This window comes from Hippopotamus amphibius, chromosome 6, assembly GCF_030028045.1.
Source record: "Hippopotamus amphibius kiboko isolate mHipAmp2 chromosome 6, mHipAmp2.hap2, whole genome shotgun sequence".
In the NCBI taxonomy this organism is placed as follows: domain Eukaryota; kingdom Metazoa; phylum Chordata; class Mammalia; order Artiodactyla; family Hippopotamidae; genus Hippopotamus; species Hippopotamus amphibius.
The window spans coordinates 125,474,858-125,612,786 of record NC_080191.1 but is presented as its reverse complement, the minus strand read 5'-3'; the positions used below and the strand labels follow the sequence as shown (position 1 = coordinate 125,612,786).

The window sequence follows — 137,929 nt, the reverse complement described above, 5'->3', positions numbered from 1 at the left end:
ATGGGAGTGAGGAACATGTTATTGAAAACTGTAGGAGAGGCATCGTTATTGTAAAGTAGCAAAGAACTTGGCTGAATTGTGTTCATGTTCCTGTGTTTTTGTGGAAGGTAAGACTTGCCAGTGGTGAAATGGGATACCAGGCTGAAGCATTTTCTAAGCAGTGTGGCTCCTCCTAACTGCTTACCTTAAATTCAAGCTGAGAGGATGGACTGGAAGATGGGATTGTTAAGCGACAAGGAAGCAGAATTTATGGTTAGAAAAATTCTCAGCCTATCCATATTGCAAAAAAATGAGAACAATAAGGGGATTAGTGTGGATCAGCCATCTGATCAGAAGCCAGGCACTATTCTACAAGGCAATGAAGAATGACCCCCAAAGGGGATTCAGAGATCAACGGAGCTGCCATTCCCATCACAGGCCCTGAGTGCAAGGGCCTGGGGGGCAGAGTGGTTCCAAGAAGGGACCACCAGCACCTGTGGGACCTTTCTGCCAGCTGTCTGGTGCCACCTCACATGTAGGGCTCTGATCTCTAGTCTGCCACGCTCCTCTGACACCCCAGGTACAGCTCTGGTAGACCCCCAGTGTAGCATGGGCTTCAGTGGTTGTCCTTCCAAAGGGCACAGGCAGCAAACTTTGGTGTTGACCATGCACCCCTGTCTCCATCGGCACAGGCCTAGGGGGCCCCGACTGCCTCCACCTAAATTTCAGAGGATGGGGCCACCTGGGAGACTCATGGGCCAAGGACTCCAGACTCAGAGAGCCATGGAGCCCAGGCAGAGAGTCACTACAGGCCTTCCTGCTGAGCCCTAGGGTGATACTGCCATGCCCGTGGGTCTGGAAGGCAGATCATTGAGTCAAAGAAGATTATTCTTGAGCCTTAAGATTTGATATTGTTTGTCCTCTTCAGCCTTGGACGTACCTGGGACCTGTCCTTCTTTACTCTTTCCTGTTTTACCCTTTTGGAATGTAAATGTCTATCCTATGCCTGCCCCACCATTGTATTTTGGAAGCACATAAGTTGTTTAGTTTCACAGGTTCACAGCTGGAGGGCAGTTTTCCTCAGGATGAATCATACCTTACGTCTCACCCGTACCTGACTTGAACGATATTTAGATAAGACTTCAGACTTTGTAGGAGTAACTAGCTTTCAAATATAACCAAGTTATTTATAAATGCTTATTTCTAATTCACTTATTTAAGACACATTTAAATTTTAAGTATGATTTCAATGCCAATATATTATGCAGAAAATCTGCTAGAATTTGTAACTGTCAATGAAGGGTACATTTAAAACACTTTTTTTTCTTAATGCCAGGTTTCCCAGAAATGTTACAAAACTCTGGTTACTAGACTAGTTTTCCAACCAACTAGATGTTAAATTAAGCTCAAGTATAGAATAAGCTGTGATTCCAGGGAATGGCACCCTGCCTCTGATGGGACTGCTGGCTCCTTTTCAGTCTTTTTTCCCTTGCAGTATTGAAAGTTTAATGTAATTTATACTGAAAGATGCAAGCTTGGGAAACCCATAGGTCTGGATTTAATCAACAAATACCAAATTCAGCTTTTTGGCTGGTGATACCTAATATTTAAAATGGATCTAATCCCATACGTTGGGTGACTGTCACAGAATGCATTTCCCATTAGTCTCTAGCTTCTTAAATTGTAAAACCCAGAAAAGAGAAAGACACAGTGATACATTCCAAGTGTGGTCAGAGTGAGGCAGCATAGTATGCTACACGATCACACGTAGCATGGTTAGTAATAGCACACTGTAGGCATTCACTCAGTAGGCATTCACCTCTGCCTAACGAATAACAAGAAAGTCAGTGGACATATTTTTGCAATATTTGTTATAGTACCCAGTAAAAAGTTTTAACATCCTCTCTATTATTTCACTCTGTCAATCATTACTTTATTGAACATCTACTAAATTCAGACACTGAGTTATTTCTGAAGCAGAGTGAAACAAATGTGAAAAGTATATAATTACTACTCTCAGGGGCTCACAGGCTAGTGGATGATTCAGATTTTGAAAGAAAATACACATCTTTGAGGACCAGGATGGACGTGTTCAATGGGCTGGTGGCACATTCAATAGAGGCCATGTCACTAGCACAATCTCAGGTGTTGGATGGTATATTTCTGTCCCATTTAATCAGCCCAGGCTGGATGCTCAACATAGTAATGATTGATAGAGTGAAACAGTGGAGAGGATGTTAAAACTTTTTACTGCCTATGGTAACAAAGCTGGTTGTGTCATATGCTCAGGTAAACTTCCTGGTACTGCTGGAGATGAGTGAGTGCATTTTACAGTGTGTGGGCAAACTGAATACGTGGCGAATGTAACTGAAATGGGCAATTTAGCAAATTTTCATCAAACAAAGCAGGGATTGATGGTTTATTACAGTAAACAGAGCTGAAGACAGTGGTACATTTAAGATGCTCAATGAACATTTGTTATCTTTAAAAAAATTTATTGATGTATAATTGACATATAACATTATATTGGTTTCAGGTGTACAGCATAATAATTTGATAATGGTATACACTGTGAAATGATCACCACAATAAGTCAACAGGCATACCTTGGAGATGTTGTGGGTTTGGTTCCAGACCACCACAATAAAGCAAATATTGCAATAAAGTGATTCACACAAATTTTTTTGTTTCCCAGTGCATATAAAAGCTACGCGAATACTATACTGTAGTCTATTAAGTGTAAAATAGCATTATGTCTAAAAAAACAAGGTACAGACCTTAATTTAAAAATAATTTACTGCTAAAAAGTGCTATCATTTGAGCCTTCAGCACGTTGTGGTAACATCAAAGATCACTGATCACAGATCATCATGCAAAATATAATAATGATGGAAAAGCTTGAAATATTTCAAGAATCACCAAAATGTGACACAGTGACGTGAAGAAACGAGCAAATGCTGTTGAAAAAAATGGCACTGATAGACTTGCTCTACACAAGGTTGACATAAACCATCAATTTGTAAAAAATGTAGTATCTGCAAAGCACAATAAAATGAAGTGAAATAAAATGAGGTATGCCTTTAGTTACCATCTGTCACCATACAAAATGAACTTTTAAGATTTACTCTCTTGGCAACTTTCAAGTATGCACTACAATATAATTGACTATAGTTACCATGCTGCACATTACATCCCCGTGACATTTATTTTATAAGTGGAAGTTTGTACATCTTGACCCCCTTCACTCATTTGGCCCACTCCTCAACCCGCTTCCCATCTGGCAACCACCGTTCTGTTCTCTGTACCTATGATTTTTGTTTTGGTTTTTAGATTCCACATATAAAAGAAATCATTCAGTTTTTATCTTTATTTCCTGTAGCATAACTTCCTAAGGTCCATCCATATTTTCACAAATGACAAGATTTCTTTCTATCTGTGGCTGAGTAGTATTCCATTGTGTGTGTGTATAGATAGATGGGGAGAGAGAGAGAGAGAGAGAGAGAGGTACATGTATACATAGATATACCACAATTTCTTTATCCATTCATCTCTTGGTAGACACTTAGGTCGTTTCCATATCTTGGCTATTGTAAATAATGCTGCAATGAGAATGGGGTTGCATGTATCTTGTTGAATTAGTGTTTTTGTATTCATCCGGTAAATACCCAGAAGTAGAATTGCTGGATTGTATGGTAGTTCTATTTTCACTTTTCTGAGGAACTTCTGTGATATTTTCCATAATGGCTGTACCAATTTACATCCCCACCAATAGTTCCCAAAAGATCCCTTTCCTCTACATCCTTCCCAACACTTGTTATTTCTTGTCTTTTTTTGATGATAGTCATTCTGACAGATGTGAGGTGTATCTCATGGTGGTTTTGATTCACATTTCATGGTGATTAGTGATGTTGAACATCTTTTCGTGTGCCTGTTGCCCACCTGCATGTCTTCTTTGTAAAAATATCTATTCATATTCTCTGCCCATTTTCTAATTATACTGTTTGGTTTTCTGCTATTGAGTTTTATGAGTTCTTTATATATTTTGGATATTAACCCCTTATTGGATATATGATTTGCAAATATTTTTTCTCATTCATAGGTTGTCTTCTCATTTTGTTGATGATTTCCTTTGCTGTGCAGAAGCTTTTTAGCTTGATGTAGTACTACTTATTTATTTTTATTTTGTTGCCTTTGTTTTTGGAGTCAGATCACACTCACTGCCAGCAAGATAGTGGGGAAATGCCTTGCCTGTGCATGCCAGCCAGCTTCAGTGATGCAGCAGGATAGTGTCTTTTGTGTGCATGATTGCAGACTTTAGCAAGAGAGTGGGAGAATGTTGTGACAACTTGTGCTCACTGGTCTGAGCCAGGGAGCAGGGGGTTGCTGCAACCTCTCACCCCTGCCAGCCTTAGCAAGGCAGCGTGGTGGTGTCACATCCACATATCCCCTCCTGTGCTATTGGGGTACAGAGAGAGTGCAAAAATGACATCTACCATCACCTTTTTCTCTGGAGAGGGTCCCAACTGCCCCCTGGCCCTCCAGCAGCACCAAATACGTTTAATGTTTCTAATACTGTTATTACGTAAAAAGCAATTCATTTAAAATGGTGCCAACTCTAATGGAAAAAATCTAAAAGGGATTTTATATATATATACACATACACACACACACATATTTACATAAATATATGTAACTGAATCACTTTCTTTATGCCTGAAACTAACACAGCATTGTAAATCAACTATATTTCAAAAAAAAATTTTAAACTAGGTATAATAAAAGTATTATACTTAAAACTAAAAGTAAATAAAATGGTGCCAGCTCTTCTGTAATTCAGGCTCAGATAAATTTATTTGGGGAAATTACAGGAACATTCTTCTCCATGAACAGTTTAAAAAAAATGTTTGCTCAAATTGTCTTAGCTAACAGTCGTTAAATATAATTTGTTTTAATTTTTCTCATTATAACACATAAAAACAGAGTTCGAAATTAGGCAGTTTTTGAAACTTTTGCACTTGCAGCACTAGGCACATAGAGGGTGCCAGAGAGACACAATTAGAATGACAACATACCTAGCTCTACAGCACGCCCTTCACCTTGTCATTCTGCTATAGGGGGCAGCACCAGCTCATAGATGTCTCTAGTAATCTCCGCTCATTTTTTCAGCCAAGAATATATTGGTACTAGTCTATAACTTTTAATGAATAGAATCAAAGGACTTTAGAGTTAGAAAGGCATTAAGGACTGTCTGCTCTACATTCTAATATATAAACAAAGAAATTGAGAGAGGCCCTGGTCATGTGTCCGAAGTTACACCTGGAATTAGTAGTAGGCCAGTATTAAAAAGAAGTAAAAAACGGAGGTCCTTTTTTTTTTTTTTTTTTTGCCGCACCACGAGTCTTGTGGGATCTTAGTTCCCCAACCAGGGACTGAACCCAGGTTGCTGAAGTGAAAGCACTGAGTCCTAACCACTGGACTGCACTGCCAGGGAATTCCCAGATCTCCATTCTTTTTTTTTAAGATTTATTTTATTATTTGTTTGTTTGTTTATTTTGGCTGTGTTGGGTCTTCGTTGCTGCACAAGGGCTTTTTTCTAGTTGTGGTGAGTGGGGGCTACTCTTCATTGTGGTGCGAGGGTTTCTCATTGTGGTGGCTTCTCTTGCTGCAGAGCACAGGCTCTAGGCATACCGGCTTCAGTAGTTGCAGCATGTGGGCTCGGTAGTTGTGGCTCGAAGGCACAGGCTCATTAGTTGTGGCCCACAGGCTCAGTTGCTCCGCAGCATGTGGGATCTTCCCCGGTGCAGGGATCGAACCTGTTGTCCCCTGAATTGGCAGGAGGATTCTTAACCACTGTGCCACCAGGGAAGCCCTGCAGATCTCCATTCTTGATTCCAATTTCCTTCCACCTGACCAAGAATTTAGCAGTGATTTAAAACATTTTAATGCAACATCTTTCATAACACTGGAATTTTAAGCAATAAAAAAATTAAAACCCAGTTTTAAATTTTTCTAATGTTCTAAATTACTTTTAAGCCCATGCTTATAGAGTCTACAGTACTTCAATACACCATACTAATTTCACAGAGGTCTTCTAACTACAAAGGAGAAACTAAATTAAGTTACAAAAACAACAACAGAAACGTTTTAAATGTTTATGTCATGGGTAACATAGAGGTTTACTTTATTTATCCATTCATCTATTGATACAATGATATCTTTTATAGTCACCACTCACATCTGAGTTCAATTTCCTTATTAAATATGTATTTAGAATTTTTTGGTAAAAGGCTATTCACTGTTTGATAGATTTTCCTGCTTCGAAGAAATATAATTGTTGGTTCAAAATGGAATATCAGTTGTGCAAAGACAATCATACCATTACCTTGAGTAAGGAAAGCAAATACAGACAAATGGACAACTGAATGCAACTCTTGCCTAGATATATCCTGGTCTGCCTGCTGGCCCATCAGATGACACGGAACACATGACGTGGCTGGGGATGTGGGAATATTTTATTCAGGGATCTGGTAGATGGAGTGACAGTCAGCAACAAGGATTATTCCTGGCAATGCTCAGTGTCCATTTTATCCCCTAAGTTGCTTTGTTGTCATTATTTTTTCTACTAGTTAGGCCATTTCTATTTTTCTCTGTGTTTTCTGTGTTTGTATATCTCTCCCCATTCTATAGGCCTTTGTGTATTTCTCTTTACAACATGTTCATGGCATTTGTTTGAGATATGGACACAGGACTTGCCTGGATGTGGAAATCAGGAAGAGCTTATGCCATTTTTTCACTGATAGCTTTGTAACTTTCAAAGGGAAACTATATTTATATTGCTGGTGTTATGAAAGATTTATCCTGTGAATGAAATTAATCTTGAGGCAGACAAGGGAGGGAAGCACAAATTATTTTTATCCTGATAAGGCTGTTTTAAGGATGCGAGGGGTTCTCTAGCAACAATACGTTTACAGAGTGGTGTGGAATCAGTTACCCTCCCTATCTCAGGCAGAGATGGAAGACAGGAGAGGTCTCTGGTGGAAACGTGCACCTGTGAAACTTACCCCATAGAAGAGCTGGGAATGTGTGCTCCCTGCAGACGGCTGCCTCCCCAAAGAGAGGCAAAAAAAAGGAACTGCTTATGTCCAGTTCCTTCTTTCAAACTCACTAGCTGGATAAGTCATCCCTGCTCTCTGAGGCAAGTAAATGAGGGGACGGAGAATGCCAGGAGTGTTCTCCGGTGCCACTGCCGTCACACGGAGTGTCAGGAGTGGAGAATGCAGTACAGGCTGTTCTGCCCCCTCAAGGCTCTTCTCACCTTCTTCCCTTATATTTTAGCTTCAGATTTCACTGAATCACAGTGAAACCTTGAACACACACAGTATTTCCTTGATGTGACATGGTAAAGTTCTGGCCTGTTAAATGTGAAATCTGGCAACTTCTTTAAAAGATAAATGACACATATCATTTGCCTCTCATTGATTCCTCCTTCCTGCAGCCTGGAAAAACAGATCAAGGTTTTAATAGTGAATACCTCTAGGAAGCAAAATTGGGGAAGTTCATCTTTATTATTTTTTAATATATTTATTTATTTATTTAGCTGCATTGGGTCCTCGTTCCTGTGTGCAGGCTTTCTCTAGTTGTGGCAAGCGGGCTATTCCTCGTTGTGGTGGGCAGGCTTCTCAGTGCAGTGGCTTCTCTTGCTGTGAACAGAGCACAGGCTCTAGGCATGTGGGCTTCAGTAGTTGTGGCACATGGGTTCAAGAGTCGTGGCTTGTGGGCTATGGAGCACAGGCTCAGTAGTTGTGGCACATGGGCTTAGTTGCTCTGTGGCATGTGGGATCTTCCTGGACAAGGGATTGAACCCAGGTCCCCTGCATTGGCAGGCAGATTCTTAACCACAGTGCCACCAGGGAAGTCCCATCTTTACTTTAGATGCTCTTTTATTGCTTGGATTTATTATAATAAATTATTATTTTCATAATTAAAAAAGTTAAAGATAAACTTAAAAAAATCTCTTACAGCTGGCTGTCTCTAGGATGCCATATTTTAGGCTATAATTTAGGACTTCCTAATCCTGAAGGAACAGTGAGATTTACTGAGAGCTTTTCCTTAATTGCAGTGTAGGGGGCCTGCCCCCCAGACACTGATTTAATTGCTCTCGGGTAGGAACTGGGCATGGGTGCTTTCAAAAATCCCTTAGATTTCTGTTTTGTATAGTACAGGATAAGAATCACCGGACATCAGTCACCAGCTTCTCTCTTTTCCAGTGTCACTTGGTATGTTTTGAAAAATCCCATATTCTGGCTGAATCTCAGAACAACAGCACCAGAATCTGGAGTTCCTTGAGTGATCCTAATGCGTGCAGCCAAGCTTGGAAACAGCTGTTATAGCCTGAAAGCCTCCAGGAAACTTCCCGCCAATTTGCATATAAGCAGATAAACTTTCTTACTTGTATCCATGTTTTAATCAAACTAATAGTGTTCCTAGATAAAATACAGGATGCTCGGTTAAATTTGAATTGCAAATATCAATTTTTAGTAAAACATCCCATGCAACATTTGAGACTTGCACACACACAAATTATTCAGTGCTTATATGAAACACGTTTAACTGGACTTTCTGTATTTCTACTGGTGAAATCTGGCAATCCTACAAACAAAACAAATGCTACTCCAAAAATCCCAAGAGTAACGTAGACCTTCTCTACATGTAAAGAGGCTTTAAGGGGATTGAATCCTTGAGGAGGAAGCAAAGAGAGATCACATTGCTAATGCCCAGTAAAACAACCAAAAGGTCTTTTTTATTCATCCCTCTTACCCAGTGGTCCTAGGTTTTACAGCAGCTGGCTCCGTGTCTTTGCTGGATTCCCCACCCAACTCAATAAATAAGCAAGTTACTCTGAAACTCTGCTCCAGTCATTCCCACACCACCCTCAATCTTTCCTCCTTCCGACTAACTAAATCAACTTACTTTCAGATGTTGCTAATTCTCTTTCTGAACCACATGGAAAAGGTACTAAACCAAGAAAACTCACTGATGGGTTAGCCAGTGTGTGTGTGTGCATGTGCAGAACTATTTGAAACCTTTCTTTAGGTATCATCCTGCTTTTAAAATTCATGTGGACGTGTAAGCTTCAGGGTATATAGCCTGTCAGTGTTAAACTAGGAATGTGGGTGAATTTATCTCCTAACTGCTGCTTTCATTGTCAGTTTCAACATAAACCACAGAATCACCTTCAGTCAGTGGTCTATTGAAGAGAAAGAAAGGCTATTGTCTCTGCCAACTTGTAAATTTCATTGTCTAGAATTCTCTATTAACCACACAAATCGCCACTATAGATAACAAATATACAAGAAAACAAGGATGTTTAAATTGTATACAGTGTCTAATATTCAGTTAGGGGTGGGGAAGCTTGTATCAGGTAAGTTTTGGGTGTCTTCTGCAGAGACACATGATGTGTCAGAAAGAATGTACCAGACTTTGTGGGGCCCAGACTTTGCGGGGCCCAGACTTTGCTCTCAATTCAGCAGCTGCACTTGCTAACTAAGTGACCCTAGGCTTGAAATGAAGCTCTTGTGCTCCACCACTTCTGCATCTGTAAAATTAAAACCATAATGCCTGATTTGTTTTGATAACAGTGTTATTGTTAGAATTTCAATGAGACAATTTATGTGCATAAAATTGGACTATTTCACACATAAGCATTTTTACTAAGTAAAAGAAAAGAAGGAAGAGTAGGAACAGGGCTTGTTTTGCTGTATGTATACAAGGAATCTTAGCCAGGCTCTTGTGTAGTCTGTTATGAGATATCAAAGCAAACTGGTCCAGAAATACCCTCAAGGGATGAAAGAAATGCCAGTTAGTAGGCCAACTGTAAGCACTGATTTTTTTAAAGGAAAAAGAAAAGATGCAAAGTGCCAAGCCACAAGATTAGTTTCTTTAGAGGCTCCTGGCATCCTAACTGGGGATCGTGGATTTGTTAAATGATCATGTTCCCTTCTCTTGGTTAGATGGAAGCATTAAGTCATCTGAACCACGGATGAGTCACAGACAAACTTACGGGAAGATCCCCAGAGTCTGAGTGGTAAAGTCAATGAAATGGAAAAATTGTGTATGGATGCCATGTCTCCATATGTTTAGATAGACTAGCCAGTTTAAGTTTCCCTCATGAACCAGATACCAGATTCATTTCTGTTTTTAGAGTTCAAGGAAACTGCATTACATCTGGTTCCTCTAAGTTTGAATATGTGATCATTTGCACAGGCTCTGGAGTCAAGTATACTATAACAGTTTTCTTGAAGAATACCCCCCCCAAAAAAAAAAACAAATCAAAAAAACCCCAGTATATTTAAACCCTTCCAAAAAGGAAAAAACAGTGTAAGTAGCCATATTATCTAGCTACACAAATTTATATGTTCAATTCTTTACACTAAATTCTTTACAAACTTATCTGCCTTCATTATATATTATATATTTGTATATCTCATTAATGATATATACTTCCACTGTATATTCATGATGTATATAACAACAGATATATACTTCCATTGTTGATGAGATATTTACTCTTTGTAAGGACTCAGTAAGGGCGAGGATGGTGTGGGGAGCCTTCTATGGTCTCTGTTGCTAACACAGTTTTGAAAATCATCCTTTAAAAATGACTTGCAAAACTACAAAACTCAGTTTATACCATAAACTCTGTGACTCCATTGAATCACTCATGACATCCACCCACTTATCTCAAATCTACTCTCAAAGATTATCCAAATCAAGTTACTGTCTTCTGAAAACCCTGCAGTAGCTTTCCACTTATCCAAATGTCAGAAAGCAGAAGTGATAGTATGTGACTTATGAAGCTGTGTCATGAAAGGCATTGCAGTTTCTAACTTGTTTTCTGGAATACTCACAGTGAGTTCCTGTGTCAAGTCTGACCACCTTGAGGCTGCCATGTTGTGAGATAGACTCAGACCTGAAACTAAACACCATGTGTAGATTCTGAGGCCAACAATGAGAGTGAATGGGACTCAGCTGATTCCAGCTCTGTAGGGTTTTCCCCCATCTTCAACTCTTTCCAGCTGAGGTCCAGACACGGCGAAGCAGAGTGAAGCTGTTTGTACTGTGCCCTGTCTGAGTTCTTGACAGGAGAATCTTTGAGTTTAATAAAATGGCTGTTGTAAAGAGCACTGCCAAATTTGGGGGTAATTTGTTACACAGCAATAGCAACCAAAACAGGAAACTTGAACCCAATTTGAGTCAGACTTTTGAGAAAGAGCTGAAGTCAGTTTTTGTTTTTGTTTTTGTTTTATGGCCCAGGAGCCAAATGCAACCATTCTCCCCAGGTTGATAGAATGCTTTTCCCAAGGGTTTCATCAACCCAAGGAGCCTGAAGGAGAAACTCTGCTTCTTGTTACAGAGATGCCCAAGGAGGCCCTAGGAATAGTTAGAGACTCCTCTTAATATGTTATATCCTTTCCTTAATAAGGAAATATCCTTAATAAGTCATTTCCTTCCTCTGTGAAACTTCTGGATCTTTGGAATTTGAGGACTCATTTTCTTTGCCTCTCAAATTCTAGAAATCTAATTTCCTAAAAAGCATGCATTATGTTGCCTCCTGGCCCTCCAATTTCGATTTACCTGAAGATTTTCATTTCTAAAAATTTTCTTCAGGCTTGACTTAAGGTCACACATGCCGCTAATGTTGGAGATCAGAAGAGGAGATGAAGTAAAAGTAAAGAACAAGGAAAGAAATTGAAAGTACAGGAGAAAATTAGGAACTAAAAGAAATGTAAAAAGAGTTATCATTCTCGGTTATTTACAGTGTGCCAATATGTTACATGTATTATATTATTTCAACATAACAGCAGTCCTAGTGATGAAGGTATTTTTATTATCCCCATAATTGATGGATGTACAGATTTTTTCCCTGGGTGGCAGAGCTGATAGTCATATCTAGGACTCTGACATGAGATCCTGCCCTCTTAACCACTAGACCTCATGCAGTCTAGAAAGAGTCAAAACTATTTTCATAATAATATTAAAACTTATTTGACTTTTTCACGCTTATTACCTAGTGAGTGTGCAGTGGAATTTTCCACTGTGTATTGGGAAGAGCTGCATAACTCAGCCAATGTATTTCTAATTTCCAATGCACAGTGTTATAACATCATATATGGGTCAAAGATCCATTCAAAGTGCAAAATAGACCACTGGATTTTAATGTAAGAGAGTGCCAAAAGTTCACTGACATGGTTTCAGATTTCACTTTGAAACTAATCTTTCAGAAACTAAGAGTTTTCAAATTTTGGTGTGATTTCAGGAAAAATATGAAATGTCTGTTACAATAAGCCTGTACTTTTGGACTATATATTTGTTTGAGGCTAAATATTCTCCATATACTTCAACCAAAAAGCAAAAACATTATAACAGATTGAATGTAGAAGTTACAAGAATCCAGCTACTTTCTATTAAACTGCATATTAAAAAATTTACTACTCCTCCTACTAAACTTTTGTTATGGAAAATATAGTTATCTTTTATAAAATATGTTATTTATGCTACATATAATGGATTTTCCCTGGTACTTTAAATGAATAAACAAATATTATTAAAAAGTCTGCTTTAATTTTTAATGTGGTAAGTATCAATGAATATAACATTCATAATCGAAAGGTCTTAGGGAGCTGTCATAGGCAGTTTAGGCTGCTGTCACAAAATATCTTGGACAGAGTGGCTTAAAGAGCAAATATTTATTTCTCTTAATTTTGAAGTCTGAGAAGTCCAAGATCAAGGTGTCAAGAGCATCCATGTTTGATAAGCACCCTCTGCCTGGTTTGCAGATGGATGCCTTTTTGCTGTATCCTCACATGGCAGAGGATAACAGAGGTCTTTTTAAAAGGGCACTAATACTATCATGGAGGTTCCATCCTCATAACTTCATCTAAACCTGATTAGCTACCAAAGGCTCCACCTCCAAATGCTGTCACATTGGGTATTAAGCCTTTGGCATATGGACAAATAAATTTTGGGGGGACAAATCTTCAGTCCTTCAAAATCTTTAATAATTTTTAACAGTATAAAGTGTTCCTGAAATCAAAAAGTGTAAGGATCTTTGGTCCAGAAATTGGGTGAATTATTATGTGGGGCCAAAAAGTGGGTCTTTTGATTTTATTGTAATGGAAACTGTGTTGTATACAAGTGCTTTAGAAAAGTGCAAAGAGAGGTGCTACAGGCATAGAAGAGAAGGCCATTAATAGGGTGCACTATGTGAATGAGTTGAAGTGACTCTTCCCAGAGCAGAGGTGGAGGGACCTGCCTGTGAGGGTCAGTGATGGTTATAAATGAAGGTACATCTTTAATTGGAGCAATGGGAAAAGGGAGAGAAGGTAGTTCAAAAACACTTATTTATTTATTTATTTTTAAAATTTATTTATTTATTTATCTTTTGACTGTGTTGGGTCTTCGTTGCTGCATTCGGGCTTTCTCTAGTTGCGGCAAGGGGGGTCCACTATTCATTGTGGTATGGGCTTCTCATTGTGGTGGCTTCTCTTGTTGCAGATCACGGTCTCTAGGTGCGTGGGCTTCCGTAGTCGCAGCGTGCGGGCTCAGTAGTTGTGGCTCACCAGCTTAGATTGTTCCACGGCATGTGGGGTCTTCCTGAACCAGGGATCGAACATGTGTCCACTGCATTGGCAGGTGATTCTTAACCACTGTGCCACCAGGGAAGTCCCCAAAACTTTTAAATTGATGGCTTCCACTTTTTCTATTAAGTAGAAGACAAAGGATTCTTCTGAGATTGCAACTGTGAGTTGAACCTTGAGGAAAGAAGTAAAGAACTCTATAAACCATCATGGTAGTGGGAGAGAAAACTCCCCGGGAGCATGTGTCTTCTGCTGCCAGACAATGAAAAATAAATTTTTGAATTCCTGAAACTTGCTATGGAAAAACTTATTTTTTTGTTGTTGTTATTGAATATTCTTTCATATGTGCTTAGCTCAGGTGAAGAATGAAAAATAGGAAAATGTTGTTTTAAAAATGATAATAACAACATCTTGGAATTAGACATCTTAGGTACATCAGATTAAACTGAATGGCAAATCAGTGTTTTTTGTTTTTTTTTTTTCTTTTAGAAAAGTCACTATTTATCTTCTTTTTGCATGTCCTACTATAGATTAAAAGTAATGTGATTATTTCAAATTTAGTTTGTAGTTTAAAAGGGTAGAGCAAGAGTTATACTATTTGTAAGGTTGAAAATTCACCCTTGATCAAAAATCTCTTCCTGGAACTAGCATTCAAAGTTCCCTAAAACAGAATCTCACTGACATAACTTAAAAAATATGTGGGGGTCTCTACTTTGTTTTTCTTACAACCCAAGATTACATACCTATTTCTCAAACAACTCTATGAAAGTGTTTTTGAAATGCCATATCAACTTAATTCATATTTCAGAATGATGAAAAATATTTTCATGGGGGAAGTTGGTTGGGTGTTAGAAGCTGCAAGACAGATGGAAGGTCTTGGTGTAACTCTGGGCCTGCCATGTGAAGGGGACTGAGAGGTGAGAGAAGGCAATTTCTGATGAGAACTCAGTGGAGAAGCAGAAGATCTTGAGGCACAAGAGGTGACCTTGTACATTATTTATAGAATCATCCTACTTTTTAATCAGCTATATCCCTCTAATAGAGGCTACATTTTATTGCTGAACTGCATAAGAGACAAGTGACACCATCAGTGATGTCAGATTGTATCAGCAGAGTCTTGTGATGATTCAGGGAAACATAAAGCCTATGTCTTATGTTTACCTGCAACCTCTTCAAGCTGTCATGGGACCAAAAAACTTTCTTCAAATGATGCATCAAAAAGATGTGGTACATATATACAATGGAATATTACTCAGCTGTAAAAAGGAACGAAATTGGGACATTTGTAGAGACAAGGATGGACCTAGAGACTGTCATACAGAGTGAAGTGAGTCAGAAAGAGAGAAACAAATATCGTATATTAACACATATATGCGGAATATGGAAAATGGTACAAATCAACTGGTTTGCAAGGCAGAAATGGAGACACAGATGTAGAGAACAAACATATGGACACCAAGTGGGGAAAGCAGGGAGGGTTGGGGGCGAATGAATTGGGAGATTGGGATTGCCATATATACATTACTAATAAGAAAAAAAATCAAATTGTACACTTTAAATATATGCAGTTTACTGTATGTCAACTGTATCTCAATAAAAGTTCTTTAAAAAAAAAGTAAAAAAAAAAAAGAAAAGCCACAAAGGGGACTTCCCTGGTGGTGCAGTGGTTAAGAATCCGCCTGTCAATGCAGGGGACATGGGTTTGATCCCTGGTCTGGGAAGATTCCCACATGCCGCAGAGCAACTAAGCCCATGGGCCACAACTACTGAGCCCATGTGCGGCAACTACTGAAGCCCGTGAGCCTAGAGCCCATGCTCCACAATAGGAGAAGCCTTTGCAATGCGAAGCCTGTGCACCGCAACGAAGAGTAGCTCTGGCTCTCCTCCTGCTCGCAACAACGAAGACCTAACACAGCCAAAAACATAATAAATAAAATGAATAAAGTTCTCTTTTTAAAAAAAAGCCACAAAGATTTCTTTTATAGATGGACGTATAAATTTCTCAGCAACAATTGACAAGAAAAGCATGGTATCAACTTGGATTGTCTTGATGGTGACCAAGGGCTAAAGCCCAAATCTTCACCTTTAAAGCTCTGTGTTATCTCCTCTGCCAGTACAACGACATCTTCCCCCCCTCTCGCCAATCCATTCTCCTTCTCTTAAATTCATTTCCTCTCACACATCCCTTGCTCATTACTTGTCAGCAATTTGTGTTTTCTCTCTTGCCTGTGATCCTCAGATCCCCAGAGCACCCTCTCCCCAGCTCGCCTTTCATCTAGTGAAATTCCACTTACCTTTCAGGTCTTTGTTTAAACATTTTTCTCATCGAATCTTCCCTGGCTACCTTAGCCTCCCACACTCACCCAATTTCAAGCCCTTTGTGCTTCCCCCATTAATGACTCTTATCATGCTTGGAATTCTTCTTTCCACCTTTGTTCTCTCTGATAAGAGTGGAAGTTCCAGGAGGACTGGAAATATTTCTGTTGAGTTCAACACACTCCAGCCGCATCACTCAGGATTCCACAGTGCTCAAAACTTCACAAATGAATCAATACATTAATAAAGCATCAAAATGGTTTTCATAAAAGATGTTTTCATCCAGACCCTTTGAACTACATCTATTGATTTAAAATACTGTTAGCATACTTTATTTCTTCAAGGGAAAGCATTAACAAAGCAGGGCAGTTTAGTTGGAGCCACAAATTACATTTCTATTGACAGATAAAACAAGCACGGACTATCTACAAAAACCTCTTTAAAACATTTGTCTCTAGATCACCTCATTCCTTTAGATCAAGTTTAAGTTGCATTGAGGTACAACTTCATAGATATATCAAATGCACAAATTGTATGTGGTATCAAATATATAACCTATGTAAACAGTACACTAGTTAAGATACAGAACATTTCCATCACCACAGAAAATTCTCTCGTCTTGCTTTCCAATCACCCTCCTACCCCAGCAACAACTGCTGTTCTGCTTTCTATGCCCAGCAACACAAAAGAAAGAGCAACTGGCACTTCCCTGGTGGTGCAGTGGTTAAGAATATGCCTGCCAGTGCAGAGGGCGTGGGTTCGATCCCTGCACAGGAAAGATCCCACATGCTATGGAGCAACTAAGCCCGTGTGCCACATCTACTGAGCTTGTTCTCTAGAGCCTGCGAGCCATAACTACTGAGCCACGTGCTCTAACAACTGAAGCCTGGGAGCCTACAGCCCATGCTCCACAACAGGAGAAGCCATAACATTGAGAAGTCCGCATACCGCAATGAAGAACAGCCGCAGCAACTGGAGGAAACCCACGCATAGCAACAAAGACCCAATGAAGCCATAAATAAATAAAGTTCTTTAAAAAAAAAATTAAAGAAGGAGCAACTGATACAGGCAGCCACCTGTATGAATCTTGGAAAAATTATCTTAAGTGAAAGAAGCAAGACACAAAGAACACACACTATGATTCTGTAACAGGGAAGAGCCAAATATGACTGTATGTTGGATCTGTTTCTTTTACTTTAACCTTTGCTTCCTGTTGCTTTTACTCACTAAAAGGATACAGTCTATACATAGTGGCCTGTCTTGGGGAACCCTGCCCCTCTTTCTGAATGTTAAACCAATGTGCCTTTGTTCAGGGAAACATCCAGACCCTGTTCACCTGTGGATGGCTGCAAGAAAGAAGAAATTAATACATCCCCTCCCCGAGGCTGGCCATACCAGAGGATATTTGCAAAATGTATGGCCTTTTTACTTTTCTTCCTAATCTCCTCCCTCTCTCTGTGCTGTAAAAGAAACTGGCATCCAAACCCTGATAAGATGGTTCTTTTGAGACACTAATCTGCCATCTTCTTGGTCTGCCAGCTTTCTGAATAAACTTGTATTCCTTGTCTCAACACCTCAACTATGATTTATTGGCCTGTTGTGTGGTGAGCAGTGCACGCTTAGGCTTGGTAACAATTCCTAAGGATCTGCTCTGCACTAAGACACACAGCAAGTCCTGGCCCTCAGGCTTTGGAGGCCAGCACATGGGAAACATTTTAAAAATACAAGAAAGATGGCTAATGCAAAAATTCTTGCTTCAAAAACTTTCTATTCTTTCAAATTTCATCCAACTCACTGTAGTCATTTTTTGAAATTTCTAGCCCCATGATTGCAGTGAATTGTATTATCATATGTACAATGATTGCTGGGGCACACCGAGACCTACTTTTCTATACAATAAGAAAGCAAGCATATGTTTAAATAAATTCCCATGGTCCCAAAATAAACTTTACATATTTAGTCCCTCAAAACACATACAACTTTTGTCCTTAAAGAGTTCCATAATTCTACATCCCGGAGAAACCACAAATATTTTATAGTAAACAGTTGATGTGAAAATGAATGTGTTCTGAGGAACTCCTCATGATATCATGTTATTAATAAAGCCCAGTCAAAATCAACAGACTTCACAAAGTACTGGCATATATTTTATTAAAATCAGAAAAAGTTTTATCAACCAGGTATGGTTTTGTAAAGCTGCCTATAATTTGCCTCTTGTTTTCCCATTGACTTGGATTCCAAATGGGAGAGGTACTCCTATAGAAAACATTTTTGGTTCTTATTAACATATTATTTCAAACCTGATAAAATATCATACTTGTTTTTAAACATTTTTTAAATGCCAGTTTTATGAATTCTCATGTTTTACAAGTTAAAATGTGACTGCAAACTAACACAATTTTTCATTTATAATAAAAGTTTAGAATTTGACAGGAAAAAGAAAGTATGGCTCCACCAAACACCCCTCACAGAACTGAAAAAGTACAATGTCCAATAGTCACTCTTCCCCAGATGATACCTGTTGACAGGCTTAATATAAGAGTCCTAGTATCTGAACCAAAAAGAAGTGGAGAAGTGGAGATTCATATATAATGATGTAAAAGAGTGGAGCAATGAAAAACAGGGAAGTGCAATTATAACAGTCTTTAGATCTGGGATGGGAGGGGTGGTTAAAATTATGTATAAAGAGTCAATATCCTGTTTTACTATTCTGATTCTAGTAAGTAAAATAAAAATATATCAATGAATGAAACATGGGTTCGAAAAGGGGACCAAGGAGTTGAATTTTTATATGTGACAGAAAAGGAGAAAAAAGTAAATGGACTCATTTGTCAGATATTTATGGCACGCCAGCAGTTTTCAAGGCTTTACGCCAGGACTGTGGGAAATACAAACATGAATGAGGCCCGGCTCTGTCTCAAAGGAGAATACAATCCATGTGTGATGAAGTATGTGAACTCTGAGATAACAAGGGTGATGAAGGGATGCAGATGAAATACCAGGGCAGAGAGGGAGGGAGCACTTGCAGCTGCCTGGATCAGGGAAACTCTTTAGTGATAAGATGATTAACTGCTTCCCCTTTTCAATGGAATGTCCAGGCACCAGTAAATTCATTCTTTAGTGACTACATTCATCTTGATGATTTAGTTTTATAAGAATATACCTTTAATAATATGCTGATCACTTGGACTTTATATATTCTTTAGTGGTGATGGTTTCTATCAGGCAAGATTAGGGTAGTCCCTCAGTTTTTGAAAAATCAAAGTTTCAGAATTAGAAATATTTATAAATCCATTTTCAAGTCTCACTATCTGCACCCTCTCACAAATTATTTTATTAAAATCAATAATTTTCCTTTAGGAAACTATTGCAGAAATATAATTATTTATAACCAACACCAAGAGATAATTATTTGCTGGGTGAAGCAGAGGGAAATACATTTTTCTTATGCATCATTTTTTTAAATAAATTTATTTATTTTTAATTTATTTTTGGCTGTGTTGGGTCTTCCTTGCTGTGTGCACACTTTTTTCTAGTTGCAGAGAGGAGAGTGGGGGCTACTCTTTGTTGGGGTGCATGGGCTTCTCATTGCAGTGGCTTCTCGTTGCAGAGTATGGGCTCTAGGTGGGCGGAATTCAGTATTTGCAGCACGTGGGCTCAGTAGTTGTGGTGCACGGGATTAGCTGTTCTGTGGCCTATGGGATCTTCCCAGACCAGGGATCGAACCCACGTCCGCTGCATTGGCAGGTAGATTCTTAACCACTGCGCCACCAGGGAAGTCCCTCCTATTCATTATTTATTGTATGCAAAAGTATGTATACTTCTTGTATAACCTTAACAATAATGAATATTAAGTTGCTGCTTTCTGTGCGTTAGGAAATGTACTAAAATTTTTCGTGCTTTGCCCTTTTAATCCATCAACCACACCATGAGATAGGTACTAGTAATATTCTCATTTTATTGATGGGGAAGTTGAGACTTATTGTAGTTAAGAAACAGAAACCTGGTTAAACATAGCAGATTAAACACATGCCTTTATGTCTACTTTCTCCAGAAACCCCACTAAAATGTAAGTGAAGGAATAAAATCCAAATGTGTAAACTCAGAAGTGATATAAGTAGAATGGGAGTGGATGAGATCAGTAAATTACGGGCAGATGTAAAGCAGATAGATTCATGTTAACTCTCTTAGCAGGGAAGAGGAACAGAAATCTGATTGCCTGCAGAACAGGGATTTCAGCAAGAAACAAAAAGTTCTTGCTAGTGAAAGGCTCATAATTTGGAACTATCAAACATAATTTGGAACTATCAAACATAATTTGGAGTGTGAGTTTAAGTGGTAGAAATACAGGTAGAAGGATTGGTTTAAGGTATGTATAGGAATGTCTATGTAGATCCCTTATCCTACTTGGCATGGCCAGAAACTTATCCCTCCCTTGAATTCCCCCTCCCCTCCCCTCCAGGAGAATGGAGTTTTATTTTCTGCAGAATATGGAACAGAGAGGAAAGGACTCAGTGACCCAGATCCAATGAAAATAATATAAAATACCACACTGAAAACAAGATAGTTAAATTTTCTTAAATGTAAGTATTAATTCCAGGAAAAGCAGAAAGCGTATAAGAAAGGAAATGAAACCAAAGTAATTTATCTAGCTTAACAGAGAATATTATGTACAAGGCCATAATCATGCAAACCTTAGATATTAATCTAACTAAAATCATGACATACTTTGGAAGGCTTCAAGAGGATGTGTGTGTGTGTGTGTTTTGTGTGTGCATGTGTGTGTGTGTGTGTGTGTGTGTGAGAGAGAGAGAGAGATGAGTCCTGAATCCTCAGCTTCCTTGGTAGCCAGTCAACAAATACACAGTGAGATATGTTGGCTGTCAACATTTACTCATCCTTCCTAATGGAACCTCAACTTTAAGTTTCTAAAACAAACTCTCTTCATGTGACTCAGAGAAAGCCAACTCTATCCACATCTCTAAGGAAAGATCCCCACTAGCTAAACAGTCTTTTTCCCCAAACATGATTGGTTTAAAGATGACCATGTGACCTAATTGTCACCAATGACACCAGGGGAAGTCTTTTGATATATATTTTTTTGAGGTTGGGGGCAGCTTCTGGGCAAAGACACAAAAAAAGTAGCTTCTTTTCTTTTCTTGGATATCTTCTTGCCAATTTAATGCCCAGAACTCCTGCATACATGTTACTACCAGCCCAAGAACCAGAGTAGGGCATGTCAAAAATATCAGAAAAAAATAGAACCAGAAACCTAACACACTGGGTCTGGGGGCCTCCCAACTTCTGGACACCTTTGGATATGAAATAGTAAATTTGCTTTAATTTCAGCCAGTTTAAGAGATTAAGAAACCCAGTCAAGATTTCATAGGTACTAAGTGGTAGATCTAGGATTGATGAGGTTGGCCTGAGTCAAAGATCTGAGATAAACATAATGCCATATCACCATTGCTGAATTATCTTCAGGGTATACTTTAAAAATTAACATCAGTTTTGTGACAGAGAAAGAAATTAGGGCATATGAAAGTTAGGTCACATGCCCTATTGATCAAGAGTAAAGACTACATTAAAACCCTAATAACTTTCATTGCTTTATTTTTGCAATAAAAATGCCTTTCTAGCAACTGAAGTATCAAAATTATTTCTTTGGTCTACATTATATCAATACTTCTCAAAGAGACTGATATTAAGGATTGACACAGCCAAAAGAAAAAAACAAAAAAGACATGAAAGCACATAATATTTCATACTTCTATTATTCAACTATTTACCAAAATCAATACACTTATCCTTACAAAAAACAAATGACAAAAATATATTATCTTTAGAGGAGAATTCTAATTATTGTTTTATCTGGGATATTAAGATATACAAAATAATGTAATATCAAAAAACCAGAATGTTAATTTTTTTAATACATTTTAAGTATGTTATAGAATACAGAACTGCATAACATGACTTAGTTTACTATTTAGCACAGTGATTTACACATGCATGGAGATATTCAAAGTGAAAGAAATACCTCATTCATCTTGGAATCCTGAAGACATTGTGTCTGCACGGTAACTGTTGAAAGAATAGATGAACAATTGTGGATCTACTTTAAGGAACTCACAGGTGGAATAAGGAGAAAAAGGGATTTTCTCCTTTATGATGGATTTGGGGTAATTTTTCTGTGTGGACACTAGTTGTAACATTTGTTTTGATTTTGACAATAAATTATAGTTATTGAAAAACTGTAGAATTCAAAAGGAAACAGAGTGATATGATAATTTCTCAATTTGAGAGATTTTTAAATTTTTAAGAAAAAAACCCAATTCTTATTTAAAACCTTGTTCTTTAAATGATTATTTGCCTTTTATAGTCTATACGTAAAACAAAAAAGTACCCACAGTCCTTTGCACCTAAATAGTGTTTTCACTTTGGGCTAAAATTGTTGTTAGTTATCTCTAAACTGTGATTTTTAAGAATCATATTAGCTGTTGAGAAAAAAAGTAACACCAGCAATTAAGAAAAACACTGTGATTGAAGTAAAAGAAAATTAGAGGGCAGTAACCAAATGGATACCTGCAGGGAGTTCACTGAACATTTCACATACGATACAAAGATGCTCAGACGCAGTCAGCGAATGGGCTGCATGATCATTATGGCTAGCTTCAGAAAGGATGAAGGGGTTCTGTGAATTGTGATTTGTGTCTATAGTACAGAAAATTATATCTGATGCAAACCATCCCTTCTGGAAACCTGTAATGGAAAATGTTCTAAAGAAGACAATAATAATCCTGTGTGTTGCATTCAGATTGGTCATGGCATGTTCTTCCTTATTGCTACACCCTTTACAATAAATTCTCCTTCAGTTCCATTACAAAAATATTTCCTTAGTATATGTCACAGAATTCATTGTCCAGATTTTAGGAATGATGGATTAAAAATAATACTAGCACTTTTATGACATATTCCTAAATAATATCCATTTATAATATCCTTTATAATTTTCTATTATTTTCTCCCCTCTGTTCTTTTTATGACATCTAATATTAGAGTTACGTACATCTGTTTCACTGTGTGACAGATCTGTATGTTTTTTTAGTTAGGCTCTGCTTCATTTCAAATTAACATTCTTGGAGATCTCACCAAGTGACAATATAATTCAGTTATTTAACTCATAGTGTTCTGCTAAATCAAATGATTGTAATCAATGTATATTAAGTTCAGTTCTATCAAAATTAGCTCTGCCAGAACAAAGATGACCAGAACCAGCAGATCAGCTAGTGATGGGGCAGGGCACATCGGAAGCATCCAATAGCAGGTGGTAAGTTAGTACCAGCAGGAGGCCTGGAGGAGGTTCAGAGGTGGGGGAAGCTATAGAACTCTGTTATCTGGAGATTTATAAAAGACAAAGAAAGAGCTCAGTCAGCGATGAAGTAGGCTATCAGACAGGGATCCAAGACAATGACTAAGGTGCTTGAGCTAAGGTGTTTAAGGAAGAGCTCAGTCACAGAGGAATAAGGTGACAATGTCATTATAGGAAAGTGGCCAGTGTGTAGGATCAGAGTGGACTAAGGAAGACCCATCTCCATGCTGAGCCCAGAAACTGTTGATCATAGACTCCTTATAGTCTCAATACTTATGGAAAGGATTGGGTCTAGATTCTAGGGATAGGACAAGGAGTGAATCAAGGTTTAATGGGACCTAAGGTTTATTTCATTTTAGGGAACGTTAAGAAAAAAAAAGACGATAGGGTCACAAATATGAAATAAGGTAAAGAAGTGAGTACTTAGGATAAGAAAAGAAAATCTAACAACTTAATTTACTGGATCCTTGGGGCTCGGGTCTCTTTTTCCTAAAACCTCCTTGGATAGTTTCTGAGAAATGCTTTCTTACTAATTGTTCCTGATAACAAACTGGCTTCCTTCCCAACCCAGGATACTGTACAAGCCCCAGCCGCTCCCAGCACTCACAGAGGTCTTTGCAAGTGAGGGGCACTGACACTTAAACTTTATTAGCTTCAGGGCAAATCTGCCTCTGCACAGAGATGATTCCAGAGAAAGGAGTTAAATGGTCCCGAGAAGCAGGAGAATAAGGGACCATGAGGGCAGAGAGCTATAAAAGATCATGAGGAACTACAGTTGAACAAGAAATTTTTGACACTATGCTGTGGTTAATCATAATTAATGTCATTCTGGAGTTACCTATGTCAATAAATATGTCATAGCTTAAAACTTTGGTAAAATATGTTTGGAAGACTGAATGCAGAAGCCACAAACTTCTGCTGCTGACCTTGTACGGTGACTCATGGGCTAGATAGCTCTGTCCCAATCAGTGTGACTAGTCACAAAACATCTGCTAGGATCATCTCTGGAACACTTGTATACTCTCTGGCTCTCTTTACTATCCTGGCCTGCTCTTCTAAGTTTGAATCTGGCTGAGTTTAGTTTTACATCTGACATCATTCTGCTAGGTACAAGGGTTTTACACCCCATGTCTGCCGAGGGAAGATTCTATATAATCAGGCTCAGATGACTAAAATGTATAATGAAGGTTTAAAGAAAAAAAGGTACTTTGGCTAGAAGTGCTGAATGAGAACCAGGATTCATAAATAAAGGGTTCTTGAAACCAGAGGAGTAAAAACCTTCAGAAGATAACCCAGGCATATTTCCCCTGTGATACATGATTGTTTTTGTTGGGTGAAGAAGTCTATTTTGCTTACCATCTGTTAAGCAGTTCACTTTCTTTTCTCATACTGGTTTTGTTTGGATTTCCAACTCTTGAAAAAAAGTCACTTTGGAAATTGTTCTCTTCAGGTTGCAGCTTAAAGAATTTAGAAAGAAAACAGAGGCTTCCCTGGTGGCGCAGTGGTTAAGAATCCGCCTGCCAATGCAGGGGACACGGGTTTGATCCCTGGTCCAGGAAGATCCCACATGCTGTGGAGCAACTAAGCCTGTGCGCCACAACTACTGAGCCTACTCGCTGCAATTACTGAAGCCCACGTGCCTAGAGCCCGTGCTCCACAATGAAGAGTATCCCCTGCTTGCCACAACTAGAGAAAGCCTGTGCACAGCAATGAAAACCTAATGCAGCCAATATATAAATAATTAAAAAAAAAACAAACAGCTGGGGCCACACGCCTCTCACATATGGAGGATACCTTCAGACTGGTGGTAACTTGCACATTCTACAATTAGAAAGGCAGCCCCCTGACGTGGGCAGGAGAAGTCTGATTTAGTTGAAGAGTCACAGAATGAAAGCTCTATTTCATGTCCTCCACACCCTCATCTCCAGTTTGGACCTTACATTCATTGTCCTTTCTGCTCCTATCTAAAGTTTGATATTAAACTTGTGTCCCCAGTGTTAAAAATCAATGACCTTTTCTCAGGCTTCCTCTTCCCATTTCCCAAGTTTCTTTTCTGTAGATGTTTTCCTGTTTGTCTGACTTTATCAGTTTCCTTTGCTGACTCCTCTCCTCCTCCACCCGCTATGGGTCTGTCTTCTCTGAGTTTCAGCTCTTGGTTGTCTGGTTGCTTTTCCTTCTCATCTGTTGCATTTAACTCCTCCCTCCCTCTCCACCCCCAGGTCTATTATATGTGATCCCAAGGCTTTACTTTTCATTCATTCAACAAATATTCATTGAATAAATATTCTTGACTTTTTTTCCTCTTACACCCACATTCAAACCATTAAGTTTTATTGGCCTCAACAGTCAAAAATCTATTTTGAAACTGACGTGTTTTTACTGTTACCAACCAAGCTGAAAAAAGTATCATCTCCTGGACCACTGCATTGGACTCCAAATTAGCCTCCAGACTTTACAGTTCACTTTCCCACCCATTTCCCTTAGTTTAGTCTCACTCAGCATCTGCGATCCTTTTCAAAACCTACATCGAATCATGTCACTGCTCTTCCTGCAACCATCCAAGTGGTGCTCTCTCTATCTTTTCCAATTGTCGTAAGAACGATAAGCATGAAATCTACGCTCTTAACAGATTTTTAAGTGTAAGGTAGAATAATGTTATCTACAGAGACAATGCTGTACAGCAGATCTTTGGAACTTATCTTGCAAAACTGAAATTTCACCCCGTTAATTAGTAGTTCTATTTCCCCCTTCCCCCTAGCCCCACCATTCTATTCTTTGCTTCTATGAATTTGACTATTTTAGATATAAGTGGAATCAGGCAGTGTTTGGCTATCTGTGACTGGCTTGTTTTACTTCACCTAATGTCCTCAAGGCTAAAGTTGATACCAGGCTCTACACTATCACACTGTTTGTTTATCTGTCTACATTTCCTGTCCCTTGTTTGTTACCACTCAGGCTTCATCTCCTAGTAATCTTACAGTCACTGAACTCCTGCTCAACGCCCTCTTGCCCCCTTCCAATACTTCAGACATGTTCTGGCCCCAGGGTCTTCACACTTCCTGTTTATCTTCCCTGACACAGTTCCCCCATACAGCACGACCAGCTCTCTCCCTCACCACTTCTAGGTCTTTGCTCAAGCATCATCTTCTCAGAGAGGCCTTCCCAGTACTCCCCTCTTCAAAGTATCAGTATACCCTCTCTTTCTTGGTACTTCTTAGTTACCTTTCTTTCTTTATTTTCTCTCTACGACTTATCACCATTGTGTGTTTATTACCTCTTTCTTTACATAAGAGTAAAAGCTACATAAGGGAGGGACTTTGTATTTTCACTGATATATGTGTCATATCAGCATCTAGAACAGTGCCTAGACATAATAGGCACACAGTGGGTGTGTTTTGAGTGAACAGTGAATGAATGAATACAGGCTACTATGTGCCAATATTGAGTATAACGATGAAGAAAAATTCGATCCTGCCTTCAATAAATAAACTGTCTGGTAAAAGACTGTCAAAAATAAGAGAAGTTTGTTTAAAGAGTTAGAAAGCATGGAGCAGGGATACCTAACACAGCCTGAGATAGGATGAAGCACTCAAGTTGGGCTTCCTGTAGGAGGTGGCACCTGAGCCTGATAGAAGATGGCCCAATGAAAAGAAGAGGAGAGGTTTGGAGAAGAGATTTTTGGTTTTGGGTTTTTTTGTTTGTTTGTTTTATTTTGTTTGTTTGGTTTGGTTTTTTTTCTCTTGAGAACATTTACCTTTAATTCTTTTTTTTAAATTAATTTTTATTGGAGTATAGTTGATTTACAATGTTATATTAGTTTCTGCTATACAGAAAAGTGAATCAGTTGTACATATACGTATATCCACTCTTTTTTTAGATTTTTTTTTTCTCATATAGGTCATTACAGAGTATTGAGTAGAGTTTCCTATGCAGTACAGTAGGTCCTTATTAGTCATCTACTTTAGAAGAACTTTTTAAATAGAGGGATAACATGAACAAAGGCATGGTGGCTGAGAAAATGCTGCTACTGCTTCTCTCATTTCTTCTCAAATCTCCTTACCATTTCTGAGTATGCCAACCTCACTTCTCATGGACAAGACCTGCATCATTCCTGGGGAACCGCTATGCCTGTGAGCATAGCAGGCTGAGAATACCTGAGAATGAATGAGTGCCCCCAGCCCTTGATCAATGACTGATGAGTGTTGGGGTATACATATTCCCAGTCTCTGGCCCCTTGGCTAGGATATTTCTGTGGGGTGTACTTTATATCAATTCAGTGCGATCGCGGTACCTCCTGCGGTAGATTGAATAATGCACCTATTACTGGCTAATTCCCTTTCCTGTGTCACTTTACCCTCAACTACTCCTTCTCCTTGAAACTCCCAACAAACTGCTGGTCCTTGAAACTTGGCTCAGGATTGGCCTCTGGAAGAACTGAGATGAATACAGGGATTATTTCCCAAACTCTAGAGAATAGAAATAACACTCTTTGGTCTGCTTTGGAAGAGGTGATCAGGTTTGCTAGCAAAGGAATTTGAATTCTAGGTTAAGAGATTTTGGTTTGCTTCCAAATTTCTTCTGAAATCTTTGAGTTTGGGGATAAAATAATCAAAGGATATCTGAGTATGATGACTCTAGCTGTGGAAGCTAGGGGCAGGGAGGGTCCACAGGGAGGGCGATCAGTTAGGAAACAGTTCAAACAGCACAGTTAGGAGTGCATTAGTGAGGTGGCAGTGAGAATGGAAAGGAACACAGGAGAGAAAATGTGAGGGGAAAAAATGACAGGATTTAGAGTCTAGCTCTGTGTTGTGGGGAGGGAGGTGGTGGGAGGGGAGAAGTAGAAAATGTCTGAGGCTCTGTGAGTTAAAGAGCAGCAGTATCATTAACAGAGATGAGGAAGCCATGAGTGGGATCTGGATTTCATGAGTTAAAGACATCTGGAGTTTGTGCCAGTGGAATGTCCAAGTAGAAATGTCCAGCAGACAGCTGGAAATATAAGAAGGCAGGAAGGATTCGGTTTCAGAATTGGGGCTTTTTCAGACAGCGATAAATATGTCTGGCTATTTTGAAAAGCCCAAAGAAACACTTACTTATACAAGTCTTATAGTCCTGCCCTTGTGACTCTCAATAGAGAAGACGAATTTTATAGTAACCTGAAATTATTGGTGGACTTTGCAGTTGAAACACACACACCCTTGTGATGTGGAGAGGCTGTGAGTATGCATGGGGGGCAAGAGGGGGATTGGGAGGGCAGAAAGCTAGGTTCTAACCATGCAAGTTCTTGAAGATACTGGACAACCAGGGAAGTGAGAAGTCAAGTTCAAGGACTTTAGCAGAATTCAGGTGCAGTAGACTGGTTTGGAATTCTGAAGACTGAGATTTGGCGGAAAGACCAGCCATTCCCAGCAGAGTCCTCAGATTTAGAAGCATGATGCTGTTTGTTTTCTGCCCAGTTTTAGGGGGCGGCACTGGCCAGACAGCGAAGGATATTATTAAGGAATCCCTTCCTTAGCCTTTTCTTCTTCAGGCTAAACAAACCTTATTCTATTCCCACATGTCATACTTTCCACTTCTTTAATTATTTGTTACTCTTCTGCGAACTTTCTCCAATTTCCCTCTTAAAATACTGAGACCAAACCTTACAAACACAGTAACAACTTGACTTAGGTCTGTGCACAGGAAATGATTCTTTTTCTAAAATATTACACCCAGGCAACATTTCTTTGCAGGTTTTCCACCTGTTTTTAAGCGATCTTTTAGTACTCATCTAGATACGTGCTAATTTCAGACAAAATGGGATCATAATGGAACATCTTTTCCAATAATTTTCTGTGTAACTTCAAAGGTTCAGAGTTGGAAAGGGTATTGGCTCAAATCAGTACCTACCGCCCCCCCTCACCACCACCCCGCACCCGGCTCTGCTCCCCGCGCATTTTAGGAAGATAGAGGTAGACGGTTATAGAGTATTGCCAGACTAACAGTCTGGTTCTTTTTCTCCCATAGGCTAGTTCATGTCATGAAATATATGAGGCAGATTGCCAGGCTTTTGCTTTAATTTGTGCTTTTGCCCCTGCTCATCCCGACAGATTAAACACTGGGCTAGCGAAAATGTGAAGAGAAATAATCCATTAAAAGAACTTTGCTTAGACACGAGTCAAAACTGGAAGCAGGGGAGGACGCGCCAGGGAGCTGAGCGATCGCTCTGACAGCATCTCTGGGAGTAATTTTCCATGTGGACTGAAGGAAGATCTTGTAAGGCACAGCCCCAGGTTACACATGCTGGGCTCTGATGCCGCAGGATTTACAAGCCATTACTGGAGAGTGTCTACGGCTCTCCTGGCACGGGCAGAGGAGGAAGAAATGTTCAATGGACAATGAAAACTTTCGGTTTACGGAGTAAAATAAAAACAGGGCCTTCCTTTTACAGGGTTTGGAAACTTGCCCCTGAGTTAACCGGGGTGTGGGGGGTGTGTGTGTGTGTGTGTGTGTGTGTGTGTGTACATTTCCATCGTTCACCGCCTGGCGAGGTCCCATTCAGCCAAGATTACTGTGGCTTTGCAGTCGCTTCTGCCCCGAGGGTAGGATCCAAATCCAGAGGAGCGCAGATTCGCACCCCGGGAGGCTACCGGGGAGCTCCCGGCGCTCGGGAAGCGGAGAGGAGGGAGCGGGGAGCGCCGCCCGCCGGCCAGACTCCCGGCGTCTCCTCCCCCCGTGCCAGGCCCACTCCCAAACTTAACCATACGCTTCCCGGTTCCAGCCAGGAGCCCTGCGTGAGCCTCCACACGTAGCCGCAGACGGCTCCTTAAATAGGTCGGAGTCGGGCACACCATCCCAGACGTGGGGCTGGGGCAGGCGAGCACGGGCGGGCGAGCCGAGGCAACCGCGCCGTGCACGCAGCGGCGCGGCGGGTCAGCCGGCGGCCAATAGCCGGGGCGCGGCCCGCCCCGTCGCCTCCCCCTCGGGGAGCCTATAAGTCGCCCGCGGCGCCTGGGGCGCCCGCCGCTCTGCGCCTCCCAGGCCGCCCGGTTCCCGCCGCCCAACGCGCCGCTCGAGCTGCCGGCCGCGGGTCCCCGGCGCGAGCTCCGCCCGCCAGCGCCCGCCCGCAGTCGTCGGCCCGGGGCCGACCGGGGGTCCCCGCTCTCGCGAGAAGTGGGCCGCTGCAGGGCGGCAGGGGTGCCGGAGCCCGCGCGGGCCCTCGAGGGGCCGAAGATGGGGTGGTGCGCGGTGAAGCCGCAGCCGCTGCTACTGCTGGCGCTCGTCCTTCAGCCCTGGGATCTCTGCCTGGGTGCAGACTCGGAGAAGCCCTCCAGCATCCCCACAGGTGAGCCCTCCCGCGGGCCGCCCTGTCCCGCGAAGCTCGGCCGGATGGGCAGTTCATTCATCCACCCGGCCCTTCGCGTGGGGTCTGCCGGGTGAGTAGCTGGAGGGGGGCCCGTCCCTCCCAGGCCCGCAGCGGTGATTTGGTGGGAGCCTGTCCTTCCCTAGGACCCCCGAGGTGAGCGGGGTGGGCTGTCCATCCTCCCCAGGACCGCCCAGGTCTTCCCCAGAACTGCGCTCAGGCGGTGCTGGTCCCCGGGGGAGTGTGGGAGCAAATGCCCGTGGGCTCTTGGAGTTCTCAGTAACCTGAGAGCGCACGAAGTTTTTCTTCAGCACAAGTTGGGGTTTCCCTTTGGTCTTGCAGGTCAGTGGGCACCAACACCTTTCCTGCAACTTTCCTTTTGGCATGGTTTATCCGTATTGGACGAAGCAGTACTCCCTCTTTGACCTAAACACGGGGCTCAGTGTACTTTCTGATTGATGGTGACACATTCCTTCCAGCGCCCCAGGAAGCAGCCGGTAACACCAACCTCCTGCCAAAAACAACGCTCAAAACTTTGGTTGTTTTCAGTAAGGCGGCTTGGCTACCCAATACCTCCAGGCGGCAGCTTTCCTCCTTGGGGATTTGGAGGGGAAGCTGTCCACAGCTTCTCCTCTTAGCCACCCTTTCCCTAAGCCTGGTGCCCGTCCTTGTTTTCAGAAGCAGCGAATAGTCTAGTCAAGTTCATGTAAAATAAAACTTTTTACATTTAGCAGTTTTAAAGAGTCTCACCACATGTTTGCAGCCATTTTCTGCACATGGGATATCCTTGGAGTTTTGCACTTTTGTGCTCTAACTCTATGCTCTCTGAAATTAGATCTTGCATTTAAATGTCCTTCTGCTGTACTCCTTTTGTTTAAAAATTAAAATCATTTTGTCATTGGGGGGGGTAAGTAAATAGGGCACTTTTCTGCTTGAACTTTACTTAAGCACAAGGACAGAAATTTCTGTTTTAGGTTTACATTCAGAAGTTGACATTTGTTGTAGAACTCAGTCAATCCATGTAAGCAATACTTTTGTCTTCATCTGTAAGTGTTTCAGAAAACTTCAGTGGACTAAGTTGCCCATCTTTCTACATTCCTGCCAAACAGCACTTGCTTTGTTAGCTTGAAAAACTTCAGCATTCAGATAGACTTTTGTCAGTTACAGGATACTTTTCTTTCTCTCAGTTATATGTGATGGCTTCACAATGTTTCTCAACCCTTTGTGGTTCCTTTAAATTTGAACTGAATTTTTTCCATTACTTTAAAATTATCTTTTAGTGTAATGTCTATAAAATAGACAAGAAAATACCTTCAGTAAACTTGGAAAAGGAGACATTAAAAAAAAAAAAATCCCAGAAAAATGACTTTCTTTGTTGAAACACCCGAGGAAACTTACTGGGAAATAAAATAACCTCTAAGGGCTTTGCCACTTTTAGAGGGACCTCTTCAGCCTTTGCATATTTGATTTCACTTCATTGTCAATACCCCTTACTTTTTATAGAAGGCATCTCTTTCTGGCTGTGTTTAGGTTTACATTCCAAATCATCTTCCTTTCCTAATCTGACTTTTAAGTTTCATGGAGCTGGACAGTACAGTTTTAATGGATTGTAACATCAGAGAAGGGAATTTCAGATATGCATGCTTTTCTCAGAAAATGACCACATAAAACCCAATGCTGAAATCTGAGGACTGGTTTTGGTGGGTGGGCACGGGGAATTCAGATATCATTAAATGCAGAAAAATATTGATTTGTCATAGATGGAGCCAGCAGTAGCCAGTTTGATTATGAGCCGTGTATAGGTAGATGTGATAAGCTAATAATTATGGATGGTACAGGGCTAGATAACATGGAGAGAATCGTGGATTATGTTCCATTTTCTCGCTAAAATATTATAACTGAAAATTGCTAAACTGGAACCTTTTTTTATCTGTGTAAATATCAAGCAAACTTTAGAACTCTAAGATGTCTAGCTTACTTAATAAGAGGTCTTTAAGAAGAGTGCTATCATCTCTAACCCCCTATTGTTGTCACCATGTCCCACGAGCCATGAAGACATAGATTAGACCAGGGTTTTGTGGCCATATTTACATTTCGAGACAGATAATTATTTATTGTGGGAGACTATTGAGTGCATCTTACAATGTTTAGCAGTATCCTTGGCCCCTACCCACTAGATGCCAGGAGCGCCCTCCTCCAGGTGTGAAAATGAAATAGTCTCAAAGTGCAAAATGGCCGTATATCTCCTGAAGGACAAAATTGTTGAGGGTTGGAAATCACTGGATTAGACAAATCCATGTGTATTTGAGGCAATGTGGCATTTATAGTGTTACTATTTTTTGGAAACAAATATTTATAGTGATTTTCCATTTTTCCACTGTAGTAGGGAATGTGGTGTTTGAATCACATTACATTAATCAATTTTTGGAATATAGTTTTTCCTAGCTTTGATGCTATGTGTTAACCAGAGTTGAGAACACTGCTTTTTGTTCTCTTTACTGCGTACTGCGTTCATTCCTTTTTGATTGCTACTTTATTTTCAGCATGGAAAGATTCTAAACAAGAATGTGGTTAAGAACAGTTATTTTCTTCCAGAATCATTTATAGGAATTTTGCTTTAAAATTTTGTCTCCATGGGAGCTTTCGAGGCAAAACCCTCCTAACGAGTGTCAACAAATCAAGTTCATACCCTGATTTATGTTTCCTACACTTTTTTGCCTTCTCAGTGAGAGAAGATGTATTCCTGCCAAGCATTTGTAACCAGGTCTCCAGACCTGGATCAACATTTTGTGTATTTTCTAAGGTAGCTTGTCTATTCCAAGATCTAAATTGGGCAGAAACCAAGTTTTGGGCAAAAATGGAGGAAATGGTTTCAGATGTTTCTGTCAAGACCAGTATTTTTCAACCATGTTCATTTATAAACTCTTTAATTTACCCTGGCACATTCAAGAAGGAAAGGAAAGGTTTGTCCCTATCTCCTGATGCAAACTGGCAATTTACGGGGTGGAGAGGAAAAGACCAAGGTCCTGGAGAAACCTCGAGAAGAAGAGAAGGGAGGCTTGTCCTCTGTGTACTTTCTGTGTGCTGGGCTCCAGCCACACAGAACGACCAGTCTCTGTCCTTCATTCATATAAAAATAGACATACAAAACAATTCTAGAGTATCTGAGGACCAGAAATGAAAATTGAGATACCCTTTTCTACCCATCATATTGACTAAAGCATTTTAAAAATAAACTCTGATCATACCAACTCTTGTGAGGGTGAGAAGTCTCAGGAAGCACCTTTGGAGAACAATTTAGTAATGTCTAATGAAATTGAGAATCCATGTATCCTGCAATCCTAGATACACATGTACAGGTCTCAAATTTCTATGTCTGTCTGTTTTCCTTGAAATTATATTCTTTGTTTAAATCTAGCTCCTAAGAAATTCTTCCCTGTACTACCTTTTGTCTGGGTCTCTTTCTAACTTTTTAATGCATTTGGTTTATACACATCATATCTGCTTTGTGTGATAGATGTTTATGTTGAATAAATTACAAATTTTTTGGAGTAAAAGATTAAGTCTTATTCATTGTAGTGCTCCTCACACTACCTTCCCTGTCCTTGTAACACAAAGAAGATTCTCAGTTTATGTTTGTTGAGTTTCTGGCCACCACGGAGAATTATGAAAAGTGGCACACAGTCAATGAGATTGTTAGCTGCTCCTTTTCCTAGAGTTTTAACTAAATTCACTGAGCTTCCTTTTTCTACCCAGGGACCCATGCACTACCACAATCAAGGAACTTAGCCACAAAACATCAAGCAAGGCCTTGTTTCTGAACAAATTGTTGGCAACTCTTCTCCACAAGTTATGTTTTCTGGTCTACCTACCTTTATATAAAAATCACACCTTCAGAAATACTTTCAGGAGGTTGGATACAATGATCCTTTTTTTATAGATGGTGAAATGGACATTTGGATAGCGTATCACTTGTAGAGGATCAGATAGCTGAACGCCACACAAGAAGGGCTTGTGCTCTTTCATCAGGCCACGTTCCCTGTCTTTCCTGGCCCTTTCATTGTTCTGTTGGACTTTTGGGACTTATGGGAAAGAAGTGGAGACTGGGCATCAGAGATCTAAAGAAGCAAAAGGGCTGCTTTGCTAAAGAGCACTAATTTTGTAGAATTACATAAATGGAGGGCAAAGGGATAGGCAGGGGCTGAAGGAAAGCTGGGCCCCTGGCCAGGGTGGCAAACTACAGCCCGCGGGCCAAATCGGGCGGACTATAAACAGCTACTTGTTTTTGTACGGCCAGTGAGTTCATGATGGTTTTTACATATTTAAATGGCTGAAAAATATCAAAAGAAAAATATTATGTCATGACGTGAAAGTTACATGAAATCCAGTATTTAGGGTCCATAAAGTTTTATTGGCTCACAGCCACATTTGTTCATTAACATCAGCTGTGGCTGCTTTGGTGCTGTAAGGCAGAGTTGAGTAGTTGTCACAGAGGCTGTATGGCCTGCAAAGTCTAAATTATTTACTCCCTGGCCCTGTACAGAAACACTTTGCTGACTCTTGCCTTGGGAGATGATATTCCCACTAAGCCATGTCTCCTGCAGATCTGTTGCTCTCTTTCCAAGGAAAGAGCCAGATTCTGGACAGTAGCTGCTGGCTCTGGACACTTGAAAGGGCTGTTTTTCATTTTAGACTTTGCCAGTGATTCCGGTGGCATTTTGAATTCAAACATAGAGCTCCTGTGTTACATTTTTTTAAACCTGGTGCTTGATGCTAACGAGACATGTACTTTGGTGTAAATAGTGTATGTATGATAAAAATGAATAAAGCTCTCTGATGGCCGGTTGGAAAGAAGATGCATATTTCTTCTTCAGAGCTTGTGTGTGTTCTAGAAATTTGGTCTAGAAACTTGGTTATGAATTTGTGGCTTAATTCCTGGGAGGAAATGATTAGCACATTTATCAATGAGTATTTTTATTCTTATTCAACCATTGCTGTAAAACTTGGGCTAAACTGAGAAACTGGTGCTTTTCAAATGACAGATATTTTTCTTTTACATTTTACTTCTTTGCATTTGCTGCAATATGTTTGCCTCACTAAACTTAAATAACAGAACTAATTTTCAGAACTATTGAGTTATTAATTAGCCAAGAAATAGTTATCCAGATTAGTAGAATTATAAACAGTATATTCTGATTTGTTGTCCTTATGCTACTTACTGTCTATTTTAAAAGTGAAGTATAGTTGATTTGCTACTTCCTATCTTATGGTGGCCTATTATGTTGCAACCTGTGTTCTGGAATGGTGCTACTGAATTTGTCACTACCCTATTAACTGTGTCCCAAGAATGTTCCTTCAAACAATACTGTTTATAATAAAAGAAAATACAGAAACTTTAAATACATTTTCATGTTTTTCATTCAGGATAACTTTGTTTAAAACAAAATTCAAAGAGTGTAGGTATGTTATTTTTATACTCGGGGGAAAGATTTCCGTTACATATTTTCTTTTGTGTGTTGAAGGAGGCAAATCAACTTCTGTTAATGATTTTGATTTAGTTTTTAAATATAAATCTCAAAAAACCCACATATTTCTGATTGAAATATGGATATATCTCCTCCTCCTTTAAATTTATTTCTTAAAAAAGATGTGATTATGTGAGAAAATGCTTAATTTGTTAGTGTGGACATATGCTTTGTTTACTGTTTATATTCTGCTACAAAAAATTTTGTTTAAAGTTTAGGTTGTATAGGGTAGGAATTACATTTTGTCTAATTAGGGAGAAAATTTTAAATGAATAGTGAGTAGACAATCTTTGCTTTCTATTCAAAATCCTCACTAGAAATGGAAAACCCCACACATTTTAATTTCATACAATTGAAAGAACATGCTTATCACTATTAATATAGTCTATAAAACTTCATACAAATAAGAATTTTTGAGGATATACAGCTAAACTGAGGGGACTAAATGGTCAGGAAAAGTGCGTCCTCTAACAAACATGGTTGAGTTTCTAAAATGGGCTAGAGTTATAATTAAATCTCATTTGTTATATTGATCTTAATATTGCTTTTCTTATTTTGGATGCATGAGACATCCTGGTATTATTACTGATCATCTGCTCATTTACTTTGGGGTTACATACTCAAATTTTTTTAAAGGAGCTCTATTTATTTTTCTAGTTACTGCTAATCTGTTTCAATGTCTCTTCCAAAGAGAAAGGGAGAGGGGATTTTCCTCTGTTTAAAATGCTGTGGTTCTGCTTTTCTAATGCTGTGGACATCATACGGGGAAAGATTCTTATGGATAACAGGACGGAACTTGGAAGCACATGTGATTTTTATTGCTCTTGTCACCAGCCTATCAGACCCAGACATTCAGGGGCACCGAGGAGACATCGGATATGCATCATGCCACACAGCCTCACCATCTGCAGGCACAGCAGCACGTGGAAGAAGTATGTGGAATCCTGGCTGTCTTGAGTTCCTGATTCTGGGACATTGTTCAGGAGAAGCCCCAGAAACTGCATCTTAGTTCCAGTGACCACAGAGCCCCAACACAGAGCCAGTGTCCCATCAGAGGGCTCTGTCATTGACTAGTCCGTTTTACTGGTTTCAAGCTACAACTTTTATGGGGCCTTAGGGTGCTCAGTTTTAGGTGCTACACACCTGGCTAGGAAGGGAGGCAGTTACTTTTAGATTTTTAAAATGCATTCTCAAACTGGTTCTTTAAGTATTTAATCCTTTTCTCCCTGGGTCTAGCAGTATACTAAACACCAGCAGCTGTTTTAGCATGCCAAAAAAAAAAAAAAAAAACCCACGAATATGGCATTGTTTTTGTTTTTGTTTTGTTTTTTTTTTTTTTGAGGAAACTGGCTAACTGTAGGCAGATTAAAATGACCCCCCTAATTCAGTCCCCTGGGGAAGTCTTACAGAGCTGTTATGAAAAGGGCAAACTGGCCCTCTGATGGGATTTTCCAGTCATGCCCTAGCCAGCTCTGAGGCCCCTTGTATCCTGAGGTCCCCCGCTCTCCTGTGCTAACCTTGTTGGGTCTTTCCTGGCCTCCAGCTGGCACCACGACTGTGACCAGAGTGCCTTGCTCACCCAGAGCCTCTGTAATTCCTGTCGGCCACATCTAGAGCTGGACAATTCTCCTTTTCTTCTTAGTTTAGTTTAAACAGGGGTGGAATGTTTTAAACAGTGACTTTACTAGGTAACCAAGGGCAAAACAAAACAAAACTCCAAACTGGAAAACCACCAAAGCAAAGCAATGAACAGACTTATAAAGTAGAGACTCAATGTTCTTACTCTGCTCTGACTTTAAAGACCTGCATACCTGGCACATCCTCGGGGATTCATAGGTTCTGTGTCCTTGCTCAGCTTTTCTTTCTCCGCTCTTCCATCCTGCTTCTCACTTCTCACCACTTTATTTATTTATTTAATTTTTTAAAGCTCTTTATTGGAATATAATTGCTTTACACTCTTGTACCAGCTTATGAGGTACACCAAAGTCAATCAGCTGTATTTATACACATATCCCCATATCCCCTCCCTCCCGCGACTCCCCGCTACCCTCCCCATCCTGGCCCTCTCAGACATCGCCCATCATCGAGTTGATCTCCCTTTGTTATACAGCAACTTCCCACTGGCTATCTATTTTACAGTTGGTAGTATATATATGTCTATGCTACCTTCCCACTTCGTCCCAGCTTCCCCTTCACCCCCTGCCCCCTCCACCTCATGTCCTCCAGTCCATTCTCTGCATCTGCATCCTTATTCTTGTCTTGTCACTGGGTTCATCAGTACCATTTTTTAATTTTTTTTTTAGATTCCGTATATATGAGTTAGCATACAATATTTGTTTTTCTCTTTCTGACTTACTTCACTCTGTATGACAGACTCTAGGTCTATCCACCTCATTACATATAGCTCCATTTCATTCCTTTTTATGGCTGAGTAATATTCCATTGTATATATATGCCACATCTTCTTTATCCATTCATTTGCTGATGGGCATTTAGGTTGCTTCCATGTCCTGGCTATCGTAAATAGTGCTGCAATAAACATTATGGTACATGTTTCTTTTTGGATTATGGTTTTCTCTGGGTATATGCCCAGTAGTGGGATTACTGGATCATATGGTATTTCTATTTTTAGTTTCTTAAGGAACCTCCAAACTGTTTTCCATAGTGGCTGTACCAACTTACATTCCTACCAACAGTGCAGGAGAGTTCCCTTTTCTTCACACCCTCTCCAACATTTGTTGTTTCTAGACTTTTTGATGATGGCCATTCTGACCTCACCACTTTCTTTTATACAGACAACTCTTTCTTCTCCAGGGTTGTTGGAGTCCATGAAGCCCATGGGTAGATAAGTGTTAATAGGTTGTGAAATAATAAAAAATATGTTTATTTTGGTCTCAACCACCCCCCCCCTTCCTGCTATTATTTGTTCTTTGAGGCTGGTTCCTTACACAGAGCTCTTAAAACTCTTGTAATTTCCTGAGTGGTAGGAGTGTCTGACACAGAATTCCCCTGTCCCTTGGAATTTCCTGGGTGATCGGTGCATCTTTTGTTCTGATGAGACAACTCTTGGTGGGTTCTTGATTGGGGGCTGGTCGCTAGAAAGATCAAACCATGATTAGAAGCTTGGAGCTTTCAGTCCTACCCCCCATATTCTGGAGAGGGAGAGGGTTTTGAAAATAACTTAATAATTGACCATGCCTATGTAATGAAGCCTCTGTAGAGATCCCTGAAGTACAGGGTTTAGAGAGCTTCTGAATCCTGGAATGCATCTATGAGCCAGGTAGGTGGTATATCCCAACTCCAGAGGGGACAGAAGTTCTTGCCCTGGGGATCCTTCTAGACCTCACCCTGTCTCTTCATCTTGCTATTCACTGTATCCTTTAAAATATCTTTTGTAATAAACTGGCAATAGTAAGTCAACTGTTTTCCTTGGTTCTGTGAGCCACTCGAGCAAAGTATTGAACCCAAGGAGGGGGGGTCTTGGGAACCTCTGATTTGTAGCCAAGTCAGACAAGTTGTGGGTAACCTGAGCACCTACTGCTTGTGATGGGCATCTGAAGTGGGGGCAGCCTTGTGGGACTGAGCCCTTGACCTGTTGGGTCTGTGCTAGTGCTGGTTAAATTGAATTGAATTGCAGGATACCTAGCTGATGTGGGAGAAAGGGTCTGTGTGGGGAAAAAAACCCACACATGGGTGTCGGAAGTATTGTGTATAGATAGTAGAGGAGAACACATTAGTGTTTTCTCAGGGCCTAGCAGTCTAAATGTAGTCTTTTTTTTTTTTTTCCAGAGGGTAAGTTTTTAATGCATTTTTGCTCACAACTCTTTTGCTAGTGCTTTATTTCTTGGTTTTGAGTAGTAATCTACCTGTGCTTTTATGAATCTACATACTTTAATAAATCTACATTTATTTAATTAACTTTAAAAATTCTACCAGAATACACTTTTTCTAGAGATAATTAGCAGTTCTGTAACTTTTTAGATACAAATGCATGCTAAGAATAGTTCCTACTGTGTAATACTCTGAAGTGTGACAATTAATATTTCAAAATTTAGTTCTATGAGTATTTATTGAATGGCTAGTTTGTGTTCCAAGTTGCCTTATGTGGAGGAAAAATAGAAAAAAAAATGACAAACAAAAAATACATCAGGCTTATTTCCTGTTCCACATTGAAATTCTAAGATTTTTACAAGGAATATAATGCATATATAAAACTGAACAAATCAAAGAAGCACTTATGATGAAGCCTGGCCGGTGGGGAAGACCATAGATATCTGGGCATCCAGAAACCTACATCAGAGTTCTAACCCTTCCACTCACTCACCTTGAGTCAATTACCTTGCCTCTCCAGACTTCTTTGTAATTTATGATCTCTCTAGCTCTGTTATTTGATGTTTCTCGTATTCTAAATGTCAGGATGTGTAGTGGAGACAAAGTGCCACAGGAACCACAGGAATCGGAAAAGAAGCCTCAAGGAAATTTACTATCAATATTTTTGTTAGGCCAAAGAAAGCATAGATACAAAGTTGTTTTGTATTTTAATATTCTAGTTATTCTATCAGGAGCTGGCCTGAGGCTTTGATATTGTTTTCTTTTCCTAATTAGCTTTTGATTTAGAGGTAAGAAAGTAAGGCCAAGAATAACTAGAATTAAATTTACATTTAAAAATATTCCAAGTGTTTCAGTGTGAGAGGAGACAACAATCTGGTGTTTATATGAAGCTATTCTCCGACTTCTGAGAAGAATCATATACTCTTCAAGTACATTTAAATATTGTAAGCTGTTTTAAAAAATAGCTTTATATTCCTCTGTCTTGGTCCTGACTATTTAAGTCCTATTGGTTAACAAAAGTGATGCTGTAACTCTTTCAAAGTTAAAGAATTTTTTTAATGAAATACGCTGTTTAAAAATTGGAAGCCCTTCTCCAAGTGTTGTTCAGAAACACTTATCAAATCACCTAGATCTACTTTTTAGAGTCATTAGATATATTTAAAGTATGATTGCATTTAGTAAACTAGAAACATGGTAAGTAAAAAGAAAATCGGTTCATGGGAGAAAAGTTTTTGTGTGCATTGTGTGTGTATATGCATAGTGTTTGCTACCCACAGAGGTAACTTTTAAGCCTTGAGAATGGAGTAGAAATTTGAAATGCCTTTTGATCTGGATTTTCTTTGATATATTGTTCAGTCATTGTCATAGTAACATTTATTTTGTCGGTGTTTGCACCTCTAGAATGGAACATATCTAGTAAGTAGTATAGCCTTAGACCCAAACCTTGGAGGAGGTAGTGGTGCCCAGTGCTTTTTCTCTTTTTCTGGCTATTTTTTTCCTACTGCTATAGATGGATTTTATGTAAATTGAAGGAAGCAGTTCAAAGAAAACAATTAGATGGGAAAGAAAGTGGCTTAATTTTGAAAACATGCAGTTACTTTTTAAGTGTAAGATTACCAGAAATTACAGAACCATTTAGTCTGGATGTTGTTTTTGGAGATTAACTGTGATTTATTGAATAAGCAAGTAAATATTGGCAGATGTTTCTCCCGTAGAGAAGGGAAAGCTGAAGAAAAATCTGTTTTGTTAAAATAATTAACTTTTGTATTGCTATAAAATAGTTGATACATTTATGTCCCTCAAGTGTAAGCGTGGGCTTTTATTGTAGGATATATAATCCTACATAGTCAAGCTCCTCTTGTCCATAGCAAGTCACTGAATGGCTCTGTTACGGTAGAGACAGCAGCGCCACGGTGGGTTATAATCTGTGGCTGAGCAGGTAGGTAAGATTTTTTTAGGTTGAAGTAAAAGATAAACTAAGAAATTTATTTTAAACCGTACATGTGAACTTGAGAGATGTCCACAATTGAAAGTTGTATCTCCTTTTCTAAAACTAGATTTAAATTCTTTGTTGATGTAAGGTATGGCTTTTTCTTAGTAAGTGTCAGAATAGTCCAAGTTTGAATGAATTTAAAGCATATCTGAATTGTAGAAAATCCTTTTTAAAAATGAGTTTTACTGAGTGTGAAAGGGTGATGGGAGGTATAGGTGAAGTGGAGGAGAGGAGGTGAAATTGCTTGCAGGCATGTTAGAAAATTATATAATATGTGATTCAAATGAGTTCGGGCAATTAATTCAGAAATACCTGTAAGTGCCACTGCCTCAAATGCTGGCAAGGGGAAGTTTGCTTATGTAAAACTGGACACGCCCTTAGCAGAAATATGGGTTTGAATAGTTCCATATGAGGAATTTGTTTACTGGGATTATGCTAACTAATAGCATAGCATTTCGTATTAACTGTAATAAACTGTACGTCCCAGCCATTCTTGCCATGCAGTGGCTACCAGGTTGCAGTCCCATGTGCGTGGGTCCTGGTGGGACAGGGTTTGGTTACAGGGAATTGGCTGGTTGCCATGGTGATCAGCAGAGGTTCAGAAACTTAGATACTGTGACTCTGTGATGCCAACCATGGATGTGTTCCGTGGTGAAGAGGGAGCTTCACATTTCTTGGTGTTTCTGATAAATCGAGGTGCAAGTCTGTTGTGCTTTGAATTATCTGGAAAGCTGTATTGTTCCTACTTTCATCCTGAGTATATTATTAAGAATTTGAGGAAGATGCTACTTTGCTCTTCACACAATATGGCAACTGCAAAGGTAGTACAGAAGGGGCTGCTTGTTTTCTAGATGTAGCCAGAGAGGGTTCACTATACACGAAGGGGGCTAGTTACCTCTAAGTGCGAATTAAAGGTATGCATGAGCTTACTGTGACACATGATTTATTTTAAGACCAAATATTCATAAACTGCTTGCATGCTAATTATGAAAGATGCCCCGTGAAAGACAGTGTAGGAAAATGCTGAGGAGGTGGGATTTTGGAATCAGACAGCCTGAATTTAAATCCCATCTCTGCCACTTATTTGCTGATTGTCCTGGGAACAAGTTAGTTAACCCCTCTGGATCATAGTTTCTTTCTTTCCTTTTTTTTTTTTTTACAATAAACTGCATATATTTAAAGTGTACAATTTGATATATTTTTTATTATTAATAATGTATATATGGCAATCCCAATCTCCCAATTCATCTCCCCCAAACTTCGCCCCCCCCACCCCCGGCCTAGATTTCCCCACTTGGTGTCCATATGTTTGTTCTCTACATCTGTGTCTCTCTTTCTGCCTCGCAAACCGGTTGATTTGTACCATTTTTCTATATTCCACATATATGTTAATATACGATATTTGTTTTTCTCTTTCTGACTCACTTCACTTCGTAGTTTCTTTATAATGGTAATTGCCTCCTGGGTTTGACTTAAGGGTTAAACATGATGATGCCAGTAAAAGGCATAGCACAGAGTCTGCAAATAGAAACTACTCAGTAAGTGCTATTAACTAAATTTATTATTTTAAAGAGTATACTTCCAATTAGCATTATTCTAAAGTGAAGCGTATAATGTATGGGATTAATTCTTGTGTTCTGATTGATAACGAAGGGGAAAGTGTAGGCTGTCAGTGAATTCTAGAAAATAAGTTTTAACAAGTTAAGATATAAAGACAACACTTTCCAGGGGAAGCCAAAGGAAATAAATAAGTTTAGTGGTGCAATATCTTTGGTGATATTCTTTGATTACTTATTTGAATTCAAAATTTTGAAGTCCCTTTCCCTCATTCCTCTTATTTATGCTTCATATTCAGATATGTTGTTTTACCCATTATTTTTTCTCTCTTTTTTTTGTTTCAACTATAGTGGAAAGCATATATATATTTACATAAAGCAATTATATATATATATAATTAAATATCACAAACAGATAAGGCTTTTTTTTTTTTTTTTTTTAGTTTTAGGAGGGCCTTTCTTTTTTAAAAAGCAATCTTAAGACTGTTATCACACTCAATAGTAATTCCTTCATCTCATCTAATACTTACTCAAGTTCACTTTTGCCCCCTGTTCTCAAAACTGGCTTTTAGCAGTTGGTTTCTTTGATCAGGATCCATCAATTTCTCCTAAACACCCTTCAAGCTATCATCACCTTAGTCTGGGCTACTGATCTCTGGCAGTGTGAGGGTCAAATTCAGCCTACTTCTTGTTTTTCAGAAAACTTGAACTAAGTCCTATGTTTTTTAAATCAGGAAAATTTACTTAAAAGTCTGGAATTTATTTCTCTTGGGATGGGGTGGGGTGGGGAGGAGGCCTAGAGACCCTGGATTTGCCCTCCCACATGGCAGCCACAGCTGGCTGATGCTGAGGGGTACTCCCCCTGTAGATGGTACTTGTATACTCCTGTTCACCATACCCCCACCCCACCCCGCACCTCTTCACTATTTATTGTGTGTTGCAGTGCCTGGTCTGGGCACACATCACAGAATGAGATAGTTATATTTGCTTCTTAAATTCTTAAATTATCTTGCCTCATCTTTCCATACTAATCTTTTTCAAGTCTAGTGGCTTTTAACTGGGGGTGTTTTTTTGCCCTCCATGGGATGTTTGGTAACGTCTGGACACATTTCTGATTGTCGTGAGTGGTGGGTGCTACTGGCATCCTGTGGGTAGTGACCAGGCATGCTGCTAAAACATCTGACAGTGCACAGCACAAGAGAGAATTGGCCCCAAACATCAGTAGAGCCACGGTTGAGAAACTCTGCTCTAGTCTGATGGCATATTTCCAGTTTCACTGCCCTATTTAGCAACTTCCCATGCCTTCCCTATTTCCAAATATATTTATCATTATTTCTCAATTTTCTCTTGATAATGCATACTGGACTCATCCAGCCAAGATACCATGATTTTATCTTTTTATAGTAATATCTGTTTTTCCAGTTTCTTCCCACTGTCAAAATCCAGCTTAACATATTTTTGGTAATTTTTAATTTTTAATTTTTTGGCTATGGCCCATGGCACATGGGATCTTTGTTCCCCAACCAGGGATCAAACCCATGCTCCCTGCAGTGGCAGCGTGGAACTTAACCAGTGGACCGCCAGGGAGGCCCGCCCCACTTAACATTTTTAAAGTCCTCCATTTTGCCCACTCATGAAGTTGTTTTTGATGATACTTTTCCACATTTTCCAAAAATCTTATTAGAACTGGAAACGTTCTTAAAGATGATCTGTATTAACACTTTCCCTCACTGCTGTTTCTGCTTCTCCAGTCCAAGAAATTGCACCTGGAGATATTAAGCGGTATATGCAAGGTGTCTCCTAATTCTTTGTTCTCCCCTCCATGCTGGACTCCTGCAGTATTATTTGCTGACTTATAATCTGTTACTCAATTAGGGATTTGGTGTGTCATCAGCCTTTTCATGTGAATTAACGTCATATTCTCAGCTGGATTTTAAATTGCAAGAGGACAGAGACAGTATCTCTTATCATTGGCACCAAGTCTGTGAGTTGCTGTGCCTCAGACCTCCAAGCCTCTGGAGGTTTCTTTACCTGTAGGCCCTACAGAGGGGTAATCAGATAACCCACGTCACCCTAGTCACAACTAATGAGGTGAGTGGGCACGTATGTGTGTCCATTCCATTCAGGAAAGAGAGGACATTCTAGGTATCTGGAGCAGAAGGGGATTTAACAGAAGTAATTATGGTTTTACACAGTTGTTGGGAAGGCTGGAAGAGTAGGCTTTAGGCTGAGCCTCCAGCATTGACTCCTAGAACAGCAGAGAGAGCTGACCAGGCTAGGAGGTTACTACCTCAGTCCCAACTGGGGGGAATAAGGAGGCCTCCATTAGAACTATTGAGACACAAATATGCTGCTGTTAATGTGATTCCGGGAATCAGGAAGTTGTCTCCACTCACTTCTTCTGCACAGGAAGCCAGTGACTAGACTCTAGAAAGCAGAATTCAACCACTGCTTCTGCTGCATACCTATCTGTGGGTCTCCATTCCCCCCCATCCCTCCCTTCACAAAGTGGAAGACTGGAACACTTGAGGTAGGGTAAGCCCACATCTTCCTGACCTTATTTACTAATAGAAATGGCCAGAAGTGGTGGGAAGACCATTTGTCTTCCAAATTTCATAAGACTACATCTGAAAGGAGGGGCCTGACTCTCATCTAGAAGCTTAGCTCCAAAGGAGTTGGGGAAATGTAGCTTTAATATTTATTTTTTCCATGACTTTCTTTAGTAAAATTGGTCTCCTTGAAGCTTGATAAATCATTCAGTAACTAAAAATGTATAAGCCTTTTTGACAGTAGGAATGCAAGTATGGGCTCAGCATTATATGAAACACATGCTCTGCTTATTAACATGGGCTCTGTTATAAAGTGTGAAGACTATTGAATACTTTCCCAAATTTCAACAATTACTGAAGACAATCATGGAAAAATGAAATAAAACCACAAAATAGAGGTAGGTAATAATAGTTTACCCCCCCCCCTTCTGTTTTTAGGCCAGTGGATCTTAACTTATGTGGGGACAATGTAGTGCAGCTTATCCCTAATTACCATTTTACAGTGTTTGTTGATTTTTCAGCTTTTTATTTTATTTTCTCTTTGTTTCATCTTATGCAACACCCTATTAATTTCAGTAAGTTCTTAGCTGCCTAAAGTGACTTTTCTGAGATGAAACAACTGGGGCTTACTTAAGGCTTCTGGAATTTGAGAAGGTCAAGAGATTATGGAAAAATCCTGGCTCATTTAGTGAGGAAGGATTTTATTTGACTCCACTTCTTAAGTATTCATGAAGCAAAATGATACCCCCACCCCCAAAAAGAAAAAAAAAAAAAAAAAACCCAAAACCTTTGTGGATCACCATAACTACACTTCATAATTAAACATTTATTTTTAGTGATTTTTATTTGAAAGCTTGGTTTTCATGTAACACTTTTTTTTAACCTTTGTAGTTTCCTTGTTCATAGCAGAAACTATAAATAAGTTTGTGGCTGAAACTGCTGAGCCAATCTGCAGAAGATTATCTTGCATGAGAATTAGAATATTGATTTTCCTCAAAATTTCTTAGAGTTGGGACCTGCAAATGTGTTTCATTTTACTTGACTTCTCTAGGTTCTTCCCAACTACACATTTATTTGTTTTTAAATTATATTTGTTTGCTTATTATTTGTGACAATTCCAGGTGATAAATACATACACTCCAATGTTGAAATGAATAAAGAGACGCAACTAGATTGGAAATGGATGAATTTGGTTAATAATTACCTATATAGGTTTAATATGCTGCTATGGGAATTTTAGCTTGTTGGTTTTGTGTGTGTATGTGTTTAAATGAAAATCCTCCAAAATTTTTGCTTTTATTTTGATGAAGATAAAAATAAATCTTTGTGCATCTGGATTTATTTTGATGACATATGCCCAATACTATAACATGTGCCTAGTGTGCAGTCAGTTTAACCTTCTCTAATCATGTTTTTAATCTATAAATCATTGTGAAAGCTTTAGTAAGAAATGACAGATCTCTTGTAAGAAATGTTGAAGCACTAGTAGAACTCACTAAGAACTAGGATAAAACAAACTTCATGAAAATGGTATAACTTCATTTAAAAATTGCATTTTTGTTTATTACAATGAAAATAAATACTTAGAACTGAAAATGAAGACATTTAAGAAGATTAAATTAAATTTGTTCATGATCCCACTATCATTAGTAAACATATAAAATATTGTGATAGTATTTTTTTCCTGTTCATATGTCTTCATGTTTTCTTTATAAAATCAGGATACATATACATATTGACAAGCATAAAGAGATAAATTTCTATTCTTCATTATTCACAAAGCACTGTATTCTAAGTACTTTCCCATGGCTTCAAATAATCTTCAAGTCATGATTTTTAAGTAACATTTTGATAACTTTTGGGGGATTACACCATAATTTTTATAATCACTATCCTGTTATTGGATGTGTAACAATATCCAATAGGTAACAGTATTGGATATGCAGTATGCTATTTTGTGCTAACAAATAATATTGTAGGGGCGTTCTCGAAAATGAGTTTGCATTTCTGTTTTTACAGGATAGGTCCAAGAAACAAAACACTGAAATCAACAGATGTGAGTTCTTACATCTCTTGTTCCATATCCTTGAGTTGCTTTCCAGAAGGTTGTATGATTGTCTACTTCCCTAACAGGGTACCAGGTGGTCTGCAGTATGGAGTTCTCAACAGCATTACATTTTAAAGAATCTCTTCTAATTTTTAAGGGAAAGTAAAGTTTGCTTCTTTCTACCCTCTTTTTTTTTTTTAATTTCTTAAATCTATGTTGATTTATTTCTTTACTTGCCAAAATAAAAGCTTTCTTTTTTTAGTCACTGCTGTTTCTTCTTGAGCCGCATCTTCATATCAATGGAGGGTACGTCTTAGTGGAGTGAGAAAGGACAATAAATGGAGGTATCCAGTGGATACAAATACTAAGAAGAAAAGTAAAATGAGATTAGGGGCAAGAGTGCTGAGGTCTGAGGTTGGAAATGCCATTTTAGGTGCTGCTTTCAGGGAAGGCTTATCGTACTGGGTACATTTGAGCACAGACCTGAAGGCAGGGTTCTTTTTTCTGGGAGAAGAGCAAGTGGTACAGGCAGCAGGGATCACAAGTGCCTTGAGTATAGAATGTGCTTGATGTGTCCCTGGAACAGCACACTTTCCCCACTGTGCCTGCAGTGGGGCAGGGCCGGTGCTCCAAGAGGACATCAGAATAACAGGACCAGATTGCTTAGGGACTTGGGGACTATGGTACTGAGTTTGGGTTTTATGGAGAACAAGAAGGCAACGATCGAACTATTTTAAGGCACAACGAGACAAGATCTGTGTGAATTAGAATAAGTTACCACCTGTGAATACAGTGGGGCTGGGTTTCAGCCCCATTCTCCCCTTCGGCTTGTCTGCTGGGTGGCTGGGGGCAGTGCTCAGCTGTACACTGTGGCCCTCAAGGGACAGAATTGTAGATGTGTCGTCTTGGTGGCAGTGTATAAAAGATTGAAGTGTGTGTGGGTAAATGCCGGGAGATCCCTTAGGAGGCCATTTCAGTGTCCAGGGAGGAGATGATGGTGTCCAGCCACAGAGAAGGTGGGTATGTGAGGCTGGATTCTGTCTTGCTGGTAGAACTCACAGATTGATTGATTGCGTGGGGTATGTGAGAGGAACAGAGGAGTTAACACTTTGCATGCTAAAAGTTTAAATTTTGGACTTCCCTGGCAGTCCAGTGGTTAAGAATCCACACTTCCACTGCAGGGGGCACGGGTTTGATCCCTGATGGGGGAACTAAGATTCCCGCAAGCCGTGTGATGCGCCAAAAAAAAAAAAAAAAGAAAAAAGTTTAAATTTGCTGAAGCCTACAGCAATTAGAAATAACTCTGCCTGACATTCTTTATATACTCCCTCTTGTTTACATGGATTAAAACTTTCTTGTGAAGGATTTTGGTGATTATTTTACAGCTATTTTAATAATCACCGTTATTAAAATTTATAGTCTTTTTGTGCCTAGAATGTTGGTACTGACGTGTTTATTCGGTAGAGTGTGAGTGCTGAAAAACAGGCCCCACAACAGAAATTTTGCAAGTTAAGTCGGAGTGTTAACCTCTAGGAGGAAGGCCAAAACAGCTGCTGTGATTCACTGAGCTGTGAGTTTGGAAGCCAGCACTCTGCAAGACGTTAGTTAAACTGCTGAAGAACTACAGAGCAGCTTGAAGCAGATTCTTAAGTTTACAGAAAGTATCCTGTAACCAAAGCAAGTAAGATGGGAACAAATGGGGTGGAGGGAATGTTGTTCCATGAGGGTAGGTTCAGTGCTGCTGCGGTACGCCCCGCCCTGGAGTCAGCTGTGCTTTGCACCAAGGCATTGGTGCCTTTGATTCAGCGGGAGATCAGAATGTGCTGACCCTGTCCTTCTCTTGTAATTTGATGCAGTCTAGTAGTCAAAAAGCTTTACTGTGAATTTAGTGTTTGTTGTTTATTTTTTATGCTTAAATTATGTTTAAAGACAAGCACTGGGAGATATATATGACCAGGAAATCCTCCCCTCTCCCCCTGCTTTCCGTTTAGTTCAGTGGGAAAACTAATCTTGTGAGATGGGAGGTTTGGGTTTTGTAGGAGTTTCACTGATCTTCCTTTGCATAAAAATGCAGCTACCCTGTTGAAGTTGGGAAAAGGTCCCTAGTGATTCTGATATGTGCCACTCATAGTTTCCAGAAGCAGGTGGAGGAAGAAACACTGAAAAAAAAAGAGACTGAAAGTGAATAGGCAAAGGGGGAAAAATAGTAGAGGGAAGCATCAGAAGGATGGTTTGGTACAGCTGGACAGTGAATTTGGCACTAAACCTTTCAGCTGATTGAATCAAACATGGAAACTTGTTGGATTATATAATTGTCTACCTACTGGGAAAAGAAAATTCTGTACCCATATTGGTTTAGGTGACAAAAATCTGTTTAGAAAAAATCGGGTTTCTTTTAATGAAGAACATTAAAGAACAATAGATGGTAGCTTCACTTGTGGTTAATTTAGAGTTATTTTCAAAGGGTTACATGTTTTCTTCCTCTTTGAAAAGTAAGGAAGGAATGGTGTTAAATTATAAGTTGGTAATTGCTTTTCTGACAGGAACCTTTGGTCAGTGACACCACATGGGGCATTGTTACCAATCCTCTAACTCTCTAGGGGCAGAAGTGAGAAAACTTAGAATAGATGACAAGGAGGGGGCCCCTGAGATGTCGATAGTGCTGGGTTATATTGGATTCCACCCTCTTATATACAAACAGCACATTTCTTCACCTGAACTCATCTTTCCTTCACGTCTGGGTTTTAATCTAGTTCCTCAGAGTTCTTCCCTAATCTTCCAGTTTAAAACAGCTTCCTCTGTTAAAATCTCTCACCTCATTCTTGTTCAGATTCATGCTTAACATTTACCACAATTTCCACTTGTACTTATTTATGCAATTATGTGTTTACTCTCTACCACCTACCCCACCCTCACCCCCTACTATATTGTAAGATCCATGCAGACAGCGATTGATTCTTCCAAAACTATTTATTGAGTGCCAGCTACGTGTTGGCTAGGAAATGGGAATACATCTGCTTCTGGAGTTTAGATTATCCTCAGTTCTAGTGTTTGCTTTTTCTTTTTTTTAACCATCGTATCTCTAACATTTAGTACAGTGCCTGGTTCACAGAGATTAGTCAGTAACTAGTTGTTGAAAGAATGAAGATAAAAGTCATTGAGGATTATTTGCAGAATCAAGGCTTACACCTGTAGTTCAGGAATATAAATTTCTTCTGAGGCTGGGGGCCCTTTTGTCCTATCACAGGCTGAAATTTCCTGGTGCCCCTGCCTCTGTTGTGCTCATTTGATGCTCAAGAGTTTCTCCACAGTGATCTCCCTCTCTGAAAGGGAAAATAAGAAGAACCCAGAGATTCTGAATGATTAATTGGTGTAAGATGAGTTCTGGGCTCTTTAGGTGACTGTATTATATATGCAGGGTCCAAAATTACATCTTCTAAAGGAAGGAGAGAGTGAAGTTTTTGGAGGGTTCTCTCCTCATCAAATACTACTTGTTTTATTTTGGTAGAAGAATTTGTAGGTAGGGTGTGTGCGTGTATGTGTATGTATTTTCTTCCCCAGAAAGAGGTTTTAATTTTTTCCATGCCACTCAAATCATTATCAAAGCAACACAATTTTTCAGCAAATACCATGGAAGCCTGAGATATTTTTCACTTCAGCCTGAGAATGTTTTTGGTCAGCCTGACTTTTCTTTCAATATAAAGTAGAACCTTCTTAATGTTAGATCTTATTTTGTAAACTGCATCTGGGGAGTATATATAGTTTAAGTAGGCTGCAAGATAAATCTCTAAAGACTTCGTGTGGTAGTGATCATTATTATTATTGGTGAACACATAAAATGCTGCAGTTTAATTTTAATATAGTTAGTTTTGTGCTTTTCTCTTTTGGGCCATGGTTAATGTAAACCTCCAGCTGTTTCTTTATATTACTTATGATTAAAGATGGGAAAACAATTTACTGACTTTAATACACAGTACGAACAGATGAGTTTTCTATCTTTGCGTACGTAATGCAGTATACAAATTATAAGGGGGCAGTAACTGGAGAAACGTGCTGTGTTATTGGTGGAAGCAGGCATTCTGACACTCAGACATCAAAATGGAGGCCAAGAAATTAAAGGTCAGAAACAGCATGTGAAAAATAATGTCTGGGCCCCCTGATTATGGGGATACATGGCTGTGTGGAATGAGATGCGTTTTGGGGAATTACTGTATCACTGGAAGGTGCAGTAAGAAATGATCATGAAGCATCAGGAAGAGGTCATATTTGTTTGATATTCTTTGCTTAATTACAGTATTTCATTTAATGATTTCTATTAAAAAGTGTTTAGAGAAAGATCAAAGACCTCACAACTTAAATAACTGGAATTCTCAATGACCGAAAATGCTAACAGAGAGTAATTTGTGAATTTGAGAAATCTTCTCTATTCTTGTTTTAAGCCGTATTATTTATTTCTGAAAAAGTACGCATGGTGTCATTTAATCCAGATTTTTTGAGGTGTATGTATATTTAACAGTATACCAGTTTATGACAGTACTGTGAGTTTTCTTCTACTTTGAGAAACTTTGGAATTAAGAGAGAGTGAGGAGTGTTGGCGAGGTTCCTCTACGCTAAGAAATACGGAGTGCTTGTCGCTGCTTCTGGTTCCCGTGAAATCAGATTTCAGTGGGGAGCAGCTCTCCGATGGGTCACCCCAGGAGTCCTTCAGCAGCTTGAATGTCCTTGATTCTGGTGTGTAGAGGCTTCTGGAGAGCTTGGATTTTTGAGGAGTCCTCGCAGCAACTGGTTCCACGTGACACCCAAGCTTTCCAACTAGGGGATCTTTGTCCCTGCTATGCAGGGTCTCTGACTGAGCAGCTGACTCATCCAGGTACCCCCTGACCCAGTATATAGGAGCATCCGGCCCCAGCCGCTTCATACTGCTAAGATTAGATTGCGTTCGAAAGGGAGCTGCTTTATAAACATCTGCTTTAAATATGTATGACTACTTCATGCCTTGCTGTGTTTTTGTTCTTCTTTTTGAGCAACCAGTCGGTGAGGTATTAATTGAATATGATTGTTCAGGAGATGGGGAAAGGAAGAAGGAGGGATCAGTGTTTTCACAGTGACCTTTCTCTAACAGTGCTCTTTGCCTGCAGCTGGTATTTCTTTTCCCCAGTTGCTTTTCTACGTACATGTTCTAATCCTTGTAACACATTTCTTCCTAATGACTTAAAGTGATGGCATTTATACAGGAATGTGCAAGTATGGCTTGCTTATTCTACGAAAATAGATTTAAAAAAGAAAGAAAACTTCTGCATATCGATTTCTGGCTAAAACCAATGAAAAATCTAAATAGCTATTATGAAGTACAGAAAAACATTACATTTTAGAATGAGCTCAGCCATCATCCTGTTTTATGTATTAAAATAAAACACTTTGTCTACATTTAGATTGTCTAATAGTTGAGGTCCATAACTCCTCAAGGAGCAAACAAGTATTAATGAAAGAGAAGTTATAGGGACTGTATCCCCTTTAGGACAGAGATTGTGGCATCTAGATTTTTTATCACCTTGAAGGTCACAGCAGTAGCTTTTGATTTAAACATTTTCTTACCATTTTACCCATGCAGCAGACTAATCTTTTAAGGTTAGTCTTCTTAAATAATCTGGAGTCCTTCACTCCTTTCTCTCAAACCCCACATTTAATGTCAATCAATCTTGTTTCATATACTTTCAAAACACATCCAGACTGATCACTTTTTACCTTCTTTACTGCTACTCCTTGTGCATGTCACCATGGCTTAGATTGTTGTTGTGCATCCTCTCCCAGTCAGGCTTCCTATTTTTATCCCTGCCCTCTTTCGGTCATAGTCACCAAATTGAGCCTGTTAAAGGTTACTCAGATTATGGGACATAGTACTGTGTAGCAGTTACGGGCATAGACTCTGGAACCAGGCTGTCTGGGTTCAGATATATCAGTAGGTCCTGCCAGTTATAGTCTGTTTAATTTTGGACAACGTGTTTAAATGTAAAATTGGAATAGCTGTAGTATATGGATTTAGAGAGTTAATAGCATCTACATGGTAGACACTATTATCAGTATTAGTAGTAGCAGCAGCAGCAGTGGTAGTTGTAATAGTAATAGTTTTAGTATTTTAACAACTATGATGTCATCCTTTCACTTAAAATCCTCTAATAGCTTCCTGTTGCATTTGGGGTGGAAGCCAAAATCCTTTCAGTGACCTCGTGGGCCCTGCGCAATCTAGTCACTCTGATTTCTGGACGCATCCCCCCTTTTTCCCTTGCTTAGTTTCCTCTGTGTTCTGGTGCCTCCCCTCTCTCCCCCAAGGACATATCAGGCCTGAAACTGGCGCATTCAGATTGTTTGTATTTGTTCTTTCCTTTTACTGGAAATGATCCCCTCAGATATCTGCAGAGCTAACTCACCACCCTCACTTCACATCACCCTCTCCATGAAACTCAATTATGCTTTCCCAAACACCAACAATTCAAGACTCCCTGTGCTCCTTCCCCCTTTCTCTTTAGCCCTGTAGTTAGATGAAATTATTTTTTGTTTCGGTTTTTGTCCCCCTGCATTAGAACGTAAACGCCATGATGGCAAAGATTTATTTTTTGTCTCTTGTATCCACTCTGGAATCTTCAAACTCTTGAACAGTGTCTGGCATACAGTAGGCATACAATAAATATTTTTTGCATGAGTAAATGAAATTATGGCACCTTAACAATGTTAATTCTCTGTTGGGACCCTGCTGTGGCATTCCTGTCCCTTACAAAACTCAGTGCCCTTTGCCTTGGCCTCTGTGGTCTGCCACATCTTGCCTGCCAGCTCCTCTCTTTCACTCCTAAATTATGATTTGCAATTAACCATTTCCTGTCATTCTAGATACTGAAAACACTATTATTTCCTTCTGGTTTCTGACTAGCTAAGTCTTATCCCATCTTCGAGGCCTCCCCTAAATTTTTTTTCTTCTGGGACACTACCCCCAACTACTCTTGATTTCTTTTTTCATTGTTTAACCTCTTCATTGGGCTGTTATCTAGAATTAGAGATGCTAAAGTGTATGTATTCACTGGCCTACCTAGGATGCAGTTCTTATGATGTGATCCCTCTTCAACATTATCAGCCTCTCCTGGTGCTGATGCCTGGTGCACAGAAATTATTTCTAAGTCTCTCCTAAGATATAACAAATCAAAAATTCTGGGGATGTGGTCCAGAAATTTATGTTTTAATAAGCCTTTCTGTATTTCTGAAGCTGATGTTTGAACTGCTGGACAAGAACATCAGCCTGATGGACCAGACTGGGAGTGTCTGGATTAAGGGTCCACTTGAATCTTCAGAGTTCAGCAATCCCCAGAGGTGGAAGGAAACTAAAGTTTGTGTAGGAGGGCCAGAGGTAGAATGTTCCAGGAATGAGCAAATAAAAACTTTTCTCTGAAGCATATCAGAAACTGGGAAATATGGGTAAAGGATAAAGGACAGTCAAGGGAATAGAAATCTGTTAGTGAATGCTTAAGTCCATGATTCAGATTTTCTTCTTGTGGAGTAAATTTTGAGCAGTGGAAGGTTAGCAGAGAACTTGGAAATTGTGAGCATTAGCATTGGGCAAATTTTGAGAATAGTAAGCCATGCAAAGACTAAGGCAGCACTTATGGCCTTTCCAGGGTAGCAAGCATTTGGGGTACTAGTTCTGAGACTGGAATATTTTGACAGGAGCTAAAATTGAGGAAGGAGGAACAAAATCAGATTCTAGTTGTCTATTGAAATAGTATGTCATGATAGGTGTCTCTGATCACTGATGGGAAAAGTAAAGTACAGAAAAACCCAGTTATTAAGGAAAGGAATGTGTCTCTGTGGAAGAACTTGGAATGGAAGAACCTGAGCACCGAGAATAGGTTGGTATAAACTCTTGGACTGAGGTTAAATGGCCTCAGGAGTGGTGTTTAGAGGCCTGGGGGTGGGGGGCAGTTATCACAGAAATTGATCAAGTCAACAAATTGTGTCAGCTATGTATTACATATCAGATGTTTTACTTGAACACAGTAATGTACCATTATACATCTTTCTGTCTCTTTATTGGCTGAATGATAATGGATGGAAATCAAACAGTTAAAATAACTTGCTCTTTATGAGGAATTTTTTTTTTTTTTTAAAGAACTTTCATTGAGGTACAGTTAACAGACAATAAACAGCATATATTTAGAGTGTACAATTTGGTATCCCAACCTTCCAATTCATTCCCCCCCAACCCTCCCCACTTTCCCCACTTGGTGTCCATGTGTTTGTTCTCTACATCTGTCTCTATTTCTGCCTTGTATTTCCTCTTTCATAGTTTTAGCATTTGCCTTATGTATTGAGGTGCTCCTATATTGGGTGCATATGTATTTATAATTGTTATCTCCTCTTCTTCAATTGATCCCTTGATCTTTATGTAATGTCCTTTCTTGTTTATTGTAACATTTTTTATTTTAAAGTCTATTTTATCTGATATGACTATTGCTACTCCAGCTTTCTTTTGATTTTCATTTGCATAGAATATCTTTTTCCATCCCCTCACTTTCAGTCTGTATGTGTCCCTAGGTCTGAAGTGGGTCTCTTGTAGACAGCATATATATGGGTCTTGTTTTTGTGTCCATTCAGCCAGCCTGTGTCTTTTCGTTGGTGCGTTTAGTCCATTTATATTCAAGGTAATTATCGATATGTATGTTCCTATTACCATTTTCTTAATTGTTTTGTTTTTGTTTTTGTAGGTCCCTCTCTTCTGCTTCCCACTTAGAGAAGTTCCTTTAGCATTTGTTGTAGGGCTGGTTTGGTGGTGCTGAATTCTCTTAACTGTCCCTTGTCTGCAAAGCTTTTGATTTCTCTGTCGAATCTGAATGAGATCCTTGCTGGGTAGAGTATTCTTGGTTGTAGTTCTTTCCTTCCATCACTTGAAATATATCATGCCACTCCCTTCTGGCTTGCAGAGTTTCTGCTGAGAAATCAGCTGTTAACCTTAGGGGAGTTCCCTTGTATGTTATTTGTCGTTTTTCCCTTGTTGCTTTTAATAACTTTTCTCTGTCTTTAATTTTTGTCAATTTGACTACTATATATCTTGGCATGTTTCTCCTTAGGTTTATCCTGCCTGGGACTCTCTGCGCTTCCTGGACTTGGGTAGCTATTTCCTTTCCCATGTTAGGGAAGTTTTCAACTATAACCTCTTCCAATATTTTCTCGGGTCCTTTCTCTCTTTCTTCTCCTTCTGGGACCCCTATAATGTGAATGTTGGTGTGTTTAACTTTGTCCCAGAAGTCTCTTAGGCTGTCTTCAGTTCTTTTCATTCTTTTTTCCTTATTCTTTTCCACATCAGTGATTATCACCATTTTGTCTTCCAGGTCACTTATGCGCCCTTCTGCCTCAGTTAATCTGCTGTTGGTTCCTTCTAGTGTATTGTTCATTTCAGTATTGTGTTGCATATCTCTGTTTGTTTGCTTTTTTAATTCTTCTAGGTCTTTGGTAAACTTTTTGATCTTTGCATCCAGTCTTTTTTCAAAGTCCGGGATCATCTTCACCATCATTATTCTGAATTCTTTTCCTGAAAGGGTGCCTATCTCCTCTTCCTTTAGTTGTTTTTCTGGGTTTTTTTCCTGTCTCTTCATTGGTACAAAGTCCTCTGCTTTTTCATTTTCTCTATCTTTCTGTAACTGTGGTTTTCAGTTCCACAAGACGAAATACTGCTGATACTGCTTGATACTGCTGTCTGCCCTCTTGTGGAGGAAGCTATCTAGGAGGCTCGTGCGTGCTTTCTGATGGGAGGGACTGATGGTGGGTTGGGCTGGGTGGGTGGAGCTCCATAAGACTTTAATCTGATTTGGTGGGCAGAGCTCAGTAAAACTTTAATCTGCTTGTCTGCTAATGGGTGGGGCTGTGTTCCCACCCTGTTGGCCCTTTGGCCTGAGGCCACCCAGCACTGGAGCCCACAGGCTCTTTGGTGGGGCTAATGGTGGACTCTGGGAGGGCTCACACCAATGAACATTTCCCAGAACCTCTGCTGCCAGTGCCCCTGGCTCCTCGATGAGCCACAGCCACCCCCCCACCTCCACAGGCAACTCCCCAACACCAGCAGGTAGGTGTGGTTCAGTCTCCTATGGGGTCACTGCTCCTTCCCCCTGGGTCCTGGTGAGCACACTTTTTTTGTGTGTGCCCTCCAAGAGTGGAGTCTCTGTTTCCCCCAGTCCTGTGGAGGTCCTGCAATCAAATCCTGCTGGCTTTCAAGGTCTGATTCTCTGGGGATTCCTCCTCCCGTTGCTTGACTCCCAGGTTGGGAAGCCTGACGTGGGGCTCAGAACCCTCACTTTAGTGAGTGGACTTCTGTGGTATAGCTGTTCTCCATTTTGTGAGTCACCCACCCAGCATTTTTGGGATTTGATTTTATTGTGATTGCGCCCCTCCTACCATCTCACTGCAGCTTCTCCTTTGTCTCTGGATGCGGGGTGTCTTTTTAGTGAGTTCCAGTGTCTTTCTGTCATGATTGTTCAGCAGTTAGTTGTAATTCCGGTGCTCTTGCAAGAGGGAGTGAGCGCACATCCTCCTATTCTGCCATCTGGATCCCTTCTGTGAGGACTTATTTTAATTGTATAGGTGTGTTCACTATATGTTACCAATCTTTTTGAATTTTTTCCCCTAATTTCAAACTTGGATTAAACTGTACTTCAGGCACCAAGAGAATCTAAACACATATTCAGAAAGACCTTTGGCTTCCTGTTAAAATTGACCTATCATACACATTACAATGGGCACTAAACTTAGAAAAATTAATATGTTCAGGGCTTTATATTGTTTTGCATGACATAGGGTAAAAGGTCAATTAGGTAGATTTCCTCTGCTGCTGTCCTTCAAGAGTTCCAAGCCCCATGTTAAGGTGCGTACTCACCCACACCACATCATCTCCACCCATGGAATTAACCTAGATCTGGAAGTGTGTTGCAGCGGTTCTGATGAACCATGACTGATCTGAATAAGGTTGTTTTGGTAGGTTGGCTGTCTCAAGGTCCTGAGGTTAATCAACCACAGACTTGTTCAACAATGACTTGTCAGTGAGAATCATCCATGTATGTCTTTTAACATATGACCTGGTTCAGAATTCAAGGAAGTCACTAATCAAAATTGAAAAAAGAAATAAGAAGGGAGGAATATCAGGCACTTAGACAACAGGGAGCTGGTTAGCTCAGAGGTAATTCCATCTTAGGGGAGATTTTGTCAATGTGGCAGATGGAAGCACATAGAAAACCTTTTATGTGAGGCTTTGTATCCAATCAAAATAGTGTTATAAAGTTAGTTTTACTTAGGAAAAAAATTATGGGACAGTAGTACATTCCTGTTACTTTTAGTGTTCTCAGCATTTGTATACTTGGAGACTATTTTTTTGTTTTTTTCTGTCTTTAAAAAATCACAGGTCACATGGCAGTCATAGTTGAAATAAATAATATTTCTCTTTAAAACATTGTGTTAATTTGACATAGGTTTTAATAATTTAGAATGGAGGGAATTCCCTGGTGGTCCAGTGGCTAGGGCTCCACGCTTCCACTGAATATATATAATTCAGAATGGAACCCAAGGATTTCCTTGTTTGGAATAATATGAGAGAAAGCCTCAACAAGTTCAGCATTTCATTTATTTGATTTCAACTATGTGATAAAAGAAATAAATATGAAAAAAAGAAAGTATAAAAAAACTGGAAGAAAATATGGAAGAGTTATTTTATAAGTATATCATGTGGAAAGGCTTTGTAAAGTATAACACAAACCTAGGAATGTAAGAATTAATGGGTGATAAAAACATTGTAGGAAAAGAAATTTTGCCTGGCAGAAATCATGTGTCAAAACAAGTCAAATGATGATAATAATAGTAAATGGGAGGAAATTTTTGACTCAGAAATTCTATTTTGAATTTATTCCACTGATACAGTCTTTCACAGAAATTACTTATGTACATCATTATCAATTGTAGATTTTTTTTTTAGTAAAGTATAAGATAAAAAATGATATCTGCCACTAGCATTGTGGTAATTAAATTATGATTCATCCATATAATGGAATATGGTGCAGCTGGATTCCATTTGAAAATATCACAAAGATATCTAAAATTTTTTAAAAAGATGCAAAAAGAAATTCAACTGCAAAAATAGAAAACAATTAACAAAATGGCAATAAGCACATGCCTAAAAATAATTACTTTAAATGTAAATGGATTAAATTCTCCAATCCAAAGACGTAAAGTGGCTGAATGGAGACTCATCTATATGCTGTCTCTAAGAGGCTTATTTAGATGTATGAAAACACACAGACTGAAAGTGAAGGGACAGAAAAAGATATTCCATGTAAATGGAAACCAAGAGAAAGCTGGAGTAGCTATGCTTACATCAAAGAATGTAGACTTTAAAGACTGTAATAAGAGACAGAAAAGGTTCCCTTGTGCAGTGTTGGTGGGAATGTAAATTTGGTGCAGCCACTATGGAAAACATTATAGAGGTTCTTCAAAAAATTAAAAATAGAACTACTATATGATCCAGCAACTCCACTTCTGGTTATTTATATGAAGAAAATGAAAACTAATTAGAAAAGCTATGTGCACAGTCATGTTCATCACAGTATTGTTTACCATAGCTAAGATATTGAAGCAACCCAAGTTTCCATTGATAGATGAATGGACAAAGAAATTATGGTACATATATACAATGAAATATTATTACTTAGCCATAGAAAAGAGTGAAATTCTGCCATTTGTGACAGCATGAATGGACCTTGAAGGCACTGTGCTGCATGAAATAAGTTGGATGGAGAAGGACAAATACTGTTTGCTCTCACTTATATGTGGAATCTTAAAACATATATACACACACACACACATATATACATATATACACATAATATGCACATATACACACACACACACACACACACACATATATATGTTCATGGATACAGAGAACAGATTGGTGATTGCCAAAGTTGGGGAGTTAAGGGGTTGAAGAAATCGGTGAGCTATTTTTTTAAGTGTAAATAAATTGAAAAAAAGAAAAAGAAGCAAAATGGGATATAGATTATAAAGTGTTTGCTACAGTATGCATTGACATCTCTTGAAGCACCCATAAGAACAATATCATTGGTATCTCCTGAGGGAAAGCCAGCTATCTGTCTGGGAGAAAGGGCTGGGAAAGAATATCATTTCCTACTTTATCACCCAGTCCAAAAATTAAATTACAAAAAGTGGCTGGAGAAGGAAAAAGCAGTCATGTGTATATACAAATATATTGTTTTAATCTCTGACTTGGCTCAGTGAATACTAGAATATTTCTTTTATTTTCTGGGATATACTCCAAAATAATAAGGCACTTTCCATATAAAGGTGATAGTTTATGACACTTTATAACACGAAGTGAATAATAAAGCTGCTTTTTTTTGTTTTTTTGGAGTCTTATAGTAATTCCATAGGAGAAGGTATCTGTAGTTGCAGATGTCAAATGATCTACGTTTAATTTTATGTCCCTGAAATGTCTAATATGCTGATTCAGTTTTATAGTAATCTCTTATATGGCAACTTCAACTTGTTGGACAATGTGCGGAACTAGCAAGTCGTTGGGGAGGTTTCCGAACTGCCAAAAAAGATGCCATAAAATTCTCGAGGTAGGTGAGGTTGGGCTGCTGTTCAGATTAATTGTACTCATTTCATGCTATATGGGTACAATGGAAAATGCCCTCCTTAAAAATATGTAATTATAATGTGTTCATGGCAATGTGGAGTGGGAGAAGCAAATGTTTCACTGTACCTGAAGATGATGAATACAAGTTATGCCTTTTGTTTCTTTTCAGCCCCTCCACACTTTATCAGGTCTGCTTTTAATTTTGCGCCCCAGATTGATTTATTTTCATTCCGTTAGGTTAGGCAGGCTTCTTTAAAAAGATTTTTTGTTTTCCATTATAGAGAAATAAAGGTCATCTTGGCCCAGGCACCTCACTCTTACAGCTTTGTCTCAGATGGACCACAAGTGCATCTCAGGATGGCCTCTGCCCTAGGACAACTTTTTTTTTTTTTTGTAGGTGAATTAGCAGGAGTATGTTATCTCAGCCCCTGCTATTTTGTTCTAGTATTTAACTTTATTATTGATGCCCTTTGCTTATGAGTCTGGGAAATAGTTTTAGTGCCTATGGAATAGAGAGCAATAGATTAGATTGTAAATCAAATACAATAACTTGTTTGAACAAACTGCACAACCTTGGAACCAGATTTCTGGCAGGCAGTTCATAGTTTCTGCTAAAGCATTTGGCCAGCAGATGGGTTACACCATCCCACTCAAAGGAGGTTCTCATTACTGGTACATCTTCCTATTTTGCAGGTTGCTGCAACCTTTGAACCCTTGGAATTCAACAGCTAGGAGTCTGCTCTGTCTGTGAAGAGGGCAGATCCTTTTCCCTTTGACATTAAAATTACATTGAAGTTATGCATTTCATAACTTTTGAAGGGATCAGTTAGTTGTGATCCCCAAGTCATAAATTCTGGAAAATGGTCCTTTACTATTTGTATTAATACTTGTAAAAATAGGAAACACTGCTTTTCCAAGACAGTCCATTCATTCCAGGTGCTTTTAATTGTACTTTGTATTTGCTATGACCTGAATGTTTGTGTCCACTCAAAATTTGTATGTTGAAATCCTAACCCACAAGGGTGATGATATTAGAAGGTGGGGTCTTTGGGAAATGCTTAAGTCATGAGGGTAGAGTCATCATGAAGAGGGTTAGTGCTCTTCCAAAAGAGGTTCTGAAGATACCCCAGCCCCCTTCACCGTCATAAAATTACGGAGGCGCTTATAGTATGAAATGTTTGATACCGTTTGTGAGAAAGATATTCATTAGAAGGTCTATTTAAGCTAATATCCAGAGACCAAAGCTTATTCTTATTTGCCCACTATAACAGTTCCCATGGATTAAAGTAAAGTATTTCATAAAATAGCCATATTTGTTAGTCAACAAGTTGGTAACTACAATGGTCTGAATGTTTGTCTCCCTAAAATTCGTATGTTGAAATCCTAACATCTGAAGATGATGAGCCGGAGCCTATAGGCCATGAGGGTGGAGGCTTCATGAATGGGACTAGTGTTCTTATAAAAGAGACCCCATAGAGTCCCCTCCACCATGCGAGGACACAGTGAGAAGGCACTGGCTGTGAACCAAGAAGAGAGCCTTCACCAGAATGCGCTCATTCTGGTTCTGTGATCTTGGACATCCAGCCTCCAGAATTGGGAGAGTTAAATTTCTGCTGTTTATAAGCTACCTGGGCTGTGGTATTTCATTGTAGCAGCCTGAACAGATTAAGACGGTATTGATAGAAAATCTGCCTCCTCTCCGTTAATTCTTCCCCTAGCCAATTATCTCTTTGAAAATAAAATAGAGGAAATCCATTTTTTTCTCTTCAAATATGGTGAGGTGGGGAGGTGGTGAATCTGTTTTTCATGTAGAAAAAGTCTCACTTCCTCAATTATTCAGTATGTGAAATGATTGTGAAACCTCTAACCATGCTGGTCAAACTCCATGTTTGTCAAAATTCTCCTTAATGTATTGATAGCGTGCCACACATCCCATAATTTTTGTACATGAGCTGCACAGATTACAGTGGGATCATCACCTCTTTTGTTAAGACTAAGTTTTTGTTTGTTTTGGCCAGCTGTCTCACACGTTGGCTCATTTTTGAGCTTGTATTCCAGTAGGGCCTGCAGGCCACTTTTTTTTCCTTTCAATTTTTTAAGTCATGTTTTATTGGGTTGGCCAGGCCAGAAGGTTCCTTCAGGTTTGACACAAAACCCGAACGAACTTTTTGTCCAGCCCAACATGTACTTTGATTGAAGCTCCCCTTATGGTGATTATTCTGTTTGAATTTTACTTTCCACTTCTAAACTCCAGAAACAATTTGTTGGAACGAAGTGTATAGTTTTGGGTTATAATCTAGTCCTTGCATCTTATCTCCATATTTCCTGAAGTGGGTTTGGATGGATGTGGAGCAGTGGGGCTCCTTTTATTTTTATCTTCTTACTTATTGCGTTTAGGTTGAATTCTTAACATTTAAGTCATGGAGAGTTATTGTGAGGGGGTGTGTTAGTGAAGAGTGTTTTTGAAAGGGAGACAAACATTTTAGGGAGACAAACATTCAGACCATTCTGAATAAAGTTTTTGTTTTAATATAGATTGAATAGATTATGTGGTTCATATGTATATATTAATGTTTTTCTAAAGTATGTGGATACTGTTGAGATTAGGAGAATATAAATTTATTTAAATATATTACTGTATTTATATCAAGGTTTCTCATAATTTTCTTGATTAGCGCTTGCTATAATTAATATGGTTGTAGAGGGGCCCACAATTTTTATATTAAAAATTATACCACATACTAGCAAAAATTGGGTCTCATTCTAAAGTTTCACTTAGCCTAATAATTATTCAAGCTTTATTGATTTTGAATATATTAATTTTGATGTTTTTGTGATATAATCATCTATTTGTATGTAACTCAAATGTTTCTAAGCTTTCATAGCACCGTGAAAGCAACTAGCTCCTGGGAATCTTTGAGCATAATATTAATAGCACTTTCTACTCTATCTTGAAATTTGTCTTCCATTCAATACTGGATTACCCAGTCAACAAACTAAACATGGGTACATATCAACAGAAGACATGGGTACCCAAAGGAAAATCATAAAACTGAAAAACAGAGCTCTTAATTTAAGCATGTGTATAATATTATTTTATTTGAAAAAAATTTGAAAAGTTTGAACGAATGTATATTACGATTTGAAGTACTTATGAGGGATGGATGGTGTTTTAGTGCACTTTGACCTTTTGGTGCCTAGGGCCTCTGGAGGTCTTAATCTGATCCCGCTTCCCTTGATAGCTGGTTCTAGACGAGTTTATCCTTAACTTAATGCTCTTCTGGACCATTTGTCATCCAGTCTTTTTTTTTTTTTTTAAACTTTTTATTTTATACTGGAGTATAGTTGATTAACAATGTTGTGATAGTTTCAGGTGTACAGCAAAGTGATTCAGTTTTACATTTTCCCACTTAGGTCGTTACATAATATTGAGCAGAGTTCCCTGTGCTATACAGTCTTTCTTGGTTATCCATTTTAAATATAGCAGTGTGTTCATGTCAATCTCAAACTCCATACCTATCTCTTCCCCCACTCTATTCCCCTGGTAACCATAAATTCCTTCTCTAAGTCTGTGAGTCTATTTTTGTTTTGTAAGTAACTTCATTTGTATCACTTCTTTTTAGATTCCGCATGTAAGGGATATATGATCATTCTCTTTCTCTATCTTACTTACTTCACTCAGTATGATAATCTCTAGGTCCATCCACATTGCTGCAAATGGCATTATTACATTGTTTTTAATGGCTAAGTAATATTCCATTGTATATATGTACCACATCTTTATCCATTCCTCTGTTGATGGGCATTTAGGTTGCTTCCGTGTCTTGGCCACACACTGCTAAAGATAATGGTGAACCCTAAGCCTTGGGAGAGTCTGACAGCCTCCCTATGGGTGTCTGGAGCCTGACGTAGCCCTCACCTTGCTGCATGACGCCTCTCCATCTCTCTGGGGATGCACAGGGTTTGCTGACATACCCCAGAGGAGCGGCATGTCATCCAGTCTTTTATACATAACTGGCAAAACTCACGCTCTCTAGTCACACTACCCATGCTGCTAGGGTAACCAACTTATCCTGGTTTGTCCAGGACTTTACAAGTTTTAAAACTGAAAGCCCTGTGTTCTGGGAACATTTTTAGTCCTGTGCAGACTAGGATGGTTGGTCACCCTACACACTACCCTCCTCCCACTACTTTCCAGCTCATTTCCGCATTTGTTTTATGTCTGTGCATTGTCTAGAGTGGGCTGTGGAAGCTCAGGCATCCGTCTGAATGCTAACATGGGTGAAGATGTTCCCTAGGTAGCGTTAATCCTCAGAAGTTATTTTTTTCTTTAAGCATTCCTTTTTTCCACAAAAAATGCTAAGGAATCCACTGATGTTTCTTTGACATATCCTTTTTAGGTTTTTTCCTTGTTGAAATAGTGGCATGAGCTGCTCTTGAGGAATTTTTGTCTTGAATTTCTTTCAACAATTCCACAAAATGTGTTTTCTTGCCACCTAGACTCCATGACTTCAGTTTATTTGTCATAGTGTTTAAGTGACTCAGTACTTAACAAAGCAACAAAATTGTATAAGTAAGACCTAGGAAAGCCATATTTTTAGTAATTAGGCATCCTGAATTCCAGTCTTGGGTTGGTTACCACAAGCTGCAGGATCTTGGACAAGTCTTATTTTTTCTTTAGATCTTGGTTTCCTTCTCTGTGAAAGAAGTGGACTTTGCTAGACTATCTCTGGGATCACAATTTATGTTAAAATGAAGTGATTCTCAATCAGTGGAGGAGCAGGGTATGACTGTCTTATCTACCAAATATTTCCTACATGGAGTCTATTTGGAGTCTTCTCTGTATCTCTCTAGCCTGGCCTCTGAGCCCCAGAATCTAAAACGCAGCCATGTATCCGACATAGTCAGGCCCACAATCTCTTTCAAATGAAGGCTTGCTGCCTGTAGCTAGAAGCATAGTGGGTCAGCTATCCCCAAGACAATTTCCAGGTTCAACAATTCAGTAGGAGGACTCAGATGATTCAGCATATCATCATACTGATAGCTGTGACTTTTTACATTGAAAGAAAACCAAGCAAAGTCAGCAAAGGGAAAAGGCACGTAGGCAAAGTCCAGAGAAACCAGACACAGCTTCCAAGAGTCTTTTCCCAGTGGAGTCATAGAGCATTAGTTTAATTCCTCCAGCAACTAGTTGTGACCACACATGTAAAATGTTATTTATTGGGAAAGCTCATTAGAGACTCAGTGCCTAAGGTTTTTATTCGGGGCTGGTCATAGAGGCAACCTCTGTACCAAAATTCCAGACTCCTAGAAGGAAAGCTGGTGTTCAGCATAAATACCTTGTTTGTACAATTCAGATACAAACGAGCTGTTCTTATCTGGGAATGGTGGGAATCCTTTCCAAATCCAGCTTTCCAGATGCTAGCTGAGGATCAACCCACAAGCTGAGACTGAAGTCTTTGGCTTGCTATGTTATCTCTTTTCTGTACATATAAACAAATTTTGCTTCTAGTCTTTTGACCTGTTACAACCAAGTGAGGCTATATGAAACACTGGAAAGAAATGAACTTTGAGGAATTACCAAAGTTCCCCTTCCAGCTTCGCTAGTACCTTGTTGGGTGACTTTGGCTAAGTTAACCTATTTAACCTTATTTTCTTCATCTATGAGTTGGATGTAATAATGCAAAGTACATAAGGATTTTCTTGGGAACAAATTATTTTATACACACATGCAGATAAAACGTAACATCCCTTGTTCCTGAATACAGTCATTCAGCAAATATTTATTAAGAATCTACTATATGCTAAACACTGTGATAGGCCCTGGAGATGTAGTGCTGAGCAAAAAACATCCTGCCTCTCTGGAATTTACAGTCTAGTCGGAGAAAGAAACTTTAATCTTGAATAATAACCATGCAAATTAATTTGTAACAGCAAGTTGTCATAAATGCTCCAAAAGAGAGGTAGAGAATTCAGTGAAAATGTATAATGGGCACTGACCTACTTGAGTAGGTTGGGGAAGTTTCCCCCAAGAAAATGGCATATGCGTAAGAATCTCAATTTGTTGAATAGGCAGTGGCTACCTCAAGAGATCAGAAGGGACATTAAATAAAGATTTTGCATAGGCTTTTCTCTTCAGGGTGGGAGGGAGCAGGCATTGTTGGAGAACTGAAAAAAAAGCTGTGCAGTTGGAGCAGAGAGAGCGAAGGGGAGAGAGGTAGTGGACGAGATTAAAGAAGATAGAGGTAGTCAAGGACCATATTGAGATAATGGAGCTTGGCCACCATGCTAAGAGCAATGAAAAGTCATTTAAAGATGTTTAACAATGGGGTGACATGATTAGCTATCTAAGGGTTTTGAAAAGATAAGTCTGTAGAGATATGATTGGAGTGAGTTTAGTGGGATTTAGGAGGCTATTATGGACACCTGGGCTGGTGATTATAATTTGAGTTAGCTTGCTTGGAAATGGAGAGAAATGAAAATATTTGAGGTGTATCTGCAGTTACTTGCTAAATTATTTTAATGAGCAGCTTCAGGTTGAACTGTTTTTACCTAGAGTTTTTTTCCTCTTACAATTGCCCTCATCCCTTATCTGCAGCAAATAAATTCCGAGGCCCCACAGTGGATGCCTGAAACTGTGGATAGTACTGAATCCTACATATACTCTGCTTTTTCCTGTACATACATATCTGTGATAAAGTTTAATTTATAGATTAGGCACAGTAAGAGATTAAAAACAATAACCAATAATAAAATAGAACAGATTACAATATACTGTAATAAAATTTCTGTAGATGTGGTCTCTCAGAATATCTTATTGTATAAAATTAATGCCTTTTTATCTTAACTAAGCACTTACCATGCACTGTGGCCATAACTTTTACAGTCTGAGGCAACACAGCAAATCTAGCATGAATTTCTTTTTCTTTCTTCACGATTTCACAGATAGATTTGTTCGTAGCATAAATCTTAGCAACCTCAGCATATGCTTTTTTTTTTTTTTTCATTAAATCAAGAACATTCACCTTTTCATTTAAAGGAAGCACTTTAAGGCTCTCCTTGGTGTATTTGAATTGCCAGCCTCACTACTCTTGTGCTTTGGGGCCATTATTAAGTAAAATAAGGGTGGCTTGGACACAAGCAGTGTGATACTGTGACAGTGGATCTGATAACTGAGATGGCTGCTAAGTGACTAATGGATGGAAAACACTGGACAGAGGGATGATTCACATTCCAGGCAGGACCAAATGGGATGGCAAGCGATTTCACCACGCTACTCAGAATGGTGCACAGTTTAACAACTTATAAATTATTTAGTTTTGGAATTTTCCATTAAATATTTTCAGAACACGATTGACCCTGTGGGTAACAGAAACCTTGGATAAGGGGACAGTACTGTGCTAGCATCATAAAATCTTGAGAGTTGGAAGAGATATTCAGTTCTTGAATGAATAACTCTGGTAGAGAAAAAGATTGAGGTACATAATTTGATGAGATTTGCACATCAACTCCCTTACACAGTTATCTGTTGAGTAGAAATATAAGATATTGGGGCTTCCCTGGTGGCTCAGTGATTAAGAATCTGCCTGTCAATGCAGGGGACACGGGTTCAAGCCCTGGTCCGGGAAGATCCCAGATGCTGCGGTGCAGCTAAGCCCGTGTGCCACAACTACTGAGCCTGTGCTCTAGAGTCCATGAGCCTCAACTACTGAGCCCACGCACCTAGAGCCTGTTCTCTGCAACAAGACAAGCGACCGCAATGAGAAACCTGCTCACTGCAGTGAAGAGTAGCCCCCACTCGCCACAACTAGAGGAAGCCTGTACCCAGCAACAAAGACCCAGTGCAGCCAATAAATAAATAAATAAATATATCTTAAAAAAATAAGATACTGCCTAACATATGTAGGACTTACAGTGTATCATCTACTTTATTATTTTTTCTTTTTTTTAAGAATTTTTATTGAGATACAGTTAACAGACAATAAACAGCATACATTTAGAGTGTACAATTTGGTATCCCAATCTCCCAATTCATCCCCCTCCAAACCTCCCTGCTTTTCGCACTTGGTGTCCATGTGTTTGTTCTCTACATCTGTGTCTCTATTTCTGCCTTGCATTTTCTCTTTCATAGTTGTTAGCATTTGCCTTATGTATTGAGGTGCTCCTATATTGGGTGCATATATATTTATAATTGTTATCTCCTCTTCTTCAATTGATCCCTTGATCTTTATGTAATGTCTTTTCTTGTCTCTTGTAACATTTTTTATTTTAAAGTCTGTTTTATCTGATGTGACTATTGCTACTCCAGCTTTCTTTTGATTTTCATTTGCATGGAATATCTTTTTCCATTCCCTCACTTTCAGTCTGTATGTGTCCCTAGGTTTGAAGTGGGTCTCTTGTAAACAGCATATGCATGGGTCTTGTTTTTGGATCCATTCAGCCAGTCTCTGTCTTTTGGTTGGTGTGTTTAGTCCATTTACATTCAAGGTAATTATCGATATGTATGTTCCTATTACCATTTTCTTAATTGTTTTGTTTTTGTTTTTGTAGGTCCTTCTCTTCTGTTTCCCGCTTAGAGAAGTTCCTTTAGCATTTGTTGTAGGGCTGGTTTGGTGGTGCTGAATTCTCTTAACTGTCCCTTGTCTGCAAAGCTTTTGATTTCTCTGTTGAATCTGAATGAGATCCTTGCTGGGTAGGGTATTCTTGGTTGTAGGTTCTTCCCTTTCATCACTTGAAATATATCATGCCACTCCCTTCTCATTTGCAGAGTTTCTTCTGAGAAATCAGCTGTTAACCTTAGGGGAGTTCCCTTGTATGTTATTTGTCGTGTTTCCCTTGTTGCTTTTAATAACTTTTCTCTGTCTTTAATTTTTGTCAATTTGACTATTATATATCTTGGCATGTTTCTCCTTGGCTTCTCCTGCCTGGGACTCTCTGTGCTTCCTGGACTTGGGTAGCTATTTCCTTTCCCATGTTAGGGAAGTTTTCAACTATAATCTCTTTCAATATTTTCTCAGGTCCTTTCTCTCTCTCGTCTCCTTCTGGGACCCCTATAATGCGAATGTTGGTGCATTTAACATTGTCCCAGAAGTCTCTTAGGCTGTCTTCAGTTCTTTTCATTCTTTTTTCCTTATTCTTTTCTGCATCAGTGATTTTCACCATTCTGTCTTCCAGGTCACTTATGCGCCCTTCTGCCTCAGTTAATCTGCTCTTGGTTCCTTCTAGTGTATTGTTCATTTCAGTATTGTGTTGCATATCTCTGTTTGTTTGCTCTTTAATTCTTCTAGGTCTTTGGTAAACTTTTTGATCTTTGCATCCAGTCTTTTTTCAAAGTCCTGGATCATCTTCACCATCATTATTCTGAATTCTTTTCCTGGAAGGGTGCCTATCTCCTCTTCCTTTAGTTGTTTTTCTGGGGTTTGTTCCTGTTTCTTCATTGGTACAAAGTCCTCTGCTTTTTCATTTTCTGTATCTTTCTGTGACTGTGGTTTTCAGTTCCACAAGACGAAATACTGCTGATACTGCTTGATACTGCTGTCTGCCCTCTTGTGGAGGAAGCTATCTAGGAGGCTCCTGCATGCTTCCTGATGGGAGAGACTGATGGTTGGTAGGTCTGGGTGGGTGGAGCTCCATAAGACTTTAATCTGATTTGGTGGGCAGAGCTCAGTAAAACTTTAATCTGCTTGTCTGCTAATGGGTGGGGCTGTGTTCCCACCCTGTTGGTCCTTTGGCCTGAGGCCACCCAGCACTGGAGCCCACAGGCTCTTTGGTGGGGCTAATGGTGGACTCTGGGAGGGTTCACACCAATGAGCATTTCCCAGAACCCCTGCTGCCAGTGCCCCTGGCTCCTTGGTGAGCCACAGCTGTCCCCCACCTTTGCAGGCAACCCTCCAACACCAGCAGGTAGATCTGGTTCAGTCTTCTATGGGGTCACTGCTCCTTCCCCCTAGGTCCTGGTGAGCACACTTTTTTTTGTGTGCCCTCCGAGATTGGAGTCTCTGTTTCCCCCAGTCCTGTGGAGGTCCTGCAATCAAATCCTGCTGGCTTTCAAGGTCTGGTTCTCTGGGGATTCCTCTTCCCATTGGTGGACTCCCAGGTTGGGAAGCCTGACGTGGGGCTCAGAACCCTCACGTTAGTGAGTGGACTTCTGTGGTATAGCTGTTCTCCATTTTGTGAGTCACCCACCCAGCATTTATGGGATTTTATTTTAACGCGAATGCACCCCTCCTACCATCTCATTGTGGCTTCTTCTTTGTCTCTGGATGTGGGGTGTCTTTTTTGGTGAGTTCCAGTGTCTTTTTGTTGATGATTGTTCAGCAGTTAGTTGTAATTCCGGTGCTCTTGCAAGAGGGAGTGAGCGCACGTCCTCCTACTCCGCCATCTTAATCCTATCTCTCTACTTTATTTTTTTTAATTAATTAATTTTATTTTTTTATTTACTGGCTGTATTGGGTCTTCACTGCACGTGGGCTTTCTCTAGTTGTGGAGAGCGGAGGCTACTTTTCATTGCAGTGCTAGGGCTTCTTATTGCGGTGGCTTCTCTTGTTGGAGAGCACGGGCTCTAGGTGCATGGGCTTCAGTAGTTGCAGCACGTGGGATCAGTAGTTGTGGCTCACGGGTTCTGGAGCGCAGGCTCAGTAGTTGTGGCTCAGTGCATGTGCTTAGTTGCTCCGAGGCAGAGGGATCTTCCCCAACCAGGGCTTGAGCCCGTGTCCCCTGCATTGGCAGGCGGATTGTTAACCACTGTGCTACCAGGAACCCCTCATGTACTTTATATATATTACCTCGTTAATCCTCACAGTAAGCCTATCAGGTGCTATTATAAATACAGATGAGAAACAGATCAGACACAGAGTTTAGGTAACTGACCAATTTCAAATAACTAAATAAATGGTAGGTCTGAGATTGGAACCCAAGGAGTTTTCAGATCCATATGGCCAACCACAATGTCAAACTATGACCCTTAGGCCAATTCTGGCCCATAGCTGTTTTTGAACAACCAGCCAGAAAACTATGGATTTTTTTTTTTTTTTAATTTTAAAAATGTTTTAAAGAAGAAAGAGGAAAGGAGACTTGTGACAGAGATTGTATGTAGACTACAAAGCCTAAAATATTTACCATGTGGCCTTTTACAGTGCAAATTTGCTGGCCCTTATGCTAACCATTGCTAAGAAAATATGTTCCTTGAATAGAAAGTTGAGTGCCACTGATTTTTATAGATGAAGGACACATCTTTCATAAAATGAGTTATTGGAGAGTAAGAACAGTATACTCAGAGCTCCTTCTGTGGTATAATTATTTTTCTTGATTTTTGCAAATTTAAAATTAAGACTGGGTATAGAGAAAGTTTCTTGGGAAGATAGAAGATTTATCCCTCTGAGATCAAAGGCAGCTGGGCTGGTGCTGAGTTATTGAATGTGATGCCTGTCATTAAGACAGTGAATTTCAGCCTGATTTATGGGCTGATTTTTTTTTTTTTTAAAGCATTTGGAGATATGGGTGGCTGTACAGGATATATTAGCCAAAAAAAAATTCCTGTTTTGAAGCCATGATTTGTTGTTGGAAAGAAAAATTAGATCTGCACTAAAAATTGATGAGTTCTGGTATTATATCAACAACTATTGGGAGAAAAAAAAAAGACTCTCTAACAATGCATTTCCCCCACCGGAGATGTAAGGTGATTAGTAAGAAAGAACATAGTGGGGTGTTTTGTTTTTCTTTTTTGTTTTTGTTTTGTTTTTGTTTTTCTTTGCCTTTCTAAATAAAAAAGTTTTAGATTTTTGGAGAAATTCTGTTTTCATCTAAATTTTTGTAGAGGGCTAAATATTAAGCCTCTTCACAAATATTTATTAAACCTCTCTATGGTGCTAGATTATTTTGGGGGGCTTTGTAATTATGATTGCAGAAGTTTTTTGGGGGGCTGTGATGTGATTTTCATTTGATAAATGGTTGTTCTAATAGATCACATTCTATAGGATGACTTACATGTTTCTTGCTCATGAAAACTGTATTAACTATTTTCTAATAGAGTCAGGCAGATATAGAGATTACACTTGGTTACAGTTGGGCTTTCATTTATCTTTTCTTTGACACCATCTTAGACTGGTTTTGGTAGTGGTTGATGGGTGACCATTATTGAAGCCCATTTCTTCAGTCATCTCACTGGATTGTTTTGGTTGTTGTGGGTGGATTGGGTAAGGCATTAATTACAGTTGTTTAAATTATAATATTGCCCGATTAGAAAATTTCTGCTGTGTATTCCATTTTTCTTTTTACTTAGATGATTCAGATTGTTGAAAAGAGTTTTATATTGAATATTTTTCTGATTGGAAGATTAGGGGTTGTGCAAGAAGTTGAACTCTCTCTTTTTTTTAATTGTAGGAATTTCCAAACATTTATAAATGGAATCCAGTTTTAATGGTCATCATATGTGGGCAGTCATGTTTACTCTTTATCTTCCTCCTCCATTTCCTCCCATCTACTGCAAATAATTTTAAAACAAATCACAAACCCTGTGTCCTTTCATTGAGTAAATACTTTAGTATTTGTCTCTAAATTATAAAAACTCTTTAAAAAAATCAATGCCACTAGCATGCTAAAAAATTAACAATAATTTCTTAATATCAATAAATACAAGTTAGTGTTCATATTTTCCTAATTTTCTCATAAATACCCTTTTACGGTTGACTTTTCAAGTCAAGACCCAAATAAAGGCCGTGATGTATATTTGGTTGAATTCTGATGTATGTTTGGTCCCTTAATTCTGGTGACATACTATAATAGTTTCCCTTTCCTTTTTTCTCTTTTGCTGTTGATTCTGTAGGTCAGTTGTCTTCTGTCCTTATATCTCTGATAAATTTGTGGTATAAATTTTAGTGGACTCTAAAGTATGCGTCAAACGTAGGTTAAATTTTTTAACACGAATACTTCATAGATGGTAAGCAAGTTGTACTATTGAACTAGTTGGCAAGAACTTATTCAGTGGTGCATGTCAGCACTTTCTTCTTTTGCTTCCCTCAGTTGAGTAAGATTTATTTCTCATCACAATCATGATACTGAATAGCAGCTAAGAAGAGACATATGTTTGTATGTAATGTTATTGAACAGGCCTTCCTTTGATGAAATTACTTATTTACTACCTGGTTTTGCTTTTTTGGTAATTAGCAACAGTACTGAAACAACAGGAGTCCTTATTTGGCATAGGATTGCCAGACACAGTCAGATTACATATTTTTAGTTTTGCCTTCTGAGTCATTAGATTAGGTAACATTTCTGTCTACCCGAGGGTCTGGCCAGCATTACTTTTCCTATTAAGGATGATGAAATCCTTGCTGTTAATTTTGTACTGGAAATTATAAGTATAAAAACCCATCCAGGCAAAATCTATAAACTTATAGCTAATTCTTAATGACATATAGAAAAAGTTAAAAAAGAAAGCTAACTTTAGTCATTTTATTACAGAGAAAAGAGACTTAAGTATTTCCTTTACTCTTATGAAATAAAATCTTGTATTACCTATTTCAAAATTTATTGTAAATGATAAATAGGTCAAATTTTCTTAATTTATTAAGCCCTGCTTGAAACTTCACAAATGTAATTTTATTTTTTAAAGAATAGTTAATTGAAAAAGTACTCTTAAAATATATTTTTTCAGCCCTGACAGCTTTAATGAAAATAATTTATTTTTTCTTGAATATCTATTTCTATTAATGGTGAAAGTTATGTAAGAAATACATATTTATACAAAAGTATCTAAGACTATTAATATTTATCTTCATGGCAGTGTTTTCCTTTTTTTTTTGGTTGACTTGTTTGAATTTATTTCTTTAAGTGTGTTACACTTATTTATATTTTGTTTAAAGTATTTTCATAATTTGATGATTATCTTGGGTCATATAAATTGGTTTTCATTGATTTCTATACTACATTAATGCTATGTAATTCATTTTCAATGATTGTCTATTGTTTAGGGGATACTTAACACTGACTCTTTTCTTGTTGATGATAGTCAAGGGAGAGTCGATTTATATATAACTCAGTGCTGAGAATGTCAGAAAGATGTGAATTTTGCTTTCATAGTCCATTGGTCCTCCTATATCCTAAGGTTAAAAAATATGCCCTAGCATCTGTGGCATTTGCTGATGCACTTGTTTCTTTTATGCATTTTTCCAGCATGTCTTTTCCTGATAAACATATTCCTTAATAGCTTCTATAGGCATTTTGAAATGACTCCTTGAACCTATCTACTTCTACTAAGAAGAGGTGTTTTGTTAGATTGAAAATAATAAATCATTATAAAATGGTGACTCAAAGCAGTGTATTTACTAAGGCAGTGCTGATTTTGGTTCCTTTTATTCTTTAAAGAAAAAACAAAACACTGAAGGTGAGGTAAATGTGGATTTTATACTTCACATGAACAAAAATTCATTGATAGAAGGAAATATTTCTCCTATGAATACAAAAATCATTGATAGGAAATATTTCTAAATATTTGTTCCCAATTCATCATAATTTATTTTAAAAAAATTAGGATTAGTCTCATGATTGGATCTTTTCTTTTTGTACATGCTTTGAGGAATATAACGTGCTTCTGGGCCTCACTGATGTGTGTAACAAATCAGTGACAATTTATAGGTGACAGTGAAGCTTGTTGATTAGATAACGTCTAGGAGAGTTTGTCTTTTCAGATATAAGCTTCATGCACTTCGTGGAAGTGTTTCTCTTAGTGTTGCAATCTTCTGTTGAGGGAATGCTTTACCTTAAATATTAATTCACTTTTTTACCATTGAAATAATTCATTATTTGATAGTCTGTCATTTGGCAATGGTATAACCAATTTTAATTGCCTAGTTTTTCAGCAGCTCTTCGTTTAGCCTCATGTAGATTAACATACTAGAACATTCCTGTGGGTTTAATGAGGTCTCTAATCACTATAGTGATCTGTAAAGTGTGAATAGTTAGCCTCTTGGTAAACTGTCTTATGTTATTCCCTCTGTCTTTGCAGATAAATTATTAGTCATAACTGTAGCAACAAAAGAAAGTGATGGATTCCATCGATTTATGCAGTCAGCCAAATACTTCAATTATACTGTGAAGGTACGGTATATCTTTTAATTCATGGAGATGTTAGAATATGTGCCTGAAGTGCATTTTTCATAACAACAATAACAACAACATGATCTACAATCCCCAGAAGGACGATGAAATTTGGTTACATAATGCTGTCAGTTTATATATACTTGGTTGTTTTTAAGATATGTTTGGCCTTATTAATACTCTGCCACTCAGACAATAATTTCTTAATATTTGCTAATGCTTTGTTTAAACATGTTCTATAAGACAACAGAAAAATATATTTACATATATTTATACTTACATTTCTTTTGGGGGGGTCATGCACAGGTACAACATAACTAAGATTTGACAGTAATTTTTTTTCATTCATTTTTCATTTTTTTCATTTTTTCATCCTTTGAAGGATTTTTTTCTGTAATGGGTTTGTCTACCTTTAGAACTGGAAACATTACTGTGAAGGAGATACCTTTTCTGTTCTAGTATTGGAGGTGCTTTTCCTGTTTTTTGTTTCTTTGTTTTAGAGGAATTTAGTGACATTATAAAAGTGTAAAAGGGTTTTAGAAGACTTATCTCCAAGGAAGTATCTCACTTATAAATGATTAGAAGAAACCTGGGGAATTTGGTAGGACTAGCAAACTGAGCTGTGAAAGGCCTGCCTTAAAAACAAACAAACAAACAGAAAACTTATTTATTTTTTTAGAAATTAGGCTGTGTCAGCTGGGTCTTTTCCACATACAGATGAGAATAGTAAGATATCCCAGGTAGGAAAACAAACAAATAAACTTAATACATTAACAAAACAAAAGAGCAAAATTTAAAAAAAAAAGAAGGGAAAGAAAAATTGCTTTTTTGCCTAGGGGAAAACTGAGCTGTTCCAGTATGTAATGTGCAAAAAAGGTAATATTTGCTACATAACCACTGGAAGACTAGGTACAGATGTTAATACAGAATAACTATTAAAGAAGCTAACTTTGCTAGAAAAGAGATCTAAATGTTTAATGTAGGAAAACTGAGAAATATATTAGAGAAGTTTGTTAGAATAGAGGAGAAGTATTGTAGTATGCATTGATGGGGGCAATATGAAAGAAAAATTAGGGTAAAATAATGCTGAAATTCAATGAGGGGCATCTCAAGGGGAGAGTGTGGAATATTTTTTTACATGTGAGACACTGTGTTAGGACCTTTATATATGATGTGCTGTTGATTTGTTATATACACCATGTAAAGTAGACATTACTTTGCTCATGAGTGAGGAAAGTTTGTCCCAGGGTTTGCACCTGTAAGGTGTCAAGTCTTGGACCCCAGCCCCATTTGACTGACTCTGGAGTTTTTGATCCTCTTGCTGTCTTTTCATCATGAAATGCAGTGGTTCTCAAAGTGTGGACTCCAGACCAATAGCATCAGCATCATCTGGGAAATAGGAATGAGGATTTTTAGGCCCCACTTCCCCTACTGAATCACACACTCTGGGAGTAGGGCCCGGCAGTCTGTGTTTTAACGAATCCTCCACATGATGCTGATGCATGCCAAAGTCTGACACACTGGGGGAGTGGAAAGAAAATAGAGACTAGAGCTTAACCAACAGAGCACTGCATAGAGTAAGCTCTCAGATGTGCTTAGGCCAGGTATAACTGAAGTATTGGAGAAGTCCAGAAGGGTTGTAGAATGGAAGTGTAACAAATCTTAGGGCCAGAGGAGGTCACTTTTTAGGGCAAAACCAAATAATTCTATTAGACGAGCCCCCATATGAATCCAGATGCCCGCAACAGTTTGAGTTTTCTTAGCTAACATTTATCCCTTCAGTATAAGTGGTGATGAAGCGCTAACTAGAGATCTGAGGCTGGGAGCCCCACGAGCTCTTGTATTTGGCTCAATGTTAGGTAAATTTGGAACTAATAATATTTTCTAAATTAATTTTATCTTTTTCTTTTGTATTTATTCTTAGTTTCATTCCCTCTGAATTTCACAAATTTTTAGTAGATCCTGATTTTGGGAACTTTGGACTTTGTTTTGATGAAACTAGGATGCAAGGGGGAGTGTGTGTGTGAGAGAGAGAGAGAGAGGCGGAGAAGGACTTAGACCTGCTTCCTGCTCCCTCACAGTCAGGTGTGTCAGCAGACAGGATTCAAGAGGCAGCTGCTAAGGCTAAACAGAGCCTGAGAATGGCTGCAGGCTTAGCTCTGAGTAATTGTGCTTAGGTGATTTCTTGCACTGATAAATTACTAAACTTTTGAGGGTAACGCCAGCTTAAGGTTTTTAAGGTAAAGAAGGTAATGTTTGACCTGATGCCCTCTGTGTTTCCCTGCACAACCCATTTGGTTTCAGTAGGAAAATCGCTTAAGGGCCCCATCCAGGAATCACTGAGCTTCCAGGGCTCGCAGTGTTCATTAGACAGATTTCCTGCCAGATTGAAAAGTGTAACGGAATGTTTTTTCACTTTCTTTTTCATTTCAGTCTGAATAAAGGGAAATAGGATGTGAGAAATACTTTCTGTGGCTTCCCCCACCAATTCCCAACTTCCTTGGATTAGACTCTATTTTTGAAATGGTAAAATTGGGAATGGCATTTTATGGGGTAGATAACATTGGAGAATTATGACCTTACTTAGGCATCATATTTTTTTATGATTAGCATCATGATTTAGTGCAACATTTAAAGAGTGGTACTGTGTTATACTGTACAAGTTGCTGGTGACTTCCAGTTTTTATGATACTATCATAATCTGAGTTTTGTAAGGGATGAAGTATTAATTTCATTTTTAGGTCCTTGGTCAAGGAGAAGTGTGGAGAGGTGGTGATGGAGTTAATACTATTGGAGGGGGCCAAAAAGTGAGATTGATGAAAGAAGTCATGGAACATTATGCCAATCAAGAGGATCTGGTTGTCTTGTTTACTGAATGGTAAGAGAAAGAACCTATGGCTTTTTAAGTCTGTATTAAATTATTTTAAAAGAGTTGAAGTTCATATTTGTAGATTATATATTAAATTATTTTATTCACTTGGAATCATTGTTTTAAAAAATAGATTTCACTCATAATTACAAAACTGTGGTCTGACATAGTTATGTAACATGACCAAATTTGACGAGTTACCATAAACACCAATGGAAAAACAGGGCACGGGCTAAAATTTTTGTGAAACTCATGTTTTAATCCTCACTTGAGATGGAATAAAGATCATGTTAAACTTTTCTATTGGGAGAGTAACTCAATGGATTCTGGTTGTCTGAGAGGAAATACATCATGTAAATTATAAGTGAGAAATAAACAAGCCTATGTTTAATAATAAAGAAAAACCTTTCTCATATGTAAATATCTTTTCTTCTACTAAACTTGGAGTGTTCACTGTGTTTCCTTACCTTCTTCTCCCATATTTTTAATAATGTCAAGTGGTCACGAGCCATTATTGCTTGCCACCTTCTTCCATTTTCTCCGCATTCTTCTTTTTTTTTAAACTTTTTCTTTTTTTTTTTTTGGCCGTGTGGCATGTGGGATCTTAGTTCCCTGGCAGGGATCAAACTCGTGTCCCCTGTATTGGAAGTGTGGAGTCTTAACCACTGGACCGCCAGGGAAGTCCCTCTACATTCTTTTTTATTTTTAATTTTTGGTCATTGGTTATCATTTTAAATCCCTTTCCATTTTCCTCTTTAACTTTGGAAAGTTTTTTTAATATCTCTCTCTCAATTTGAAAATCCAAAACCACAGATTATTACAGATGAAAGTAAGAACAATGCTTTTATGCAAATGTTAAAGGCAGGAATTTTGAAACGAAAATGGACATACTGAAGTTCTGGTGCCATCAACACAAGGTTTGAAAGGGTCCATGTACTTGCATCTTTAGAATTTCTCTACTGTCTCCTGGGAAAAAATTAAGGTCTGCTTATAGTTACTTATTCTTGCAATATAAGCAATATAAGATGTCCTATAGGTGGTGTTAGCTTGTGTACTGAGAATTTTTTTTGCAGAATCTACTATTATATATATATTTTACCCCTAGAAAAAAGAGCAGGAGGTTCATAATAAACTGTTTAGATTAAATATTGAGTATGTTTTGTTTAAAATTACCATGGATTTTAAACAGCCATTTTGGTCAGCTTGAACTTGCCACATGTACGTTTTGATTTTGACTTTGAGGCAAATTCTCCTTGTAAAGGTTACCGCATATGAGCAAGTAATGGTCTTGGATTCCCAAACCTCTTTCTGCATTTTAGGAAGAACTCCTTTTCCTCTTCCTTTACGCTCCTGTCATACTGAATCTCCCCCAGTCCCCAATTGAAGATTTAGGCTTGGAAGAAACTGGTTTAATAAGGGGCCAATTTGTTTCTGATTAGAAAAAAGGGACCCTGTGAGATATCTGAAGACTGCTTGAGGTTGCATTTGTTTATTTAGATGATACTTTAAGACCCAGTGTGACAAAAAAGACAACAATAAAATTTTAATGGAAGGTCCAGTGTGTGCCAGGCACTGTTAGTGTTTGGGATATATCAGTGAACCAAAGATAACATTTCTTGGCAGCTCCCTCTGTGAGAACAGCCAGCTAACTAAAAATATGCAGGCCCAATTTAGCCAAGCCCTTGTCTAAGAAGAAGTATTAACATTTCCTCTATCATCATCCACCATATCTGTCCTCCTAGAGACACCTAGGGATGATGAAAAAGTTATCAAGATAAAGACGGATGGACAATTGGTATGCCTTTAGAGCTCTTTTCTCTTCTTTTTCTTTTTTTTAAACAACACCCTTTTAAAAAGAGTACCGTGTATTTGTGGGTAATCCAAGATTGGGAGAAATGAATTAAACTGTAAGTTATTTGAAAAAGGAAAACCATTTTGCAACAAAATTGCTAATCTCCTAATTAAGCTTACCTCTGATTAAGGCTATAGCTCAGAATTTATTGTAATTTTAATAAATCGAATTCCTATTTCTTATATGACTTTTTTAAAGAACAATTTACATTTACTAATTGGTTTTATGGAAGCATAGGTTACTGCTATATGAAAAAAAACGAGATTTATGTACTTAATAGTTTAAATATCTTTTTTTTTTTAAAAATAGCTTTGTTGAGGTATAATTTATATACTGTGACATATACTTAAGTGAAAACTTCAGTAATTTTTATTAAATTTACAGAGTCATGCAGTTATCGTCACTACTCAATTTTAGAACATTTCCAATAACCCAAAGTGATTCCTTGTGGTCATTTAGATAGGCTTTTGTGAATTAATTTGGAAACGATCTTATAACATTGTTTCCATGGGAGTATGTATTCTAAACTGACTTTTGGGTGAACATTTAAAATTGGAGACCAGGTGTCTATAAATATACTCTGTAAGTTAAGATTTATCATGTTTATTTTAGATAAAAATAAATATTTTGCATGGATTCTTCTTAAAACAAAATGAAAACTGAAGCTCTCCATATGAGGAAGTACCAGAGACTTTTTCTTTCAAGTTATTTCATACTGCAGTGTGTGTGTGTGTATGTGCACATGTGCACATGTGTATTTTATTGCATTTAGGATTGTTTGTAAAGTTGACAATCTCCCCCTGATTAGAACAACTACCAGTAGATTTAATGGCTTTAATGACTATAATGGATGAAGTGTGATGAGTTCTTTTGAAATAGGCTCATAAAGATTTTGGGGACAAATATTGTAACACAATAGCTGCAGATTCCCTATGGATTAAAATTATTCTATAATGATTTTATAACTCACCTTAGTCAAGGTAACTAAACATTTTGAATTTATAATAAGGCACTTTGCATTACTTTTCGAATTACCTAGTAAGATGTGTTTCTTTTACTTTAGTCACATGGAAGATGATGGTCAGACCTAATTATTATTATATAGCGGCAGTTTTTTTTTTAAGGATAATATGTAGGCCAATATGTAACAAAAGGTGTTTATGTTATTGTGAGTAAATTCGATACATACTGAATATTCCCACAAACTTGTTCTGTGTTGGGTGCTGTAAAATATAAACCAGCAGAGTCCAGACCCTGAAGTGTGTTGCAGACTACTTTTAAGTGTCGGATAAATAATACAAACTTTGGTTATTTGTTTTATACTTCTTCTTTTAGGCTAAAGAAAATTCTTTAGAATAAAAGTAGTTAGAAATAAAGTTGTAATTATTTGTTTGAATTCGGACTGAGCAGAAATTTATATTTTTTGGCGGCACTGAATGTAACACCATTAAACAGAATATAGATGTGCTTTATTTTGAAAGACTCCCAATGTGTGAAATAATTGAAAGACATATTTGGTGGTGGTTATTTTGGCTTCACCAAAAGGAGTGTTTCCTCTCTGAAAATATCTACTCAAGGATTTTGATATATAGCAACTCCCCAGTTCATTGAGGTATTTGTTTAAAGATGACTAGCTGAATGACTTTGAGGTAAGATAAGTTCTTGCTAACTAATGGTAGCAGTAAGGTAGACTTAATTTAAAAAAACTAGAATGGTAGTCAATGTCACAATACAAAAGTAAAGTTGATATTGAATCAAAATGAATATAAAGTAAAGCTGATATTATAGGTGGTTTTCTAGGTGGCTCTGTTCCGGGAGATTGATCCAGTAAACACTGGTTGAAAATTGAGGGATAATCTTAGTTACAGAAATCTTTGCTGTTAGTGTACATGCCTTATCTCACTTTGATTGTGTATTGCTAGTTCACTTTTCATGTTGAATTGTAATTGTTTTTATGCTTCAGACAGTGAAGCTTAGAGCTGTACCTGATTTACATATTGTCAAGATAAATAGCAAGGAATTAATAACTACCAGGTAACTAAATTTCATTAAAAGATGGAGAGACATCTTTCAAGAGACAGAAATATGGTGGTGCTTTGAAACTATTTTTAAAGATTTTTTTCTTCATTCATTTGGAGAAATAAAATGACTTAAAGGCAGGAAAGCATCCACATTTTCTAAGTTTCAGAAGATAGAAATTATTATAAGAATTGATTTTTGATTAGAAACCATGAAAATGCTGCTGCTGCTGCTGCTTTTCATCTTTCCCATGACAACCGGTTTGTCTCTTTTAACTTCTAATTAAATATTAGAAAAAGTAACAGCCATGAGCACATTTTTCACTTTGCATTAAGAATACATGTCTTGAGCACAAGCTTTGACCCAGGTATTGAACTTAACACTCTAGAAAAAGAAATCAACACAGATACCACCCTCCAAGAATTCTCATATTATACTAATTCTGCAAACAAAACTGAACTGACCTAATTTAGAAGAAAAATATATGTCTTCAAAAAAACTTGAATGTTGGCATAATGTCTTTAGAATCTTTACATTTAGAACATTGTGAGAGATTATGCTTTATTTGATCATTGTGCTAATTGTAAAAATATTTTTAGGATTTTGTTATTTAGAAGTATAATTTGTATGTATTAATTCTACAGGTGACCAGATCCTATCTTATTCTATGAAATAAACATTTTATACCTCTTATAATTTAGGTTCATTCCCAATATACCTGCATTTTGTATTGTCTTACTTACTTTATACAGAAGACAGAATAAAAATTTTCTGAAAGCAAAACTTTTTAAGAATGATGGCTATAATTTTAACTAGCTATGGCAGATTTATTTGATGGACTTCTCCTGTTTGGCAGTGAGGACTGTTTAAGTGTGCAGTCACAAAGAACACAGTCATTAGCGATGGACAGCTTTTCATTATATTAGTATGAAGGAAAGCCTAAACACATCAGAGTTTTCAGTTCTACATTACTTTTTAATTTTTTCCCTTTTTTTGAAGGAAAGGTTGAAATCTTTAGCTGTCACTAAGACATATTGCACTGCCTTCAGGCTCATCCATGATAGTGTGAAATATGATTAGGAATTATGTAGGAAATGAGTGACATTTTTTCAATTTGCTCAAACGTTCTTAGTGTTTACTGAGTATATCAGTGGGTATGTGGGAATAAGGAAGAGGCAGATTGTATACGAAAAAAGCATTGGTTGTTTATATATATCTAGATAAATGGTACTAATTTGTGTACTATATATATATAATTTTTTCCCAAAACCAGATTATCTGCTCCTTGAATCTTGTTTTTTTTTCTTTTTTTGAGTAAACATGTATGAAGCAGCATAAAATATGTTGCTAGCTGCTGTGGAGGGGTCCGGGGGGTGACTAGAAGAGAAATCTTGCTCTCTGTATATATTTTTCTATCCATAGGTTTGTCTGTGTTGTATCTGGCATGTTGTAGCTGCATACTAATGAATGCTGGGGATTTAAAAAAAAAGCTTCTTGATTCCTTCATTGATTCAATGAGTGTTTATTGAGCACTCAATAGGTATCAGAGTTGAAAGTTCTAATGTTGCAGAAGTAAGTTTAACTATCATTTAAAATCAGAGGGAGATTTTCATTTAACCATTTGTTTTACAAGTAAAGAGCTGACCCAGAAACCCCGAGTGGTGATGACAGCTCGCTAACAGCCAGAGCGGTTTGAGGTCTTGCCACATTCTCTCCTTGGCTGCCCTCTCTGCTAGGTGTTCGTCCAGCACTAGGCCACTCTCAGGAAACTGTCTGGAGAAAATGACCCTCCATCCAGGCAGTGTCCTCATTTGACTCCTATCTCTACCCAGCCTCAGCAAAACTTTTATACTCAGACAATGAAATTATATACCATTTGGAGGAAAACTCCCCAGAGTAATAGTTTTTAAAATAGAACCCACTTTACCTGAGCTAATTCTTTCCCCTTCCTTCAAAATTCCTACAAGAAATTGAATCATTTCCATTGTGATTTTATTGTCATTTATTCTGCAAGTTCAGTTTGGGTGGACATTTTCAACTGCTTTTTCTTTTAGGTGGGAGAGGAGTGGTTTCATAATATTGGTTTGTGGCATTAATTAGCTGTGAAAATATAGATATGTATTTAAGGTGACGACATCAATAAAGACACAATTATCAGATGTGTTACTACTTGCATGCTCCAGATTCATTAGACTTTAAGCTTTTATGCACTAGCTGCTAATAGTTTGGGTGATTGTAACTTTTGGCTTAAGTTTATATCAGTGATGATGAAAAAGGATAGGAACAAATAAATAAGGTTAGGGAACACTTCTGTTGCCTTCTTCTCTGGCTCTCCAGTAGGGGAATACACAGATGAATAAAGTTGTGGATTTGGCATATGAAGAAAGACCATGCAGTCTAATATAAATAGGCAATCCCAGCATGAAATGTGGAAAATAGAACATTCTGTGAAAAAGGAAAGGAAAAGAGCTGTGGAGGTTAACAAGAAGGAAATGATCTTTTCCAGTTACACTGCTCAAGTAGAGATTTGTAGAGGAGGTGATGTTTGAAATGGGCCTTGAGGGTGAGTGGTTTGATCCAATTGGGAAAAGATGTGCTAAGCAGACGAAACATCACAGTTAAAGACATGGAGGACAGATCAAATAATTCAGTGTGACTTAGAACAGGTTATTTACTGGAAGGTTATTAATGTAAGGCAGATTTATTTAGATTTTATTTTACAGGCCAGGGTTTGGTAAACTATGGACTGGCTCAGGTTCTTTTTTGTAAATAGTTTTATTGGAGCACAACTATGCTCAATTATTTATATATTAATCGCCTATGGCCGCTTTGTACCACAGTGGCAGAGTTGAGTCATTTAGCAGACACCATATTACCCTCAAAGCCTAAGGCATTTTTTCTGTAAAAGGCTAGATAGTAAATATTTGCTGAGTCCTGCTTTAGACCACAGTTGAGAACGACTGATTCAGTCAGGGGACTGGCACAGAATGGTTTTCAGGAGAGTTTGTCAGATAGTCCTTTTTAGAAGTGGGGAGGAAGGATGGGTGAGGTGGAGGCCTGTAGGGTTTTTGAATTAATCTAGTCCAGTGTCTTCTAGTGGGAGTGGAGAGGCTTTAAATTCTAAATAGATTAAGTAGATGGAATCAGAGGGATCTGGAGAAGGATTTGATGAAGTAGCCCATGGAAAGCAGAGGAGGAAGGGCTGAATGAAAGATTTTCAGTTTGGGTGACTATATGGTTGATGGTGCCACAGAAACAGGGAACACAGAAGGACAAACACTTGTAAAAGTTTCAATGACCTGTTATAGATAGAACACTGACGTGTCTGGTAGAGGACTCAATGTGACCACATACGAGGGAAACCTTATGGTTTTTGCAGGATCCAGGAATATTTACCACAGTTAACTGTGGAAAGTTTTATTTTCTTCTTCACATTTAAATGGATCAAATTCCTATGAGAATTATTTTTATGACCATTGTGCATTTTTTAAAAAGTTTGACCTTTTGGGTTTTTGTGGCTAAAGTAATTTTAAGTAGAAAAACTTTCTTGCCCTTTGAAAAGTTTTAATCGGTTCAGAGAACTTTTCTAAAGTACTTAAACACAGAACTAGCAGTGCTACTAGAATAAAATGGGAGCCTTACATTTTAATTCTAAGTCAAATCCTCATTTGAATTATGTGAAGATAATTTTTGCCTTTTACATTTTGCTTTACAGGAATTGCTTTTTGTTATAAAGGTAATGCCTGCTTATAAAATACTAAATTATAAGAGTACAAGTTGCCACAACTCCTCCTTTTCAAGTTATTGACTTCTGCTAATAGTTTTAGATTTATAGTGGAGATGCTATATCCTTCACTGGGGTTACAAAGACAAAACAATCACTTGCCAAATGTGCATTTATAACTTTGAATACATGATGCTACCTGCAAAATATCTGAATCAATTTGGTCCAAGTCTCCAATTATATGATCTCTGACATAATGAACTCTTTTCATCCTTCTCTCCAGACGATGTGTTGGGGTTCCTCTGCAGCTTGCAAGGTGGTCTCTGCCTCAGAGGGTTTGCTTTATTTGCCTCACCTTTCATGGCTCAGTTACCCATAAAACTGGTCTTACTTCCTAATCTTCAATATTAAAAAAAATTATGTAAACAGCTAGTAGTCTTGAGGAAAATACCCCTGTTAGAAAAGATAGGATTATCCTTAGGAGGCAGAAATCTAAAGTGATCCTACTGATGAAATCAGTTGTACTTATAAGAAAAAAGAAACGATGTATTTATGTAAATATTATTTGTGAAGTCAGATTATTTCAGTTTTTTAAACAGGAAAGGAAGAGTTGGCTTGAGGTTTTAGTCAGAACAAATTTATTCTGGTTTAAAATTTATCTTAAAACATATGTATATTTGGCTAAAAATAAAATTATTTAAAACTACAGACTGGTGTAAACTTAAGTGAGTTTTTCCCCTACTTCTCATTTCTTTGGTCCCTTTTCTATAGTAACAATAATGTTAATTTTGATAACTTTTTTAAGAGATTATAATGTGTCAAGTATTGTTCTTAATTTTAAATTTTTAACAATAACTTGATGAGATAGCTACTACTTTCCGCCTTATTTTCTACTTAAACTGAAACATAAAGAGTTTGTTACTAACTTGTCTGTGGTTACTCAGGTAGCAGGTGACAGAGCTGGAATTAGAAACCCAACTGGCTGACTTCAAATTGTGTGCCCTGAGTCACTTTTTGATTATGTTATTAATAGTATTAAAAATTTCCTGCCCATTGATCCTAGAAGAAAGAAAAAACTATATGCCAAATACACACACACACACACACACATATAGACACACATACACACACACATATATATATATATACATAGATATGTTTTAATTTTGAAGTTTGTTTTGGTAACTGAAATAAAAAGCAATGATAAAATTTAAATTGTCTAGAACAATTTAAAATGAAAAAGTCTATCTCTGATTCCAACTTTACTTTTACTATTTTTTAAAAAATTGGCTAGGCATAATTACTAAGTTTGGTTTCACACTAGCAATACTTTAATCCTTTTTTTTTTTTTTTAAGATTCAGAAGTGGACTAACTGGTGAGGGTGCACGTGTCCAGTATTTTTTACTTGTAAAGCCTGGTTCACCATGAAAGGGAAAGAAAGAGAGAGGAAACAGAGAGGGTAGGCAGCTTCCTTTTTAAAGCACGAAACCTGGAGATCACAGGAACATACCAGCTCCACTCACATTCCATTGGACAGACTTGGTCATGTGGCCTCATGGCTTCAGAGTAATCTTTAGCCATGTGCCCAGTTAACATGCAGGGATTCCAGTATTAAAATAAAGGCATAGGAATGTATATGGGGGTCAGTTAGCATCTCTGCCACAAGGGTAAACTTACGCTATTCTTGCTAATTTTTTTAAGTTTCATTGGATTTTTACTTATAGAGATGAGAACTAGTGTGTTTCATTTTGATAAAGTGATTCATATATAGAAAGTTATTAAATGTTGCCTGATGCATTACTGCTATCCTACCATATTAACTAACTCCTTGAGAGCAAGTCTGGCAAAGGTGTGTGGAACAGCGTCCTTACTTCCCAATTCAGATATCACAGCAGTGCATTTGGACTATTGGCTATTAGGAAGACCTAGTGCTGAATTAAAGAGCATTAGTTTACTCTGTTTGTTTGCCACCTAGGATGTCAAGTCATTAAATTATCATCTTTGGAAACCTTTGGTTTTGAGGTACTCCAATGTTAAAAAAAGATGCAAAAGAATTTGTAGTTGTAGCAAGAAGAGAGAACTTATTGCAGAGTGGAAATATATTAGGTAATGTCGTCCACATGTCATATTATAAGTCATTGTGATTCTGTGGGTGAACTATGAGTAATACAGTCTTCAGAAAAATCAGTGAAACTATAAATTTCATTTTTTACATATGTTTTTCAAGTGTATTGAGCTATAAAAAGATGCACTTGTCTATATACTTTTATTTTAGGATTTCAGGCTAAATAGTGATTCAGATATAAATTTATATTGATGACATTTAGTAGATGAACACATTTTGTCAAAGATAATGAAATCTTCAGAAATTATGATGGATGTGTACAAATCAAATTGGAACATTAGGCAGTTACAATGGCAGCTTCTGTCATTTATTGTGTTTATATTATGTTATATAGCAAGTTACTGATTTTTAACATTTCAACACTTTTAGAATTTTGATTTTGGAGAGTAAGTGATTACTGAAAGAAATTAAGACTATAAAAAAGCTGTCATTTATTTGGACTTCATTTGCCAGTGTAATGTAAACACTAATAATTTAATACAATATAATTTCAGTTGGGGGAAACTTGTTTGGTTTACTCTGTAAGTAGTTGACATTAATCTTGTCTTGGATTCTAAATTCTGGCTTCTTTTAGGGACTGTTTCTTGGTTTATACATCTAAATTCTGACAACTGTGTTTTATAACTTCTTTTTTTCCTCATCAAACAGCTTTAATGTTATATTTGCTGGTGGTCCAGAAGAAGTTCTAAAAAAGTTCCAAAAGTCAAACCACAAAGTGGTCTTTGCAGCAGATGGAATTCTGTGGCCGGATAAAAGACTAGCAGACAAGTATCCCATTGTGCACATTGGGAAACGCTACCTGAATTCGGGAGGTGGGTAAGGTGCTGGAAGAAAAGTGTAATGCAAGTCACAGTAAATTATAAATACTGATGAAACAACCTTTTTTAAAATATATAACTGTAGACATGAGGTTTTAAAGAACCATTATCTTCTTGTTTCTATGGGAAAATTATATCAGTTTAAAATCCACAGTGCATTTTATAATTGACAAAGCGCTTTCTCATCTATTATATCATATGATGTTTCTAGCAACACTAGGTGGTGTAATTGTTATTATTTCTGCATTATAGGTGAGAAAGCCTGTGTTTCCCAGATTTAAGTGACTTTTCCTAGAGACATTTACTTATTAAAGGAAAAGCGACAGGGATCCAGGTCTTCTCACTATAATTTCATTAAGAACTTTCTGGCTCTAGGATAATGGGCTTAGTAATTCCCTTACTGAGGAGAAGAGTGCAAGCTACATTTATGTAGTTTCACAAAAAGGGCATTACTTAATTGTATCTATATTTTAAATATGTCAGGGTAAATGATTTATCTTGAAATTCCTAGTCAAAAAAGATTCAACATTGAGTGTCTAGGTGTACTTAAAATACTGCATTTGATATGCCACCATGGAATAAAGGAAGAAATTATCAGATTTTCCTCTTCTCTTCAAAAAATAAAATAAAATTTGACTTTGGACATTATTATAACTCCAAAATGTTTTCCTTAGAGTGTGATTAATATAAACACATGGCCAGAAGACATGGCTGTAGGATGGGGGACATGTCAGAGAAACGAGTTGGGTAGAAATTGCAAGCCACACAGGGAAAACAGATTTTAGGGGGATTTATATATATTAACTGATTGTATTCAGGCCAGTTCAAATAAGTGCTGCTTGAGACAGCAGCATGTCTGGATTCTAGACTATGCTCAGTTACTTTTGTCAATTAGAGTTTTAGCAAGTAATATACTTTCTCTGAGACGCCACAATTACAGCTCTACTCACCTGCATTTTATTTTAGCAACCCATTTCCATAGAGGAACCTTGGAACTTTGTCAGCTCATATAAATATTGCACTTCTGAAACCTTAAATCCCCGTGTGTACTGCCTAGTTTCAGCTCACTTTTCTCTTCATCTCTATACGTTTTTAGTTCATGGTTTTGGGGATTGCTTGATCATTTTATTTTTCTCCTAATTTACCTACCATGTTCGAATTTTACTTCAATATTCAAGTCAAAACCTAGGATTTTTCATATCGGTCGGTCTCTTTGTCCTCAGTATTTTAGCCATCCTTCCTCTTAGATTTACAGTAGAGATGGCTGCCCACTCAGGACTTCTCTGTCTGAGCAATTGAATTGGGAGTGAGTGCTGCTTCCATCTCCAGCTGTCAGACCTTCAGTGACACATGGCTAACCTTTTAACTTGTCCTAAGTCCTAGGTAGTTTAAGAGCCGCTGAGCTGTGGAACTCTGGGATACGTTTTACTTTGTATTCATTAGTTTTTCTAAACATGGCATGTATAGTGAAACATATCATAGGTAAATGTATCTAGATGTGATATATCTACCTAAGAATCAGAATTTCAAACAGATGCAAAATACTGTGGCAACAGCGAAAAACTAGCAAGTGTGTGCCTTTGTAAGCAAGTTTAATTAAGGACAAGGTGTTTATAAGTGGGACAGTGATCACACAAGGACATCAAAACATCATCCTTATGCCTCCTGTAGTCAAAATAATTAAAGAAATGCTAGAAAATCTAAGTATGTTCAGTAAAAGTTTATGGATGATATATTGAGAATTATTTAAGGGACGAGTTTTGTTTGTGGGTACCTCATTTAGTTTAAAAAATCTTTATCATGGAGAGTAAACGTGTTTCCTTATGAGGAAGATTTCACAATATAAGAAACTTTATTCTTTTGAAATAATATGGCAGTTTAATAGAAAAATGTAATCATAAAATATATACCGCATACCAAGAAAATAGATGTGATTCCTTTTCACTTTTTAGGACACTTGGGGTTTACGAAAAGGATAAGGAAACGTAATTTTTGAAAACCAGTGGTATAAACCATTGGAAAATGTCATGTGTTGCTGCTTGAATATATATATATATATATTTTTTTTTTTTGTCACAGAAGATTGGTTATAAGAATTAAAAAATACCTTTTTCAGTGTTTTACAATTTTTTATTTGGCAAAAATGACCAAAAAATGAGCCACCAGTGATTGATTTAGTCATGTTTTCATTTTGTCTTGTTTTCTCTAGTTAGCGATAATATTCCTGGACCTATTTCTTTTAATTTTTTTATTCCTATGAGGATATTTTAATTTTGAGGGTAATAAGCTAGGTTTCCTTTCAATTCACAGGAGTAAAATTGATGTTTTTGTAAAAGTATTGCATATCAATGAAACATAGCAGTTTGGCTGCATTTCTGAAATTCAGGGGAAGACTCAAACACGGGAAAGATGATCCTGTTGTCTGTGTCTTTTACAGACAACTCTTGTTGGCATATTTAATGCTTATGCTCTAATGCCAAGGTGAACAATCCAATTTTAGACTTCCTTCTCCAGACCATGACACACAAAACCCGGCCAGAAAATGGTTTAGCAGACGCAGTAATGACTAGCTCAGTGAAGGAAAATTTTCCAAAATGCCCTAGATATAAAATTTCTTTGGGATGTTTGCAGTCAGTGACAAATCCAACATTCCTTTGATTGTGCACTGACATTAAACCACTGTAGTAGAGGGTTTTTTTCTTTTTCTTTTTCAGGAACAGTGAATCCTTTACAAATGATCTAGGAACAGCATTTTAGAAGGTCAGAAAGAAAATTCTTCTGTCTAATTCTAATTTTTTCCTCATAACTCTTTTTTTCCTCACAAACCTTCTAAAATATTAGTTCTCTCTCTTGTGTAAATTAATTTGGGAAATATGTTTATTCAAAGAGAGTCTTTGATTTTGCAATTGGTACTAAAAACTTCCTCTCTTGCGGTTTATATATGGAGACAAAGGACACACAGTAGCTCATATTTTTGTCATGGTGAGCTGTGAAATTCCAAAGTAAGGATTAGGACAAATAGCTTTACGAGTCTGTGCAACTGGTCTATGAAATTAACAGAGACGTGAGTTTTGGTCTTTGGATTCTGAATCCTCTATTCTTTCTCTTTTGTATTTCAGGATTCATTGGTTATGCTCCATATATCAACCGTATAGTTCAGCAATGGAATCTCCAGGATAATGATGATGATCAGTTATTCTACACTAAAATTTACATTGATCCACTGAAGAGGGTAGGTAATAGCTCTTGCTTTCAACGTAACCTCCTTGTTCAAATAGCTGCTGGTGCTGCAGCCATTGCATCCGTATTCTGGGCAGTTAACAGGTAGAATAATAAATAAGGGGCCATCTCAGTTGTGTCAACTCTCTCTGAGTAGCCTATCTAGAAGTCTTACAAAATACTTTCTCATACTTTTCTTTGACCAGAACACATTTTTTGGGCTACACATAATATGCAGAGGAGTTTTATTCTTTATTTCGAGTACATGTGTCCTACTAAAAATCTGAATTTTCTTATTAAGGGGAGGAATATTGAGGACACTAGCATCCTGCCATAAACCCTAAGGAGAATATTCCCGAGATTGGTTTAATGAAAGTTTGGAGAAAAGTAAAACAAGGTTCTCTAATTTGATAATATTTTTAGTATATTCACCTAATGTAAGTAATGTTTCACAAGTTTACTGTGTATAACCAGTACAGTTCTAAAATTTACTGAACTGTGTATTTATGGGTGCTGTCATTAGGAAACATAGTGTTTTTTTAAGTATATTTTACAGTGAGTTTGCAACTGTAGCTACTTCTGTTTTCTTAGATAAATACTTGTTATCTAAATATTTTCATTAAATACTTCTTAAGAAACTCTACTCTTAAAATGTTTATTTTTCTTCTCTCTGTTTTTTTACTGTCTCTTATGTGCCTGACACAGCCAGCCTGAGGATTTGGTCTCATCCGAGAGCAGAAACCTACTGTTGGCATGAGTGCTAGCCCCTGCAGCTTGATGCTGTCTTTCTTAGAGTAATTCAACAGTGGAAGCACTCTGAGTCTTATTTAATTGTTTTTTGCTTTAGGATGTTTTCTCTGAAAGATCGCTTCTGGGTCTGTAATATTTTTTGTTGTGTAAATCCTATTGAAGTTTCTCTCTAAGCATAAGATTTTATCTGGTTAGCATGTGTCTTAGTCTGCTTGGTTTGCCATAACAAAATATCATAGACTGGGTGCCTTAAATAAAGAAATTTACTTTCTCGCAGTTCTGGAGGCTAGAAGTCTGAGATCAGGGTGCCAGAATGGTTGGTTTCTGGTGAGAGCTCTCTTCCTGGCTGGTAGATGGCAGCCACCTTCTTGCTATGTCCCTGCATGGTGCAAAGAGAGACAGAGACAGAGAGAGACCGAGGGTTAGGGCTTGAACATATGAATTTTGAGGGAACACAAACATTCAATCCGTAACAGCATGCAAAGACAATTTTAGGAATATTATTATGGCAGAGCTATGTAGCTGAAACTAGTCCATTGAGAGTAAGGTTTGTAAAGCTGAATAATCTTTTTGATTAGGTTGATTAATTACAAACCTATTGTAGCAGTCAGGCAGGTTATGCTGCAAAATATTAATCCCCATCCTCAACAGCTTCAGGTAACAGAGGTTTTTCTGAAGAAGGTTGCTGGAATAATTTATGTATAGGATCTTTAAATTCCCCCAAAGAACAATAACTATATTAACATGATAGTGTTGTTTGCTGTGTTTATTGTCATTTTTAATACTTTTTCCATTCTTATTTTTAGGAAGCCATTAACATCACATTGGATCACAAATGCAAAATTTTCCAGACCTTGAATGGAGCTGTAGGTATGCTTCCTAAATACTGGGTTGCTCATGTGTGCAAGTGAACACCTGTGTTTCCAACTGTCTGTCTTTTGTTATATTCATTTGGGGGCTATGACTAAGACTGACGTGTAGGTATTGCAACTTTTAAAAAATATTGTACTTAAGCTGAGCTTGATATAAATATGTTCAGTTAAAATCATTTCCTAAGAATAGTACAAAAAGATAAGCGTCTGCCCTAAGGTAACTTAGACTTTAGTGTCTTACCATCGGGGGACTGTAAGTATAGTTTTGAATTAGTTGCACTTTGTTATTACACAGTTTTCAGTATCAGCTCTTTATATTGTGAATTAGAAGCATTAGAGTATTTTAACCTAGGTTAAAGGTAACTGGTAACAAGACGTACACTGTGGAGTGTGTGTGTGTGTGCGTGTGTGTGTGTGCATGCCTATGTGTGTTTTCCTGATAGACGTGTATCTTGATAAAAATACAACACATTAAATTTAATTTATCAATACATTAAAAATAAACATACATTAATACATTAATGCATTAATACTTCAGAAATTAAAAATACATTGCAATTCAATATAGTTCTTCAAGGCAGTTCATGAGTAAAATGATTCTTAGATTCTTAGTTTGGTGTGCTCTGGAAATGTGAGGAAAGGAACTTGAAAACAAAAAAAAAGTTTCTGCTCACATCTGACTTGTATATTCCTGGAATTTACATTAGGCCTGATTTTCAAGAGCTGGAAATACTATCAATGATGGCCAGTTTTAGAAACCTAGCTTATGCCTGGCAGTTTTCTGTTTGCCATACATATATTATTACTATCTTCATAATAACCTAGAAAAGCAGGTAAGAATCCCATTTTACAGATGAATAAATTGAGACAATAGTTTAACTCATCCGGGATTACATCACTATCAAAAGGCAGAGGCACTATTGCAAAGATGCTTTCCTTCCACCAAGACCTTCTGGTGTCTTAGTACCTCAGTTTGCCAGCACCAGGTTGGAGAAAGTTAGGTGTTCAGAATCTGTATCTGTGTCAGTGTTGTCCTGCATTTTGGATATCTGCTGACTTGGAGCAGGCAAAGTTTCTCAACATTTAGCACATGGAATAGCATGCATAAGAAATTTTATAACAAAAACAAGATGTGTAGATGGATGTATACATGTATATGTGTATATGAATACATACACACATTTTAAATTAGTAAAATCTGTCTTTTCTTTTTAACCCAGATGAAGTTGTTTTGAAATTTGAAAATGGCAAAGCCAGAGCTAAGAATGTGTTTTATGAAACATTACCAGTGGTGATTAATGGAAATGGACCCACCAAGGTGAGTCACAGTGACCTTTCTCTGTTTCCTTATTTCTTAGATATAGATTATGGAACAATATATAGAATGACTTCTTCTTCCCCTCCTCCTCCTTCCCTTCCTCCCCCTCCCCCTCCTTCCCCTCTTTTTTTCCCTCCTCTGTTTCCTTCTCCCCCATCTCTTCCTCTCCCTCCTCTTCTTCTCTTCCCCCTCCTCCTCCTCTTCCATTCCTCCTTCTCCTCCTTTAATATCTTTAAGAGGCTTGGTAAATGACAAGATCCTACTGTATAGCACCGGGAACTATGTTAAATATCCTGTGATAAACCATAATGGAAAAGAATATTAAAAAAGAGAATGTTTATATGTATATAACTGAGTTACTTGGCTGTACAGCAGAGATTGGCACAGCATTGTAAATCAGCTGTGCTTCAATAAGAAATTTTTAAAAATATCTTTAAGAGGCTTTATTTTGGTGCCAACAATTTACTAGCTTCATCTGTTACACAGTGTATTATCTGGTTTCATTCAGATTAATCAAACTGATTATTTTTCCTCAGCAGATTGATAACTTTCCATTCTATTTGTACCACATTTCAGTTTAGTGTTTAAGTAACAGCTTACTTGAGAGGGAGCCACATTTCCTTCATATGGAGTATCCTCTCTGAATAAGAAAAGGGATCATTTGTTTCCCCTGAGTCACCATTGTCAACATTAATAGCTCTGTTAACATTGGAGTGTAATTGTGTGTCCAGAAAGCTTCCTCTTGCACTTATACTATAACAAGGGTGGTGGGTTATAGTTGACAAAAACATAATTTGTCTAATGAAATTTTATGTGCTTTTTTGTTTGTTTGTTTGCTTTTTGTTTTTTTGGCACACGGGCTTAGTTGCTCCGTGGCATGTGGGATCTTCCTGGAGCAGGGATCGAACCTGTGTCCCCTGCATTGGCAGGCGGACTCTCAACCACCGTGCCACCTAGGAAGCCCCTATGTGCATTTTGAATGTGTATAATTTAGCTTGGTGAAAATGTTTCTGACTGCAAAATTTGTAGTAAGTTTGTATTGTTGGTATCAGTTAAAATGGAACATGAATTTATATATATATACACACACGTATATATATACATATGCATATATATACACACAAACATACGTATATATGTTTAGTAATACTGTGCTTAAAACAATGTTCTGAGATACTAAGATGATGCCTGGCTTACTCATAAGTACCTAGAAAAGAGGTCACTTGATAAATTTGCACTGTGGGAAGAGAGGATGGAGAGATGGGGGTCTGCTGTTTCAGCGGAGAGTAGTCTGAATTCCAGTAAAAGCTATATTCATGGGAAGACATTCAAGGAAAAGCCCACAGTGGCAGTTTCTCTACCATAAAAATGGAGGAAGTAGATTCCCCTTCTCTAGTTAATCTTTCCACCTTGCTTTTCATCCCATTCCAGCCCTCCTATAGAGCCTTCCCCATGGGCTCCTTTTTCTGTCTGGCAGCAATTTCCCCAGCTCTAGTCTCTCATCCTCATCAGCATTTTAAAGACCCTCAAGTCTTTCTTATCCTAGAAATCCAGCCAACACAAACTGCAACATCCTTCTCAATCTACATTGCCTCCCAGCCTGCCTGTCTTTTCCCCTCCCCTTCACAGCCATACTCTTTAAAGTAGCAGCAACTCACTGCTACCACTGTTCTTCCCACCACCCCAGGAACGGCTCCTGTCAAGGTCTGTTGTGACGTCCTTGTTGAGTAGTAGACACTCATCAGCTCTCATTTATCTTTCATCCAAAGATAACATTTGATGATATTCATCATTTGGTCTGATTTGAAATACTTCCCTTTGCTTACATGATGCTCTGCTAGTTTGTCTAATAATTTTCTGGCCTTTCCTCTCTAGTCTCTCTCTTTCTCTTTCTTTTTTTTAATATACATTTTTAATATTTAACACTTTGTGTGTGTAGGGGACTCAGGGTTGAGTGATCCTCTTCCTGTATTGTTTTAGTTAAGTGTTCTACAGGTATCTCTCTGAGACATCTTTCTTTTCCCAGCTACACGCATTCTTAATCAGATTCATTCCCAATCAGCAAATCTGTTGCTGATTACTTTCAAATCTTTGCTGTAGCGTCTGTCTTTCCTGAGCTCTGGGTTTGAATACCCAATTGTTAGAATTATCTGTGTGTCATATAAGACCTTCAGCTCTGCCTCCTCTTCCACCCAGTTGATTAACCAGAACCTGGGTTTTGTTTTGGCTGTTGTTACTTCCCACTCCCAATCCAAGAGCTATCCTTTCTAACCCCTGTGCATGGTGGTTTGTCTAATTTTCTTAGAGTCAATAGCAGTTTCCTTAATTCAGGCCACCTGTAACCTCCCATAAGTAGCAATCACCCATCAGCAGCCTGAAACTAGAGTATTCTGTGGAAGCAGAAACCCAGTCACATAACTCACCTGTGTGATGCCCTCTGTAGACTCAGGTATGAAGTTCCAAATTCTCAACTTGTTTTGTAAAGCTGTTTTTTGTTGTTTTGTTGTTTTGTTTTTTTTTTAAATTTTGCTTCTGGTTTAGGGGTCCCCAGTGTGCCATCCCATCTACTCTCCCACTCCTAACACAATAATATGTATACACCATTTCTCATTCTCAATCATTGTCTCCCTCAGCTCCTGCCATACTGAGTTAATCTGAACTTTGCAAAAGTTTCGTGTTTCCTCTGTCTGCAGACAGAGTCTTCTGTACATGCATTTCACTCATTCTGGAATCCTCTGACCCTAATTCCCACTTGCTGTACCTGTCTGCTAAGTGCTGTTCATCTTTTAGGTGTCAACTTAGTCTGCACTCCTCAAGTCTCCTGCATGCCTTTATAATATCTGGAATTTGGCCATCACAGAACATAATACCACACGCTGCACAGGGATGGAATTGAACTTTTTTTTTTTTTTCTTTCTGTCTCTTACTGGGTCTTTAGCGTAGGAATCACAGAAATCATATCTATCCTGTTCACTTTTTGTTTCACCAGGGTCCAGCACACGTGTAGCATATATTGGTCTTTCAATAAATTGTGATTGAATGTCAGAGTCTATAAACAATTTAATAACCTAGCATTATCCTTGGGAATGGTGAAGTAGATTTCTTTCCGGCAGGGCAGAATAGTTGTAGAATTTGTGTGGGTCCCTGTAAGTGTCCCTAGGCAGGTAAATGGACTTTTACAACCAGACACATATAACTAAATAGTGTGCTGTTTCTCCTTGGTAATGTAATACTTATATCAAATTTAAAAGTCTTTAAAGAAGGCCCTTCGTCCCAAGAATTTAACTTTTGTGAGTGAGGCCTGATGTTCAGTGATTTCATTGTATCCACCAGTTTTTTTCCAAATTCTCAGGATGATGCTGACGGTAGTTTTACAAAGCAGTCAAAAGACTTCTCATAAGAAAAAGAGCTCTAGTCTTTAGTCATTTAGAAAGACCTGTGTGTACTAAGAAATCTTAAGTCTTCCAAGAGCATTTTCAGTTTAGGCTGTCACTGCATTCAAGCAGTATGATGAGCCTATTATATTTACTGTGACATGATCTTATGATTCTATTTGGCAGCAAAAATGAAGTAATTTTTTTTATTGTAAAAATTGTATTTGGTATAATGTCAAATTTGAGAGAGGATTATATAAATAAGCATTCAACTAATGGTAATACTTTAGTAATATGTTAAAGTTAAATAATATCACCTTTTCCCTGTGTCCAGGAAAATGAAGAAAGAAAGCAGATTACCCTTTTTATTTAACCATCATAAAAGATGAAAGGATTTTTATATGATATTTTGTAATTTAACTTTACTTATTGTTTTATTTAGTAAGAGATGATTATAATGTCAGTGATTTTGAGCTGTAACCTTAATCTGAATGTTAATATTTAAGCAATTTTTTAATTGCAAAAAATATATAATCTGTAAATGATAAATTGTTTATAATGTGTTTATAGACTAAAGTATGTAAAGATGAGTTTATTTCTTAGTTACTTTCTCTAAATCTCATGCTTCAGGAAGCACAACTTTTAAATTGTAAATAATTTAAAAAATCACCTATAATCCCACCACCCTCTTGTATTGTTTTCATTCACAGTTGCTTTCAGTATTTATGTCCTTGTAGTATATATCTATGAGCATTCATATTTTTCATTTGTTTTCATGATGGTGTATAAACAATTTTGTGCTTTTTAATTAACATTTTATTTGAAATGTGTTTTTTATTTATTCTACATAATTATTTTCATACTTGTCTAGATACAATCTAATATAAATCAGTTTTTAGGTAGGAAGCATGACTTATGGTTTGAAGTTTTACTTTTTATTCTTGGAACTTATTTATTGTTAGTAACACATAAGATATTTAATACCTAACTTTTTTCTTTCAAATATCAGATAATGTACTTCTTAAGGTAATCATTATGAAATTGGTACTATTTTTATACAAACAGAAATTAAATGTAAGAAGAGCACATCATCTAATTTGCACATGAAAACAAGTCATTTCTGAAATGAATTTGATTTATAATAGAAATAGAAATCTTAATTTTGTGCCTATAAACCTCAATGCTTGGGTCACTATGACCTTGAATAATTGGATATTTGGAAAAAAAAAAAAGAAAAAAAAAAAGATTCAGTTGGAAAAGTTTCTCTGCCAATGACATGACATCACCCTTGGAAACATTTTGATATTGTGAAAGAAGGATCAGGAAAGCACTACCACCTAGTAGCTGGGGACTGCCCGGAACAGCCTAACTACATAAACAGTTTTCTCTGCTTTCCAAAGCTGCCAGAATAAATGTCTGTGATTTTAATGAATAAAACAGATGTAAACGGAGGGTGGGGGTGATGGGTAACCTCTGCCTGTGTGATGAGAGATCCAAGACAGGGAGATTTCCAGTCTTAAGTATCTATGAAAATCAAATTGAGGTAAAAAGTAGAAAGTAGAAAAATTATAATATAAAGTTTTAATTCTGAAAATGTAATGCCTTTTATGCTCTAACCTTTTAAAAAAGATATTGATAATTTTCATATTCACATAGGGGTCCTAATAGACCGATCAATAATTCATGAAATAAATATTTAATTTCTTAAGAGATTTCTGAGATGAGGAAAGTGCCACTCTTTATATATAGATGGGAATTTTAGATATGTCCAACCATGTGGGGGATTTCATTTCTTTTTCTTTTAAAAAAATTGTTTCCCAGGATATTTAAAACAAAACTGTGTATTTCCCACTAGCCTTTTAAAAAAATCCCTTTTAGAAATAATGCTTAATAGAGAATCTATTTTCACATGAATCTCTTTATTTTCATACTTCAAAACCATAATATTATATAGAACATGAATGATTAATGTTTGCACTTGTAGTTTGACAACAGTAAAATTTTTGTTTTTGTTGTAGAGGCATATTCAAATGACCACACTAACTCTTGAAATGTCATTAATGAACATGATAAGTACATATTTCCTGCCTTGTAATTTGTTTCCTGAATTATCATGTAGTTCAAAAGGGAAGTGAATGAGTTACCTTTTCCATGTCTTATGATTGTGCTATACAGAATAATGTAACTGGCTACAATATCTGTAAAACACAAAGCTTTTTTCATTATAGTTAATACTGTACTTGTTTCAATAACATTTGCTTTAGTTTTAGTACAATAGAAATATTTGTATGGAATACCAGATATTTGAGAGGAATTGGAGAAAATGGTACTGTACTAATTTCCTCATCTATTCTATACCATAAGATCTCTTTTAGGGTCTTAGGAAGCTAGAAAAAATTCAGTTGGCACTTATGTACATTTTTGACCATCATATTGAATGTATAAACATTTTTTACTTTTGAGTTCATCTCATGTTTTCAATGAAAAATTAATGATCATATAAACATAAGGAGGATTTAAGGCGCCTCCTTTTAACAGTAATATAAAACTACAGCCAAAGCTAATTTGCTTCAGCTTTACCATGTTAAGGTGAAATAATTGTAGTTTATGGCAAGAAATAATAAAAAAATTAAAAACTACAACTGTTCCTATCACTACAGGTATTAAAATTGCAGTAGAACGTGTAGTAATTTCTTTAAAGTAAGATCAGCAGAATTTTCCCTAAAATGTTTACATGCAACTATTCCTATCACTACAGGTATTAAAATTGCAGTAGAACGTGTAGTAATTTCTTTAAAGTAAGATCAGCAGAATTTTCCCTAAAATGTTTACATATTCAAGATATTTTTTTTGAGGGCTCAGAGCATTTTTTCTGTGTGTTTACCTCTCTCTTTCATCCATCTTCCCTCACCTTCTCCTAAACCCAAAAATATATACAAGGATTCAGATTTTACAGATAAAATGAATGCCAACAGATGCTTAAGGAGAAGGAGAGGTAAATCACAAAAGAGATGCTCTGAGAGATATGAAAGGGGTAGGTGGGGAAACAATATTGTACTTTATTTTTTTCCTTCCAGTTTTATAATTGACATACAGCACTGTATAAGTTTAAAGTGTATAGCAGAATGATTTGACTTACATATATCATGGAATGATTACCGCAATAAGTTTAGTAAACATCCATCATCTCATATAGACACAAAATAAAAGAAAAAGAAAAAAATTTTTCCTTGTGATGAGAACTCTTAGGATTTATTCTCTCAAAAACTTTTGTGTATAACCTATAGCAGTGTTAATTATATTTGTCATGTACATTACATCCCTAGTACTTATTTGTCTTGTAGCTGAAGTTTGTACCTTTTGATCACCTTCAGCCAATTTCCACTTCCCTGCCTCCTGCCTCTGGTAACTGCAAATCTGATTTCTTTTTCTATGAGATTGTTTGCTTGTTTGTTTTTGAAGTATAATTGTGTAAAACACTGTGTTCGTTTCTGGCGCACAACACAGTGATTCGATATTTCTGTACATTACAAAATGATCAACACAATAAATCAAAATATCATTTGTCACCATAAAAGATACTACATTATTATTGACTATATTCTCCACAGTATTCATTTCATGCTCATGGCTCATTTATTTTGTAACTGGAAGTTTGTACCTCTTTATCTCCCTCATCAATTTCTCTCATCCCACCACTCCCATCCCCTCTGGCAACCACCTGTTTGTTCTCTGTATTTATAGCTGTTTCTGATTTGTTATGTTTGTTCTTTTGTTTTTTAGATTCCACATATAAGTGAAATCGTATGGCATTTGTCTTTCATTGTCTGACTTATTTCACTTGAATAAAACCCTCTAGGTTTATCCATGTTGTTGAAAATGGCAAGATTTCATTCTTTTTTGTGGCTAATATTCCATTTTATTTATGTATCACAGCTTCTTTGTGCATTCATATTTCGGTGGACACTTAGATTGCTTCCATAGCCTGGCTATTGTAAGTAATGCTGCAGTTAGTGTTTTTGTTTTCTTGGAAAAAATATCCAGAAGTGGAATTGTGGGATCATATGGTAGGTCTATTTTTCATTTTTTGAAGGACCTCCCTGCTACTTTCCATAGTGACTGCACCAATTTACATTCCCATCAACATTGTATGAAGGTTCCCCTTTTTCCCCATCCTTGCCAGCACTTGTTATTTGATGTTTTTTTGATAGTAGCCATTTTAACAGATATCTCGTGGTTTTTATTTGCATTTCCCTGATGATTATGTTGAGCATCTTTTCATTGCCTGATGGCCGTTTGTATGTCTTCTTTGGTGAAATATCTATTCAGGTCCCCTGCCCATATTTCATTGGATTGTTTTTTTTTTTTTTTGATGTTGAGTTGCATGAGTTCTTTATATGTGTTGGGTATTAACCCCTTATTGGACATATCATTTGCAAATATCTTCTCCTATTCGGTGGGTGGCCTTTTTGTTTTGTTGATAGTATTTTCATGTGCAAAAGTAATTATATGTACAAAAGCTTTGTAGTTTGATTAGTCACATTTGTTTATTTTGCTTTTGTTTCCCTTGCCTGAGGAGACACATACAAAAAATATTGCTAAGATCAATGTTAAAGAGCATACTACCTATGTTTTCTTCAAGAAATTTTATGGTTTCTTTTTTTACATTTAATTCTTTCATCTGTTGTGAGTTTATTGTTGTATATGGTATGAGAAAGTAGTCCAGTTTGATTCTTTTGCATGTAGCTGTCCAGTTTTTCCAACACCATTTAATAAAGAGGCTCTCTGTTCTCATTGTATTTTCTTTTCTTTGTCATAGATCATTAACCATATAAGTGTAACTTTATTTCTGGGCTCTCTATTCTGTTCCTTTTATCTCTGTATCTGTTTTGTGCCAGTGCTATACTGTTTTGATTACTGTACCTTTGTGGTATAGTATGAAATCAGAGAGCATGATAATTCCAGTTTTGTTCTTCTTTCTCAAGATTGCTTTGGCTATTTGGCATCTTTTGTGGTTCCATATAAATTGTAGGATTATTTGTTCTAGTTTTATGAAAAATGTTGTGGGTGTTTTGATAGGAATTGCGTTATATCTGGAGATTGCTTTGGATAGCATGGACATTTTCACAATATTAATTCTTCCAGTCCATGAACACAGTTTTTCTATTCATTTATTTGTTTCTTCTTCAGTTTCTTTCACCAATGCCTTACAGTTTCCAGAGAACAAATCTTTCACCTCCTTGGTTAAATTTATTCCTAGATATTTTATTCTTCTCTATGCATTTGTAAATGAAATTAATTTTTAAATTTCTCTTTCTGATAGATCATTATTAGTGTATAGAAATGCAACAGATTTCTGTATATTGTTTGTATCTTGCAACTTTACTGAATTCATTTAGTGGATCTAATAGTTTTTTGTGGAGTATTTAGGGTTTTCTCTATACAGTATCATGTCATCTGCAAACAGTGGTAGTTTCACTTCTTTCTTTTCAATTTAGATGACTTTTATTTCTTTTTCTTGCCTAATTGTTCTGGCAAGGACTTCCAAACTAAGTTGAATAAAAGTAGGGAGAGTGAGCATCCTTGTCTTCTTCCTGATCTTAGAGGAAATGCTTTCACCTATTCACCATCGAGTATAACATTAGCTGTGGGTTTGTCATATATGGCCTTTATTATGTTGAGGTATGTCTCCTCATAACCACTTTGCTGAGAGTTTTTGTCATAAATAGATGTTGAATTTTGTTAAAAGTTTTTTCTGTATCAAGATGATTATATGGTTTTTATCCTTCATTTTCTTAATGTGTTGCATCACATTGAGTGCACATGTTGAACCATTCTTGCATTCCTAGAGTAAATCCTACTTGATCATGGTGTATGATCCTTTTAATGTGTTACTGAATTTGGTTTCCTGATATTTTGTTGAAGATTTTTGCATCTATGTTTATCAGTGATAATCACCTATAATTTTCTCTTTTTTTAGTATCTTTGTCTGGTTTTGGTATTAGGGTAATGCTGACCACGTAGAGTGAGTTTGAAAGTGTTCCTTCCTCTTCAGTTCTTCAAAATAGTTTGAGAAGAATAGGTATTAAATCTTTAAATGTGTGGTAAAATTCACCTGTGAAGCTGTCTGGTCATGGACTTTTATTTGTTAGGATTTTTTAGATGTTTGATCAATTTCATTACTACTAATCAGTCTGTTTAGATTTTTTATATCTTTCTGATCATTCTTGGAAGATTGTATAGGCATACTTCATTTTATTGCACTTCACAGATAACTACGTTTTTTGAAAATCGAAAGTTTGTAGCAACCATCTGTTGAGTAGTCTATTAGCGCCATTTTTCCAACAGCATTGCTCACAGTGTGTCTGTGTCATATTTTGGTAATTCTCAAAATATTTCTAACTTTCTTATTATTGTTTTATTTGTTATAGTGATCTGTGATTAGTTATCAGTTGTGATATGTGATCTTTGATGTTACTATGTAATTGTTTTTGGGTGTCGTGAATGTGGCCCATATAAAAAGGCAAACTTCGTTGATTGTTGAAATCACAACAAAGGATTTAGAATATTACATAAATGTAGTTTTAAAGCAACGGCATCGTTTGAGAGGTTTACTCCAATTTTGAAAGGAGTGCAATGCTATTAAACAGCATTGCATGCTACAGACAAATCACTTGTGAAAGGAAGTGTCAATTGATGTGGCAGACTTCCATTGTTGTCTTATTTTAAGAAATTGCCACAGCCACCCCAGCCTTCGGCAACCACTACCCTGATCAGTCAGCAGTCATCAAGATTGAGGCAAGATCCTCAACCAGCAAAAAGGTTATGACTTACGAAGGCTCAGATGACGGTTAGCAGTGTTTAGCAATAAAGTATTTTTTAAGTAAATGCGTACATTGTTGTTTTAGACACAATGCTATTGAATGCTTAATAGACTGCACTATTGTGTAAACATAACTGATACATGGACTGGGAAGCCAAAAAATTTGCGACTTTTTTATTGTGATATACATTTTATTTTGGTAGTCTGGAACAAACCCACAATATCTCTGAGGTATGCCTGTATGTTTTTAGGAATTTATCCATTTCTTCTAGCTTGTCCAGTTTATTGGCATATACTTCGCTCTTAGAACTACTCTCGCTGCATCCCACAGATTTTGGACCATTGTGTTTCCATTTTCATTTGTCAGATATTTTTTGTTTTCCTTTTTGATTTCTTTAGTCAACCATTGGTTGTTTAGTAGCATATTGTTTAACCTTCATATGTTTGGGAATACTGTTTTCTATCTCCTCACTTGGAGTCTATGTGTGATTTTAGATATGAATTGAACCCCTTATAGGCAGCATGTATACAGATCTTTTTTTTTTTTTTTTTAATCCATTCAGCCACCCTATTTGGAATATTTAGTCCATTTACACTGAAAGTGATTATTGATAGGCATGTACTTATTGCAATATTTTGTTAGTTGTTTTCTGGTTATTTTATTCTTCTCTGTTCCTTTCTTCTCTTGGTCTCTTCCCTTGTGATTTGGTTACTTTCTTTAGAGTTATGTTTGTGTTACTTCATCTTTTTTTTTTTTGTTGGTCTGTTATCAGTTTTTGATTTATGGTTACCTTGATTTTTTTATGTAGTATATGGCAGTCTATTTTAAGTTGCTCACTGCTTAAGTTTGACTGTATTCTAAAAGTAATACCTTTTTACTTCCCTCTGCCACATTTTATATTTTTGATGTCATATTTTATATTTTTTATTTTGTGTATCTGTAAATAATTTTTGTAGATAATATTTGATTTTACTAGTTTTGTATTTTAACCTTCATACTAGCTGTATTGTTGGTTGATCTATTATCTTTACTGTATATTTGCCTTTACTGGTGGCATTTTTCTTTCATAATTTTCATATTTCTGATTATGTTCTTATCTTTTCTGTTTAAAGAAGACCCTTTAACTTTTCTTATAAGGTTGGTTTAGCAGTGAGGGACTCCCTTACCTTTTGCTTGTCTGGTAAACTCTTTATCTCTCCTTCAATTCTGAATGTTAAATTTGCCAGATAAAGGTTCTTGGTTGTGTTTTTCTTTTCAGTACTTTCAATATGTCATGTCAATCCTTTCTTGCCTACAGGTTTTCTGCTGAAAAATCATCTGATAACCTCACAGGGTTTACCTTGTATGTGACAAGTTGTTTTTTTCTTGCTGCCTTTAATACTCTCTTTATCTTTAACTTCTGATGTTTTAATGATAGCTTATTTGTGTAGGTCCCTTTGGGTTTATCTTATTTGGAGTTCTCTGGGATTCCTGGACTTGAATGCATTTCCTTCACCAGTTTAGTGGAATTTTCATCCATGATTTCTTCAAATAAGTTTTCTGTCCCTTTCTTTGTTTTCCTTCTGGGACCCCTATAATGCAAATGTTAGAATGCTTATTGTTGTCCCAGAGGTTCCTTAAACTATCCTCATTTTTAAAAATTCTTTTTTCTTTTTGCTGTTTTGATTGGGTGATTTCCATCAGCCTGTCCTCCATGTTGCTGATCCTTTCTTCTCATCATCTAGTCTGCTGGTGGTTCCCTCTAGTTTCTAGCTTAGCTCCATTTCATTTAGTTCTTTTTCTGAGGTTTTGTCTTGTTCTTTTATTTGGAAAATATCCCTTTGTCTCCTCATTTAAGCTAATTTTCTGTTTGTTCCTGTGTATTAGGTAGATCAGCTATTATCTCCTGGTCTTTAAAGAGTGGCTTTATATAGAAGGTGTCCTGTGGGGCCCAGTGGTGTGGTCCTTCCTGGTCATAGAGCTAGTTGCTCCAAGAGTATCCTGTGTGTGGGCTGTGTGCGGGCTGTGTGCATCCTTCTATCGTGGCTGAGTTTCTATTGCTGTGGGTGCACTAGTATATAGGGCTGGTCCCCAGCAGCCAACTGTAAGGCCTGACCACAACTGTTATGGGGCCTCTGGTGTACTGGGCTGGCCCATGGGGTGGGAGCCTCTTTGCATAGATGCTGGTGATGACCAAGGGTACCTGCTAGGACTGGCAGGCTGAGGGGCTGTTTTAGTGGGGCTCCAGTGCTGGACAAGGGTGCCTGCTGAGACTGGCAAGGTGAGGGGCCACTTTGGAGGAGTGCTGGCTGGGTTGGATCTATAGGCAAATCTGGAGTGGGGCAAGTGGTACTATTAAGTTTGATAGAGAGAGTCAAAAATGGCACCTGCTAGTGCCAGGTCACTAGATAGAAGGTGAGCCAAAACAAAAGCAAAAACAAAAACCAAACACAAAAACAAACCAAACCCCAAAAACAAACAAAAAAAACTGGCACCTGCCAGCTCCTTTATACCCAGAGAAAGTTCCAACAGATCTCTGACACTCAGGCACATGCTCTAAAATTAATAAATGAATTTCCTTCTTGTATGACCCAGGCACTTGTCTAACTGCTGTCTCTGCACTGGGACTTGGAAAGAGTGAGTCTGTGCATGTGCCCTTTAAGAGCAGAATCTCAGTAACCTACAGCTTTCCGTCTCTCCCGCATGTAAGCCCTGCTGGTTTTAAAGCCAGATGTTATGGCGCTCATCTTCCTGGTGCAGGTCTCCCAAGATGGGGAGCCCAGTGTTGGGCTTGGACCCTTGGCTTCTTGGAGAAGATCTCTGGGGCTGTGATACCCCTCCTGCTTGTGGGTCACTGCACTGGGTACGTGGGTTCTGACTAGACTGCATCTCTGCCCCTCCTACCTGTCTCATCGTGGCTTTTCTTTTTATCTTCAGCTGTGGAAAGTATTTTCTGCTAGTCTTTGGGTCTTTCTCAGAGATGGTTCTCTTTACTCAGTTGTAATTTTGGTGTGTCTGTGGGAGGAGGTGAGCCCAGGATCTCCCTACTCTGTCATCTGGTTCTACAGTCTCCCCTACTCTAGTTTATTATTGACAGGATTTGTGGGATGGCTCTAATTAGAACTTGTTCTAAATCTGTTTTAATCTGCAGGCTTTCTTTTCCTCAAGTTGGTGTCCCTGAATCACTGCCCAGAAGCCTGGGTTAGAGTGGGTAGCATAGTTTCTCAGAGGAGTTTAGTGCCTTTTGTTGATAAAGGATAAATAAGATTTATTTTGTGTGGTGATGGCTGGTAAGAGGTCACTCCGGCACTGCTGCATTCAATGTACGTGTCTGCACTGAGCCTTTAAGCATATTTATCTTATTACTAAATTACTGTTCACATGACTGCTCTTATTTGTATTGTTTTTGCTAATGTCTCATTAACTCAATTAAAACAGTGTGTTTCATTGTTTGACATATTTCTTTAATTGTGTCCCTTCTTATTATGTTTTATATAATGAAATACGACCTTTATGACTTATAATGCATTTTTTGGCATTTCTAGACAAAGTTTGCTCTGATTTATGATTCACAGTCTGGAGAGAACTTTGTTCATAGTGTACCTCTAGGTGACAAATATTAGTAGAATTATTCAGGGGGTATACCTAATGCCAAAAACATGCTTTGAAGTTAGAGGTTTATAGAACAAAAGCACATTGATGGGAGAGGCTTACTTTTGTTAATACAGTTTTCCTTCTTTTACTAGATTCTCCTGAATTATTTTGGAAACTATGTACCTAATGCATGGACACAAGATAATGGCTGCACTCTTTGTGAAGTGGATACAGTTGACTTGTCTGCAGCAGATGTAAGTGGAATTGACTCTGTGTGAAATGTAGTAGTAAAAAGTACATTGTCATGAAATGTGATGACTCGTAAAGGAAAAAAAAAGCACATTATTTTATAGTATTGATAATATGGTAGGTAATGGGTTTATAAAGCTGAAACATAACGCAGAAAAATGCTGGATTTGTATATTTCCAGCAAAACTAGCTAATAATTGACCCCAGTAAAAGGGAGTTGGTTGTTAATATTTACTAGCTTGCTAAGATTGGGCAGTCTTGTTTTATTTTAGTCTGTTAACTTGGTCAAAGCATTGAGGAAAATAATGGTTACAATGCTTCAGTATTTGTATTGACTAATTATCTGTGCTTGATTTTCAAATATGATGATTTAAAAATAATAATATATTATTATATAACTAAGGACTGTTTTAACATTTTATATATAGTAACTCATATTAATTTCACAAATTCCTTAAGTAGGTTTGACTGAGGTTTACAGATGAAAAAACTGAGGTGCATACACGTTAAGTAACTTGCTTAAGGCATGCAATTTTTTAAAAAATGTTGGAAGTGTGATTTGAATTTAGACAGTCTGGCTCCAGACCTTATAATCTTGACCACTGTGCAATTTTGCCTGGATGTCATGTATATATTATATGTTAGGTATAGTCCTACTTATACTATATTTCATACAGAATTATATAGCTATAGTTTATTGTTTATACTTTGAGGGTAAATGAGAAATTGGAAGTAATTATTATTTATCTATAAAGTGTTTTATGCATCCTTCTTCTATCATCAACCAGAGCAGTTTTAGGATATCCTGCAGTAACAATTTTCTTTCAAAAAATTGCTCTTGTAATTTGGAAGACTATCATGTCATGAACAATTGGATTCTGGAATGATTTTGTCATAAAGCCTGATTATTTCCTTTATTCACTGTAGGTTTATTGAGTATCTACAGCATGCCAGATAAGTATAGATGCAAATAAAATTCCCTTTAATATAATTCTGGTGACTCCTGGACCCGTGCAAATTCAAGATAATCTCACTGTAAAGCACTAAAGGTCCTGTAAATAGTTTCTGTTGTTATCACTGTCTGAAAGGGATGATTAAGAGTAATTTGTGCACATTTAGGAGCTTCTGAATAGAGCCCTATTTTACTTGAAAATAAGACTTTTTGGCCAGTCTCTCAAATAACAAACTGAATGTTTCCTATCTGGAAAGAAAGCCAGAAGATCTTTTTTCAAAGTAGTGTTGTCTTCTGGAGGGAGAGTTAAAACTTTTTATCTGTTTGGTTTCCTGTTATATAAACTTTCTGGTGCAAAGATAGAAAAATATTTATATTATAATTTTTTATCTTTATTTTTTGCACATAGGAGTAACTCGATTCTTAAGCTAAGTATTTTGTCTTACAGATTGTTAGAAAGGAAGACCATTTTATTATGCAAAATAAATTTCTTGTGTGTTTTATTTGTGTAGTGATTATGCAATAGGGATATAAAAATTAAAATTATATGTGTAGTTAAGATCTAGGGCTATCATATTCTTAGATGTGGGCCATAGACAAGTTTCTTTATGTGTAAAAATGATAATGGCTATCTCAGAGGATTGGTAGGAGGGTTAAAGAAATTACATACATATGAGTATTTATATATGTAATATTTATATATAATACATATTTTGTGTATATATAGTATATATTATATATTGTATATTATATATAGTACATATATACATTTATATGTTAACACATATAATATTTACATATTTTATATGTATAAATTATATATATGAAATGCTAAGCCTTGAATACTAGTTAACTGTTGTTATCATTGGTATATAAAATGAGCTTAGATTTCTAGGTAATGGAGATGTAGCATGTTGAAGCCTAGCTCTTTACCTACTAATTTATCTGTTCTGAGTTGCTTAACTTCTCTAAATCTCATTTTCCTCTTCTAAATTTGGAGTAGTAAATAATTTCTAAGGTTATTATGAAATGTAAATGACATGCATCACTTCATTTGATAAGGGAGAGTTTTCACCCAGTTTTTAACTCATTTCCCCCGTTAAATTGAGAACGCCTAGAAGGTAGATATTTTTGTCTTTGATTGTTTGTATTTATTTATTGGTTTAATAATAAATATTTGGGTGACTGAATGAATTGATAGGACGTACAACAGTGTATGAGTTGTACTTCAATGCAAACAAATATTGTTATCATCCAGATAACAGAGGAACATGTGAGGTATCATGTGTGAAAAGGTGGGGGAGAGGTACCTAATTCCGCACTTTACATATATGGTACTTTAAAAAATCTGTAATCTTTAGTTTAAAATTTTTTTTATTGTTTAAAATTTTTTCTTGCTCAGTAATGCAATATATTTGTCTTTTCTTTTTACCTTTTGTCCTCCTTCACCCATCTGTATGTAATCTGTAATTTAAAAATCTTTAATCTTTAAAGTCAGGCTTTACGACATGGATTAAAAAAGGCATTATAAAGAAATCTTTCATATAGTCTGGTAATAATACTATTACATGGTCATTTACTTATGTTTCTGTCTTCTTCAACCACTTGTGAATTTTCCAAGCCAGGAAATTTCCCTCCTTTTTCTGAATGTTTCTTATCACAAGAACCGACTAATAATGGATATTTCAGAATTGTTCATGCAATTAGTGAAATATAAACTATCCTCTAACACTTACCCAAAGAGAAATCAAGAAAATATATAAAAATTGATACAAGATAAAATATATTAGTGAAGGAAAATAGCTTTCCTTATATATAATATAATAATGAAGCAAATAAAGAGCTATTACTAAAATGAGATTAAAGGTTCAAGGATAGAAATAAAGTCTCAAGTCCTCTATGTTTACTTTATTTGAGCTACAAATTGAACACTGAACTTCCAAGCTATGGAAACAAACAGGGAAGCACAATTAACATTCTGGATTCTTAGATGAAGCTGTCAAAATAGATTCAGATCTGAAGGAAGTTTCTTTTAGGACTGCCTTAAAGGCAACATTAAATAGTAGAACAAGCAATACCCTTAATTACAGTGTCCCTATAATGAATGGGATAGTGAGTTTCCTCTTCAATCTAAATCCTAATGTGAAGATGTTATTCGCTAAAATCACAAAGATGTATTAGAGAATTGCCATGGGGCAATCACGTTTGGAAGATTACATTCACGTTTAGAATGTTACGTTGTACTGATATTCTAGAATGTCTTATGTTGTATTGTTTAAGACTTGAATAGAATTTAAAGTAAAACCGTGCTAATTCTAATTTGTTTTTATGTTTGCTGTAAAACAAAGGTCCACCCAAACGTAACAATAGGTGTTTTTATTGAGCAACCAACCCCTTTCCTACCTCGATTTCTGGACATATTGTTGACATTGGATTACCCAAAAGAAGCACTTAAACTCTTTATTCATAACAAAGTAAGTATTTGAGAAATGAATATTTTATAGGAAAACTATTTTGATCTTATTTGGAACTATTTGTTACTATTTATTCATGTCTAAAAAAATTTTAAATTTGGGTTAAAATCAATGGGGGATTTTTGAAGTAATTACTACTCTGCCTATTTAGGACCTAAGGATTTTAGAGTCTAGAAACTAGTATCATTCTATTGGGATGAGCTGCATGAAACTGTCAATTTTTTGTAGATCAAAAATGGTTATCATCCATTTTTATATGTTCAACTTAATATATAATGAAGAGATGTCAAAGGGCCTATAGTCCTTTGCCTTTGGGTTAGTTCTGGTACTTTCTTTTATAGAGCTGGTCATTAAATTGTTTGCAGCTAATGATAATACCTAACATCAGAATTCGAAATATCTTCCAGATACAGTATTGTTTTGATTAATCACATAATGGCATGCTCTTCCCCAAAGAATTTTGATACTGTCATTTCCTTCAAAAATATTCAGAACCTCCCAAATACCTCCCACATATAGTCTAGATTTAAAGATATTTTTCCTCAGTGTTTTTCCATTTGCTTCTCTCTTTCCTGTTAAAACAGTTGGCATTTATTATCACCTAGAAAAACTCAATAGCTGTGAGGTATGCTCTTTTCTCTCTTTTGTCCCAATGCTCTTTGTTTAACATTGTTCTTTCTTCCTCGTGTACATATCAGCTAATCATTTGCCTTTCCAGGGACTATTTTATATTTGCAAAAACAGAACTCAAATAAGTTTAAAAGGGTGAATGCATTGAACATTGGCTTTTTGTAAAATGTATCATAATATATGTACTTACATTAAAATGTTTTCTTTTTAGGTACTGTGTCTTTTATTTATATTTTTCCTCCTTTCATAGGACCTAAAACTCCTTGATAATATAGTAGCTTCTGTATGATAAGTAGTTTTAACAAGCTGTGAAAAGCTTTCAAAAATACTTAGACTTGGTACATAAAAAGCTCTGAAGTGCTCTAATGATGGAGGTAGATAATCTTATCTAAATTTTAGCACAGTTGAATCACAATATTTGATGAATTTTCATGTTGATTTTCTCATCATATTTTCTTAATAAAATTTTGTTTACTTTCCCTTCTTTTTGTAAAAAATACAACTTTTTATGTGACCATTAATTTTTCTCTCTGTTTAAAATAATATTGTAATATTTATTTTACAAAAAAGATTATGTTTATAAATTAGATTAATCTGTTAGGTTTAATAGATATTTTTTATGGATATTTTATAACATATGTCTAAGATTCTCAGGCCACAAGCCCTTTTTCCCCTTAAGTTAGAAACATTGTATATAGCACTCAGACCTGTCTAGGAGTAAGATGTTAAAAGAATATTCAAGTATCTTTTTTTAAAAATTGATATGTATCTATTTTAGATTCTTCATGTAATATTTAGATGATATGTCAACATAATATGCCTAATATGGTTATCATTTTGCCTGTGATTGAGTGAATATGTGAATGGTGGAACTCACAATTTTGAATGTGAAGCCATCCCTACATATGAATACTTGAGTCATCTTACTGTCTTTTTTCTCACTATTTTTCTTCTCTTTTTAAACTAATTTTCAACTTTAAAAATTTGTGTTACAGGAAGTTTATCATGAAAAGGACATCAAGGTATTTTTTGATAAAGCTAAACATGAAATCACTACTATAAAAATAGTAGGACCAGAAGAAAATCTAAGTCAAGCTGAAGCCAGAAACATGGGAATGTATGTTTTAATAAATTTAAATTCAATCAGTATATACTAAAGAAACTTAAAAAGGAAAGACCACTTTTCTTCAAAATTAGTATCCTGAACTTGGATGTCTCAGCTGTGTGTGCATGTATGTGCATGTGTGTGTGTGTGTGCGCCCACATGTAAGCATGCCTCTGCTGTTAGAACTATATCTATGTTTGTGTGTGTTTATGTCTAAAGGGCCATGAAGGTTATTTACATTTTCCTTTTAATGGCTGTGTCAATATATTTAATCAAACTATTAATTAAACTTCAAATCAAGATTTAAAAAATCCTCAGATAGATGAGTAGTGTGATTGATGTAGCAGTGATTTAAATATACATTTCTGAAGGTTGTGTGTGGCAGAAATATGTTTCAGACATTTTAGTTACCTACTGATCTAAATGGTACTGTAATCGCAGAAGAAATATTTTAGGTCCTTTGTTTAGCCCCTTTAATACTTCAGACAGATTACTAATAAAATTCTGGTAATAGTAAAACAATCACTTATTCAGTGAATATTAATTGAATATGCCCATCAGTTGGTTAAGAGCTGCTGATAAAAAGGTGAGCAAGACATGGTGATTTCTTAGCAGGAGATGTTCTTGTCTTGTGCGGTGGAAGCTTTAGGCCCAAAGTGATGGACAGTATGCCTCTTGTGGGGGTTAAGGGGCAGACAGGAAAACAGGCTTTAGAAAAACCAAACATGTTATTACTAATGGTTCCATAACTTAATCATTGGAGTGTACCTCGGGTGCACATTTAGAACTTATTTTCTCTATTTAAAAAATTTTTGCATGTGCCCTGTTGTGTCTTAGCGCAGTGTTTTCTAATTTACTTATGTCATTACAATTATCAGCAGCTCATTCCTTTTCATTGCTGACTAGTATTTTATCATATAAATATATTGCAAGTGGTTTATACACTCTCCTGTTGGTAGACATTGGGTTATACCCAGTTTGGGGCAATTATGAGTAAGGCTGCTAATGATGATTATTAGAAGTGTAAATATGTGTGTGTGTGAGCATGTGTGTACATATGCTTTACTATATTTTGGGAAAATAGCAAGGAGTGGACTAACTAGGGCTTAGGGTTATGGTAGATGTATGCTTAACTTTATAAGAAACTGCTAAGTAGTCCAAAATGGTTGTACATTTTACAGTTGTAATAGGAAGGTAATAGAGCTCCCGCTGGTCCACATGCTTGTCAACATTTGATATTGCCCATCTTTTTTATTTTAGCCACCCTACCTTGTATGAAAAGGTATCTTATGTGGTTAGGTGTCTAGAGGTATCTAAACCTTTTGTGCATTTTTGTTTATATTGGGTTATCTTTTTGGTTGTGTATATGTAGGAATTCTTTATATAGTCTGTACACAAAATCTATGTCTATATCTATATCTATCAATATATCTATATTTATATCTATAATGTTTTGTGAGTATTTGTTCCATTCTGTGGCTTCATTTTTTACTTTTAAAATATTGTCTTTTAATGAGAAGAAATTTTAATTTTAATAAAATTCTATTTCTTTTTTTCCTTTTATGCTTGTGCTTTGGGGTTTATTTTTAAGAAATCTTTCGTATTCCAATGTCATGAAGACATTCTTTGGAATTTTTCTTTCATAAGCTTTATCTTTCTAGCATTTATGTTTAAGATGTTTCAGTCTGCAATTCATCTTGAATACATTTTTGTGTTTGGAGTGAAGTAGGGGTCAAATTTTATTCTTTGCAAATGAAATTCCAGTTGTTTCAACACTCCTTTTTTATTTTTTAACTATAATATACATTTTATTAAAGCAAAGAGATTATTTTCTACACAATTTGGCATTATCTGTAGGATAAGGAAGAAATGAAAAAGGAGAAAAATGTCAACACTCCTTTTTAATTTGTTTCCTTTTTCTACTTAATTGACTTGGCCTTGGTCAGAAATCAGGCGACTGAGTATTTATGAGTGATTGTGAACTCTCAGTTCTGTTTTGTTGCTCTTAGATCAATGCCTCATTTTATTGCTAGGGATTTATATTGATCTTGAAATCATGTAACATAAGTTTTTCAGTTTTTTTCCCAAGATAATTTGGGCTGTTTTTTAAAAAAATATTTAATTTATTATTTTTTGTTATAACATTATATTAGTTTCAAGTATAAAACAAACATTAATGTTTCAATATTTGTATATGATGTGCAATAATTACCACAATAAGTCTAGTTACCACCTGTCACCAACAAACTTTGCTGTCTGGTGTCCCGCGTGATAGTTGCTTAGAAACAAATGTGTTATGGAGATGAACACTGACAATACAGAAAGTGGTAACTTGGATCAGCAGTGAGGGAGGGGAGCTCAGAAAGAGAGAACCCCCAGTGCAGAAACCATAATACTTGGAAGCATGTCATATATCACAAATAGTTCATTCCTTCGTGTTCCTGATGATAACACTCCAGACTTTACCGAGAAAGCATACATCCGTGTCCCCAGATAAGAAGCAGGGCAGTGACTATCCTAGAAATAATTCCATGCAAGTCAAGTTTAAAAATTATTGACACCTAAAGTGTTGCACATCTTGTTATCTCTAAGATTCACTTGAAACTGAGTTGTTGAATATACAGGATTTTGCACTGTGTGTGTTTGTGAGTGTTTGTGTGTGTGCAGAAAACATTTTGATTTGTGAAAAAAATTTATTGATAAATACATTGGTATAAATTATGTTCCCTTAGAGAGAATGAAATGCTGAATTATAAATTGCCCATCTGACTGGATGTTTTATGTTTTAAAGTATCTAGTGGTTTAAAAATGTATTTCACTTCCCCTAAAATTTTTAGCGTTGCTCTATCTATCATGAACATCTGTGTTGATCAGTTGACCAATTTCAAATTTAAAGAAATTTTTATCCTTTTGGATATTGTCTTACTATTTTGATTAGAAAAGTATTTTAGACAACCTTGTTTTACATATGAGCTTTATGTTAACGTTTTCAACCAGGAAGTATTTATTTTATTTAATGCTTGTTTTATTTCCTTTTCAATGACAGGGATTTTTGCCGTCAGGATGAAAACTGTGATTATTACTTTAGTGTGGATGCAGATGTTGTTTTGACAAACCCAAGAACTTTAAAAATTTTGATTGAACAAAACAGGTACTATATATGATTCAATTTCAATGTATTTTTAAAATTATAATTATTTTCTGCATCTACATGGACATGCTATAATTACTTATCTGTGTTTAGCAAATTGAGGGAACTCACAACGGATTATTTCCTACACCTTATAAACTTTCAGTTCTAAGTAGTTTTCTTTTAAAGAAGCCAAATAGAAAACAACCTGATGAAAATTTAGAAGTATTCAATATTTGTTATAATCACAAATGTGATGTTATCAATTATATTTGGCCTATTTTCTGTTTAAAGCTAGATGAAATTGTGATATATCTAAAAAAATTGGAGTTTTCTTATTTTCTACAGATATTTTAAGAGTAGAATTTCATAAAACTTCTGACCTAAAAAGTTATTACAGAGTTAGAAGTTCTTGAAATTTGAAAAACATTTGAGAGGAACATATTGTTCCACAGCCTGATCCGTGATTTTATTTAGTACTGAACTAATTATCGCTGGGCAGTACCTGTTTTCACTTAACTGAATTGAAATGGGAAAAAGGCCCCATCTATACCAGTTTATGATGATATTAATCTTCATTTACTACTACTACTACTACTACCACTACCACCACCATTAAAACTCTCACTAATACCCACCTTTAGTGAGTGCTTAAGTGCCAGGTATAATGTATGTTCACATATATTAATACAATTATATCTCTTAACAAATAGAATGGTTAGCAATGAAATGTTAGAATTACTGTTTTTATTTTGCTAGTAAAATATGTAAGGAGTCTATTATGCTCTACTGACCCATCATTGTATAATTTGTCACTGTGAGAATTCAGTTATTATTTCAAAATCTAAGACCTCTCAGTATTCATCTTCCATACGGGAAAACATTGAGGCACACGGCAGTTGGATTTTGATTTTCAATGTCTCTTTGCCTAGTGCTGCCAGGCAGCTAGGATTATAAATTACAAGATTTTTTCCTATTAAATACTTGATCTTGTTAATTATCGACACTGAATTATCACTTCTTAAATTAACATTATATGTTTTTATTTCCAATATCATAGGTATTCTAAACAAAACAAAAAATAAATGTATCTGGTTAACATTTTATTCTAATAGGAACCAGGAAAAATAAACTACAATCATTATTTTGCATGAAGTGTATTACAGACTGTGTGTCACTTTCCCATAGGTAAGATTCCCTTGTGAAGAGAGTCTTCCTTCACAAGATTGGAGGGTTGTGAAATAGGTTTTTCTGTGGAGATGGTTGGTCTATAACCTTTCTCTTGGAGTTGTGTGAGATTTTCTTCAAAATTGTGTGACATCACTACAATTTATTTCATTTTAAAAATAATCCTAGCAGAAATTCAGATTTTGTTACCTCATGTGGAAAATGTTGACACATTAAAAATTAGATTTCCTTAAGAAGAAATCTGACATGATTAGAATTTGTAACATGTACTTGTCTGAAAGGGAGCTGCTTTCCTGGTAGGTAGTGAGGCAGCATGCTATAGCAGTTACTTTCTATTTTGTTTCTAAAATAGTCAAAAGACCAGAAAAATGTTTACTGTTGCCAGGACTAGCACAACCCACTTTAAAAGTTTTAAAAAAATAAAACAAAATGGAAACATACTTTAAAGTAATTCAAGACTTAACTTTAGGAAAACTGGCCTATTTACAAATCTCTCTGCCTACATTCATATATTTTTTTTATTCAGCAGATATTTATTGGATACCTTAATGTACTACGGACTGTTATGTCTGCCTAATAGCAATGAAAATACCTGATTTCATTTAGTATAATTTTTGAAATATTAAAATAATTAAATAATTAAGGTAGTTACACTTTTTGGATGTAAGTATGGTACTTTTAAAAGTTTTTATACTTTCATCCACATTTTCAATTACTTTTCCTTTTACATTAGTTCTTTTAAAAAAACATCATTGAAAATCAGCAATGTACTTAAGAAAAACTGAGGGGAGGAAATTTCTCTCTATTTTAGTTTTTTGGACTAAGTACATATGTGTTAAATGAACTTTATTGTTTTCTGTGTTATAAGCCCAAAACACATAATTCTGTGGCAATTAAAAAATAAATAATTATCTGGATTTGTTTTTCTCTCTCTCTTTAGAAAGATCATTGCTCCTCTTGTAACTCGTCATGGAAAACTTTGGTCCAACTTCTGGGGGGCCTTGAGTCCTGATGGATACTACGCTCGGTCTGAAGATTATGTGGATATTGTTCAAGGGAATAGAGTGTAAGTTACATGATTTGATCTTTTAATGTAAAATACTTTCATCTAAAGATATGGTTTTGTTAATATTGTATTGAATTTTCAAACATTCTTTATCTCTTTATGTTAAATGGAAATTTGAAGACCTGGAGACCACTTGGGATCCTGCAGTACCAGTGTAAAACTACTATCTGAAATGTTTTTGTTAAAGATGTAAATCTTCAAAGGCACAAACTCTCAGTTGTGGGAAATACTAAAGACAATGTATGATTACCATGGGTAGTCATCTTATGATTTTTAGAAGAAGAATATTCTTTTAAGTTTGGAAAGGGAATTTAGTTTATCTTATTTATTTAGTGGCCTGGATGAAGGTTGTTTGATAGCTTATAAAATTTATAAAGAAGCAAACAAAAACAATAACAACCAAACCTTCCATTTCCTTCTGCAAGAATTTTCTATGTAATATAGTTAATATTGTGCTTTAAAGAGAAATTTCTTCACAAGTATTTCCATTTCTAGAATTTGAAAAGAATATACTTGCTACAAAGTATGTGTGATTGATATTTATTTCAGAGACAACAGTTGATATTTTTCAAACTAAAAAATAATCACATTTGAAGTAGTTTTTTTGCTAAGGTAATATTAGGAGAAAATATCATCCTTTTTTTCATACAGGTGATAGGCCAGAGTGACTGAGACATTAAGTGCTTTGCCTAATTTCTCAGATACATCAGCTCAATTAAAAAGGGAAAACATTCAGGACTTCCCTGGCGGTCCAGTGGTTAAGATTCCGTGCTTCCACTGCAAGAGGCCTGGGTTGGATCCCTTGTCAGGGAACTAAGAATCTGCATGCCACATGGCATAGCCAAAACCAACCAACCAAACAAATAAATAAATAAATAAAATTTCAAAAAATTTGAAAACCTTCTTTCAAGACTAAGCATACGTGCCCTTAAATTTAGAAAAAAAAAAAATCACATGCTTCTTGTTGAACAGTTGAGTAGTAAAGAGATGTTTTGCTTGTGAAAATTATAATAGGTATGAAAACAGTAATAGTAAATTCGAATGTTGTAAATATGATAAAGGCTTTTGTTAGCTGCAGTTAAGAAGCCTTATAGCTGAGAAAATACTGTTAAATTCATATTCTGTTGTTTCAAAGCACTTTAATTGTTTCTGGGGTGATTTGTATAGACTGTATGCCTGATCTGTCTGTGGGTAGAGCAGAAATAAGGCTTCACATAAGTAGAAATAGAGAACTTATGTTTCATTTAAGTTGCTTTGGGCACTGATGTTTTTCTGTCCAATCTCCTGTCATTGTTGTCTAAAGCGTAAGGAAAAGAATAAAGTAGAAGTTTTTTATTTAGGTAGTAGAAGAATGTACCTTTTCTATAAAAGCTACAGAAAAGAATGACGTCTTATGACGTGTGTGTGTGTGTTTTCCTTCAAAATTGAAACAGTGCACACTCTACCATACCGGTGATTAATTTCTGAATTCAGCGGACACGTTGCATGTTTTTGATTGGCCATTTCCTTTGAGGCTCATCTAGTAAGACAAAATGATATTGCGTATATTGCTTTCAATATCTAACTACATTTCCTTGGTCAGGATCTTCCCTTTCTGTGCTCTAAAGCAAAGATGTATCCCTTCCTTTATATTGTTTTTAGGAAATGAGTCATGTTCAGAGTAAGGAGACAAGTGTGGGAAAGAATGAAGGTCAAAATAAACAGTGTCTCCCAACACTCGTACTTCTAGCTATGTTTCTTTATATCATCCTTTTTTCTACAAACAATTGAGATGGCTTAATAAATTTCAAAAGACTATATTTTAGGAGAATTTTAGGCAGTATTCAGTGGTGTGCTGGTAAATGTCTAACAACTGATTCTTTGGGTGGGAGGATGTGCTGATTTGTAGTGTTTGCCGGTTTCTATGTTCTGAATATTTCTACTGTGGCTGATTTCAAGCTGCCAATGTGAGGTAAGTCACTGATTTAGACTTGGGAAAGGAAGCTAAATGCTCTGGGGAGCCACTGTGAGCTGGCTGCAGTACGCCACTAGCTGGATGTGATATTTTTGCTCTCAGTCTGCTTAATCTTAAACGTACAACAGAGTATCATGCTCTAACTGTATCAACAAAGTGAGGGATGACAGCCAAATGCCAGACATATCAACCTTAAAATGAAGTTTATGTAGGGAGATAGTGATTTATCTCATAGTATGTAGTGTTTACCGAGTAATCTCATGTATATGTGTGTACATATATGTCAGGTATCATTAAATGTGTTTGCATTTGTGTATAACTTGATTCAATAGGGTATATATGCAAAATTTAAAAGCATACAAAGCATTTATTTTAAAAACATAAACATAAAACTTTAAATATTTGGTATTTGTGTATTTTGGAATGTCTTATCTTTACTTTCAGAGGGATATGGAATGTCCCATACATGGCTAACGTGTACTTAATTAAAGGAAAGACACTCCGATCAGAGATGAATGAAAGGAACTATTTTGTTCGTGATAAATTGGATCCTGACATGGCTCTTTGCCGAAATGCTAGAGAAATGGTAGGGTATACAGTGATGGCTTGCTTAAATGTCTCTGTAAGATGGCTTGCTTTACCAGTTGATGTGTCATTTGTTTTGGTGCCCTTTTTCTTTCTAATTTGTAAGTACTAGCCAATTTTTTTGGTTCTGTAGTGAAATATTGGAAGCAAGTATGGAGAATAATTTACCTGTGGAACATTTACCTATAGAAACAACTTGAAAAAAATTAGGCTTGGTGCCTAGGCTAACTCAAAAGCAACAGTATGGTTTTCAGTAATAAACATAGATTTATTACAAGTCAGCTTTACATTTTTAAGAATTCATCTTCACTTTCATTTGGAATTCTACAGTAAAAACCTGACCTAATTACAGTTAACTAGAAGAAGGCTGGGTGAAACGATAATTTACAGTCCTGAAATCAATGTCCATATTTTCTCTATCATTATTAACCCCATACTCTCAAAAAGTGGGTTCTTTACCACTAAACTGGGAGAAGGATTGAAATATGTAGTCTATTTAATCTATGTGAAAAATTAATGATACATTGCTATCCTACAAATATATTTTCTTTATAAAACAAATAGTTTTTCAAAATGTGTAAACGTGTCTTAAAACATTTATATGGTTTTCTGTTTTAGAAATGGTTGGGTTATTTTATTCAAATTTATATAAGCGAATGTGATTTGGGGGAAAATCAGGAAAGTTGGCAAGTACTTTTTTTCTAGTTTAATAAGGCATGTATTGTTTGAATATATTTGTTTTTCCTGTAAACTTATGTCCATTGTGATATTGAACGTACTCAGTACTTGTGACTGTAATTTGTGCTCATGTTTGGCTAATTTGACTCAACAGCGCATCCTGGAATGGCCTTTCTTACACATTTTTTTTCCTTTGTCTTAATTTTGTATCTAATGAAAATTCTGCTAAGGAATGAGCTTGGATTTATGTTTGACCAACAGAAAAAAAAGGGCTGGAGTTGTTTCTTTGTGTGCGCTGTAAGCTTTGCTTGTTCTGCATGTTGTCTGTGAAGGACATTTCAGAATGTCAGCTTTTGATCAAGGGCTGCTATTTTTATTTACCTAAGAATACCTGAGAGAGTGGGTGTGCAGGTCAACTTACCCAATCCTTCTCTTCATTTTAGACTTTACAAAGGGAAAAAGACTCCCCTACTCCGGAAACATTCCAAATGCTCAGCCCCCCAAAGGTGTTATTTTTATTTATTTTTATTTGTTTTTGTTTATTTAATTTTGTTTATTTAATTAAAATAATAGATGTTGCCTAGAAGTAAAGTTTCTTTAAGCGTCTTCTTTCCTTTTAGCTTGGTGTAAACTGCCGGTATTCATTGGTTCTGAATCTGTATATGTGTGTGTGTGTTTTGCATGTTGGGGGTATGCATTGTGTGATATTCAACTCTTAGTTCTTTGGGCTAATCTATATTTTATGGTTAACAGATGAGAAAGTTAAATCCAAATCACTTTGACTAGTTTTTCCAGTTTTTGTTTATTAAGGGAAAGAAGTAGGAGTAAGTATAAAGTACATCCTGATTAAAATGAGACTTGGGTACTCTTCACTTTTTTTTAATTAATAACTAACCTTTTACCATTAAAACAGGCACAAAAAGAAACAACCTTACCTTAATGGTGTTTGCCACATTTATTTGGTTTGGGGCAAGGACAGGAGACTGATTTTCTTTAGCTGCCTCATAATGCAGGAGTAATTTCTGTGTTCAGTCTTTAAATATTAGGACAATAAAAGTGTGAAATAGACTGACAAAATAGTATTGACATTTAAATTCTTGTTTAAAAATGTGATATCTTCTTTGAAAGGGAAAGAAGCCAAAAGAGGTATAATTAATCGCACTTTGGTGTCTCAAAAATATTTCTGCTTTCAAACAGGAATTCTTTTTCCCTGATGTCTACATCTAGGACCAATGAGAAAGGGACAAAAACAGTCATTGTTCTTTTTTTCAGTTGAGTGTCAGTGCTATCAATTAGTTTTGTGTAGTGTCTGAATTCATAATTAATGAAAATTTTACTTTTTACTTTAAATCATGCATGTTTTATATGAAAAATAAAGATGCATGTTCCTGAATGAGATATAAAAGTTGAAATTAATATCATCTGTATAGTTTTCCTGTGGTTAAGTTTATTTTCCTGTACTTTCCTCCAAGATTATTAATACTATTATTTTTTGCCATTTAGGGTGTGTTTATGTACATTTCTAATAGACATGAATTTGGAAGACTATTATCAACTGCTAATTACAATATTTCCCACTATAACAATGACCTCTGGCAGATTTTTGAAAATCCTGTGGTATGTATTTCATGCTCGGCTTCATTTATTACTTATTTTCCTATAACTCTGAATGTAAACAGTTAGGTTAACAATATGAAAATATGATAAGAGGCTTTAAAAAAGTATTTTTAATTATATTTTTTAAAGGTATAATTACTTATATTTCTTGACTAAAGACGGTTTAAAGACATATTAGGTTTGGGGAAGGGAATTATCAGTTTCTTTGATTTCCCCCAATATTTCTGTTTTATATATTCAAAAATTCCAACAAATTTTTAATCACAATTTCAGAAGAAAATGTTTACAAGTAGCTCACATATGACAATATTACATTTTGACTTTCAGGAAAAATTTTCAAGAAGTTAGTTTGGGAAAATGGATTTAATATTATTTTGTTTGTTTTTTATAACAATTTTGTGAATGTACATCAAAGATAGCTAGAGAAAACTGCAGTGTAAGTGGATTCAGCATATATAGAAAGTCTTAAGTTGAGAAAACTATTTGCTTTTAAAGTCCAAAATTATTTCTTTTCTGAAAGATTTGAATCATGAAGGCATTAATTCCATTTTTGTCTTACTGGTTCGGTTTTCTTTAATCAAGTTGGCACAATTCCTCATGGAAAAATACTGTCTCAAATCTCTGTAATACTACTATTTATGGTTTTCTCCTTGCCAATAGTAAAAGTTTTAAATTACAAAGACTCAATCCACCTGATGAAAATTGTCTTTTATTTTGTAGAAGTAGTTGACTTTTGGGAATAGTGAATTTAATGGTCTCAAACTCCGTTGATGGAAAAAGAATATCTTTTGACTTTTTTTAGGTATTTTAAAAGTACTTTTGTTTCATTTTAGCTGCATATCTCCATCTTTCACAGGAGTAGAACTGAAAAGAGGCTTTTTTTTAAATGGTGAGGGTGTAATTACATATTTTACTTTGCATCTGAATCCTTGGTATTTCGAGAGATAGAATTATTTGATTTCTTGGGTAATATTAGCTTTCTGAAAAAAAATGTCTCAGTTATATCCTGAAATGTAGATATTTGTGTGAGAATTCAAATCTTCAGAGAATATGCAGTGAATATATCAGAAATAATAAGGACTGCTTTTCTTTCCATGCTTTGCTTTATTTTTGGTAAATTATCCTGACTGATATGCCTCATGAGGGGTATCCCATAGCAAAATATTTAATGATTATCTCATTATCAGAATGTCTAAGAAATTAGTAAAGTCGGTTTGTTCAATAATATTTGAAAAGCAGTCGAAAAGGAAATTTAATATTAATGCTTTAATGTAAAAATCTTAGGGGCTTGTTTCTTTAACTTCAAAAAATCTATAAGGGTGCCAGGAAAGAATACTTAAAAATATTTAAAGATTCTGAAATGTTATGTATGATTATTTACTTATAATTTTCCCCCATAGTTTGAAATCAGAGAACCAGTTAATGTTAGAGGGAATAATGAGATAATACAGTAATTTGATCCATATGATATACTATGTGTAAAGTAAATTTGTTCATGAATTTGAAGATAACTTTTGTTCTTCTGTACCAAAAATATCTGAGTTACATATAAGCAGAAATATGCAAAACTAAGAATGGCAAGTAAATTATCAAGGCCCTTCTGAAATGTGGTCTCAAAAGATAAATTTTGGACAAATATTTTTGAAACATATTTTGATTGGAGTTGTCTTGAGTCCATGCCCCAATTCTTCCCTGCTTGCACACTAAATTTGTACTTTGCAAAGAAAAAATTAGGAATTTTGTTAAATGGTCTAAATATAAGAAAAGATCATTTTGGATATTGACTCATATTTTAATATATACCCTTTAACTATTGGGTTTTTAAGTGAAACACTTAACCCAGGAAAAGGAGTTCTTAACTGATATTGACAGAAATTGATGTATCTTATTGTGTGGCTTATGTGTCAGTGATTAGGCTAAGAGAAGATTCAGGTTCATGAATTAATATGAAGAGGAGCTATTTTTTTAATATATGGTATTATACCTTAATTTCAATAACTAAAAGATATGAAAATGTTAGTAACCCCAAGATACAAATCTAAAACTGAAGTGAAGGCAGAAATTTTACATACATTTTAAAAAATCAAAATTATTGTAGGGTAATTCACTATAAAATTATAAGTAAGGCCAAGTTAATTAATTTGCTAATTTTTACAAATATTTGTTGGTAGGATTATGTTCCTTATCTTTCACTTTTAAGACACACATATTTACCTATACCTATGTATATTCAAAAAATATAGTATACAAATATATTGACTGTAAGATTACTCAACTTTTAAAATCCTGAGTTATAAAACTCCGTAAATAAAAATTTTACATTTCATAGAATGATGTGAATATACACAGAATCAGGCAAAGTTTAAAAAACATAAACCATGGTTTCCGAAAATTCCTGTTTTTTCTCCTACATGTAGTCATTTATAAATTGCTTGAGCAATTTCTGAAGTGCATGTACTTTATATTTTCTATTAAATATTTATGAAAAGATTTTTGCTTTAATCTGTGTGCTTGATTTTTTTGTAGGACTGGAAGGAAAAGTATATAAACCGTGATTATTCAAAGATTTTCACTGAAAATATAGTTGAACAGGTTTGTATTAATAATTAGTATGACATGTAGGGCCTTTTTGCTATATTTTCCAGCAGGGACTATTATTAATGTAATATTGCTTTAGCAGAGGATGTTGTGAAAGTGGAGAAGCTATCCTTTAGGTAAAATTCATATGATTTAATTACTAATTTTACAGCCTTAAGGCTGTAAACATGCAGTTGTAAACATGTAGAAGAATGAAAATTAACAAAAATTTTAAGAACGTGCCATTTTTTTTTTAGCCTACTCCCGAATGTCATAGCTCTCTCAAAAAGAGGGAAGTTTTGGCAGATCTCTGGTGTAGGCCTCTTTCAATGAAAATTTGTCTTTGAAAGAAATTGGGCTCCAAACATCTCTTCTCAGAGAGGTCTTTTAAAAAATGAACTCTCTCTTAGTGTTCCAAACTACTGCTAATTTCAGAGAATGTAAAGTGTCTAAAATGTATTTAAGTCTGAGATGCTCTGTTATTTTGGGTACTGGGAGAAAGGAAAAAAATACTGCCAATTAAACTATAACGCAATGGTTTCTAGTCGTTTAGAATTTTTTATTTTATGCATATTGAAAGAGCTAATTTAGACTTATGAAGGCATATATGTTATATGCTATAGGCCACTGTATACATAATAACATTTCACTTCAATGACAGATTGTAGTATAAATCATTTAAAAAGATGTTTCAAAGAGCAAGTCAGCAAGTACAACACCAATTAAATGTGTTTATGCATGTGCACACACACAGATACATACAGACACACGAGGTGAGGACAGAATGAACGTCTGACCAAGTGTACATGCCCTGTGGCATTAACAGCTATATCACTATGGCCGCCTGGCTAACTGTGACTCTAAGACACGTCTGCATTTCACAGATGTTAAAATGCAAAAAAAAAAAAAAAAAAAAGTCAGTAATTAAAGAAAAAAACCCAAACTAGTATTGTTTGCAACAGTAATGTCAGCAATGTTGGGCAAACTTCTTAAAAAGACATCTGAGTGAGATAAATATTGAATATTCTGTCCTATTACTTTTGCAATGCCATTTGTTAGTAAAAAGACATAAAATGCTATTCTTTTTTTTTTTGACTAGTTGTTGCTTACACTTTTAATATAATTTGTTTAATTGTAAGTTACATAATTTAATATTCAATAATGGCTTGGTTTAACAACCAGCTCACAAAACCCTTCAAAGTTTAAAAATTAGTTCTCAAGAGCCTGTACAAGCCCTGAACCTCTAATACATTATGATAGGTGAACTACAATAGAATACCGGAAAAAAAATAAGCACTATGAAAGCTTTTCTTCTCCTTTGCTCTTGAAAGCCACTTAGTGGAGTTGGTGGAGGGCATATTCCAAATGTTGTTCTCTTAATGGTGATGTCATGTTTTATATGTAGCCTTGTCCAGATGTTTTTTGGTTTCCTATATTTTCTGAAAAAGCCTGCGATGAATTGGTGGAAGAAATGGAGCATTATGGCCAGTGGTCCGGGGGGAAACATCATGTAAGTTGTCATTTCACACAAAGAACTGAAATGTGTATGTGGGGCAAGGAGGAGGGTAGATATTTGGAGAAGGTAGAGGAGGTTTGTCCTTTTTGTCTTACATCTGTGAGTCCTAGACCTAAATGAAGGGGTTACCCAAGGCTGTCAAGAGAACTCTGTTTTTATCCTAATTATGCCACTAATTGTTTAACATTTAATCTATCTGGGCCTTAGTTTCATCTCCAGTTACACTGGGTGGGCCTTGAGTGTCAGTGTCCCCTGGCTGGGGATGGTAAGGTGATACTTTCCTATTGTGTGATATTGCTCTTCTCCAAGGCCATTTTTTATTCTCTGCGTTTTCACAGTGAGCTACAGTGAAAATACCAAGATAAAGTTTCTTTGGTTGACTGCCAAAGCTATTTTTTTGTCTGTAAACATAGGAAGGTGGAATCTGTTTGAATGCCTTTGGTGAAATTCAGTATTGCATTTATATTCAGAGTCAAAGGCTTGGCAGGAAGCATTACTGTCGGTGGTTTGATGTATTTCTTTTCCTCTGAGAACCCACAGATGCCAGTTCCTTCACATTACCAAGGAATTTTAGTGGTATACTCTGGAATATTACTGCCTCTGCCCAAATATATACCCCAGCTAGTTAGCTGATCAGGAAGACAGAAGTTCAAAGTATGAGGAAGAACTTTGAATTCAGTAGGAAAATGAAAAGCAATCATGAAGGACTTTGCGTGCCACAAAATAGAAGTGAGGAACTTGATAGGGAAAGTTTATTTTCAGTGACATGTAATCCAAGGGGCAGACGACCATCAGGCAGCTGCTTGAAGGGTCACAGTAAAAAAACTCCTTTTTTAGGGGACATGGGAAGGCTTTGGCAATCAATTTTATTTACTGTCTCATCAGACCTCACATATCTATTAAATAAGTAGGAAAGCGGTTTACTTACTCTGTAATACATTGCTTCATCATTGATACATTTGCAAAGCCATGTTATCTAAGTTATCTTGATAGTTTTGCAATTAAATCAGCTGGTACACCATAATTGAACTGTTATTTTTATGGTGTATTATGATCTTGTGGTTGAAAAAAATTCCAAGTTAATGTAAGTGTGAATTGCACACAGACCACACTTTATGATGTCACGAATGCTCTTTCTAGGATAGCCGTATATCTGGTGGTTATGAAAATGTCCCAACTGATGATATCCACATGAAGCAAGTTGGTCTGGAGAATGTGTGGCTTCATTTTATCCGGGAATTTATTGCGCCTGTTACACTGAAGGTCTTTGCAGGCTATTATACTAAGGTAGTTATCCTCCCATTCTTGCTGCCTACCGTCCTACCAGTTTTTACACAAATGCGCTATTTTATGTTTTTATTGATAAGCAACTCCATCGGCTTACTTTGCTCTTTTAGGGGTTTGCACTATTGAATTTTGTAGTAAAGTACTCCCCCGAAAGACAGCGCTCTCTTCGCCCTCATCATGATGCTTCTACATTTACCATCAACATTGCTCTCAATAATGTGGGAGAAGATTTTCAGGTAATTACAGCTTTTATTTTTTACACTTCTCAAAAGAAATATGTCATTATGAAAAGGTCTTTGCCTTTTTTTTTTTTTTTTAGATTCTGCTTAGCATCATTTGAATTTTGTCACTCATTAAAAGTAAAGCATAATAAGTTGATCCATTTATTGTTCTATCTTTTTTAGGGAGGTGGATGCAAATTTCTAAGGTACAATTGCTCTATTGAGTCCCCGAGAAAAGGCTGGAGTTTCATGCATCCAGGGAGACTTACGCATTTGCATGAAGGACTTCCTGTTAAAAATGGAACAAGATACATCGCCGTGTCATTTATAGATCCCTAAGTTATTTACTTTTTACTGGATTGAGTTTTCTTTTGGAATGACTGACTGGCGTGAACATGTCTTTGAAGTTGTGCTTGAGAAGATGAGAGGAATATTTAAATAACTTCCACAGAACAACTTCACTTTGGGCCAAACATTTGAAAAACTTTTTTAAAAAAATTGTTTGATATTTCTTAATGTCTGCTCTGAGCCTTAAAACACAGGTTGAAGAAGAAGAGAAAGGAAAAAAAATGTAAAAGTAAATATTTATTTCTATGCCTTATTGTCTTTGAGAATAATAACAATTTTCTGAATTTGTGTTTCAGTTGATAAAATATTCAGGTACAGATATACAAGTGACAAATGAGACCAATAATATTTTCTTATTAAAAGGCTGGGGAGAATTTTATTTATCAATATGTAGACAAAATGGGTATAAATGAAAATTTCAAAAACTTTGAAATGCTGGAAAACTGGAGTTCTAACTGAATTTGTATGCAATTAATTGTGTAAGTGCTTTTTGAATCACCTACGCAGGTACCTTTTACAGTAGTTACTGAAGGAATACAAATATTACACAATGTTTTTGCTCAAGAAACTAAGTACAAAATACAACTGGAGGTGCATATCCAGTGGAAAACATTTTTGTTTAGATTGTTAGACAGATTTTATTTTACATTTGCATTAGAAATCAAGCCTTATGTTCCTTCAGATGAATTTTCCAAGATGGATTATATTAAGTAGATGTTAGATTTAGGAAAGCTTTCAAGTCTTTCGATTTCTTAAAGTACGTCAAGCATCGACTTGAGATCAGCAAGTGTCCTTAAGTCAGAACAGTGTTTTTCTTGTTTTGGTTTTTATTCTAGAAAATGATGAGGAAAAAGAAAATTTCATTGAGATTAGTGGTAATACTTAATGATTAAAAAAAAAAACTCTTTTAAGTACTTGAATTTTATATCAGGAAAATAAAGTTGGTGAGCCTTTGTTCCTCCCTTTTGTCCTTTGTCTTCCTCCTAATTCTTTTTTCAGGAGCGTGATTCACTTTTTTGTCTTCCCAGCATAGTCTCCATTTTATCCTTCTTACTCTTTTTTATTACCTTCCTTTTATCCCACTTTAAAAAAATTCCCCAACACAAAATTTTGTGACTTGATTTTTTTTTTACCATTACTCTGAGTGAGGTTAAATATTCTTATTGTAGCTACTGTTTTTAATTTAAAGGTTAAACTTGAAAAAAAAGTTTTAAGTCATGGTGCCAAATTTCATTTTTCTAACACTGTGTGTTAGAAAATTATGAAAAATAAAATTATTTAAAATAAGTTTCTGTTGTTCTCTTTATTTTTGGTGATTTATCTTCAGAAGAGAATGTATGGTGGAGTAGCCTGAAAGATTATCTGGGTATAATAGGCTTTGGGTTTTTTTATTTTGCTTGGTACATTTACTGATGTCAGAACTTAATGAACACTATTTTTTTGAATTCCAAATTGAATTGTAACAGCTTCAATTTCAAACTGACTAGGGTTTTGATCTAACTTATTTTACAAGTGAGAAAATAGAGACAAAACATTTATTTAATATATATTTATTTATTCAGTGGTGTTTTTCAAGTCTCTACTATGGGCCAGGTACTGGTCCAGGCACTGAGGATTTGGTGATGAACAAGATGTTAGAATTACTGGGAGATGGATTTGGGAAATAAGGAGTTGGGTTCTACCTCCTTTCTGTTCTTCACTGGAACTTAATATTCAAAGTAAATCCCTGCTATCCATCAACTTGACTGAAGAGATATTTTAGTAATTGTTTGTAAATTATATTACTATACTTCAGGGGTGCTGTTCTAAATATGTACTGGTATGTCATGGATACCAACCACTCAGAAAAGACTTTGGTTATAAAAAAACATTTCTACCAATGCAAGCCAGCTTCATGTCCCTTGTGGTACACTTCAGAGGAAAAACATAACCAGATCCTAGTTCTTTACAGTAGTAGATGGTGACTTATAGTAACTATTTTAATCTTATGCCATGTTTCCAGAAATTGGATCAAGGCAATGAGCTGAGCACATTTTCTACGTCTCCTCTTTTCCCAGACTTCGTGAAATGACATGAAATGTACTTTTAAAAAGAACAATTCATCCTGAAGATTATATCTAGTTCAACTGTTATCCTATCATCTGTTATCATTATCTTATTACTCATCAATTATTACTAACTACTGATCATAACATGGGCTGGGCACCATATTACAATAATTGGGGCCATTTATTGAGTCCCTAGTGTAGGCCAGCTACTCTATGTAGGCTATCTATAATTGTCACAACAATCTCACAGTGCAAGTTTGTTTTTTTAAGAACTTTTATTGAGATATAATTGACATACAGTAAACTGCATCACAGTGCAAGTTTTATTATCCTCATTTTATGGAAGTAAGCGAAATCTCAGGAAGATAAAATGACTTTGCTAAGACCACACAATTGGCAAAGGGCAGAAGCAGAGGTCGTATGTAAATGCAGATCTGTTTGGCTCCCAAAGGTCTTTCTCCGCTAACCCCAGTCTTTTGAAAACACAACTGAATTATAAGAATGATTCCTGCCTTCAATAGGATTATGTGTGTGTAGCAGAAAGAGTTAAATTAGTAAACAATTAAAGACTATCAGATAAGGAAATACTATACAGAACATGAACAATGAAAATGTGTAAATTTTGCAAGCAATGATTGCTATAAAGGAACAGGAAGGAGGGAGGACATCAGTGTTGATTGAAGTTGTCCAGGGGGAGGTTTCATCAAATAGTAATAAAAACAAAGAACAATTCATAATTAGTGAGCAAAGGTGTGACAAATTCCCCTAAGTAGGTCAAAAATTTGAAAGCTGGAAATCAAGCAGGATTAGATGGATAGGGAAAGCTGTGGCTTGAAACATATTCAGTTCTGGCAATCACCAATCTAGTCTCTGTTTCTGTGAGTTCAGTTTTTTTAAAATTCTACGTGTAAGTGAGATCATACAGTATTTGTCTTTGTCCTATTTCACTTAGCACAATGCCCTTAAGACTCATCCATGTCACAAATGACAATATTTCCTTCTATTTCATGGTTGAACAATATTCCAGTGTGCGTGTGTGTGTGCATGTATTTATATATATCATTTTTTCTTTACCCATTCATCTGTTGATAGACACTTAGGTTGTTTCTGTGTCTTGACTGTTGTAAATAATGCCCTGATGAACATAGGAATGCGAATAGCTTTTTGGGATAATGATTTTGTTTCCTTTGGATATATTCTCAGAAGGGGAATTGCTAAATCATATGACTGCAGTTTTTAATTTTTTGAGGAACCAAAATCTTTTACTATGGAAATATGTTTGTGTATTATTTAAAGAAAAAAAAACAGTAGAAAGAAAAGAGAACAATCCCATATGTAATTTAATTAGAATAAGTTGAAGTATACGGGTGTCAATAGTAACTATTGGTGCCTGTGGGTACATGTATGTGAGAGTCTGTGTGTGCATGTGTGTGTGTGTACATATGTTACCAAACAGCTTTAAATGCTAATGGTGGCATTTTTTTCTAATTCTTAACGTGCATAGAAATCAATGTGAATATCTTCCCTTAATATGGATACTTTAGTAGTAATCCAGTGTACTCATTTTCTTCACTCTGCTTTATGTTTGAAAAACACTAGTAATTTACCTGTATTGGTAACTTACCTAAGAGGTCAAGTACCCTTCTACAGAATAAACGTATGGAAAACAATTAACATATAAATTGAGTGGTCCATCCTAATGACAGAATTTCTTTATATATTCCTTTCACTCCTATTTTCCTGTCATACGCACTTCTTAATTCCCCTGCTTGCTAAGCCCTAAAGCCTATCTTGTGTGACATTTTGAGGGCATGTCATTCATTTGGAATATGGAGTGGTCTGTACAACAGATCTCTTCAGGCTGCAGGAAAGCTAAACAAAATTTTCTGTCACAGTTGAGAGTCAGTCTCAGTAAACACCTCGCTTTAACTAGATGTTGACTATTTTGGAAAATTAAAGTCTTTAAACTTCATGAAAGCAGCTTTTGTCAAAGAGCACTGTTTATCTGTGGTCTTTTAGAATAGCAAGCTATGGGCTTCTTTTAGTGTGACTCTTTATTAAGAAAAGCCACTGGGGAGAAACAGGGGGTAAATGTATAAAGCTCTTTAATTAAAGGAATGAATTTTGGATTAAATTTGAAGAGAAATACACTAAGAAGTAAGTAATGAAAAGAGTAGAAAGCTGTACACACAGACATGCTTTAAAAATGCAAAGTAGTGTATAGCTAAATTATTCTAATGAAAAGAGTTAGAAAAGTTGGAAAGATGGATATGTATGGTACAGGTGTGTGGACTTTATACATTTTAAATCTTCCTGACAGTTTTTTTTTATATTTTAAAGATTAAATTATATTTTTGTTTTATTCCTAATATGTTGAAATAAGTTAGAAAATATTCATTTGGAAAAGTAGATTCTTTGCTGATTTTTGAGATGATGGTATTCGTTTTTTTGGTAAATTAAGTAATGATGATTATTTTGGCATGCTGTTCTATCTATTGAAAAAATGGTTGACTAAAAAATCTGATTACTTATACTCTTTTGAAAATTAGAAAAGAATTTCTGCTTATTTAACAATATAAAGCAAACAAGTAATCAGCTTAAAGAATAGTTTTAACAAGAGAAATGGAAGAAACATCATGCATTCTATCAACAATTTAAGGAAAATATTGTTTCTTTCAAGTTATCCTCATCCCCAAGTAGATATTAGATTGCAAAAAGAGAATTAAAGGATGTAGAAGGAGAAAAAAATTCCTGTAGATTTGTAATAAGAACTTCTCTGTGCTTAATTATAAAATAATTTTTAAAATAATTTTAAAAGACATTTTTCTTAACACTGATTTAAGCTCAGTAACTTTTCCTTTAGGAATGTAATCTGAAATGGTAGAAAGACTCCTTAAGGAAATCACATCATGATATAGAATCCTGCACCTCCTCAGGAGAATTTTATATTTGACAGAGCTTAACTTCCAGGTGAGAAATGGACAAATTAAAGCATAACTTTATTCTGCTGAGCATAAATGATTAGATAATTGATTAATTGAAAAGGTGCATATTTAAAAAATGAGATTATTTGATTAAATTTTGTTTTATTATTTTCATTTGTGTTTCCATAAGTATACATTTTATAAATCTTGCCAGATTGTGACCTCAGAGCCCCACCTTGTGGCCAAATAGATGACTAATATTTAGAATACATTTAAAGCAAAAAACAAGAAACTTAAAATTTTTTTAAAAAGTTTATGCTTTCAAAATTCTTCTTAAAGCCTAATGTAAATAAAATGATACAAATTGGATGATTTTTTTCAGGAATTACTTTCTTATTTTTGTAAATACAACACAGTGTTTTAAAAGGAGGAATTGGGACACCTTATTCTGAAATAAGGGATAGCTAGCATATCTCCAGTCAGTACTGATGAAATAATTTGTTTTCTACACTTTATCTACTTTGGAAACTGCCAGTCTATGTTCACTAGGTAATATGGGCCAGTGATAAAATCAGTAGAGAAATGGTCAGACTCAGTTACAACTGACACAGTAATTGGTTTTGAGTAGACAAAATAACTTAAGACTTCCAGGGAGTTTGATTGTAAAAAACAAACGTATTTAAAAAAAATGCCTTTGTGGCAGGGAAAGGTAAATCACAATTTTTTTCTCATAATCAATACAGGGCTAGTAAAGTGCAGTAAGAAAGACAAGTTTCCCGTGGCACAAAAATTGGGTGATTCAGACAAATCGTGAAAATAATCATCTAATGTTTTGGGATTTGGGAAATTAAGGAAATTTGTTCCTGCTGAAGTTACTAAAAGGAGGTGTCCTAGAGTAGTTCTAAGTCACTCTGGCTCTCTCATATTCAGATGTTGCCCCACATCCTTCTTGATCATCTTTCCCTCCTTGGAGTTGCCTTGCATGCTGGCTGCTTGACTGAATTCAGGTGCTGCTTAATTAATTCTTGAGGGACTTGATTGATTTTCATGTTATCCTAAGGTGGCTTTCCTTTTGATCTTCTCTGAGCCGAGAGGAGAGGAAATTTAAAAATATGCATATG

General features: G+C 36.6%; 1 protein-coding gene across 1 annotated transcript; it reads left to right on the top strand.

Moving 5' to 3' along the window:
* Positions 1-30,165: 30,165 nt before the first annotated feature.
* On the top strand, positions 30,166-133,121 carry PLOD2 (procollagen-lysine,2-oxoglutarate 5-dioxygenase 2). Its single transcript, XM_057740002.1, has 20 exons — positions 30,166-30,625; positions 76,830-76,921; positions 79,663-79,799; positions 90,160-90,323; positions 93,449-93,561; positions 95,105-95,168; positions 96,391-96,488; positions 110,412-110,513; positions 113,809-113,934; positions 115,560-115,681; positions 118,716-118,820; positions 120,928-121,053; positions 123,452-123,593; positions 124,714-124,776; positions 125,774-125,887; positions 128,414-128,479; positions 129,870-129,974; positions 131,121-131,267; positions 131,378-131,503; positions 131,672-133,121. The coding sequence occupies exons 1-20, from the start codon at positions 30,514-30,516 to the stop codon at positions 131,825-131,827; spliced, it is 2,280 nt and encodes a 759-aa protein (XP_057595985.1). The 5' UTR covers positions 30,166-30,513; the 3' UTR covers positions 131,828-133,121.
* Positions 133,122-137,929: the final 4,808 nt, after the last annotated feature.

Excerpts from the sequence above, each read along its gene's own strand:
- PLOD2 (XM_057740002.1), top strand. The coding sequence starts at position 30,514 with ATGGGGTGGTGCGCGGTGAAGCCGCAGCCGCTGCTACTGCTGGCGCTC. Across the intron at positions 96,489-110,411 it reads ATGGAAATGGACCCACCAAG|ATTCTCCTGAATTATTTTGG; the intron begins GTGAGTCACAGT and ends TTCTTTTACTAG. Across the intron at positions 113,935-115,559 it reads AACTCTTTATTCATAACAAA|GAAGTTTATCATGAAAAGGA; the intron begins GTAAGTATTTGA and ends TTTGTGTTACAG.